Here is a 121,475-nt window from a genome sequence, read left to right as displayed (position 1 = left end):
GGGGGAATCACTATTTGTTGGAGCTGCTAACAACTCAGACATTTGACAAGGGACCCCAACTCCAGACTTAATTTTCTTGATTATTTATTTATTTATTTATTTGGATCCCCAGTAGTATCCAAGAAGTGGTTGCTAGTCATCCTGGGCTCCACACAAAAACAACAAATAAAACAAACAATAATTAAAATTACACTATCAAAAATTCAAAAACTCAGAAAATAAGTATATTGCTTTACATATGACACGATAAGCAATCTATATGAGATTCATCAAATATTGTTTCATGACTTTCTGAAAGACAAACTTCTTCAGAGCGCTCTGATGTTGATGGGAGCATGATCTAAAAACTCCCAGAAAAGTTCTCATCATACACTTTGTTTGTAGACTAGGCTCCACCAGATGACCAGTGCTCACTTGATGTGTATTACACATCAAGAAGATGGGATTTTAATTTGGCCAGTTAGCTAGTTAGCACAGACAGAACAATGATGAGCTAATCTGGCTGCCGTGTTCTCTGCAGTTTGAAGTTTTTTGTTTGTTTGTTTTTTAATTAGATGTTTCTCAGCAGCACTTAACCAAATAACTGGGCAGTTCTCTGGGTTTAACACAAGATGGAACAAATGCAGAACATTTTTTAGAAACTGTAATCCTCTTTCCCGTCATAGCAACAACGATCAAGACAGGATATTATCTTTTCTGACACTCAGTAATTTGGCTGTGGTGACCTACTCAACTGATGTCCCATATAAAGACATCTTCCTACCACCAAATATATTTAGTTTTGGCAATGTTAAGTACTAATTAGTTTATTTTCACATATTTAGTGATGCTTTGCAACTCAACATTATAGATTTTCTCCCAGCTTCATTAAAATTGGTGATGTGCAGAGAAGAGTCTTTAGCATACATAACTACATCAGAGGTTTTAACTACATTTGGTGATTATAGGTAATAATGTATGGTAATAGGTCTACAATCTGAGGCAGTAAAACCTGCTTTACTAAACTGCTTTTTTACAAAGACAAAAACAATGGAAACCACTGGTATAATCATCGATGTGTCATATTTTGTGAGCTCATCATATTTTCCTTAATGTGAAGTGATTATGAAAAGTAACCAGAAACTATAACTGGAGTAAAGAATACAATATTTCCCTCTGAGACGTGGAGAGTATGTGTACTTGAGTAAATGTACACTGCACATCTTAACAATCTCAATCTCAGTGTACCACTAACAAAAATATATATAAGGTTCCTACTAGGGGAACTGTATGTCCACACCCAAACTAAACATATAGAAATACAAAACTAAAATACCATAACAGCAGCAACACAGATCTTACTAATATTTGCTCTGCTGCTCAGCTGTCATAATTCTCCCACAGTCTGACTCAGTGTGTCAGAATCCATCCTTTGAGCCAGACTGAGGCAGATTTAACAAACAAAACCCACTCCAACTCATCTTCTTATTACAGATACAGTAGGTGGTTGGTGTTTTGTCCACTCAGTGTGGTAAGACCTTAACAAGAAAAAAAGAATGTTGTTTTTTTTTTTTTTTTTTTTTTAAATCCAAGTCACTCTATTGTCTTTTAATCCTTTTGCAGGGCTTTCTCTGAAATAAGGTGGTTATTAAAGACCAGTGAGTGACTCAGTGAGTCTTCTCCACACACCATTCATTGTCTGAGCATCAAGGCTCTCTGTGACACCTGATACACTGTCCCAATGCTATCTGAAGATCAATAATCTACCTCTCTGCTTGTGAACTAATATGACTTGGGGATCTACTGAGTGAGGCTGCATGTTGTCCTCGTTTTACCCTCGTTTTAAAAATACCAGGGCAGGAATTATCATCTCTATTGTTCTCTGTGTGTGTAACCACCTTTGAGTTGGTCTTTTCATAGACCTGTCTAAGTAGACCTTGTTGGGTTGCAAATGTTTATGGGGCATTGACTATCATTATTGGCAGCGATATCCCCTAATTTTGCTCATTATTTCCATTGACTTGAAGTGGGGCATGATGCCAAGTTCTGTGATGATTATAGAGTAGAAACAGTGGCAGTTTATAGAGTCCACGATACTGATAGACAGGTTTAATTAGTGGTTTGAACTGGTTTTCCAACAGCATCCAAATTTAAATCCTACAGTCCCAATTCATGGATGCAGTTGATGGGGTGGAGGGGCAGCTGAAACAATACAGACACCTCTGACACCTCTACCTAGCCCCTCTAATCATAATTATTGGAAAAGCTTTCAAAATAAGTTTGCTGAAAGGCCACACAAGTTTAGGTGTATATTGTCTTTTCTAAGCTATTCCAGCTTAGAGGTGGAGGCCACAAATTTCCCCTAACACATACATATGCATGTATCGTATTTACAGTATGCACCTGTATGTGCATGAGTACATTTACATAAAAGGCAGCAATATACTACAGACGAGAGTGCTTAGAACCAGCACCAACAGTTATTTTGCAATTTAATGCATCATACAAACATGGTGTAATTGCAGCTTTAATTAATGAAGGTGAATTTGTCCTGCACTTGTATGATCACACTGCAGTCACTAAAGTTTAGATGCATGCTACTCTGTTCTAATATAAAGGTTAATAATTGGACATTTCTGATCCTAGTAGTACATGGACATTTGATTCTCTCCTTTAAAAAAGTCACAATTTGATTGAAGAGGTTTCCTCTCCTCTTCATCTTAGTTGCAGTTGTAACTGCAGTACAGCCTCCAGCCACAAGTCGCAGCACTGCTGCTGAACAGCAGTCCAGTCAGATGAAGAGAAGAAGATATCTGGCACCATCTTTGATTTTAGAAACCTAATCCTCAACCGTGACCTCAACCTGCTGTCAGTTTAAAGTAAAATGATGTTTATTGCTACTGTACACCTGCTTGACAATAGTTTTACATACAGCAGTACGTATCTTATGAATGTCATAGCGAGAGAGTGAAATGTGCAGGTAGGTTGCAAGATGCATTATCACAGACATGCAAACACTGTAACATGTATCCTCAGAGTATAAGCAGCAAGAAAATCCATCAAAACTCAAAGTATTGCAATCTCTGTTTTTTTTTCATTTGTACAGCAGCAGACAGCATAATGTTTTTATTCTAATATTAATTATGTGAGGGAGCAACTGTAACTTTAACATGTGCTGTCATGTTGTTTTTGGACACACACATCTCATGTCTCTCTACCTGTGAAACTAACTTTGTGTATTACCATTGCTACTCTCTGCTTTTCTCCCTTAGTGTCATATTATTTGCTGGAGCTGACAACTGGACATGACTCAGGGAGGACACAGCCAGACATTTGTCCAGTCTTAGCTGAGACAGGCAGCATAACACAACATTAGGTTTGACTTTACATTTTTTTATGCCGACAATTTATTCTTCTATTTTAACTGTTCAGATCAGCTGCAATTATTATCCAAGCAAACTAAGTGCTTGCTTTGATCAAATTTTACTGTTTAAATGGTGAACAAAAACAGTTTATCATGGTGAGTGGACAATAGACATTAGCTAAGCAAAGTTTGCTAGCTAGTATGGTGTCGGTTTTTACACCAACAATAACCTACTTATAGCATTCAAATTTATTCTCAGGCTTGTTGTGCCACCGTGGTAGGCCAGTTAAAAAAAAAAAAAAAGAATATTGAAAATTGAATACTTGCCCATCCACATAGTTCAATATTTAAGTAACCTCTGTTCCACTAGTTATAGTTCTACTTGCTAAAATAGGCTTCACTGTATGTTTCAATATTTCTCTCAGTTTCTCAGAAAATAATGTTTGGCTCTTGATTTTTTTCTATTATAAGAACTAGTCAGGCATCACTAGCAGTTCACCCACAGAAGTGTAAGGACTCTGCAGCAAATGAGAAAATCTGTGTTTTACTTTTATTAGCTAGCTGGTTCTTCGGACATTAATGTTAGGTTGAACCTGATGCTTGCACATTGGCATATTATGGTTGTAGTCTTACACTGTTTTATTGATTTGGTGGTTATGAATATATTATGTTTGGAAACTCAATGTTTACACTCAGTGTTTCTCACAAGATACACAATTTGTGCATCTTTGAGGCATGTCTAACAAGATGAATGTGAATACGTATATCTGATTTGAATATTTGATTCATGTCTTACAGTTGGAGCAGTACAGGTATGTCACCATCTTTGTTTTGGTTTGGAAATAGACTTTGGAAACATGTTTAATGTTACACAGATATATTTTGATGCAGATGGGCAGAAGAGTCTGAAGATTCTGGAAGGTCTAGAGACCTGGGATTGATTGGGTATGATATTTCACAGTCTAATTTCCCCATCTGAGCGTCGGTGTTAGTTTTACACTTGCCTTTGATGTTTATTTTATTTTTTATTTTTTGCTTATGTTGTCTCAGTGTGTTGTTAAATGTCCACAGGTTTGAATGGTGGAGCTAAAACAAATCACTTTGTTTCCCATGTTAAAAGACCAGGCAAGAAGCATCATGTACAACAGCCCCCACCACTCTGCTGCTGTAGTGAGCTGTACACTGACAGTCAGTGAAGCATTTGAAGCAGATAGAAAGCAGAAGAAACAGCACATGGTTTCAACTTTGCCACTAGTATATGCTACGCAATTTTTCTCCCTCCAAAGTTGAATGATTCACTTTTCAGTTGAGTCAGCATTTTGTGTTTGTCAAAGAATTTGTACTTTATATAAGTGCAAAAGAAAAAAAAAAGGGAAATAAACACATTTGTGATGGAAGCTGAGCCTTCTGCAGCTGCAGTGGCTGATTCAGGCAAAAGCCTCTCAGCACAGAGCGTTCCACGTTCACGCTGCTGGCAACTGGCAGCCGTCGCATGAATAGAGAGCAGCGGAGGGCATTCTTCACATAGCCATTCTGAACACATATTTAACATCTTTGTTCACATTGGTCGTTAATCCCCCTTGAACTGAATATCAATTAACAAGCACCTCTTTATAGTCAGGTTTGAGAATGGCTGATGGTAAAAAAGGGATTTCAAATTGCTGCCCGTTCACTTAACACTTAATTGTGCTTTCTGAGAGTCCTCCCTTGTTGGGCTGTATTTTATGGTCAGATAAAAGTTGTGCAGGGAGAAAAATGCCATCTGGGCTCTGTGCCAGGGGCTGGTGTTTCACAGCAGCAACTGCCTCACACCGGGATATGATGAGAAACTTGGTAGGAGAGGTCTACTGAGGTGAGGAGGGGGGGCCTCTCAAGGTGCCACTTCCATGGAGACGCAGCTGGGTCAAACAAGACTTCCATCAGTGGACAAACAAAAGGTGAAGTGGCTGTCTGACTGCCTCATTAGCGGCAGCCCAGCAGCAGCCACCAAACTGCTGAGATCTGCTTCTTTGGCCCGTCAGTTAGGGCAGTGCTAATCAACATCTTTTGGTAATGAGTGATGTTGAGCATAAATCTTTTCTCATGTGATTGGCTGTGTTGTTGCAGTTGGCTTGGTTGCCTAGGGAATAAGCATCTCATAGTATGCAGCAGGCTGCTGTCTGTGCGCTCTTTCCCTCAAATCTTTTTCATTTTTGAATGAATGCCAAATTCAAAACTGGGCATGGGTTCTGTAACTTGTGTTTGTTTTTTTCAAACACATTTTCCTGCATTGATGATTTTCATACGCCTGTCAGCTCAGCAACGTCAGACATCTGTTTTAAGCGATCCCTCTTTGGCAAGTTTGAAGCAAAAAGGAAAAAGGCAGTGAGGTCAACTCATACTTGACCATCCCTCTCAACTCCTTGTTCTCTGTCTGTTCTCTCTAATCATAGACCCGAGGTCTCCTGGAGCACTGGCTGAAAAAGTATAAAGAGCCACCCGTCTACCTTGCAAACACACGGTGTGGCACTTCATGATCTGCATTCAATCAGCACATGTGGAAAGGACCCAACATGTGTTTGCCCTGATAAGACTGCAACAGGATGAAGCGCTGACATCACAAGATGGTCACAGGGGGATGAGGGATTGTGGTTGGACGTGAACCATGCCCTGTTGTGGCTCTTCACTTGATCAGTAATGAACATATAGTGATGTATCCAATGAATCAGCAATGTAGATGCATCATTTCATTACATCTAAATACACTGACAATATCTAACCCAGCTAGCCCAAGACAGGAGAAGACAGCTTTGGCACTGACAAAGCACTGAACACTTTGTCCACCAGCCTCAAGAGGTCTGTTTAAAAATAGCTCTGTAAATGAGGTGTTTGATGGGAGCAGCAGCGTCACTTATGATATACTGCTAAAACCAACAGAGAGGCATGAAGGCTGGCTAGAGATGAAATATTAGTAAAAGCAGTATGTAAAAACAATAAGCACACTTCATGTTCCCAGTGATTTTGTGGGAAAGGACTTATAAAACAACTTCAAATAGTGGCAGCTTTTGCATATTTTTGTAATGATAGCAATTCTTCACTTTTTCAGTGTGGTTTTGTATTTGCAATAAAATGCATTACTGCCTCTGGTTAATCCTTTGTAATAAGTTCTTAATTACGGTCTTGATGAGGTAACTCTTTCAGAAGCAGCCAATGAGAAATGAAGTCATGAGTGCAGAGTGAAGGAAACGAAGCAGGAGCAATAAGCACTCCCACAGAAATCTCTCCAGACATTCAGCATTCAGTTTCCCATTTAGGCAAAGTCACAATCAGCAGAAAGAGTATCTTGGCTTCCAGTCAATGAAGAAGAGGACTGATGCATTTAATATATGAAAAAACATTCACTGAAACCCAGGGCCATAAATCATTACCTTAAGCCTTTCAGTCCACAGTTTTCTTCTTTAATTTGCCCTCCCTCCCCCACCTCGTGGCCCAGATCACTGAGGAACTCACTAAGAGCATTGTTCTTGCTGCCAGCTCACTTGGCATATCTAGTTTTATTTAGAACCTTCCGGCTGTTTGGCAGGAGGAGGGAATAAGCGGTGTTAAAGGTATTTATGAGGTTGTCCTCAAAGAACCTTTCTTTATATCAACAGTTTGACTAATGCATGTGACAGTAAACTTGATGTTGGCAGCAGCTATGAAGAAGTTGTCTCTATGACTGATGTTGGTGGTGATAGCTGCCAAGCCAACATGTATTAATTACAGTAGTTTTTAAACAGACTGTTTTCCGTGAAAGACAATGTTTAGGAACTACCTAAAAGACCAGGCTTTTTATGATTAGAATTCCCCCAAAAGTTGCACTTAAATCAAGATATATATTCTTAAGATGGTTAAAATATATCAGCAGCTGGTATGTGTTAAACCTGACATTTGAGCAGGACTATAATCTATGTGTCCATTCCCAGTGTCCCCGGTTTGAATACTGTAGGTGGTCTTTGTTGCCTTCTATCGTTCACATGTCCAAGCTGTATTGCTGAATTAATGCACTAATGCAAAAAGCATAGCAACATCTCAATGTTTTATAAATGTTAAAACATAGTAGGCTGCTCTTAAAACTCTGCTGTAGATAATTCCCTCAATGCTTGTGTTAGTAAAAAAAAAACACATAAAATATAATAGCAGTAATTCAAACCACTGTGTAAATATCACATATTTTATTTATATATTTCCAACCAACTAAAACTCACTACAGTCAGTGATGACATGACAAAAGTCTCCAAATTCAAACTGAAACTGAGACTCAGTCACTTTGAAACTTGACAGCTTCAGCATGCCAAGAGCCCAATTTAATGCATGCATACCAAATTTCATGCAAACCAATCAAAAGCTGAGGAGTGTAATCATACCTGTCTGCATGGATGTCTGTATCACCATGAAAACTGCTGCGGCTGTTAAAACCCAATCCTAAACATTCCCATACTGACGTCTGTGTCCTAAGATAATCCCTCACCGTCGGGATGGAGCCACAAAAAAATAAAAGAATAATGAAAAATAGGAGAATTCTCAGTAAAGCCTTAGGATTAAAAAAAGGGGGGGCTTTGAACCGTGAGAGTGCAGATTGGATGACATGCAGGAGGTCAGACCATTTGATGAGAATTACAGTGTTTTGTTTATGTCGGAAAAACGCCAGAATAATAACTACCAGGCTCACTGGACTAATGAGATTTGAACATTTCTCCCTCTAACTCTCCCATAATCCAATGCGTTTACGTGCAGTTACAGCTAGTCTCACCTGGCCAGACGTCTAGTTGTTTAGAGCCTATGATTGGCCCGGATGCTTTTACTTCACGAAAAAAAAAAAAAAAAAAAAAAAAAAAAAAAAATTCTGCTACTTTCCTCCTCATTTTCTTGCGTAGCGAACTACAAAGGCAGGTCTGTCAGTAGTTAACGTATCTTAGGTTTGTTTCATTTACAATGACTTTCACTAGAATTAATAAAAAATACAATTTTCACGAATTAGCCATATTTGGCTTAACATACCTAACGTTAGCTTAGTTGTTTTGATTAGCTAGCTAGTTATTAGGAGTCGTGTTATCCAAGTTATCACTCACTGGTCTTTCACTTGGTAAAAATCACACCATTAACGTTACAGTCTGCACTGTGTATCAGCAAAGTAACTACTTTAAACTTAGGTACAAGTTGAGGTTACAGTCCGTTGTACACAGTATTGCCGACGTGGGGCTGAAACATATTTTGCTCCCAAATAACACAAGTTGCCAGGATGGTTGTTGCTGCTTCAGGCAACAGTTAAAACTCTGGGACTCCTCCTCATTTGGAGCAGACAACAAAAGAAGCCCAAGGTGAGTGCAGTCACCAGCTGCTGTCATTTCCACCTCATTTTCATCAGAGGGCTTAGATTCAGTCGTCTTTCATTTTATTATTTACATCTTTATATTGAGTCTTTAAGTGGATTTCTCCTACCTGAAAGAAGTATTTTTGTTTAAGACTAATCAAGCACAAGGAATGCAGGGGCTTCATCTCTCCCTGTAAATTAAATTTGCCATCTAAATGTTATATTTTGTAATAACCTCCATCTTTCTTGAGACAAGAAGCTTCAAGATACCCTGGAAAATAATCTCTTCATTTGTTTGTTTTTCTTTGAGTTTTTTCTGTCTTTATCCAGTGTTTTATTTTGGAATTATCCAAATACTGGCTGCTTGTTTTAACTGTAGGTTTGTGTAGATTGGTTCTAAGATAAGTTCCCTTGTGATTTTAAGCATTAACATAACATTAAACACACTAAAAATAGTGCATGCCATTAGAGGTTTCTCCAATGAGGTGTGTGTGTATGTGTGTGTGTGTGTGTGTGTGTGTGTGCATGCATGCATGCACGCACGCATGTGTGTTTGTGCTGTGCCTCAGGTGTTCTCTGCCATCTCAATGTCATATTGACTATGCTTCTTGGACCACAGAAATCCAATTGGTAATATTTGAATTATGTAAATTCACACATGTTTTGGCAAAGAGTGACAAGAACAAAACCTCAAGTTGGTAGTCACTGCCATACCAAGTTTACTGGGAGTGTTACAAAATTAGAGTGGTTAAACTAACTTTAGTTTGCTGGGAATTCCTACTGAATGTGCCTGTGGCCATTTTTATTTCTATGAAATATGTTCATAAGTTCTTTATTAAATTGTTGACATTATATACTATGACATATTGTAAGATGTGAACAATGAAACGCTGATGTGTCAGTAAGTAAGGTAATAAGTGAAGCAAAGAGCTGCAAACCACAGACATTATTGTAATTTCTCTTCTTTTTCCTCCTCTTCTCTGTATTCTCTGTTTCTGTAGATAAGGCAACAGATGGAGAGTGTTATCGGTAAGTGCACTGTATTTACGCTGTACATTCATCACACTAAGAAGCATATTTAGAATTTTTGGTGACACTGGGTGTGTTTCCATAGTTTAGACCTAAGCTATGGAACTGTTACAAGTGAGGAAGTGAGGGACAAAGTCTCAGAGGGAATCTAGACTTCATGGTACTCAGCCTTTGTCAGTGTCTGCTCACTCCTCTGACTGTTAATGAGCCTAGCCTTGATGTTCATGTGATGTTAAAACTGGTAATTTTCCTATAAAGAGGAGGAGAGCTGTCGAAGGTTTTCGTATCTGTAATCTGCCATGAAGTCTAGTCACACATTCAGAATCAAATAAAACAGATGCTGCGAGACCTATTCTGTCCATTTTGCCATAAGAAATATGTTTCGCATAAAAAGATGATGAGAACAAAATATAAAGAACTCCCTCCCCCTATCTTTAGATTAAGCATAAGAATAATCTATCCTCGGATGTGTTGAATCTCAGTAAGTTTAAATGTGAAACAGTGAGACATCAAGCATATAAAAGCAGCATAAGTTCTTCTCCTAGTCCCTATTCAGCCACTGTAAGATTTCATACTGTATGTCCCTTTATGCCCCAATCTTTAATTTCTCTCAAAACACAAATTCTTAGAAGCATGTAAATAGGACCTAAGCTGCTAATTGCTGTGTTGAATTTTTACAATTTGGAACCCACTGAACAGACGGAACGGAATAGGTATGTCTGTTTATTACCTGTGGAGGGCAGCAGCAGGCTTGGGATGCATCTAGGCTGCCTGTAGTGTTAAAAGAAGATAAGAACAGGAAGGAGAACAACAACACACCAGCCCTTTTGTACAGACCGAAGCTGAAAACCTCAGTGCACGTCTACTGTACCTCAAGCTCAGCCCTTACCAACCGGGCCTTTTAAAGTCATATTCACCCGTTTTGAAGTTACAGTGCTGAGGTGGATTTATTTTAAGCTGACTCAGAGCAGACTGAGATTCTACAAAAAGCTACGTGTAAATGTCTTGATCTAAATGAAGTTCAAAAGGAGTGGCAGACAGGTAAATGTATTTTGAGGAGCAGTATTCAGCAAGAAACAGTATGACCATTACAAGACAAGACTTATGTGTTATCCAGTAATCTTAAATTGAAGTATGAAGGAACTGTATGATAGTCACATTAATGTATTATGCATAATACTGAACTTCTGATACTTTCTTACATGATGCAATCATTGACATCAACTTGAAATGATGACTCATGTTGTATATTGTAGATACTGTAACAGAGATGTATTTGTATAGAGGCTGATGAGAATGACATGTTACAGTTACAACATTTTAAGGTAGTTGTTTTTATCATTATTTCAGTGTATGGAAACATGAATTTTAAAAGGTCCCCAATTTCTAATCTGTCAACATTAGGCTGGGTTGTGTAGCCTATTAAGCAGTAACTACTGGACAAATAATAGTGATTTTTAAATTAGAAACCATTGTATAAAAATAATGACATTGATGATGTCATTATGTGATGATATTTTGTCGCAGACAAGTTGGTCTGTATTGTCTGTGCTAGTGCACTGTCACACTGTTAGGGCTTACTGGGACACTTTAATGGTCATCATCTCTCTGTAGTGGAAGGTGCAGGTATGATCTGTAGGCCATCGGATACTTTAGTATTCCTAAGGCCAATGCTGATATTGATATTTTGCTTTTTTTTTTAAATAGACCAATAGTGTAACACAAATATATAAGAGGAACAACTATCTTGATATGGATCCTTCAGATTAACAATTGTGACCAAGATGCAAATTCAGTGAGATGTGATTTGAAAAATCTACTTCCTCTCTGGTGGACACACTATGTAACATGACACAATTTCCACATGACCTCAGTTCTAGTTTTGCATTTTTGTACGTTTTCTTATCTGCCAACATATACCCCATATAGTGATATATCTGCAACAAGCTAATTTTAGCCAGTTTGTCACTCCAGCTCTAATATGATTGTGCGATTGTATGTATGACAGGCTGAATTCCCATTTAATTTATTTCCCAACAAACTCTAAGAAAAGGGAGGACACCTGTAGCATACTGCCAGCTTTCCCTGTGTTCAGTGAGAGGAATAGCGAGACATCACAATGGAGTGAGGAGAAAGCTAAAGAACTAGGGAGAAGCTAAATGAAATTTGGCCATCATTAATGTTATTAATCATACCTGTGCTCCCCTTCCACCACATGTCAGTAATGGCTGTGAAAAAAGATCTGTAGCTCACAGGAGGTAAAGTGGAAGTGAGCTGTTTCCTAGCAATGCTGTTACAGTCAAAGAGACCTGATGTTGTATAATAACATGGTAAAAATTATGTCTGAAGGTGATATAGTAGTAACAGAAATGTACTGTTGTGGTCATTGGCCACAATGTGTTTGTTTTTAAATATGACTGATGATTTGCACACATTGTCTGCAAGCTGAGTTGTGAAATGTTTACAGGAACTAAATACTGAATACTGAAGGTGTTGTGAATGTCTTCAGTAATAAATCAGAAAAGGAGTTGGTAGGTTTTAATAACAATACAATTTACAATTTACTACATTTTGTATTAGATTTCCAGTAAGATGCAGTTGTCACAAGCAAAGATTTTTTCCAAAGAAGTTTCTATCTGTAACAAACATGGTGCATTCCAAAGCCTTTTACCAGGAAATAATGGCGAGCTTTGTTCTTGTGTTATATAGGTATAAGAATCTGACCATTCATTCAGTGTCATGGTTCATGGCTGTCAGTTTGGTTTATAGGTGAATAGAATTGGCTGTCAGCAGAACAATACTGGAAAAACACATGCTTTCTGTGAACAAAATAACCTAGAGGAAGCAGCTAAAGTCAGGACAGAAAGAGGCCCAAGATGGAACCCTGAGGAATTCCACCCTTCATCTGTGACAACTGTGGTTTTCTAAATGATTTTTAAAATCAAATCAGGGAGAATAACCAAACTGGACATATGATCCAAAACATCCCAGTTATTCTTTGTTGGTCAAGAATATGCATTTATCTACTGTTAAATATCAGTGATTTTATATGGATGGAAATTAAAATAAAGTAGAATGTATATCTGTGAAAACTAAAATATTTGTAACTTATTAGAAATCTTGCATTGTGTTTATTGTCTGTAATAAACACCATCATACACCTACTTATATTTACAGACACTGACTTTACAGTGGTAATAGGAAGGGACTATCTTGTTAGGTGAGCATATAAATGCTCACTTAGCAAGCAACAAGCAACAATAAACCTAGTGGCATGGCTCAGTGGCAAATTTAGACATTTTAACATTTCAGTGAAATAACTAAACAGATATCAATAATTAGCAACCAGGCAGCCCTCTGCCCTGTGTGGTTAATACCATTTTATGAATACATTTTTAATCTCTGAAATAGTCTTTATTGTCTTGGTATGGGTAAAGAAGCATGAAAATATATTTACAAATTCACTTATGTACAGTATAATTTTACAAACTTTAAAATAAATCTTCATCTGCATTTAAAATACATGTACAAAATGTACAAAATACAAGGCATATCCACAGTTAAGATTTGATATATTTTTTAAATACTGAAAAATACATGTCTAAACAGTTATTTTCCATCTTCCATCACCAAAACATCTTAGTCTCTGTGTTGTATAAGCTTAATCAGAAATGCAAATATATGGAACTTTGGTGTTATGTAACCATTTGAGTGTCCATTTGGCCAAGGTCTATCACCTCATTATATCTCACTTCGTGATATAAGCACAGCTGGGTCCAGGAAATGGATGCATAATGTGTATTATTCTTTTGACAGGATCTTCCTTTCAGAACTGCCTTGCTGGCCAGAGACTGACCTGACTGAGGCAGAAATATGAATTTCCAACTGGTAAGTGATCTGGTCTATTGGTTTATTTTTACAGTCATATCATCAAGTTGTTGAAGTGTATGTGACAGGGTTTGGTTTTTTTTTCTTATTGTCATTTTTTGTTACAAAATGCTTAAATATGAAATTAAGTATTTCATTCATTTAAAAATGCCTAAATGCTGTCAACATGGGGTAGTTATTTTGGAAATATATAAATCAAATGTGCAAAAGAAAATGATGTAATATACTAAGTCAGTTGAATCTGTATTTCAAGTTTCAACTCACCGAAAAACTGTTCAAAGGCCAGAATCTACAGTATAATTGTAGGTAAAGGTCTCACTTTGCTGGGAGGTATATACTGATGGGGAGTCCTGAGTGTTTGTGTGCATGTGTGTGTGTGAGAGAGAGAGAGAGAGAGAAAGAGAGACAGACAGAGAGGGCAGGAGGGACCCATATTAGCTTAGACACTTGAATGCATTTGAAGAATAGGTTTTTTACATGCAGAGCAGTTACAATACTGGGCCCTGACTGGCAGACAGTACCAGCTTCTCTGATTCGAATGACGCACACCTGCCTGATTGGAGGGATTTAAACACTTGTTTCAGAATAGTGTCCATACAAAACCAAGCCCTGTTGCTTTGGTTTAACTGCCACTAATCTGAAATCTGGAAAAAAAAGAGAGAGAAAAAAATTGACAGATGTCTGAAAGCTTGGCAACTTCAGCTCTTGCTGTGTCTGACAGTATTTCTAAAATGCTAAAATGTACCCCATTCAAAGTCTTTTTCATGGCGTCTTGCATGCAGTGTTTGAATGTTTTGTCAGCTATATCATCATTAGGTGATACTGGTGTTGTCCTCTTACTGATCTATTGCATTTAATTTTTTTTCTGATGTTTTTGTTGTGGAGCTCTTTTTTCAAAATATTAATTTGTTGAATAAATTTAGAGAAAATTCACTATAAGCCTCAACAAGGCAGCAGCACAGAGTGTTGTTGGAAAGGAGCATGATTACTCCTATGCTCACATAACATTACAAACTTCCTCTGAGTCACTAGTATTGTGGCACATTTACATAGGACAACTTCCTCAAATGTATTCAATCAAACAACTGATTTGGCAAACCACCACAAATTAATAACATAAAACCACAAACCACAAAAAACAGAAGAGACATTTTAAAAGTGAAGAATAAGAGTCAGTTAACTTAATATTCTTTCCCTAACCAGACCCATTTAATACAATTACTCTTATGGAGTGAAGGCAGCCATTGTGTGCATGTGTCAGCAGTCAGTGTGAGATTGATTGTGACTTACTACAGTGGTGTAAATGTCCGACAGTATTAACTCTGTCAAGTGGCTGTCCGGGTATGGTTATGTGATCTCATGAGGCAAAGCTGCCCCTCACAAAATTTAGTATACACAGACACAACTAAAGCTCCCCGCCCCTCCTGCACACACTCACACACACACACACACACACACACACATATACACACATACACACTGTGTCTGACCTGGGGGTCAAGGTGCTGTGACTCTGAGGGTTGTCTAACTGGGCCTCTTGAAACTCTTGCCTTGCATTCCAGCGCCCAAGGGGAGGGGGTTGTTGCAGCCAGGCTTATTACCAGAAAGAGACAGGGAGAAAGAGTGATAGAGAGTGAGAGAAAAGAAAGAGAGAGAGGGTGGGAGGGAGGGAGAAGTGGGGGTAGAAAGAAGCTGGAAGGTATTATGCTCTATTTCCTTGCCTTCCTAGAAGCTCCCACTTGTTCCCTCCCATTCGGCCGGCAGAGTTCTACGACAAAGTAAAGGAAACGCTGAAAACTTGAACCTGCTTTTCTCCAGCTGCCTCGGCCCTCTAACTAGCTTGCTTGTTTTCTTTCCCCGCCGATTTCCCTGTGCATGTTTCTCTCTCTCTCTCTCTCTCTCTCTCTTCTCTCTCTCGCTCTCTTTCTCCCTCCCTCGCCCTCTCCCTGTTTGACTCTCTCTCTTTCTCTGTGCTGTGTGTAAGAGGATCACTTTGTTTCCGTTGCCTTTTTCCGCGGTGCTGCAGACACACATTGAGGGGAGGATTGGATTTGAGGAGATACTGACGGGGTTGCACAGCTGCAACAGTCCCCTCCATCTCCACACCAGGACTAATGCCCCCCTCTCTTTCTCTCTCTCTCTCACTCTCTCCCTGTGTGTTTGACTCTCCCTCTGTCGCACTCTCTGCTTCTGCCTCTCGGAGGGGTGGGGGTGCCATATGGGAGCTCAGAAAAATGGAAGTGGATCGGAGATAGACAAGAGAGGAATCTTTCATTCTTGGGCTCGGATGTCAGGATCTATGTGGTAAGTGCTTCTTTCTTTCTCTCTAAGCACTTTCTGGAAGTTCTGTGCTCCCAAACAATCTCCATATGCCTGAATTTTCAGCAGTGTGTTCAATTCCTCTTTGCTTTTGATTCATATGTTCCCAACTCCTATTTTACCTATATTGAGTTTTTATTGTCAAACTCGCAGTTCAGTTTTTTTCTTCTTCTCTGCAGTGGGTTCAAGTTCATGTCTCATTGCTACAATTAATTTGCTCGCTGAAGAGATAAGAAGGGCTTTGTGCTTTTGAATTTGTAAGTTTTGAGGGTCAAGGTAGAGCGAGAAGGGAGGTGGAGTGGAGGCCGACTGGGGGAAGGGAATTTGGAGGGGTCAAAGAGAATGGCACTTGGCCCAGACAGCACAATGGCTCTGAAAACTTTTTTAGTATGACATTGCCACTGTGAAACTGGTGCCTGTTTCAAATGCTGGAAACTGCTACATGTTTCAGCTGTCTTGCTATGGAGGCTGTTTATTTAGCTGATAGAACTGATCAGTTGCTCAGTGGTTTCACTTTTTCATGAGCTTGGAATTTTTAAGTGTGGGTGGAATGCAGTTTTGAGAAATTGAGCATTGAAGTTTTTCTTACCATCACCATTACTATCTGACAAAACTGCTTTATTTCTGTCTCAAAACAGACTCACTATATACATTTTAACTGTACCATCTTTTACAGGAATAATACTAAAATAACAAGATGAAAAATGTGGTGATAACTTAGTTTCTATAAAGAAATCTGACTCAACTTAAAGACTCTTAAGTTCACATTGCATCCTGTAGACTTGATCCAGATTTCATCAGCCCAGGATACTTTGCTTCATGAATCCAGTTTCTGTGGACAGTGTTGTTGAAATGATGCCTAGATTATTAGCCGTTGGCTCATCTTCGTAGAATTTTGAAACACTTAATGGTAGATGTTGCTGCTGGTGTAAACTAAAGAATTACTGCAGGCTTACTGAATAACTCCATTATTTGATAAATGTAATATTAGCTCTTGAGCACTGGACTTTTTCATTTGTTTCTATTGGTATAACTGTGGTAGATTGTACAGTACTTTAGGAATGAGGAAATATTGCAAGTAAGATTCCCCATGAATTTTATTTCATCAGATAATTAATAATAATTAATTTTAGATAATATCTTTGTAATTATTATGTCTTTGACTAGTTTGTAAAAGCAGATCATTGTATATTCTAACTGACCATGTCTGTACTGGAGGTAAATCAGGACAAAAGAAAGCAATGTCTTTAAGTACTCAACCATTCTAATTGTGTAATAACCTTAAATATAAAATACCATTTATGTTTTTTTTTATCTAAACACACTTGTTTATATTTTCTGTAAACCACAATTCTCAGAGAGACAAAAGTTCTTTACAAGTTAGTGGTTTTAACTTTGAGAAACTATGACTATTTTTTTTTTTTTTTTCATTTAAAGGTAAAAACAGATTTGCACCTAAAATGAACTTGTGTATCTAAGTCTGTGAAATGAGCTGAGTTAAGTAAGTGAGTGAACTCCTTTTAGGAAGCTATTGAACTTCAGAGCAGTGATTTATGTGTCTCACCTTTATGGTTCATTGGCAGTTTGGGGTTTTGACCTCACTCCCTCATTTCTTTGAGGAAATCAGAACCCGTCTCTCTGACTGACTCACTCTGTGCCTCCCTTGCTCCCTCCATTCATTACACATCTCAGTAACATGGGACTGAAGTGTCTCGACTGGCATTAATGGACTTATTTCTCCTGTGAAAGGTGGTTTTAAAGCAAGATTTTAACGAAAAAAAAAAGTCAAGTTGTGCCTGCATTAATTTATTTTTGGTCCTCTCTGTACAGCATAATGTCTGTTTAACTGATAGCATGTGGGGAAGCTCTGCTAAATTTCAGTCATTACTACTGCTTTTATAAATACACACAAACTGTGTCTGCTGAACCTAGTTCTCTATTTTGGGCATGTGGGTCACAATCTAATGAAGCAGTAGAACTGCACACCTTAATGAGGACTCGTAAAGTTACTGTCAAAAAGTTGCATTTGTGCTAAAGGTGGCTTCTGTCGCAGCTTCTACAATGTAGTATGACTGCAGATAGAAAAATATAAATTGCCTGCTCAGCACTGGGACCTAGAGGATAAATTTGTGGATTACCTCCTTGTGGATCACCAGCTCTCTCACATTGTGTGTCTCATAGTCTCAGCAGTTAAACAAATCTTCGAATTATTTTAGAATTGGACTCAGGATATAATTTGTGTCGTCTGCTGCCCTAAACCTGTGTGTGCTTTGTTCAGCTAAAAGAAGTTGCTAACCGTATTAGAATTTTCTGTTGTGTATGTAGTAGCTGCAGTGATATCTTTTACATTCTTATATATCATACTATGAAGCTCTATTGTTAAGTGATAAAGTAATTTGTGAGTCTGAATGAAAACAAACATGTTTAAATGTGTTCAAAAGATTCTAAATTCGTAGTTGTACAGGTTCCTAAACAAAGGGCCACAGTGTTTTGTAGGTCACTATTAATTCAGCTGGTATGGTACAGTTCATCCTCTCATCAAGGACCCTGGATTATTTGAATCTGGGAGGCATTTCATGTTTTTAGTAATAGTTTCATCATGGTGTATGCCTATAGATGATCTAAGTTATTTATTGTTCTTTATGCCAGGTGAAGACATGTTGTCAGATAACCTGCCTGACCTCCACAGCCAATTTTAGCCTCTCCCTCATGCCTCCTCTGGTTATAAATTAACCCAGTTGTTGTTTCCAAGCAGTGAAAGGAAAAGCTCACTTAGTAGCAGTGATTTATTAGTTGTTAGCCTGCTGCTACCATGTGACTGACAGAGGTGCCAGTCAGGATGGAAACAGAAACTCAGAAAGCAAGCAGGATCGGACTGCCTCAGGAAACAGGGGGTGGTTTCCCTTTCTGTCACTCAACCAGGAGAGGAATTGCGTGAATTACCTTTTAGTATTCCTTGCAAGGAAATCTTTCATAATTCAGAGAGCTACTAATTAATAGTCACAACATAATTCATGTAATATTTACCATGGTTTTAGTAGGAACTTATCTGTACCACTCCCTACTCCATGTGTTCTTTGATAATTAACTATCATGTCCATTAGGCTTGTGAAAACGTACAGTGAGACAGGAAGTGGGAATGTAATAGTAAAATTGTGGTACATTTGTGTTGAATATTTTACACGTCACCTCAATGCAACATGTGTTACATGGAGTGGTATTTGTAATTAGAAATCCATTTGCTGTTGCCCCATAAAGAATGTTTCATTTTTCCACACCTGCTTGCCTGGTGGCTCTTTGTTCAAACACATCTGGTCCACTCTGTGATTTTTGTGGCACATGTGGAAAAGCAGGCTATATGGTGCATTTAAAAGATCAATGAGTAAGCCATCTCTGTAAATTGAGTTGTGCTTACTCCAATTACGACCTTAATGTAAGTAAGATAACTTTGCTAAGATGTTTGTATGACAGTCATGATAATCTGAGTATTACCTTACTCGGGTTATGATCAAATTACCAGAGTGCATGTAAACGCAATGAGTGACAATCCTGTTTACCTTGCCTCTTCTGTATGTATTATGTAGCACACAGAAGTATTTTGAGGAACAGACCTCAGACCTTCAGGTCTCAGGTCCATGTGAGAGGCTGTTTCCTCTGTGAAGAAAATGTGAGGTACTCTTAATGGTACACTTCAGTTACTCACTTACTGTAGGCCAGTGACAAAGACGAGTTACACTCTTGAGACTGGACAAAGGAATGTGCCTCTAGTGGAGTTTTGCTGACTAATGAGGGCATGCTGAATGGCTGTGAATCTGTGCTGTTCCAGGAAGAAATATGATGTGGGTTGTTATCAGAATAACTGCTCCAACAATGCAGCTGCTCTTGCAGCCTAAGAAGTTCATAACCCTGGAGGCCAAGAATACAGCAGGCTGACTGACTACATCTCGTCTCTGCACCCTTGTATCTCTTCAGTGCCCAGACAGATATTAGTGGCACAATCAGGGAGACCTCTTCAGTTTGTTGATCATGCTTGGATGGTGGCTCCTTCATTATCCTGACAGTATCCTGCACTAAGCGGAGTGTGTAGGTAACCTCATCAGGAGGTCCAGCACCAGTTTGGAAGGTTCAGCCCCAAAATGAATGGCCAGCTTTGTCTGTCATGAGGGAGGAGAGGCTGTCATGCTGTGCATGGTAATTTTAGTGTCATAGTTTATTAACATGATGTGCCATTACAGCGGGGGTTTATTTTGGTAAAGCCTGAATAATCTTTCTGGTTTAAATCATTGACAGCAGCTCCATGGAATTTTAGCTAATCAAAGATCATGTCATCATGTTTCTTGAGAGATTTTCACCCTGACAAGCTTTGTCAAGTACATGAATAAGCTATAAATGTTCTCTATGGTTGATTAATTGGAAAACTGGTGATTTTCCTAAAATCCTCCGCAACTATGCAAGAAATAATGAGTTTTAGAATAGGTTTGCCCACCTTGTGGCCAGTCAGAACTTCTAATTCCAATTCTTTCCCATTGACTTGTTAACATTTTTACAAGCTTCTGTAGCCAAGCCCCTCCAGCCTTGTGTGGTTCTGTGGCTCACTCCACCAGAATGGAAGCCTCTTTGTGTACTGAGAGGATTCTCCATAGATGCAACATATGTGCAACCGCTCATAGCCCCTCACCATTTTGAAATGGTCATTGCGGCACCACCGTTGAGCTGCCACAGTTTGAATTCAGATATCAAGAGAGACTTAATTTTTCACTCATCATCCAGTAGGCAGTGATCATCTTAAGACACTACCATAGTGAGACCTGGAGGAACCAACATGGATCTGAAAAGTGAACTTTGAACCAGAAACCAAATGATGATCAAGGGAAAGTGTCCAGGTGGAAGTAATTGAAACAGCTTAGATTTTATTCATATGGTGAAAGAGAGTCATGGCTTTATGGGCCATTAGCTTGACTTATTCTGATGAATTGTATAAAGACCAGATGGATGCAAGGTGTCATTCAACGCTAAGATAATGATGACAGATGATATGCATCATAGTCAGATTCTTGAATTCTTGAATTATTAATGACTTTAGCCAAGTCTCGGACCTTGCTAGTGGAAAATAACACAGATCTTTAGTGCTCATTGTTTGCTGTAATGAATTAATACCCACTGCTGCATTTTCAGTTTAACCTATTATTACCATATGAATATGAAAACTAGAACAACGTGGGTCTTTGAACTCAGAGCAGTATAAAAAAAGATACTGCAAAGACAGCTAAGTTACAGCTTGCATGCATGTACCCGCACAAGTACACACAAACACAGACACACAGCATTGAATTCTAGCACAAATGGCCCCCAATGGGTTGGTTATAAAGGAGGTGATGTCATGTCTGTGATGGAGACTGTGTGTCCCTTTACCAGTGATCCATTTCTCATCCAGCTGTCCTTACTGACACAAAGCAGAGAGAAAGAAAGAACAAAAGAAAGGCAAAAAAGTACTCATTTATTTAATTTTTTTTTATCTCTTTCCCCACCCACCTCCAGCCAATTTTATATGTGCCATTAAAGGTCCCTATCATTAGTTGAAGGTGCTGAGGCCAAATTTTTGTGTGTTTGTTTGTACTTTGATGCATCCAATTTACATATTATTGCATATAAGTTCTTATTTTATTTTGTGTTTCATCACTTTTAGAGCAGTCTGTTTTGGATGGTCGCCAGTTTCTCAGGTCAAGAGATCACAGGCAATTTGTCTGCTTGTCTTTGAGCTGACAGGAGCTCATCCTCCTTGTTTGCAAGCAAAGAGGGCGCAGAATGTCTTTGTGGAATCAGCTGTATGCATGTGTGTGTGTGTGTGTGTGTGTGTGTGTGTGTCGGACCCAGTGTTTGTAGCCATGTGACTCTCTACACCATTTTAAACAGCTCGGCTTCTTTAACCATCTCAGCCCCTCGGTGGTCACACAGATGTGGGGGGTGAGGAAGGGGCATGGGGGAGGGGAGTCTATACAGAGCTCAGAGGAACACTGGGAAATGGCTTCCATACATTTAGTATTTCCTCTTTGAGGGCAGTCCAGTGTGGTGCAGTGGGGCTGTCATGTCAAAGCTGTGCTGCGAGGTGGGGTGGAGGCTCTGGATAATGCAGACACAATGGGCTAAGGCAAACATTAGGAGTGAGACAAAGGACACTCCACTCAGGTCACAGAGGGGGCCAACTCTTCCCATTATCTGAGGGAAGTGTTCTTAACTGAGGGACTTTTTAAACCCATCAGCAAATTAGGGGCTGTGCTGAGTTGCTGGTGTGCATTGGGTCATGATCAAAGCCTTGAGAGTGCGTCTGTTTACAGAGGAAGGCTGTAAAGCATAGGACAGCAGTCACAACACAACACAACATGGGGCTGGGTTAGCACTGAGCATGCTATCATGACCATGTTATCATTCTCACAGCCAGGGTATTTACTCATGGGAAGCAGAGGATAAGTTCTTTCTCATCTACATTAAAAACACCACAAGCACCATATGTCACAGGGTCAGCTGAGGGTTCCTACACCATATGCATCGGCTTCTGTTTTCAAATCAGCCAAAATACAATTATAATATGTTTGTACTCAGAATTACAGTCAGGCTTTGTTTGTTTCCTCCTGTGCAATAATATTTTGCAGTCACTTTAAATAAATAACCAATTTATGTTTTGGATGCTTTGAGGAAAATGATCACTGATATTGTTTTAATTGTATTTTTAACAATTTTAAGACAATATTAGGATTTAACTATCAGGCGTGACTTTTATGAATGTGCTTTCTAAAAACATAGATCCTAAGAGTACTAATAATCAGGGCTGCAACTTCGAATTATTTTCATCATCAATTAATCTGCCAGTTATTTTCTCAATTTAGTGATAAATCATTTGAACTATAAAATAAAACTGACAAATAACCATCATAATCTCCTATTTGATGTAATCAAATCAAATTACTTGTTTTGCTTGATCCAAAATCCAAAGATGTTCAGTACTATAAAACAGAGAAAAGTAGTCTTGTCATCAGAGAAGCATGAAACTGAGAATCCTTTGTATTTTTGCTTTAAAAATGGCTTAAAGGATCAATTGATTATCAAAACATTTGCAGATGAATTAATAAACTAATCTTATTAATTGACTGCTCATTTTAACTCAACAAACCACTTCAGAGCTCAGATGTTGGTTAGCTTTTAGCTTTTTTATTAGCTCAACAGCTTGTCAGGTTGTGCTTTAATTTATTACTTGAAAACAAGGCGTCAATTACATGGTAATTACACCCTCTTAAAGCTACTGTCTAACTGCTACACATTATGAACATTGATGTTGTCTCTTAGTAAACATGCAATTTACTTTAGGGCTGTTAAATCACTAGAAAACAGTATAATCGAAACAATTAACTATTCTGCATCAAAAAATGAAAATCATTTCAGAAACCAATAAACAATAAGTAGAAAATAAATGTAGGTAGGCAAACAAACAGAACTCTATTTTAGGAATCTTCAAAATGGCTCAAGTGAATGTCTATATATTCACATGTGGTTGTCCAACTGTGTGTGCTTTTTTTTGTATGAAACCCTATGCGTGTTTGTGTGACTGAAGGGCCATTATGGGACAGGCTTTTAAGGGAGATCTGGGAAGTGGAAACCTAATACTGCCTGACTGCTGCTCTTGTGTACATGAACCCCACAGCTGCTGGAGAGAGAGAGGAACGGGGGAGAGAAAAAGGGAAGAAGAAGGTAGGGGGGTGGTGCAGAGGAGAGCGTGGTGCGCTCAGTAATTAGTTGTCTGGTTTTGTATTGACCAGTCTGGTGCTTAGACCTTAGGGACTGTTAAATTTGCTATTGAAACTGAAAGGATTATGCACCCAAAAGAAATTAAACGGGAGCAATGAATAGATTGTGGGCCACATGGTGGACCAGTGTTTTTTTTTTCCTCTTTCTTCTTCTTCCACCGGCCTTCAGTCTGCTTCAGTTAGACAAGGTTGTATTTTTCTTGCCAGAAAGTGTTGTTTTTCATGTTATAGGTAAATTGAAAAATGCACCACAGGGTCATGACAGTTTTATGTTGTGATAATGATACCCCATTTTCAGACTGACCCATAAAAAAAAACTATACACTTATTTGCCCTTTGCGAACTGTCAAATGTAGAGTGTTTGTTGGGGTCTGTTTATTAAACAGAGACAAAATCCAAAATCATTTCCGCATGTTAGCTGTTGAAGGGTGTGATGTCGCGAGGGTGTAATGAAATCTGTTTGAAAGTAGACGTGGTGATTGCAAGCGGGAATTGATGTCTCCTGCCTGGGCCGCCCAGAGGGAAGAGAGATTTGTGTCTCTGTTTACTCCTGCTGAGGCTGGCCGTACTTATTACAGTGGGCACAGTCAGGAGGGAACATCCTCCACATGCCTGCAGAGGTTTATTGCCCAGAGAGACTGTATTCCCCTTACACCAACATCCAGCACGGTCGGACTGTTGTCTCTCTGCCTCTGTCACCAGTTTAGTGTCTTTAGGAGGGGTGCAGGGACAGAGAAAATCTGCTTCAGACCAAACTGTAACACAATCCCCTTGTAATGACTTCCAGCGTCTGTTAAGCAGGCCAGCGCTTCGGGGAAAGTTTTAAAAAGGTGGTTGTAATACGAAGGATCTCTTGCTTCAGTGAGTTAACATTAGCCTCCATCTGCATCAAGCATTTGAACCTGCTGAACTGTGAGCCTTGAGTGTATCTAGTGGATGATAGAGGGGTGATGTCATGTTCTCTCTCTCACTGTTTGTGTAGCTGGCAGAGGCCGGCGTGCTGCTGGAGAGGGTCGCACACTATGACTCAGTCAGGACCAGAACAGCCCACTGGGACAATGTCCAAAAACAAGGATAAAATCAAGACTCTGTTTTTTAAACCCTGCTGCCACAAAAACCTAGTCTTTTTTGAGAGTTTCTGGTTTTCTCCTTGATTTTGTTTTGACATGATAATTTGAAATCTTGTACCAACATTTCATCCTTTTAATCTGTTTTAGTTTCTTGTAACTTTTTGATCTGGACAGGAGTGAGCCCACTTTGTAGATAAGACATGCAATCTGGTCGAAATCCCTCTTTGTGATTATCACAACGTAAATACAGAAGGGCCTGTGCACAGGTGGCTGGCGCTGGGCTGATGGTAACCAGACCAGACTGATGTCTGCACAGAAAAAATAAATCACTGCTATAATATCACAGAAAGCATGAGTCTATTTTTTAAACTATGTCAGTGTCACTGAAACATACAACAGATGATTTTTCACAGCAGATATCACAGTACAAAATAATGATCCAAGTCCAAGCTAGCAGCACAGTCAAACTTTGTTAAATATCATCAGATTGTGAGCACTGTAAATCAAAGGAGTTCTCACATTGACTGATCTTGACAAATATCACCTGTGTCTTTCAAGGGGCGACAAGGGGAGACAAAATCCCTGCTCTCTGATTGGCTCTTTCTAAATAAAAACATGCACATACACATCTGGCTGTACCCCAGTGATTGGCTGTGACAGATATTTATGAGTAGTATGATTCACTATGCTGGAGACCCCAGCAGTTGTGTACTGGATCCCAGTGTTGGTCCCCAAAGAAAGACAAAGTCAGGAAAAGGGGAAAAGAAAATGAGGGAAAGCTGGAGTGAGAAACATCGTTCTGCAAGGGACTTTGGACTGACTGAACTGAATTTACATTAATGCAGTTAACTTGCACGTGGGATGATTATAATTAAATTACTGTGCAATGTTGTTGCAAAATAGCAGGCTGTTTGCCTTCCTCTTATTGTAGAGTTAGGGTTAGAGTTTGTTTGTGGTGCTTGTTTATTATTACTGCACTGCAGCCAGCAGTGACATTAGTTAAACTGATCTGGGATATTTGTTTTACAAAGCCTACACAAATGGTAATTTTAGATGCACATTACTGTAATAAATATGGTCTGAAACACATTTCCTTCAGTGGAAACAGCTTTTCGTGGAGAGTGGTTCTCTCTGCAGTTTCTGCAATTTTCTGTTTTATTTACATCATTTTTAACTGGTGCATGATTGCATCCATATTGTATACAAATAAAATCTACATATCCATGGAAATGTTTTCAAAATTTAATACCATTTTAGGTTTGTAGGGTTTTTATTTTTGTTGTTTTTATCAAGACTTTGCTGGTTACAATCATCAGTAATAACCACAAAATGGAATTGATAACCAGAAGGCAAAGAACCAACAACAGAAACACAAAATGATTGTTTGATGTTTAATGCAAAAAAGTCAATGTAATATCTGCTGAATTATCCTCCTTTACGTGTGTTACATTAGTTTGATTCTCCTTACAATGTTTCTCCTCATGTACTTTGTTTATTTCAGGAATATTTCTGTTAGCTTAAGAAGGTGGTAAAACCTATTCTGATAACATCACATCCCTGACTCTGCACCTAATTCAAGTGAAAATATATAATGTAATTAATTTTTATTTCGGACATACACACTATAGAGCAAGAAATCAAAAAAGGTGTCTTGATGTTCATTGCATCTCTGTGTTGCTATGGACGCCCTGCCCTCAGAATGTGGCGGCAGGCTTTGGGCGTCTAGTGCTCACCGGCAGTTATAAACCTAGCTGACTGAGCTTTCCCCCCCATTTAGGGGTCTCTGTCTCCCCTCCCCTCATCCCTCCTGGTAATAGATGGCCTCATCGCCTTGGGTTTGAGCCCACCTTTAACCAGTTAGACAGGACTGGGGTTTGTCTCTGGCCAAACGATGGAGTGGAACAATAGGAGCGTGTGACATTGTCTGTGTGTATTAGGAGGCCCATGTCTGTCTGAAACACATGTATAAGCACGTGATGGTATGGCGTTTATACAGCCGGCTTCAGCCTGGGCCTGCCAAGTAGCAGGGAGAAGATACAGGACGTTTGGGGTATGCAGATCTGTATTAATTGTTCATTTTTACTCTTTTCAATCCACTGCTGTCTCTTCAACATGGCTTCATCCTTCTGGGGGTCGCTTGATGCGTACGTCTGTGCATCACGTTCATTGCCGTTTCCATGCTTCCTGCTGTTTGTCTTTCAGGACGAACCCTTTGTCTGGCTAAACCCTTTATACAGAGTGGCTGGGATGTAGCCTGCATGGAGCTGTTCTTCTCTGTGTGTGTGTGTGTGTGTGTGTGTGTGTGTGTGTGCGCAGTCATGATAAAGCACCTCTACGTATGTGTATGCAATTTTGTTTTGATTCATAAGCTGCTAGGCTGATAGCAACGTTGACCTTGGCCGGGTTTGAATGTGTGTGGAGAGAAGATAGAAAGAGTTTGTGTGTGTACGTCTGTGAGTGTGTGTATGTGAAAGCCCCCCCCCCCCCTTTTTTTTAATTATTTTATTTATCTAAATGTGCTTATGATGCCAATATTTCTGTTATTTGCCATGAGGGTGGATGTAGAGTCCTCCTTGCAAATGTGTGTTTTCTCACCCTGCGGTGGCTCCTTGGGACAAGGATCTTGCTTGTTTTTTTTTCTTTAGCATATTCCACATTCATATGGAAATGGGGGGCAGAGGAGGGACAGAATCTCACATCAACTTGATCTGGTCATGAATAGCTGCCAGTGTTTGGACTGACCCAGAGCTGGCTTAAAGGCACTGCCCGGCCTCTGCCCTCAGACCACGGAGCTGGGAACCACAGACATTTTCAGCTCCAACACACACGTCTGTGTCCTCACATACATATACTTACACTAAAGATGAAGAAAGCAGATGCTCATAATTGCACTCATGCAATTAGATACACTTGAGCACCTGGGAACACTAAGCGCCATCTCATTCTCTGTCACTTTCTCTGTCTTACACATACACAGACAGCCATGCTAAATCCCAGGGAGACGCCAGGGTTGTAGTATGCTCTTCTTTTTTTCTCCAAAATCTTTTCTTTATTTTTGTTAACCCTCACCTCCCTCTTTTGCTCACCCAAACTGGCACCATAACCCGATGATAGTGCTCCTTTAGTAGTAAATAGGAATTTTGACTTTTAGGTTTAAGCTATTGTTTGTTTTTGTTTATTTTTTTTTTTATTGCATTTTAATTGTTGAACTGGCCAAGAAATTATGTAATATCCAAATAATGAAGTGCTTAGAATTTAAAGAGCACTTAGAGTTTTATTTTATGACATTATTTCATTACATTTAACAATTCAGCAACTTGTTTATCTACATTTGAGTCAAAAACAGTGTTATCAAAATGCACAATCATGAAATAATTTATATATTTTATTAGAATAGCTGCAGTTAAAACAGAAATACAAATTTACTGTAAAACAAAAATGTTTGATATTATGAGAAAAACAAAAGATTAAAAAAACATTAAGCTTTTTGTGGTTTTGTATGAGAATACTGTAACAATACTGTCTCACTGAGAGAATGCACAGGCCTTGCTTGGATTAAGATAATTTGCTTTTACTGTGCTGTCTGTGAATTAATATTGTGTTTGAGGAGTCCCATTTCTAATACATTTTTAGTGTGTTTCCTTCTTGAGCGTCTCTTTTACAATGGGCTTCCCAGACCGGACTGCTGCAGTTGGATCTAGCAGCAGGGATCCATCAAACAAGATTTGTCTCGGTGGATATGCTGGTTTTGTCCTTCAGGATTAGAGCCCACCACCCATATTCAGCCCTCGTCTGAGTTACTTTGTCTTTTATACCTCCAGACAGTTACCAAAAGTGTGCCTGTAGAGTTTTAATTAATTTAGTAACAAATCAGCCTTTCTTTGTTTGTTTCCAAGCATTCCATAATTATCTCTGTAATTTACTCTGCTTATTTCAGTGATCCAAACATCTTACAAAATTAAATACAAAATATAATGAAAGATAAAAAATACATTATAAAATAAAAGATGCAAAAAGTTGTTTTGGTATTCAATTTAATTAAATACCAAACTTGTGTTTTTAAATTAGAAAGAATATTTCAAAAAAACAGTTTTTTTGCAGAATTTGCTTTTACATTTATTACAATAACATTTCTTTTCATTTTAATAGTGTTTTACATTTTTATTTTCAGCTGAATATGTTGAATAATATAAAAAAATTGCATTCAACACAATTTGAACATTTATATTTGCTATTTTTCTGTTTCACTGTTAATAGTTAAATATATAATATGCTACAAGCAGAAACATGGTATGTCATCCCTCAATTTATAAACAAGTGTCCAGCCTCAGTCTATAAAAAGAGCAGTGTGTTGCAGGAGGGCCTCAGTGTGTGTGTGCTGTTTTGTTTCTCCATTAGCACCCATTCAAGAGACAATGAGTTAGAGAAGCAGACGATGGGCTTGTTAACACAGGCATTAGTGAGTCAGTGTGTGTCTTTGTGAGGGAGGGGACACTCCTCTAGTGTTATGACGGGAGTCTTTCACCAACGATACACTCCACTCCAACACCACAAGTGTCCAGCCGCTGAATGGGGAGGATTTGTTGCTCTACACCTAATTAAACAGTGCTTTGAGTATCAGTTATGGTGAGGGACCCTTTGTTCAAATTCACCTTCTAAAGCACCTTCGAAAGCTTAAAGTTTGACTTTGGTGACAGTGATGGTGTCCGCCTGAAGCCCAGCCTTGCTGTGACAAATAAGGTGCTGTCTTTCATACACAATGATTGTAGCTCTTCACACCATTTGTGATCTACAGGGATGTTCGATGTTGTATTTCATCTCACAGATGAGAGCAAGTTTTCTTATGGAGAGAATCTTAAGAGGATCACTCATGTCCACAATCATTATCAAAACTGACCTATTTAATTATGCTTTCATATTCCAGAACAACATTTTAATAAGTAGTCATAATTAAAATGTGAGTTGCTTAACACAGAAGCCAACTGTAGTAAAACAGTGTGAGGTAGATAATATAGTGAAGATGTTTGGGATCTGCTTAGCATTGTGGATTTTGAGCAGGGCCGACTCCAGGGGGTTTAGGAGATTATGATGCCCTCTGTGCTTTGTGCAGCAGCCTATGGGCTTGACCTGAGGGAGGGAGACACATGCCTTTGTGGCCCTGTGAAGGGACAACAGATCATGAGTAATGGTGTCGAAGTTAGTTCAGCTCAGAGTTTTTGTGTGTGTGTGTGAGGTTTGTAGCAGTGTTGCACTGGTCTCTCGTGTGGTTATAGCCTAGAGATGATATCTGCCTTTTATTAAAAATGTATTTTAGCTTGTCATCATAGCCAGAGGTTTTTCCTTGACCACAGCTACATTAGGACAATTTTTAAAGACTGCAATGTAATTTTATTTTCTTCCTATGTTCCTTTATTTAGATTAATTATTTATTCTGTAAATTAATTTAAGTCTATTGAAAGGCTTAATATCTTCAAGGATCTTTTTTTTTTCACACCTTGGAATTGGTGAGGCCTGTCACCCTAACAACCTGAAAAGAATTTCATTAGTTTGAATTTCAGGGAAGGCTCAGTGTCTCACAATGGTCTCAAGACAGTTTAAAAAACAAATGGACTAAAAACAGTTTGAGAGGTTTTTGAATTTTTTTATACTAATATTTTAAGACATATAGCATTGTGGATTTTGAGCATATATATGTGTGTGTGTGTGTGTGTGTGTCATTTATTTATTTTTTTAACATAAGGGATCTTGAGTATTGCCAGAAATGTAACTGCTGACTTTAGTATGGTTAGTATGGTAAGATAACTCTTATATTTATATCAGTCAATCTAATTATTAACAGCAGTGCCTTGGTCTTCTCCTATGCTCAGCTAACATTAGAATGAATGGTAGCTGTTCAGATATGTCACATGTAAGCTGTAGTCACACGGTTTGCTGGCTGCTCAATCTGCATTCAGGAAACCGGGACAGGATCAGTTCAGAGACGAGGGGAAAAAAAAATCAGAAATCAGAGAGTGGGAGCTGGAACTTCTCATCCTTTGCAAACTCTCCCTTGTATTTGGTTAGCTTCGCTGCCTTGTAATGATGCATGTGTGCTGCTGACACTGGGTCGTGTCTTTGCGGCAGTGAGAACAGACGTTGTGGAGCTGCACTTGGCATTCGGCTGCCACTGTTTCCAGGCAGGATGATGGTGATGATGGGAGGCTGGTTTACTTGTATGTCCCAGGGAACATCTGCCAAAACTGTTGTTCGAGACTGTGTGTGTCTGTGTGAGTGAGGTGCAGAGACAGTGAGTGGTGCAATGAAATCCAACACTGTTCTTTGTTATCTTTTAGTAGATTTTTGCTCTGCTTGTCATTTAGTTATAACCAAAATGTGGTTGTGCTAATATGAACAATACCAGATCTGTCCTTCTGCTCCACTCCTCGGCAGTACTCAGGGAGAATTTGAGATGATGAAAAAAGACATACGTCATCAAAAGAAATTAAAATGTTATTTCTGTATTTATTTTACCATGTGGTATATCAAACACACATTCAAGACATAAGCACAATTTGGAATAGGTTTACAGAGTTTAGAAATGATTTGAGCTAGAGCTGGAAATATATTTAAAAAGCTTCCAGACTGTATTTTATTTCCTACTGTGCACAAAGCACATTGTTTTCTAATTTTATTTTGTGTATTGCATCTCTGTAAAATATTGGCTTGTGCTAGTGTGTAACATGAGACAGGAAGGTTGAGTGTGTCTTTGTGGCAGATTTGGACAGCCTGTCCCTGTCAGTGTGTTGTATGTTGGTTCAGTTTAGACCCCCACCCTGCCAATCCTCCCACCCCCCAACCACCATCTCCACCATTGTTCCTGTTCAAATCAGCCAGCTCTATTTTCAACATGCTACTTCTGTTATTATTATATCACAGGTCTGTCTTTTTCATAACCAAAAGGATAAATTATGTTCTGCATTATTTTGAGGACTTTATTTCTAGGTATTTCCTTTTAAGTAGAGAGGATTGTATTACGAGTATAGTCACATCCTATTCAATATGTTTTTATTCTTTAAAATGATTACTCTGTTTTATTAATGTTATTATCTTTTCTGTTCCAAAATGGCATGTAAAATGCTGAAAATTGCAATTTCATTTTCTGGTTTTATGACAGGGTATGTATATTACATAATGGCAGTGATACTGAAGTATTCAGGAACCAATGATATTATTTAGAATCAGAATTATTATTTTTGTGAAGATGTTGCTCACATTAAAATCTTACAGAATTTTAATTGAATAAAACCCAAAGTAATTAAATACTAATGTTAGGATTTTTTATTTGTTGTTTGCAACACTGCTTTTCTGTTTATTTAATTACATCATTTTTTTTCACATAAAGCCACGTTTTCTAAAACCAGTGGCAGACCTCCTGCTGTAGCCTTTTGGTTTTGTGCTGTTTGGATGTGGGTTGTGGTGGTGGCAATATGTTCGGAGGCAGGCCTAGTACTCACTGTGGGAGCAGCCGTGATTGTTGTGCGAACACAATACCTTTGCCTTCTTACTTCACTGGTTCCTTTGCTTTCCTTCCTCTGCCTTTGAATTTGCTCATTTTCTGCCCTGTTTTGTTCCCCTTTCTGCCCCTTTGATTGGCCTCTGCATAGCAACTTGTCACATGGAGCATTGAAGCTAGAACTGCTCCTCTTTGCAGACTTTGCTTTCTAAATTTTATTGTAAGTGTATGTTTACAATTTTAACAATTTGTTTTTCACCTCATTTGATTGTGAGCTTTATTGCTAACTCCCATTATGCAGCTTAACCCATTTGAAATACAATTATTTCCCTCTGGCTGTTAGAATGCATTAGATCTATTACGTATTTTATCACAATATTAAAGTTATTATCAAGATAATGTAGAGTCACTGATTTCTGTAAATTTGCAAAATGTAATGTACAAGATAAATTATGAAAAACATAACAGGAATGAATTTTACTATTTCATCTCTGCACCAAATTTAAAAAGATGTTTTAGAGAAACTAGTGGGTGATAAGTCATAAAATCATGTGTCAACTGAACAACAAAATGAGTTTTGCTTTATGAATCACATTGAACACAGTCACCTTATCTGCGGCCTCATCCCCGATTGAACAATATTGATATGTTGACATTGATCGTTTCACCTTTTACTAAAACTGTCATCGAAGCACTTGCCTGCTCTCTCTCTCTCTATCGCCCTGTCAAATGCACCTATACTCCCCCATAACCATTTACTGCAAGAGGTCAATATGTAAACACACACACTTTATGTTAATGTTAAGTGTGTGTATATAATTTTAGCTGCCCTGAAGAAGCGATTGTATCTAAATGATTGTTGTCATTGCTTGACCATGTAAGTGTGTTTTGACTTGAAATGATTATTTAATGTATCATACTGTTTAAACTGAAATTATTCCTTTTGGTTAGATAATCTAATAATTCATGCTTTAATCTTTAATCTCTATCAGAAGATAATGAAATGTCATTTAGGAAAATAAGGAATTAACACAGAACTTCAGAATTTTCTACCACAAACAGCAGCTTTTAGAAAGCTTCACCTTAAGGTTTTTATCTATTATATTATATCCTGCTATGTAGATCTATCTATAGGGTTTCGATTTAATTTAGGAATGTAGCAGATGCATTTAAAATTATATACTGAGTAACTGCTTCACACCTCTGATTGCGCCTAATGAGAGTTGCTAATTTCTCGATTCATTATAATTCTCAAACATGTTGTTGTTGATTTTACCTGATTCCAGTTTTTTGCACACATGTATAAATTTGTTTAATTAATAAATAAAACATCAAAAACATGCTCTAAAGTCTAACTCATTAAATTATTCAGTGATTAGAGAAGATTGATGAAATCTACTAAACCTAATTTCTGCATGAATCACTTCTCAAGATATCAGAGCACATCAAACTTAAACTTAGCAGGAATTATTAAGGAGGGAAAAAAAAATGTTTTAAAGAAAAATTACATTCTTACAAGTAGTGAGAAAACAAATCACAGCTCTGGGCCCATAACACAGACCTGAGAAGAGAGAGGGAAAAAAATGCTTGCTAAGCTATCCGTTTCACACACACAGGGACAGAAGGTTCGATATTCATTCGATCGATGAATGAAAAGGCACAATGGCAAAATCGGACGGGCTCCTTTTCAAATCCACGTCTCCAATGTCCCCCCCGCCACCCCTCCACAGTCTGCAGTCGCTGGGCGGCTGGTGTGGCAGGCAGAGAGAGAAAGAGAGAGAGAGGAGAGCAAGGGTTACATCAAGGCTGCTCCCTGGACCGTGCAAACAAGTCTAGACCAGTGACCTGTTCAATGGCTCCTTTTGAGGAGTGGGGCAAGTTCGGTCAGAGCGAGGAGAAAGGCAGGCATAGCCTCTTTTCACTGCCGAAGCAGCTCACAGCCCGCGATCGACAGGAGGTAAGGAGGGCCGGGAGGGCAGGCATCTGCTTCCATGGTTACGGGCCGGGTATGGGGACCCTACTATTGAGGAAGCTCCGTTCTCATGCTCCCACAGAGGCAATGTCACGCATTTTAAAAATGCGTCAGGCCGGGGCGAGGACCATATCCACCAGCGGCAGCGTCGTTCTTTGAGAAGGGAAATAAAATGATAGCACGTCAGTTTGAGAAGGGAAAAAAGAGTAGGGGGAACGCTTTGGGATGGGGGTGGCAGCATGCGCTTGAGAAAGAAAGAAATGCATCACATGATCTTGGCAAATCCTAATTCAAAGTAAGATGATTTTTTCGATGATGTTCTCAAATTTGCTGGGTCTATATTTTGGGTTGGCTGCTTTTGTGTGAAATTGTATTGTTCTGTGGAAGTCAGTGGTTCAGATGATTTATTCTCGGAGGGAGCAAAGGTCAAGGTTTATGTGGTGAACTCCTTTGTTGAGAGGCAGAGATATCATCTTAATGAGGGTTCTCCCCAACCAGAAACTTTCATGTTTAAAGCATAAAAAGAAGGAAGGAATGGAAACTACGCATTGAACATATTTTTACTTTTTCACAGGAATTCTTTAACATATATTGTTTTTAATAAGAAAACTGTAACCTGCTAAAAATGTCAGTATTTATAGGCAGGTGTATATAGCTCAGTTGTAGCAAACTGTGCGTAATTGCTACAGTAACAGAGAATGTGCGTGAGGGTTTTGGACTGAAAATCTGTCAAATGTGAGGAGTCACATCTGTCTGTTTGTTTGTTGATTTGTTTGTTTGGGCACAAGCTGTGTGTGTGTGTGTTGAGATGAATGGGTGCTTTGGGCTTTTCTTCATGAAGGAGGGGTGTGTTGGAACGTTGAATTTGGTCATGCAGCTGACGCTTTACCCCCTAACACACTCCAAACAGAACGGACAGATGGCCGGCCCTCAGGAAGGGCTCGGGGCGTTGGATTTGCTCTCAGACCGTGGGAAAGTCTTTGGCTGACTTCACCTGCTCAGGGAACCAATGTGACTGGATTAAACACCAATGAAAGAAGTGAGAAATGAAAACTAACGTGGACTATGGCTTTGTGCAAGTGCGAGCAGTTTCTCATATCTTGTTTAAGAGAGGAAAATGGGACAATGAGAGACCCATAAAAATGATTTACTATTTGATTTTTTTCCCCTAAACAGCAAACATGTATAATATTATCTTGTGTGTGTGCTTGTGTGTGTGTGTGTGTGTGTGTGTGTGTGTGCAAAGGAAGACAGGGTGGATGGGTTCATTCTATTTTTTGCATGTGTCTTTGTAAACCTAATTGAAAACAGTTGATCCTCAGTATGTTGGGACATTAGACATGATGTTTGGCCATCTCACTCTCTGCTTTTGATTATCTGTGTCTCAGAGAGACGGCCATGTGCACGCTTTGATTTATTGTTATTAAAAAAGAATGGGGCCGTTTGTCAGGCTTTCATCTGATTGATGCTAAGATGCATGCACACTTCAAATTCATACTCGTAAGAAACCACGGGCCATGCATTTAATAGATCATTAATTATCAGTTTGGATGTGCAATAAAGTTAGATGGATTACTTGCACTAAAACACTGTGTTTTGCTCATTTCATTCAGCATCTGAATATTGGAATTTATGAAGATGCCACTTGAAGGAGAGCTGACAAGTGTGAAACTCCATTGTAAGCCATACAAATAAATGATCAGAAAAAAACAACAAAAAAATCACTGTCATAACTGGGATAATGATCAGTGTAGCATGAAGTCCAGACAGGTAGCTCTTTATTCACCACTCAAGGATTCCCCTCTGTGACCTGAGTGCAGATTTCAGCAACAGAAAAAAAAAACCACAGATGTTCACATTCAAACACCATCATCTGTACTCTCAATATAAGAATCCATACTCTGCTTCAATTCAATATAATTTTGGAGGCTAGAAATTTCTGCAACTGTGTATGTTTTAGATTAGTTACTGGCAATATTACCCAGTTAATTTTCACTCACTTTACAGTGTGTTACACATTTTAGAAATTTAAAAAAAAATTGGACTCTGGTAGAGACTTGGTGAAAAACATGCAAAATAAATTTGGCAAGTATCTTTGTGCACTGGCAAATAATCACATAGTTGTCATGTTTATGATACCAGCCCATGCGTCTCCAAATGTTGATTCATAACCACAAGAATCCCTGATTGCTCCTACTTTGAGTGCCATGCTCTCAATGAAATACTCCATTGCAGTTTGACTACAAAAAGGCATTATCTTTCATACAAGTAGAGTGCATAAGAGTTCAATTTGGGTACGAGTCAAGTGCTCTCCATCCGAGAAGGGTGTGTGTGTGTGTGTGTGTGTGTGTGTGTGTGTGTTGTTGCATGGAGGGCTGTGGAGAACTAATCAAATGTGGTTATGCGCAGAGCAGTGTAGTCAGTGTTTGACAAGAAATGTGAACTTGACTCTGCAGTGCTTAAGAGACCCTTCAGGAATTTTGTGTGGAGCAGTTTAGTCGTAGGTGTATTGTGCTCTTCAGATTTAGCCAAAGCTGCCATATATCTGGGAATGATTTGTGTCACAAGGATGAGGTCATACAGTTGTACATTTGATATTTACACCACATTTGCCACCACAGCACTTACAATGTTTCAAATGTCAAAAAGAATTTAGACAACATTATTATTTCTTTGTCTTTTTTCCTCTTTTTCTTTCTCTCAGCTTCTCAGTTACTCAGACAGGCTGATGCTCCAACGTTTTTTTCCTTCTACTAGTGTGTCTGAGTTCATGTCATCCTTTCACAAAAACACACTTTTTGTATGACTTCACAACTGTGTAACAATGATGTAGATGGAGCTGGTCTCTGACAGTGGACAAGCCCTAATTGGGTTACTAGAGCTCGTTCCCCATTCGCTCATACGCTGTATATAAATACACTCTAAGAGACATTTTGTGCTCTGGCCTCGCTGACCTGTTCACATCATGGTTTATTTTTATAGTGGTAATTTGCTATTGGCCCGATGGTTTGGTTTCAGAGGCCCACATCATTAATCATGGAGGGCATTACTGCAGTATAATTACACTTTCTCTCAGTGAACCCGCAACATTTCCCGCGTGTGCGCTCTCTATCTCTGTCTATAGCACAAAAACACACACAGGGATGGAGTCAGCTACAAAGTATGTTCAACACAACAGCACAGGAGAGAGCAGAAGTGGCTGGTCTGTAATGCTGAAATACTATGTACCAGTGTGTATCCAGAGAGTAATAAGAGCTATATATTATATATCCTCATATAAAATGCAAAAGTCAATATCCTTCTTAACCACATCTGTGAAAAATGGCTAAAAGAGTAGTTTTAACATGACTCTGTTGGTGTTGATTGACCATGGTGGGACTTCCTCTTAAAGAATATCGTTTGAAGGTGCTTGCATGAACTTAAGAGTTGACAATAATTGAAACTGCAAACACCCCAGGAAACAAATGAATGTGTGTGAAGGGGTGACGGGTGGGGGGGGTTTGGAATCATTGGCAGTGCTGTGTAACCTTTTTAAGATGATTATTCCACACAAAATGCACCCCCGGGGTGTGTGACACATTTCTGAATGGGCTCTTCCGCGGGATTTAACGGGTTAACAGCAGACAAAGGGAGCTGGGACCATGTAGCCCAGCAGGGGAGACCCCAGTGGAAACACCAGGCTGCCTTATAATCCCTGCTCTGTCCCATCCTGCTTGCTTTGCCTGCAATCACGGCTGACTGACATGTGCTCAGTAAGGCTACATGGCTTTTGGGTGAGAGGAGCCACATGTTTTCAACTGGAGCGCATCTCTGCAGAATTCCCTCCAAGACCTCACATACACACACACACACACACACACACACACACACACACACACACACACACATACAGACACACATCTCCAGGCCATGTGAGGATATTTCATGCTTTTGTATAAACTGGCTAGAGAAATGATAATCTAAGACAAATGGTTTAATTCCAAATGGGTGGACATGAAATTTGGACAGATGCTGGACTTTACTGTCTTGACCAGCTGCATGTGATTTCATGCTGTGAGCCCTGCTCCATCATATATATTTAGAAGCATCATACAGTAAACTGTAGGTTTATATGTGTCATATGGATCTGGACGTATGCAGGAGATCATGGAGGTCAAGCAGAATAAATCCAGAACATATTACAGTGTTTCACAGTTGTTTGCAGCATGTCTTTTATCTGTGTTACACTTGGGCAGTCACAGTCTGGCTTGCCATTTTGTTTTATGTAATATCGTAGTCATATTCTCTGAACCAACAGTTACCTTGTTTTAAAAAAGATAAACGGAAGCACTTTCTGAGCCCTTTATTTTCTTTCATCAGAGTTGACCCTAAAGCTCTGTTTTTATTTTCATACAGTGATCTAGGTTCAAAGCTGAATCCAGGCTATTAAAATATTTTTTTTGTTATCTGACTTTAGTTATTCACAGGTAGTCCATGCTTGACTATTATTATTTTTTTTAAAATAGGAAACATTTTCACTTTTCTTTATAAGCGTCTGAAACAGTTTAGGTCAGTGACTCAATTTAAATGTAGTGAGTTTGTAATGAAGGCTCAGTACGTAAAATGTAACTTATAACTTGTAACTAAATGATATTTGTGGGTGGCTGGTGCAATATCACCATGGACAGATGTTCTGAAAGCTTAGGTAAAAAATCTGCTTTCATACCCATCACTTTCTCTGCTGGGAATAATAGCCTCCTTCTAGCTGAAGTGCAGTTTTTAGATATAAAGCATTTACAAAATAAATGTGATAAGATTTTTCAACAACACATGATTCTAAATAACCACTTACCAAAAAGCAACATCATAAATATACATGCCATCTTTTTAATTAAAATGAAAGTATAGACTTAAACTTACAGTGCTCCAGGATTATTATTATTATACATTGTCACTTAAGGTTTGTTTTCCACTTACACCAGTCTTTGGTCAAACCATTGCTGAAACCTTTTTTTGTATTCATGCCTCTTCATCATGATCATGTTTTCTTCATGTAAAAAGAATAAAATGCCATTTGGGGCAATATCTCCCATAGTTTAAAAAAAGTGGTCTGTTCTTGTGCACAGCTGCACAATAATCATAACAACTATTCATCTTGTAATGTGGTGGCTTATTTTGGAATTATCCCTGACATCAACATTAATAAATAGGCAATGTCCTTATTACATCTGACAGCTTACCAGGCCTGAGTATCAGTCTGGTATATGAAAAGTTTGATGTTAAAAGTTGTTGTTTGACCTCGCTGATATCTGTACGATGCACTATGGATGTCTTCAGGAATCAAAGCATGTTTCTGAACCCACCCAGATGGTGCTTAGGAAGTCAATTACAAGCTAATGGTCGTTTTCAAAGGCAGTACTGATTCACCTGCTGATTTACCTGCAAGTCACCTGCTTTATTAGCCACAATAAGAGATGTGGAGACTTTCGAGTATCTAGTACCCAACTGTGAGCTGAAGGCATCTGAGCTCAAATAGCCATTTAAAAATCATCAAATATTAATTCATCTCCACTTGCTTATGAGTTTTAGCTTATTGACTGGTACCTCCTAATTGTGTCTGATTGTTTTGCAAGAGCCTAATTAAAGTCCTGAATCGGCAGTCATTTTTCCATAGTCATACACTAATTCATGTAATTTCAAGTGTTCTTCTTCCCATTGTCAGCCGATTGCTTTGATAATGAGAGGTTGTGCAGAGGCATTATCTTTGGAAAAGCATTTGGTAAGGACACGGCAAGAAAAGGTATCATTATGATAACTGCCTTCTCTGCCTCCTAAATGAGAAGTCATCCTTAATGTTGTCAATTACGGTCGGCTTCTCTGGAGATAGCCCGTGGAAAATTATTTGTGCCATATAATGTTTCTTATGCTCCTTAGAAATTTACACACCTGTCGTTAAGATCTTCGATGGCAGACAGAAGCACAAAACTGTCTTTTAGTTTGGCATCATCATTACTCATGTTTGGTAAAACTAGAGCACACTATTGAATGTGTGCTGATTCCTCAAATAACCTTTAGGGATGTACCAGATTAAATTGGCTGCTGGTAAGCTTGTTTAAAGAAAAGTTCTGTGTACTCCTTAATAATTAAAAAAAATAATCTGAATTCCATGCAGAAATTCAGTGCTTTTGTTTTGTTGAGTTGTATTTATGAGCACCTTGAGTTTTAGCTCACTTATACTACTATGTTATTTTATCCCCTCCTGGTTCATTACTGTGTCATATATTTAAAAGGGACTAATATCACTAATGTACTGCTCTGTATCATCTTCCAGATTAAATATTGTTTTGCTTTTTAATGTCAAGAGCATTTGTCAGTTCACAAGCATCTCTTCTAATGGCAGGACACATGAATAACAGCATGTTAAAATCAAAACCATGCGTCTCCCTACTCAACATGACTTCTAATGAGCATATAATAATCAGAGAATTTATCTAAATATCACAGGAATATTTTCAAAGCTGTTCTGTCTGTTTGAATCATATTTTAGTTAGTCAGGTGTTGTAAGGCAAATTGTAATATTAAAGCACCTTAAAACAGCTGTCATAGAACAAAAGCTGAATTCTGGCATCCATATACCAGAATGTTTCATTTTCAGCCATGAATATACAGCATATAAATGGTACTAGATTGCATAAAGTGTATTAAATGTCGACAAAAATTCATCACTGGTTTCTCTAGTATCTTTAGTTAACATTTCTGTACGCAGTTGTGTACTTTAATTACATTTGATTTGCTGACGAAGCTAACCTTATCTTTGTCCAGTGCTAATTCTATCAGTATGTAAATGCTAAACTAAGCCTTTCATTTCTCCATTGTTTTTTTTTTTGTCATATAGCCTGAGCTGCCTGATAGGAGACAGTGGTAATTAAGACACAAGGCCAGGTCAGGAGGTGAGACGAACACACAATATAAAGCACCCTGTGATTCCAGGATGAAGGTGCCACACAGTCCAATCCATTTTAATTGTTGTTTGAATTAATTTGAAAATGCTCAGGTCAATTAAGAAGATGCATTCCTCTGGCTGTGTGTAATGTCATATTCATCGATCCGTAGAGGTTACTTTATGCACTCATGTGTAGGACACATTTATGTTTCTGAAACTCCGCCGTTTGGAATTCATTAGGTATTGATCCCTTTCAGAGACGGTAAAAGCGCGGTCTGATAGCAGCCTTGTCTGAAGCCAGGTAATCAATTCAGTGCCATTCACAAACAGACGCCCTTTTACTTTGTTAGCGTTATGCATTAACATTTGATATCCCAGCAAAAAACGCTTATATCTCTATCGTGATTGAGTGACTTTGAATTGAGGTACAGCATTTTTGTCTGTTTACCCCAAAAGACACTCTCTGTGTTCAGTGATAGAAACTGATGAGATTTTTCCGTGGAAAAAGTATCAACAGTTGAACTAATTTTGTTTAGTTTGTGCAGTTTTTGTCTTGGCATCCCCTCATGTTCAGAGTCAGTATGAGGTTTGGTTGTCTCTGCACAGCCTCTTTCTTTCCCATTTACTCCTACAATCCAATTCTTGCCCTCCATCCATCCCTCCCTATGCCCTGATTGGCTGCTGGTTAGTCAGCTGCAGCCAATAAGCCTTGTTGAAAATCTCAGTGTTTAGTCTGGTGCTAGGCAGCAGGATCAACAGACAGGTGGGTCAGGCAAAGTCATCGCCCTGGTTGGCTGCACGGCAAAGCTCTGATAGCTTTTAAAGCAACATTACACCACAGGTTAGCCATCACAAAACATTATGTCTGTCATCTTCAACAGTTTAGTCAATATTTATGAGCATCAACGACTCTCTTCTAAAGCCAGAATACTAAGCATCGCTGTAATTTTGTCAAATGCTCAACAGAAAGAGCGTGGCTCTGCAGTCGTGATTTATTTCATTTTGGCTTTTGCACCCGGTTAAGCTGTATTTTATTGTACTGTTCACACATAAAAGTGCTGCTCTGTGTGCATCATAGAGCTCAGAAGTAGATATCTGAAATTAGTCTTAATGGTACAAGAAAATGTATCTTGTGCAATGTCTGTAAGTGTCATGACTGTCTTGTTTTTAGTTTTTGCACTTACCTGTTCCTGTCGAGAAGTTGTATTTGTTCTTATACTGCTGTGAATCCTTTTTTGTGGATGAACACTAAGAAAGAGGGGCCAGACCAGGGCACAGTAAGACTAGGCCTCTCTACGGGGGAAGCAGAATAAATCCTGTGTGCAGCCTCGGCTCTCTCTTTCATTGCCAATCATAGTCTGCAGTTTCTTTCCAGTATGCACAATAACTCAGGAAACAGACTTATCCAAAATATTCTGTACAGAATGTCAAATTTCAGCATTTTGGGTTTTTATTGTGCTATTCTATCCTTGGCAAGTCGAGTCACATACTCACACACTACCAAATGGCTGGATGGGTATGTCTCTCATTAGACTGAACTGTATAAAATTCTGTCTGGATTAACCTGTTGACTATTTTTCTGTCACGGCTTGAGGCAACATTAAATTAATGGAGATAAGAGCTTTGAGCCAAAAATAACACCCTGTCTCTGGTGTGTCTGTGGAGAATAAAATAGCACAAATTATCTTCCTTCAGACTTTTGGCTGCCAATACGCAGAGTTTTGGTAAAGATAACAAAAATGTCTAATGTGTTAGACTTTCAAAAATGCCAATTGTCAAATGAACAACTCCTGATTAGTACAGCATTTATTTTCTTTCTATTTATTTATTTATTTTTGAAAGGAGCTGCCTGCAAGTAGCTACTGTGCATAGCTTTTCTTACATTGTTATTGTTTCCACCTCTATCTTTCCCTCCCCCACTGACTATAAATATTTATCGCATCCTATCTATTATCAGGTTGAGAAGTCTGTCTGATTTTTCCACCCCTGTCTGGTTCACAATGGTCTATCCCATCCCCAAGGGAAGTCCTTTGCCCCCCAACACCCCCACCCTCTAATTTGAACTTTGACCCTGGCCTCCTGCCTTTCAGGATATGAAATGACCCTCTCAGTGGGGGAATGTTTTGGAACTGTTTTAGCTGAGTCTGTTTAATGTAGGCTGGAGCAAATGAACAGCTCACAGGGATTCGTGGCCATTTTGTTTAGAGGTTTTACCCATGTAATCACAGCACAATTTGTGTTTGTAAACAATGAGGATGTATATAATTGTACTTTATTGCCTTGTGTGTAGTGGACTATGTGCAGACGGGTTACATGACGTGGCATATAAAGTGAGTGTAGTAGTTAATCATCATCTTCTCTGCCAGCACTAGCACTCATCTCATATTTAATAAACAGATGTGCCAATCATGGAGAATGGCAAAAATGGCTTATCAGAGGAGAGTACAGAGCAGTTTCTCCAAGTACAAATAATTTTATTTTTTGTTAGGTGCTGCTGATTTGGAGTAAATAGAATACAAGTCATAACAGACCAGTTTGATGTGCAGGAAAGCATAGATGTTTGTGTGGCTGTATTGCAGCAATATTGTGTTGAGTGCACATGACTCAAACAATGATTCTCCAGTGTGGTAGCATTGCTCTTTGGTAAGTTAGAGGCTGCAGGTGTGACACATATGTCTCTCCTACTGCCTTCAGATGATTGTAGGGATTTAATTAACTGAAGGTGAAAGTTTTGTTAGAAGCAGTTGTTGATGATAGATAATAAAACAAACCAGCCATTAATTGTCAGCTCAGTGCAGACTGCTTTACTGGAAGTATAATCACATAACACATGTATTTTTGAAGCTGATCTAAATGTGCTTACAGGTTGGAGAGTGTGTTTATTTACATTATTCGGCATCAACTGTGTAAATCCCATGCATTTCTGTCTTGGTTTCATTTGCCTATAGGATTACCAAATGAATTACATCAAATGAGTGAGTTTTTGCACCTTTTTGCAACTTTGCACAAATGTCATTTTGCATTATGGGAAAAAAAGAAAAAAAAAACCTTTAAAAAAGCTATCAAGATGGAGTGTTTTTTGCACCAGTCTTTGCACCAGAGTTCTACATTTTTGTTTTTTTTTTCATCTAATTGTTTATATTTTATTATCTTCTCCAACCAGTATAACTGTCTTTCTCTACTCTTTTAATGAATCATACACAAGAATCTGTTTTTGGCATTTCTAGCAGCACACAGCTAAAGCTACATGGTCTTACCTTACTTTTAGTGACATCCTTACTCACTAAAACATACACAACATAACAAATAGAACTGATCACATATGTATCACATGCATATATATACGTATGTATTCATGTGTATTCTTTAAATATACACATTAAAAAGCTTATATTTCATCACTGAATGTCACTTGCTTTCAAATATGTTCTATGTCAAATGAGGCTGGTTTATCCAAGACTCCTTGTGCATCTCTGGTGCTTGTTGTGTATTCATACACAGTTTGAATTTGGTTATATATGATGGAAGTGCTTCATGTATGTACACATTCATGCTATTAGTATACCACTTTTACTTACCATGGAAAATTATGATGTGATTGTTGGCTATCAAAAAATATTTCTACACATGCTATAAAGACACAAATCTAACAAAACACAGTGAGAACAAAAGCCACAAAAATCAGCTGTAACACAACTATCACCCAGTCCTTGCAATAGCTTCCTGCTCCAGTCACAAACTGAGCATCTTCTTATTTAATCACAAACAGAGTTGAGTAAGTACGGCAGATGCTCAACAGTTTGTTGTTAAATTGAGTGAGAGTGCGGGTGTATGAGAGGCTCTCTGGCGGATACCTTGCTCTTTAGTGAGTCACAGGTTCATGACATATGCTTGTGTTATTGTAACAAACCACCTGATTGTGTTTGGCTACTGTTCTGGCTAAACTGCAGCATGGGAAAACATGTTTGTCTACTGTTGATGCATGAGAAACTCATACTGAATACATACTGAAACTCTGGTTGGAAGTCAGAGCTTGTCTATGTGAAAATAATCTAAAGAAACAGGACTTCAACAGGAGTTTAACTACAGCGTATGAAAAAATAAGGTAATTATTGCATACAGAGTCACATGAAGTTCCTTATTTCCTCACCATTTTTGGACTCTTGAACCAAGCCACATTACTTGACTTATTTGATATATCATGAATGTGGTGTACTGTTTGTGTTCGTCGAATAGGCTTGCATGGCTTAGACAAACTGTGTTACAGAAAAGAAGCATATAGACTTTATTTATAGTATAGTATAGACTTTATTTCAGTTCTATTTGAATCAGGAGGTACAGTACGAGTTTGTCATGCATCCAGTCTTTTGTATTTACTCTGTCAAAAAAATTCTGGCATCTGAGCTGAAATCTTAAGCAACCAGCACGCCCATAGAGTTGACTTTGGAAGGCACTAAGCATTCCTGCTCAACACCACATTAGCCCCTACTTCTCCCCACCTCGGGGTGCTGGGCAGCCTGCCAGTTAGAGGTTGCCATGACTCCTAACACCACCCTTTGCACTGCCTCCCCCCCTAGAAGGTGCCAGATTTTGGGAGGGGGCAGGCCGGGCAAACGTTTTGATTTAGACAAAAGATGTCTTCACAATGTCAGCAGAATACTTACTGGGAATGCTGTGGCTTTCTGGTAGGAAATCATGTGATCTTTCCAGCCAAGATTTTGTAATGGTGCTAGGCAAGAGAGAGAGAGAGAAAGACACACAGAGGGAGAAAAGGGGGAAACTTGGAATAATGATGCCAGCAAATCGTTTTTATCCAGTTTTTTCTTTTCTTGGTCTTGTTTGTTTCGTAGAAAATGGCGGACAGCGCATCGCTGAACTGAACCTGTATTGTCAGTGAGCTCAGTTTAGAAGTGTCCCTCGGTCGTTTCATCATTCCTTTTATTACCAAAAAAAACCAAAAAAAACAATGATTGTAACGCTCGCTGCTCATTGCTCACACCCAGATAGAAAGTATGGATAGAGAAAAATAGAGAAGATGAATCAGACAGGATAGTAGAAATCTGGGTAAGTGGCATTTTCACTCTCTTCTCACTTCAGACTTTCCTTTGTCGCACTGCAGCCGTAGGAATATTCCGTTGTTTGTGGCTCTCTGGCACTGGCACAGTTAATGGTAGCTGACCGTGGCATGCTTGATTACACTGGCATCCCTCTCAGGCTCTGCTCTCTGCTATCTGCAGTCTTGGATAAGTTGAGCTAACCTCTCACCACAGCCACATTACTGTTGGCCAGGAAGAGGACTGTTATGGCAATTCTGTGGGCTAGTTTGGGATAGCAGTCCACAACAGAGTTTTGATTGTTATTATTATGGACTTAATTTCATATTTAGGAACTGCTGAGGCATGTGATGCTCCCAAACTGAGGCACAGCAACTTAAGAATGTACAGTAATTTGTACTTAAATATTTTCCCCATGTGGATGTGTGTGTTATTAGAATAGTTACTGGCATGTTTTGTACTGTAATGCTCCTCCTTTTTTCTTTTCCCCTCATCTTACCACTCATTGGTTGCTTATGCAGTGCTGTGATAGTGTTGATTAAGAACTGTAGTTGTTCATCCAGTTTTAAAAGTAAATCTAAATATGTAGTAACAGGCCTTTAAAAAAACACTGACACACCATTGTGTGGTATTTAAAGATAACTCTTTTTTCCTGTTTTTAGAGAGGCGAACTAAAAATTGACCCCACACTGCCAAACCCCCCCAGAGCAAGACACATCCTTGACGGGTAAGTTATCACAATTCCCTCACTATCTGTGTGATGAACTTTAATTTTCTGGGGGTGAATCTCAACAAAAGCTCTTGCTGCAGTTTCTCTAAATGCCAGCTGTACTGAACTCACAATCCTCTAACTCCAGACTTTTCAATTCATTGTCACTGTCACACTCTACGTGAATGTTAAACAACGGCTACACTGTCAGCTGATGTTAAGGAAGTTTTGAGGCCAAGTCTTGTGTTTTTTGATTGGCATCTCTCTTTGAACGACATCATCTGAGACACATCACACATACTTGTAGAGTTCTTTGTGGCATTATCAGAGACTACAGTGCTTAGATTTTATGCAACATTTTTAGTCCTTTATTCAATTATTTTGGTACTTTGGCCATAACCATTTGGCACAAACCCGTAGATCCGATCTTGTGGCAAATCTGACAGCACAAGCTCGCCTCTGTGGGTCTTTGTCACTGTGGTGTGAACGTCGTCTTTTAACTTTTTTTTGCTTTTGTTTAAAAACTTTGATGATAGGTATAGGTCTTATATATGTATATAATAATAATCCCATGGCAGTATTTGTTAAAAAGAAAAAAAAAATTATGTCTCTAATATCCTGGCAATTCACAACTTCTCTTATTTGTTATCTTAACCCTGAAATATGATGACGGTGTTGAAGCTTTGTGTTCGACAAGGAGGGTGTAATTTGGGCTAGAGGATGACATACTTTGTAAACTAAATAGAGCAGAGGAACCCTAGTTGAAAATGTGTGCATCCGGGTTGAGGTAGTAGGTTGTATGGTTTAGAATTACACCCTGGGAGTTAACTGTACAACCTTCTAGCTTTCCTTGGAGTACACGTATGACATCAGTCTGTACAGAAAATTGCTTTGCTCGTAATGCAGCATACAGTATGGAATTTTTCAGTTGGATTCCATTTTATAGTAGCTCTACACCATCTTAATGGTCTTCATGTTAATGTAATTTTTGCCCACCTGAGGTTCTCATTTCATAGCTGACCTTTAGCTGTGGTTAGCCAGCCTCCTGTGGCTCAGAACCTTCAGTTAGCGTTACTGTGACGTATGCTGTATTTTTAGGCATAATGCATTGTGGTTAGTAGCAGTAACCACGCTGCATCGATTGCATTATGTATCCCTTTAACTGCAAATCACACAGAACAAACAAAGAAGCAGTCTACTGTTTTCCTCTGTCTGTCTCTAAGTCCTGATATATTGAGTCCTGTTAATGACAGATGTTTGGAGTAACTGCAGTTTTATGCTATTAAATAGGCCCAATGACATGTTAAACTGCTGAACCAACACTGTGGCATTTTGATAATTAAAATGTTGTAACTATGCTTTATTTACTGTCTTATTTGGGATTGCCATCGTCTCACTAAGGTGTAATTGTGTGGTGGAACCTATTTCACACAGTGATGGCTTCGCTTTTGAAACTGTTGCTCTATCTTTGCGGCCTGGTATTACACCTCAGCCTGTTAAGTCAGCATGGGGCGTTTTTCAAGTCAGTCGCATGTGAGCTGTGTGCCAAACGTTATGATGCACAGATGGTTCGACATAAACACAAAGTATGAAATATAGTAATCATAATAAATCTGACTTGTTCTGTTTAGCAGATTCTTTCTAGCAACTGTCATGCCCCATGGTTTTACAGTGTTGCCATTTGCACATTACATTTTAATATTTTTCGGCAGCTGACTCTGGTTAGATACATTTCCCAGGGATTTAGAGGTTTGATTATCACACCTACGATTATTTAAAGCTGTTTGCCCCAAGCTGCCTCAGCAGACCTCAGCAATATTCCAGGTTTCCCAGCGTGGGAAAACCTGAATGTTTATACGTTGTTTCGGAACCTTGTGATATATTGTCCGCAGTTCCATACAATGAGCATCTGCGATGAGGTCTAGTTTCAGGTTGAAGCTTGCCTTGGCGACACTGAAGTCTCTGTTTACTGTAGACTTGTCCACTAGGCTGAATGCATCTGACTTCATCTCTGTCTGGCACCAAGCCACGGCTTGTAAAATGACTCCAAAGCACCACACAAGAGAAAAATGCCCTGGCAGATCAGCTCAAGATTTACCACAGTTTCTTACTCTCCAGGATGACTTGATTTGAAATGCAGCTTGAGTAGGGAGCGTTGCTGAAATTTCTGCTGTAGGTCTATATCATTGTGACAGTGTTTTTTCAGTTTGATTGATGACACTGCTTTTGCTGTGTTTAGGGCCAGGGCTGAGTGGACCACCTCTCTCCAACCTTTGTCGTTTATCCAATTAGTTCTTTGGTTTCAAGTTTTTTGTGTTGTTAGATGCTTACAGTTGCCAGATGTGTTGTAATACATAATTATAAGAAGAATTTTGAACTTGAACACCTCAGCTTTGTGTATATGTGAGATTTATAACAGTACATCTATTATTCATTTTACAGAGATCATTAGAATCTTAAACACAGTGACAAATCAGTACAAAGAGACTAGCTTAATAGACAGAGTAGTCTTTGAGTTTGTTAAGTTTACAGAGGTATTCAATTCCCAAAACCATCTTTTAGACAATCCTGGAAAACCCCTTACTTGTTTCCTGTCCGTGCAGATATTGAATAGGATTAATTGGAAACAGCTATTTTTAGCTCATCAGTAATTAAATCCGGAATGATACTAAGACTTCCAGTGAAGGCCAGAGATCCTGCTCAGCTTTGCATCTGCAACAGAGTCACTGTCATCAAACAGGTTTCTGTGGGGTAATATGATCCTGGTAAATCCCTGGAAACCTAAGAACTCCTTTTATCTCCTATTTTGCAACCCCAGTGTCAGGAAGCTGACGCCTTCCTCATTCTACCAAGCATTACAAGGGTTCACACCACTGCTGCTCTGACCACCACAGAAAGTAGTCAGAATAACTGCTGATAAGTGGACAGTGTGCAGTGTGACACACAGGGTGTCATAGTCAGCTTGAAATGGGCAGGATGAAATCTAGCTGCTTTATTTAATCAGAATATATATTTTATTTTACAGTTTAGCTAAAAAGAGGTCTTTCTTTAGCTTTCACAAATTTAACAGAGCATGGAGAGTCAAGATGTGCCTTGCTAGAGTTTATTTTAAGAACTGCGATTTTCTCATCTTTCCTCACCTCTGAACCCCAATCGTTTCTCCAGATGTGTAGCGGAAAGCGTCGCTGCTGAGAATCCTGCTGCCTCAGCACTCCCTTGTCCAGCTGCCCCAGCAGCACAGCTAAAAGTCATTGGTTCCAGCTGGGCCTTCATTTATGGGATGGTTGAACAAATAAATTATGGGATTAGATAGGGGCGGTTCAGGCCACTGTTTTTTTTTGTTTTTTTTCTCTCTCTCTTTTTGGTCCCCACTGCTATAACAGCCTCTTTGAGAAGTCAGTTGGCCAGGAGCCTCAAGGTTCTTTGGCTGACTTTAAGAATGAATCAAATAAGGATCCTCTTTATTGAATTTGCTGTGCCTGCAGTACAAATTATGTGTAGCAGAAAGTCCTGGCAATGCCATGTGGTTTGACAGTGAGTCAGTGACACATTTACACCAGATTCTATCAGTGAGAAACAACAAAAGCAGTCAATCATATACCTAGACTGTATTTCTGGGCAAGCAGTGATAGTATCTGTTGCACAAAGTTATCATATTATATGTCTCATTTCAACACTGTCTTGTTTTAAAAATCTTTTCTTTTTGAAATAAATTTTATTCATCCTTGGCCAGTTCAATATGCAGCCTTGAAATTTATTGAGTGCTACTTTTTACTATCAGAGCCAAAAAAAAGTTAATTGTCTCCTACAGTGTGTACAGCTAAACTGAGGAAACTTGGAAAAGTTAGAAAATGTCCATGCTTCAGAGCTCTTTATATCTCCACCTGGAGATAAATCTCACTGAGTCAGAAAAGCAAATACACACAGCCCCCATTGTCGGTGGAGTGAATCCAGTATATACATTGTGATCACATTACAGATTACACTTTAGCATTCTTGTTTAGAGATCTGGGAAACAGTATATACACAGGAATTGACCTAGCGCACAGGGGCAATATACTTTGATGTTTTCTCTTCCTCAAGTTTTCGAGAGCCGCCCTAATCTATCACAGGGAGTGACACTCAAGCACAAAAAACTGGCAAAATCAGCCAACTGCATCTGTAACCACTCTGAGAGCGGTGATTGGCTTCTTGTTCTTGACGTCACCGACGGGTGGAGACCTTAGTAACAAATTGTCTGAGACCAGAACACTGTCAGTTCTGGCCAGACCGGTACTTTAGCTCCCCAACTCATAAAATCTCACTTCCCTATAAAAGCGAGCAGCCTCGAGCACTATTTCTTCCCTAGGAAACATATTCCCTTAATGTGGTCGGGTTAATGGCAAATGAATAATCATAACACACCAATGGCAGACGGGGGTGTCATTGATCTGTCTGGAGTCAGCCCCTCTCCGCCTGCTGCATCAGCCACTCTCCTCCTATTGATACGCTCTTGCCCCTTGACCCCTGGGACAGATCAATGCCATTGATTGGAGAAGGGCAGGGACAAGGGCAGGATCTGCTGACTGGCCCGACAGCTAGTGTGACAAGACATGATCGTCATTAATGTCCCGCTGGCTGGCTGGCTGGCTGGCTGGCTGGCGAGGCGCTGTGCATCACATATTCCCTGCGTCCTGCCCCCCTCCCACCAGCACCGCCAACCCTCCTTCTCCACTCTCCTCCTTCACCCCTCCCGCTTCTACTGCTCCATGTTCCCATTCTGTGCGGCTTGCACTGACTGAGATAAGTCCATTGTTTGGATACCTGTCTGATGCTTGCCTGGCATCTGTGGCACAGATATGAATCTCCAGGCTGCGTGGAGATATTTTGAGCTTATTGTAGAAAAACCAACGGTGTCATTACAACTGTCTGCTGCATAATGTTTCTTAGCTCTTTCTGCCTGCTACTTAACGATCACAATGGAGCCGGTCCTATTTTTGGGAGCTTTGAAAAGCTTTTTCTCTGCACAATTCAAAGAGAGTGAATTAGAATCTGCTTCAACTCTGTCACAACAACTTGGATCTGTATTCTCTGATCAGTGGCAAATCCCACCCTAATAAGATACCTATGTGCCCTGATTCCCACCACTTCTCTGAAAATGTGTCATTGGTACATAACAGCGACAGGATTGTTTATCTGCCGTTGTATGCGGTTTGCTCTTGTGGACCAATTTCATCACGCCACTGGGTTCTATTTCCAGTCTAGACTAGAAACGAAGCAAGCAACGTCTCTGTGTGTGTGTGTGTGTACAGGGAGGGGTGCTGGGCGGGATGCGGTGACAGCTCCAGACTCTGCAGTGACATGGCTGTAATGGAGCTGATTGATCACCTATATGGCCGCCTGCTGGCCCCGCTGGCTTTAACATACAGAACGTTCCCAACCCCCCGTCTCTGCGTCACAGCCGCCATCACTAAGCCAATCTGAGAAGACCAACCATCCCCCATAGACTTCAACCTGGCCACGGTTTTGACATTGGCTGCAGGATTTACTTCTATACCTCTTGGGCTCTTAGCTCTCGCCCTGCTTCTGTATGTTTCTGTAGGATGGAAAGGTAGTGGCGCATTCACTGTCTCTGATGAAGTGACAGTTTCTATTTCAGCCTTTGCTGTTTTGCAGCAGAGTTAAAAAAAAAACTGCTGTTATCCATTTGAATTAAAGGGCATTATCAATCAATGATAACATTTGCAGATCTCTTTCCCTGCCCCCTCTATGTCACACAGGGTCATAACCCTAATCTATCCAGGGTGTTGAAGGTGATTAAACTCTGAGATTGGAGCAAGCTGTCAAGGGCAGATTTCATTCAGACAGAAGGAGAATGAGAAAATTGTCTGCTTTATATTTTATTCTACCGCCTTGACCCACACTTTCATAGCATTCTTGATTAAATATCCTATACTACAAAAATAACAACAGTTGCATAATTTACATGAAGTATCCATTAGTGAAGCATTTGTTAAACATTAAAAGCTCATAATGGTACTTCTGCTGGGGATGTCCATCTGAAACTCAAGTTTAAACAGTTTGACTTTTAATTGTGTTTACAGAGTTCAAATGCATATTATATTAAAGAGCTATATATCTACATCTAACTATATGACATGTTTTTATCTGTAAAGCCCATTGGTGTGTCTCTATGGTACTACGCTTGCAGAGACAAATGTGGAATATATCAGTTTACATGTAGATAATTGAGTGGAAAATACAGTGTGCATATACATCTACAAATGTGAAACCATACAACCATAATTAAAAAAATTCATTGCTTGACAAGCAGTAACTGTAAGACCAGTTTCCAGTGATGGAGGAATTCGACATTATATTAGCCACTGCTTTCCCTTCTGACGCGGGGAGTCGTGTGCCTTACGCTGCCACTCGCTTCTTTCAAGTCTCAGTCACAATATTGTGACAGTGACTGTTTGTGTTCATGCTTGTGCTGACCACATCGCTGTCTGCGTGACACTTTGTGTGTGTGTGTGTTAGCTGAGCCGAGCCGCTATAGTGTCACTCTGTGTCCTATGTCTTGTCTCTCCATTCAAGCCGTGTTGGCTGTCACTGTCTTTTTTTTTTGGGGGGGGTCTTGTTAGTTTGTTTGCTGTTGCCTGTGCACGAGCTGCTAGTTGTCTGCACGAGGGTCCCTATTTATGTGTCGTCTGTCTCAGATGACAGATGTTTGTTCTCAGTTTTGTATCAGCTGCTTTATCTGTTGATTAGTGTTTTTCTGTTTGTATTTGCATAAAAGAGTGCAAACTGCATTCATGTTACGGTCCATGTTGCAAGACAGTAGGATTGCTACAATGCATCTTCCTCCATGGCCAACCAGTTCGCTGCAGAGTGTGTGTGTGTGTGTGTGTGTGTGTCTGTGCGCTGCTGGAAAAAAGAAGAAATTGATCAGCACAGGGAGGAACGTGTTCACCAGCAAAGGCTGGATGGAGGGTGTGAGAGAGAGAGAGAGAGAGGGGGAGAGAAAGCGCGAGGGCTGTCGCTGCAGACTCCTGCTGCAGTATCTCACTTTGGGCAAGCAGCTGCAGACAGGGAGTAACAGACAAGCGAGACAAGCAGACAGGTACAGACCTGGTGTGATGGGAGGGGACGGTGGTGGGTGGGGGGTTGGGGGTTTGGAGGTAGAGGGCAGTAGATGCTGGAGAGGCAGGGCTTGGTGGTGGTGGTGGTGGTGGTGGTGGTAGGGGGGGGGGGTGGCGTGGCAGGTGGAAGGGTCAAATGGGGGGAGGGGGGGGTTGCATGAGATAGCGAGTTACGGTGGCAGTGACAGCTGGAAGAAGCAAATGTTTTTGTTTTGTTTTTTTTTCTTTTCAGCGACGGCAGCCTATCTTGTTGGACCTGTGACGATAGAGGAAAGAGGGAGAGGTGGAAAAATATAGGTAGAGGGTGTAGATGACAGTGTCACGACACGGCTGATGTCCCAGTGTCTGGAGCGAGGAGGTGAAGGAGTGGGGGGTGGGGGGTGGGTCAAGATGCTGAGATGGAGCTGACAATGCAAGCGCTGGGATGGAGCGATGGTCTGTGCTGAGGGGGGGTGGTGGGTGGGCAGGGTGTTGGAGAGGCGTCCCACCTCACTGACCTGCGTCTGGCTGCTTTCCTCGGACACCCCGGCTTCAAACCCTCTCCCCCTCCCCTCCCCCTTTTCCTCCATCTCTTTCTTTCACCCCCTTTTCTCCCCTTCTTCTGTTGCTGCCTTTTTTTTTCCCTGTGTTCTTCCTCATCCCCAGCTCAGAGGCGGATAACAAAAGGCGTAGTCGGTGGCAGACAGAGGAGTGAGCGTGCAAGGCAACGCGTCGGGTGGCGCGGAGCATTCATTTCCGGAAGCCTCCACTTTGGCTGGCGTTCCCCAGAGAGAAGGAGACAGTCAGAGACATCCATCTGATTTTTTTTTTTTTTTTTTTTTTTTTTTTTTTTTTTTTTAGTCTGAGGGGGAGGAGTTGTGAGATGGGTGCCGGGATGGGAGGACGGGGTGGAGGGGGTGGGGGCAGTCAGTGGTGTGTTTGGGTACATGACAGGCAAAAATGACATGGGAATGTTTTCAATATTACTTGGTTAATCTTATGTGCAGTTCAGCATTTTGTGCCTGAAGCTTTTTTTTTTAGTTAATAGAATAGAATAGAAACTGTTTTATGTCTGACTGAAGCTTGTTGCCTTTGACACTGACAACTTACTGCATGCCAAGCTTGCCGCCATGGCAGCACAGTTCGGCAGGTGGGTGGTAGGGTCTGGCGTCAAGGGTGTTGCAGTCAGTGGTGGGAAGTTGAGGGGGGGTCACAAGTTTTGGAGGCATCTTGCAAACCTCTACCTGTGCCGGAGACAAGCCTGTTCTATTCTGCTCTGCTGCTTTCATAAAAAGCTTCTTTTTATGTGGAATTTTACCCGCACTCTCATCAACGCCGAGCAGCCACAGAGCAGAGGCTCAAAGCTCTGTGGTTTTTTATTAATTTATTAATATCTGACCGAGCACTATCAGTGTTTGCCCCTGTGGTGGAAAGCCAGAGGCTGAGGCTGCTAGGTGGCTCTCTGCCTCCATCAGTCAGTGCAAACGGAGGGATGGTCTAACAGACGGATCCGGGTCCTGCCATCCTGGATGAGAGAAATGTAGACTGATGATCAGCCGACGCTCTTTAGGACAAAGAGGCGAGCCCGGCTGCTTGGCTGGGGGGCTTTTCCTTTTCCAGCACAAAGGCTAGTTAGCACAGAGCAGGCAGTGCAGGCTTGTCTGTTTGTCTGATCCTCAGCTTCTGCTTCTGTCTGGGTGCTGCAATGAAGATAATTTAAGTCTGGCCGTCTGCAACGAATTTACCGCTACGTCCAACTAATTTACCTCTTTGTCTTCCTTTGTTATCGCTGTTCTCTTTTGATGCCGCTGTTGTTGTCTAGTGTCTTGTGGTATTTAATGCGTGTAAGCATTTGTCTGAAAATGTTTCTACTTTTGCATGTCTTTGTGTGCACAGGAATCAAGCTGAGCCTTCTGAACAAAATAAGTTATCTGCAGTGGAGGAAAGGAGGAACATGGGAACCTTTTCTCTGTACGGGGCACAGAGCTGTTTTGTTTTTTGATTGCAGCCCATGCCTCACAAAAGATAGACACTTTGTGGCTGTGGGTGCCTTTGGGCAAAAATTGGGCACTTTTAAGTGGCAGTAGGTTGAGGAGTAGACAGTGTGTGTGTGTGTGTGTGTGTGTGTGTGTGTGTGTGTGTGTGTGAGGGAGAGAGAGAGAGAGAGAAAAGTGTCAGTGCCACTCGGTGCCCTGCAGCTGACTGCGGCTTCTCAGTAGACTCTGTCGTACTTCACCTGCTCCCTGAGACCCTAACTTGTGAGCTCTCTTGATAAAAAATCACGGGTTAGGCTCTTGGGACGCGGGCGGAGGGCACAATCGACTTTCCACCGAATATTCCCAGGGTGCAGTCGGAATGAAGCAGCAACTGATTTACTGTTAAAAATGTATACAGGTACTGGTAGGGACAACGTAGAGAAAGGAAGAGGGATGGGAAAGAAAGTCGTTAAGTACAATAAAAAGCAAATGTTGGTAGGATTTTTTTTTCAGTCAGCTCCTCCATCCCGTCATTTAAAAATTATGGAATTGATGAACCGTATGCAGGAACATGCATGTTCGGAATTATTAGTATTTCTAAAAATGAATCAAAACGCCTTTTGTGATCGCAGTAGTGTCAGTGGCATGAATCCGAAATACCCTTCAACACTGCACTGCGTTGTCATCCAACATTGTAATGTCTCTTTGTGCCAACATCTTTGTTTGAATACCATTCAAGTAACACATGATCTGATTAGAAATGACAGAACACCAGCCACTCCAAACCACCACACCCCAGTCTCATGTTGATTAACCCCTGTCACCACCACAGCACAGTATCGCAGCGACCCAGCCAATATATTTGATCCACCATTACCAGGACAGCCGCTCTGAATTTCATCACTCCAGCTTCATTTAGACACTGCAGCAGCAACGCCACATCTGCCGCTGCTGTTTTCTGATTTTAATACACCTGTTTTATAATTTCATTTTTAGTAGTTCGCTAACTTAATCGCTTATCAACAGCTGACCCACTGACTCTTCATTTTTTTTAAACACATATGTGATTTGTAGTTTCAGTTATAATACTTCATAAATCACTACATTTCTCAGCCAACTATCAGAAAGTGATAAAATATTTTGCAATCATAATATTGATTTTCAAAATCAATATCAGTATATAACATGCTAACAGTTCCTTTAGAAGCAGAGCAGGGATTTTAAAGTTTTTACTTGCTCATATATAAACCTATGCACAACCCAGGTACAAAAGCCAAATACATAGTTTTTAAATTTTATTACCACAATTACGAAACAGCTGTTTGTTTTCTAAATTTTCCATAGTACTTTACTACAGTTAAAATATGCATTTCAATTGTCAGTCAATAACAGGAGACAGAAAGTGATACCTCCTATACATAAAGTTGCTGACTGTGTTCAAATCAGAGAACAGAAGAGAGTGATCGTATAGTATGTTAAAGAAAGATCAATGAACTGTTTAATCAGTTCCACAGGATTTTTTTTTTTTTTTTTTTTTTTTTTTTTTTTTTTTTAGCTTTTCTTAATTTGATCATTTCTGTCAAGATTTGCCATTGTCATGAGATGTCACAGCCAAACTGGTTAATGGTCTAAATCAATATTTAAAGAGGCGGCGTAGGACAACTCAGACAGACATTGTCTGTCTGTCTAAAAAGATGAGATTGAACATTGAATAGAAAACGAAAACATTGGACTGGTCTCTTAAGAACATGACTATAGAAGTGCAATTACAATAAATTAGGCCTGCTTAAAAAATTGTTCGTTTCCTTTATGCTATTGAAAGGTATGAATTCATTCACCATTACAGCTTGACCTGGTTTTTAAACTTTCAGTTTTTCCCAAGGCAGCATGCTTTTCTGAAAACCTAATTTCTGCTAAATTACCCATATTAGGAATGCAGTTCAAAACAATTGATTTTCTCTCTAATACCCTCCTCTCCATCTTTCTCCCAGTCTCCAGTCTCCCTCTCTCCCTAATTATGTTTTTTTTTCCCTTCTCGTCTCCCCATTTGGTTTCATTGTGAACAATGCCGATGCCAACTAATCAGTCTGTGCCTATGCCACAGAGCCCCCAGCAACAGCTGAAGGAGTGCCATGCCCCATGAATACCAAACAGCCAGGCACAGTGCGACAAGTGCTGAACAGTCAGACGCAGCACAGCCAGAGCAGAGCTGGTGCCCACAAAACAGCCAGACAGTTTTATTAGGGTCTGTCTGACACGCAGCAAAGTCTGGCAGCACCCGAGCCCACTGATGAAATCCTCACCGCTCCCCCAACAGTAACAAAGCAGCATGCTCAGAGCAATCCGCCAAGGATCCAATAAATATCACCCCGTAAAAATCAGCTCCCGGCTAGTTTGTAACTCTGCTGAATGGGGAATACAAACTTTGTTCAAAGTCAAAGTAGTTCTCAATGAGCAACTGCTAAATTGATCTCTTTTGTGCCATCTAAACATTACACTGCGTCTGACGGAACAGGGCAAAAGGAGGAAAAATCCTTTGGGGGAAATTCCTCAAAAGCTTTTTCTGTAAAAGCTGTTTTTTATTGTCTCTGAAAAGAGGCAGATTAATTAATTTTTGAATCTCTGACCTTTTGAATATGATGTTTATGAAACATGTTGTTGCCAAGGGTAACTTTTTTGTTTACTTTCCCACTAAATTGATCATTAGTATTTTGAGAGGAAATTCAGAATGTCAGTCAGCTATGAATTACTGAAATGTATGAAATAATAAAGTAAGAGCTTTATATTTTGCTTGATTCTAAAAATGCTCTTTTTTTTCTTTCAATTTTGATATAATAAGATGCAATCATAGTAAATCTGGAAGTGGTTGTCGAGGTCAAGTTACTGAACAGCAGGGTGCAATATTAGCTTTTTTTGTCCTTCAATAAAAACATTTATGTGCTGTGTTTACATAGCACAGGGCCAGTCTCATCATTTTACTAAACTAAGAATTTTATATCCGTGACAATTTAGACAGAGAAAATTACAGAAAATTGAGGAGGTGCTTAAAAACTGAATTTAGGAAAGTGATCAAAAAGCAGAAATTCAGCCTTTGCTTCATTTTGTGTACAGGTAACTGATGCAGTGCCTCAGCAACATGCTGAACATAAATATGGTGTTGTAAATTTTTATCAATACTTATCCTAAAAAAACAGCATTCAGTGTGTGCCACTATACTCAGCTGGTCTTCAAGTTCCTGCAGCAAAGATTGTTTCTGACCTTGAATGGGTGTAGATAAACCAAAGACTCCAGCTGATGGACCTGAGTGTGTGAGAGAGATTACACTCCATTGTTCAGAGGTGGTCATGTAACACACAGCACTGCCACATCACTCCCCGATAAAAGTAATAAGAACAGATTAACATTTATCTGCCACATTTGGATTTGGGCTGGAGCTGACATGGAAATCAGATGGGTTTAGTGAATTGGAGGGCTTGTTTTTTTTTTTTTTTTTAAGTCTTTTTTTTTTCCATTGATTGTCAGGTTTTGTTGTCTGGTGAAGCAGCTCAGTGTTCAGTGGCTCTCTTATCGCAGCGGGGGTGGGGAAAGAACTGCAGGTGTATGTGTGTATGCGTGTTTGTGTGCGGGGGGGGGGGCATCAGGTATGCCTGATAGCAGAGCAGCTTGGAATGGAGGGTTTGGGGTGGGGTGGGGGGGGACGTCTGAGTTTCCAGACACTGCGGCAGGAGGCCAGACAGTCACCTGAACACACACACCACACCACACACATCACCACAACCACCACTACACTAAAGGCTGCACTAAAGCCAAATCAATTTTGCTTTTAATTCAATCAAGGGTATAAATCGCATTGCCACTTGTAATGTAATTATCCCTGTGCATCGAAAGCACAAAAGTTTCTCTATTATTCTCAGGGCGACAGGGATGAGAGATAAACTCCATTAACTTTTTCAGATTACAGTAAGTGCTGTGGGAGGTGGGGGTGTCTGTTGAAAGGACAGTCGAGCTGCGCTGAGACTGGAGGATTTTCACAGTGGGCCTGTGGGCACAGAGCAGGAGTCTGGAAAGTGAGGCTGATGATTGAAAACCAAACAACAAAGCTCAAAGGGAGCAGACTGACGGCCTGGCAGGCCAGAGGTCTCAGCACAGCCAACTGGAATGCTCTCAGACCTGGTTTGTTGTGTGTGTTTGTGCGCATGCATATGTGCTTGTATTGTCTAAAGGTCCACAGTATTTGAGGGTGTATCCCCCTTCGGTCCTCCTGGCCCTGCTCCCTCCCCGGGTCCCGTGTTATCTTTCCTTCTCTTTCTGATCTGTGATTCACTTCGGAGGCGTTGCCAGGGAAACCTGGTATCTGGCTAGCAGCTTGATGGAGTTATTGAACTGTAACTGGCTGGGATAATTATGCTCTGTCTTGCAGGTTGGCTATCCAGTGGCTGGGACTTGAATGTGACCTATAGCTGGCCTAGCATTGTCACCACAAGCAAAAGCTTTTAACCCATTGGCCACCAGACAGTTAAGACTGTTGTAACTTCAGCAGAGATGTCCAATCGGAGTTTACACTCCGAGCCACTCGGCGACTAATGTGTCGGCGACTTTTATACGCCGAGACATTAGTACCACAGTCAGTTGTGTTATAAACACAAGATTCAGATTAGTTGGCTTCTGGTTAAACTGCAGCTCACACATGACGCATGCACCTACACATGTTCAGCTAGCTTAGTCACACTCTGATTTGCTTTGTGTCCCTGCTGACACAGGTCACGACCACAGATTCCTAGTGTGTCCTCAAGTGCATCCACTCAGCTCCTGAGCAGGTGGACACTTAGATAATCACAAGTGATCTGAGTGATTTCACGTTTGATATTCCACCACGAAAGAAACGTTTCAGAAGTTCTGTTACATTTTGTTTCAAATGTTGGTCCCGTCTTTGTAAAGGCAGTGACGATGCTTAACCCTTATCTACTTTGTATTTTCCCTAATATATATGCTAAATTGCTATCATTGTCTTTCTTTGTCTAGGAGCCCTGGCAATTGTCTGACTTTCCCCGCACTCAGAGGTAAGAAAAATCACAACTTGCGAGGTAAGACAAATCACAGCTCATATTTGCAATACAACAACAAAATCCAAAGCCTTATTCTCTGGTCTTTTTCACTATGATCCATTTTGTAACAGACAAGAGAAGGGAATAGTGTTTGGGTGTATGACTACCTTGTTTTGCTTGCGCACTTGCAGTAGACGAGTGAGTCAGTAAAAGTGTCAGACTGCCGTAACAGACGGCCTGCGCAAGATAATTAGCCTGGAGTCATTTGGAAGCGGCTCCGCTCGGCCCAGGTGCCCACTGTGCACAGAAAGAGACCAGATGACCTTTTACTCAGCTCCATCCCTCTGCAGTCACTTAAAACAGTGATGGATGTTTCCCTTAACACCCTGCTCCCTATCAGCCCTCGTTCTCCTTTTCCCTTCACCCTCCCTCTCTCTCATCTCACCTTCTTTCCCCTCCTCTCCTCTTCTCTGCACTGCTCCAGCACCACTCTAGCCTTATTTGTCCCCTCTCACCTCCTTGTTTTTCTACCATCCTTTTACAGCCTCCCATTGTCTGTGTTCTTCCAGAGTGATGAGGAGGAAGAGGAAGAAGAAAGGTGGTGGTGGTGAAGGGGGGATTGAAGTGAAGTGGAGGAGGCGTTTTCCTACCGGTGCAGAGCCGAGCAGAGTCAAGCTATCCCTCAGCCCCCCCATGCCACCCCCGCACCTCCTCATTAGTATGCAGCGGCTGTTGCTCAGGTGACATGGCCGCTGGATTCGGTCCCGACTGCAGGAACATCAGCGGTGTGGCAGAGAGCGGGATAGCAGGTAAGGACAATGAGAACGGGAGGGAGGAAAGGAGGAGAGAGGTAGAGAAGCAGGCACGGGGGGAGGATGGGAGAGGCAAGGAATGGACACCCCCACACATACACACGCTTACACACTTAACACTGCTGAAATGGATACACACATATATTCAGGTTCAAGTCCAGCCTTCCTCCCAAAGCCATACAGTTGAGGACAGTTCAAGTGTGTGTTTTATTTAATTAAAATTAAACTATTACTATGTGCTGAGATATGCTAATTGACTTACTGTAGTAATTAATAACTTGACTCATGCAGTTTTATTTGTGCTAATAAAATGCTCACATTGATTAAATTTTTTCCCTGCATTTTATGTCTTAACAGAAAATGTAATAATTATAAATGATACAGTTTCTACTTTTCATACTGTAAATAGTGATTTCAATAAATGTCTCTGTTGAACGTGTTCTGTGTGTTTGGTTATTTCCAAATCTAATGTTTTATTCCATGTAAGCAAACAATGAAGGAATCCTGCAGTTTCCCCTCAAAACATTTTCATTGTTTTCACTTGTGAGGTTTTCATTCCCCTTGATATGTAGGATATTGGTTTTGTTGCCAAAGGCAACAAAGAGAGAGGTGTATTAGACAAATACTCATACTCTGTAAGTGAGTGTGAGTGTGTATGTGTGTGTAAGAAGAAAAGAGAATACAAGAGGAGGGAAAGAAAGGGAGGAAAGAGAGTCTATGTGTAGGTGTGTTTTTGTTTGCTCTATTTGTGTGTGTGGTGTGTGTGAGAACTAGAGACAGACTGTGTGTGTTTGTGTGTGTATGTTTGTGTGCTTTGGGGGAGCAGTGCGGCCAGGCTGCAGATATCATCCATCTCCCTGTCACCGGCCCAAGGGCTGCTGGGAAAGTGGCAGACAGCTCCCCAGCTCTGACAACAGAGGCTGCATCCTAATTTTCCGACACAGAATGCTTGAAAAACCTGCGCTGCTCCTCCCTCACCACCCAGTACGGAAAACCATTAACCCCGCAATCCGGGAACAAAGCACAGAGCTCAGCCCAGGCCACCGCTGGCTGCGAGTCACATCAGCTCCCATCATCCACCAGCCGTAACTCTGAGCAGCAACACTCTGCATGAGCTCCACTTTATAAAACATTCATATCAGCACACAGACTGCAGTGGAAACACTGGACATATCAACCAAAACCTTAAAATGAAATCATTTCCTAAGGCAGATCTAATTAGGAGGTCACATGAGTATTAGACTGATACTTCATGACATTGCAGTGATTTCATTTGTGAAGCGCCTTTTTTAAAATAAAACTCCTTGCAATAGCTGTAGTAAGTGGATTACATGCAGTCTGGTTAGCCATGACTAATTGTGTTATAAAGCTGTTGTCAGACATTCAGACAGCTTTTGTTATATACGCAGGCACTTTTGATTTCTCATCTCTCTGAGTGTTTTTATTTCTCATCCCCGGTTCCAGGCATCAGATAAAGGTTGGCATGAGGATTAAATTAGAGCTCATTAATGTGTCATGGTAGCTGTTTAAAAAGTTTTCTGCGTCAGAGGTTTACAATTGTACTGTACATTTTGCTGATTAAGTTGTTTGAGTTTAGTTTTACTAAAGTAAGGAAATGGCAGTCCTCGCACAGACATGAAATCAAACAGGCACAAATTTCAAGTCAAATTTTCAAGTCTAATTACAATGATGTATGACAAGTCTCATAGTCTTCATGAGCACTTATTACAATCTAACACAAAGCATAATAGTAGAGAAATAAATATGGATACATATGAATAACTATTTCCCAGTAGAGGTAATATAACTGAATTTATGTGTAATAGCAATATTCTCAGCATCTCAGTATATTTGATGCTAATTTACAAACAACTATATTTATTTACATTTTTGACAGATTACAGAAATTAAGGCTGCAGCTACCAGTTATTTTTACTGTTGATTACTCTGCTGAATATTTTCAAGATATCTGAAAACACTTAAAAAAAAAAAAAAAGTCTGCCACAGTTGCCAAAAGACCAAAGCAGTGTTATCAGATGTTTTGCTCTGTCCAACCAAAAGTCTAAAACCCAAAGCTATTCATTTTATTATATTGTTGAGACATCAAAAGGAAACACATTGGTATATTTGAGGTGATTTTTTTTTTTTTTTTTTTTTTTTTTTTGCCTTGAAAATCTATCTAGTCTTAACTAATTTCAGCTATTTCAGCTTGCTCACTGATCTTAAAGAATTCATCAAGATAACTGCACATCAGTCTTGTTCCCAAATTGGGCAGTACAAACATTTGTTCACTGTAAGGACATAATCATTTGAAATAGTCACCAAAGACTCAGAAAACACGATGAATCAAAAAATGAATTGATTTTCCTCTCAGAAAATATCTATGCAATAGAGCTATTACTGACACAGGAGTTGGTTTATGTTTGCTTTTCCACATTTTACATAAGTGTAGGCTCTTCTTCGTGAAGTGATGACACTGTGTAGGTCATGCTGTTTTAGCACACAGAGGAGCCATGTTTTGAATAAAGACCAGAGATAAGACTGCAGATAAGACCAAAGAAATGATCAGCTTTTAATACATAATGCAGATATGTTATCCTGCCAAAATATAAAAATTAAACTACGTTTAAGGTTGTGATAGCTCGGTGACAAACAATGTAGAGTGTGAGGCTGTTCAACACTTTTCATTCAAGCTGTCATTACTGGAGGAGTTTCAGTTTGTCCCAGATTAGGGCTGATATGGGAACAACTGCCGTCAGGGCTTTAAAACCCATGAATTTATGATCAAAGCTGTGAGGACAAGGCCGGCTTTAGATCTTTGATCATTGTTAACAAATCAGTAGAACACGCTGGTGGGATCAAACACATTCAGTACTGAACAAACCATCCACATGTTGGGTGGGAGGTAATGTATGTTACACAAAGGAATTACACTGTTGTGATGCATGCTTCTGTCGACAGTGAAGCAAAACTAATAATCAGCCTGAACAACATGAACATGTACTGCCTGTTATCATGTACTGAATGTGTGTTAAGGTGAAGTGACAGAAGGCTGTTTCAGTCTGATTTAAGTCAGTACTGCAAGACAACGTTATCACTTATATCAACACAGGATAATGTAAAGAACTGACATTTTATTTACACAAGTACTTGCTTCATTAGTAACAATATATTTTTACCTTTCTATTTAGAATTTTCAAACAGTCAGTTAGTGGTTTATAACTATAAAGTATAATGTATTTGTGACATCGGACAAACTCCACCTGCTGATGAAGGCCACCAGATGCAGCTGAAAGATTTTTTGCCAAAACTGAATGTTTAAGCTCATTGCGACTTTGTGAATTAACACATTAATAATTGGTGATTTATATCACCAATTAATAGGCCTACATTTTTATAACACAGTAGGATTTGTATGAAATCATGCACCAGTAAATGTGATTAAAGCTACTTTATATCGTTATCATTCAAAATGATAAAAGTGTCCTTATATCTTAGTACAAATACATTATAGTATGTCACAGACAGTTAATTAATTATTAATATATTGCCCATAAATGCTAAATAGGGGATGAAGTAAAGTCTTTGTTGAGCAAAATAAATTCAGATATGCTGTTTTTAGGAGGCTTGCTGATAAATGGATTATTGTGAAATCCTCCTCAGCAACGATGCTACATTTATGTTATATGGATTAAATGGCAAATAAGATCTTCCTACAGTTGTTGAAAATACCATTCAGCTAGGGCTTTCTGTAGTGAGAAATTAGTTTCAGCTATAAACTGTGATTCTCTTCCTGAGTCCTGCTGTCACAAGAAAAGTAGAAAATGATACATTTACCTTTAAATAAACCAAAAGAACTGCCTGACCTCAGTCATTTTTTTGCTGACATGTAAAAATACCACATGAGCATACAACTTGGCTGGATTTGTCATTTGTGGTTTACATCTCTATGTTTGGCTTACTGTAAAACATGAACTCCATAACCAAGTGCACATGTGAAAAAGCTTATGTGGAGAAACCGAGATCTACAGACAGCTGCAATCACCGTGTCATTAAGGCTTCAAAGTACATCAAATATGGACACTTCCACTTCTTTGCCATTTACCAAGAAGTAATTTCTTCAATTATTCCCACATGACATGAGCACAGCAGGGTCATTATATTTTGAGCATTATCACACAGAAACACTTGTGGATGAGTTGGAGCCTTCATGCCAACATGTCACGAAAACAAATAATCAAAACTGTTCTGAATATAGTTCAGTTCACAGTGCTCTTGCCTTTTTAAGGAAGCAAAATGAGATGGAATACCTGCTGATTACCCCCGCACATCCACCCACCCCCACTCTGCTTAGGTGGCTCACTGCAGCACTGTACATGAGGGTTTTGGATGGATCCTCCCATCTGTTTTGAAATCCCTGCACTATGATTCAGCCACAGTTTGGAAATGGTACGCCACACTCAAAGAGACCTCTCTGAAGCCTGGGAATCCAACCCTTACTCAGCACAAAGGTGACTTTGATTTGATCTGATGAGTAAAATAAACATCATGCTTGTACATGTTATCAGAATCTGCTGACTGTGTTTCTGTTAAGTGGCCTCCGGGAATCTCACGCTGAGGGGATGGGGGAGGATACACGCTTCTCAAATGTTGCAAATGAGGCTTGAAAACATATAAACTCAGCTGCAACAGAGTATGGCTGAAAGTGTTTGTGTGTGTGTCTGTGTCTGCAATACATGCTAGCAGCATGGCTAAATGCTTGGCATTGTTGATCCATCACTTGGTCCAGACTCAACAACTATGACAATGAATACATTCATTCATTGTCAGAGAATGGATCAGAATGACTTTTCCTCTCGTGCCACCACAAGGTTTGACACATTTGAATTAAATGTCTAAACAGTTACTGAATGGATCATCATGTCATTTCCCTCCAAACTGTTACATCTTTAGTGATCTTTGACTTCTCACTCAGCACCATCATTAGCTCAAAATTTTAATTTGCCCAAGACTTGACCAAACACCTGCAAAGCTAATGATATTCTAATGATAATCTAATCTAATGATATTCCCATCAGCCTCAGCTGTACCTAATTAGCAAATGTTTACATGCTAATATGCTAAAGAAGATGGTCAAACATGGTAAACATTATACCTGCTTCACATCAGCATGTTAGCATTATCATCATAAGCATGTCAGCATGCTTATGTTAGCACAGCACGTTCTGAGACACCCCAGCCCTTAATCCTGATTCTTAATGTACAGGCACTGTCCATTTCAAAGCTGTCAGTTTCATTATTTCAGAATCTTCTGGAAAAAAAAAAAGTTTTTAGTTCTACTGAGTAACTTCATTCTTAGATCCTGAGACAAATGGAGACATGAAATAAAGTACATGTCATTTTTTAGGTCATTTAACTCACACTCTTTTTACTGAGTACCAACATAATGTACTGTTTCCAGATAGTAGGATACCACTCTTCATTCTGGGCAGATTCAATAACTCATCATTGTTGGTACTAAACTTCATTTTGAAGAACATATATCTTTTTGTATTCATGTTTGCATTTTGACTTCGTCCACATGTCAGCATCCATTTTGTCTCAAAGTTTCAAATCAAGCCAGTATAAATTTTCCTGTCACATCTGTTGTTGCAGTGTATTTATTTATTCCCAAAAAATACCTCATAACTTTATTGTAAACCTGCTCACACACACACACACACACACACACACAATCACTACAGTGTAACACAGGGCAGACACAGACATGGAAGAGTTTAATGTACTGTATAAATTATCTATAACACAACTTTGAGTGTATTATATTTTCTTGGTGTTATACATATACAATTGTCCCTTTACCAGTGATAGAAAACTTCAGTGAACACTTTAAATGTGTTGACTACCATCCATGAAAACTTTCTTCTTCCTGGTACAATGAACTGCCTATAGGCCTCTATATGAACACACACACACATACACACACACATATATATGTACAGTTTGTAGTTTATTGATTCATCTTTATTTCACAGTCCTACAGAACAATGATGGCAGCCACGGCTCGCCACGCAGCTAGGCGAGCGTGTACCTCCTCGTGTCCCGCCATGCACACTGAGCAGTGCATTGCAGGAGTAGAAAACCTGAATATACAGATGTCTCCGTCCCTCACAGGCTCACTGGTGCCTGCACACGAGACAGCAAACACACAGCACTGCTGCTGCTGCTGCTGCTCAGGCCTGTCAGACAGACATCCATCAGTGCGGAGATGGAGGATACAGCCGTTTCACTGCGGCTCCATCTCACTGATGTATATGACTGGAGAGGACAGACACAGAAGACAGAGCTGCTGTGTTCTCAGTGCGTTAAGGAGCCAGTGTATCATCTGTGAGAAGCTAGTTCAAGTCTAAGCATATGGAAATATTTCAGACTGGGGAAGTGACTGATAGCTACTCAGAGGTCTATATAATAACTTAACATCTATAGTTTGTAAACCTCTGAAAATACATTTTGAATAAAACAGTTGTTGGACATTCAGTGTCCTGTCCAGAGGTTACTCAGCTATATCTGATGAGAAATTTCACAGTAACAATGAGTCAGTAATATTGTATCTCTCTGGTCCAACATCATCAGGTCTGGTACTTTAGCAGACCACATTGTCTGCTGATTGGATGAAAGGCCTGCAGTGCTGTGTTATAACCAGAGAATGCTCTGGCTCCATCTTGTGGTAGACTTGACATTATCAACAGCTAAATGTCACTTTTACACCTACATCATGACAGTGTAACCGCCATTATATGCCATGATTTCTCTGCCTCTCTCATTTTAGAGTCTTTCATCATCCTGTAGTTATTCCACAGAACGCACAGTTACATTTTTTTGTGAAAAAACTTTTTCCAATATGTGGATATGTGTTTTTTACAAATCACAAAATTGAGCATTCTTCTGGTTTAATGAATACTTTGACAGTTTGACATATACGCTTATTTAGTTTTTTGGAGTGAGTTTGATTCGAAGACCAATACCACTCTCACGTCTGTCTGTAAAATATGACGCTAGTAGTTAGCAGTTAGCTTAGTTTAACACAGAGACTGGAAATGGGTGAAACAGCCAGCTCTGTCTAAAGGCAACAAAATCCATCTACCAGCACCTCTGAAGCTCACCAATTTGTTGGCCAGGTACAATAACTCAAGACAAGTCTTTGCGCTAAGCTTAGCTAATCAGCTGCTGGCTGTACCTTTATACTCAGTGGTATTATCTGACTCCCAGGAAGAAATCAAATAATCATATTTCCCAAAATGTCAAACTGTTCCTTTAACATGACAGAATATACAGATTTACATTTTAATCTTAGGTTTAAAAGAAAATTATATAGCATTTAGGCATCATTCAGTTTATTATTTGTACCTGTGCTTTTCCTTCAGTGGAAAATGCCTTTTATCCAGAGCAGCAGGGAAACTGATTCTTGACAGAGGTCTGACTGTTGAATGTTTTTGAAAGTCTTCCCCTCACACGTGTTTAACCTCTGCTCCAGTAGGAGTTACATGACATCACCACATTCTATCTATCAATAATATAATAATAGACACAATAATGATGATGATTAACTTTATTCACACAGCATCTTCCAAAGCAAAGTTATCCGGTGCTTTACAGGGTTAATCCAGTTTGAAACATTTCAGGCCTATAATCAATTAAAGACACATTAGAACTGAAAAACTAACACTTGACAACAGATGATACAGTTACAGAGTTTTAACAGTCTAACAGATGCTACAAATCCAACAGGAGAGTAATGGGGATGTCAGTCAAGCACAATCTGTATACACCCGCATAGTCCTGAGAACAATGGTGAAGTATCCAAGAGAAAAGTCTCCTGTGACTGATATATCGTTAGAAATGACACTGACACATTTGAGCATTAATACTGATGCATCAATATGTACACTGCATTTTACTGTTGTAGGTCAAAGGCAGTGTTGTAGTGGTTTCCAACCCAGGGACTGCCCCCTCCTCAGAGGTTTACAAAACAAATCTGAGGGGTAATGAGATGATTAATGGGAGAGGAAAGAAGTAAAAACAAAGTTCTGCTACACAAATGTCTGTTAAGTTTTGGACTTTGGACTGAAGCTTTGCTTTTATGTGAAATACTGTATAATTTTACCAGATTCTTTAATGAACCATTCAGAAAAGTTAAAAGAGGAAATCTCTCTTTAGTTGAAGATGACTAGGGAACCCAGTCAAACAGTGCTTTTTAGTAACTGGTCTCAAGACAAAAACAAGACAATGTTTTTACATGGAATCTTCATCTAATTATAGCTGTAAATGAATGTTGTAGAGTAAATACTGAAGTAAAGTACAGCAGTAACTCAGTTCCTCAGAAATGTACTCAAATAGATTACTTACTTGATTACTTACTTTGGTAAATCAAATGTTATCTTCTACCACTGCCTGAGTGGAGGCTTAGCCAGGCACAATATAAGTGAAAACACCTGTGGGGGTTTTAAATGTAATTGTGCTGTGGGCAACACAGACTAAATACTGTTCAATTCCATTGCTTGCAGTGAAGGCAGAAATGATAGATAACTCTGCACAAATAAAACTATAATCTGTGTGGCTACAAACCACCAGGGGTGAGTGTGTTTTTCTGTGATATGTTAGTCTGAATATTGTGAGCCCTGCTCCTCCCTACATAATACCAGTTAACACTGCAGTGCTGACACATTGTCTACATCTTCTCTTATATAAATCAAGCTATGTTACGATACAGCAAACAGTTCCTTTTGTTATTGTGAAGCTCCTGCTGAAATTTTGTGACTGCCATACAGAAAATATGCAACACATCACTGTATTAAATGTGTCAGAGTGGCTAAACAAACATGGTGGGATTGTAACCAGCTGTGGGCTGAAGTGAGCCACCACAAATGAATAAAGATGTAAATGAGGTTAATGTGCGCAACTACTGTGTTTTCATGCTCAGAAGAATGAGCTCCACTGGATGACACGCTGTCACCATGAATTACTGACATTGCTCTCACCCACAGAGATCTACCAGCAGGTGACACTAAAGCACCTTTTTGTATCTTGACAGACTGCAGCGGTTTTTGTCACTGCAGCTGGGTTTTTAGTAAGTTGCTTTGTACAAATACCCCCCGAAGGCCCCAGGCTCAGCCTGATGGTGAGTGTATACTCTCATGAAGATGTATCTCATTAACTTAGTGGTTCTTCACTGATGTATTTCCAAAAGCAGCCAGTGGCAGGACTGGCTGGGAATCAGCACGCAATCAACATAGCCCCATTGTATGAAGTGAGAATGATGTGTGTGCCATCACTTCACTGATTACTGAGTATTCACCCAGAAGAGTAAAGCAAAGAGCTGTTCAAAGCTGGATCAAACAATCAACCCTCCAAAGCAATGACTCTGGCAAAACATGCATCAGCAGTTTGTAGAAAACTGACTAAACTAAACCTTTTTCCTGTAGCACTTTTTTAAAGCCACTAACAGTTGGACTGATTGGCAGTGATTTATTTATTTCACAGTTGCTTAAGGATGAATTCAAATGACTTTGGTGATGGAGTTTTCACATATCTGAACATCGAGTCATCTGATTGTACAGCCACAAAATACAATACAGGGCATGTATCTTTTCACAGATCGTTACTGCACAGCAACTGGAGTATGTGCCAAGTTTGATGGATCTGAGCAATAAATCATTGTCATCATAATTAATGTGAATAATTACTCTTTTACTTTCTTTGGGTAACAAGCCAAATATTACTAACAGCATCTGTGGTGGCTGTGTGAAGCAGCAATTTGTTTAGAGCCTTTCAGTGACTCCTTCAGGAGAGAGGTCACTTCAAACAACCTTTAAAAGTTAGACTGCAGGAATGTGGGGATGAATGATGCTGAAGTTAGTTTTTACATTAATGATAAATTGTGCCTGAGAGTAATTAGAGGTGATGCCTGCCGGCTACAAAGAAATGAAATACTTGCACTATGCTTGTTTTGTTTTTCTGTAATATTCTTTCATTCATGTGACATGTATAGGTACACTTTGTCCATGCAGGACTTCTTAACCTTTCACTCCTGCTGGAATATGTCAAGGACTGAAGGGAATTCAGAAGAAAAAAGAAAAGGCCAGGGCATTTGTGTGTTGTGTGTGTGTGTGTGTGTGTGTGTGTGTGTGTGTGTGTGTGTGTGTGTGTTTTGTTTTTTTTTGGACAGTGAGTGAACTGGGAAATCAAAGTGACCATGACAGTGCTGATATCCAGCTCACAGGTAGAGGAGTCTACAGCTCAGTGCCCGTCCAGACATGTTATCGTAAAGTATTTTATTACCAGTCCAGCAGGGAGATGAAACTTGGAGCTACAACACCTAGGATCCAGTCAACATCTGAAGGCTTTATGATTTTTGTGGCTTATCCCTCCTGTAGCACCTGCTGATTTATCTTCACAGCATAAAAGAAACAATAAAATGAAAGGTTGGATAGCTGGGGCATCGTGGCAACAGACTCTCAACAGCCTCTGGTTCTGTTTTGTCCTAAAGCCTGATTCTGCTGTTGGCTATCAGATATTTCACAACAAGGCCCATATATCTATGAAACAGCCAGTCCTGTTTTATACATGTTGTAAAAGCAATGTTTCATTTTCGTCAAGATATGTGTGAACCTCTTGTGTCCACAGAGCAGGTGCAGATGGGATATCCTGAAGCTCCTGCTGATGAGAAGAGAGGGAGTGAAGTCCTGGTTTGTGAAAACCACAAGAGGCAGCTATAATGTGCTACCTCCACCAGACAGGTACATGTTCAATACTTCACCTCCTTCAGAGTTAGCTCCAGGTTGCTTAGTAAGTAAAGTAAATTTTAGTGTGATTCTTCAGTACTGACTGTAGTGACTTGTATTTAACCTCATCCTTTGTCACTTTGACGGTGGTTCTGGGAGTTGTTGCCCCACCCTGCCATCATCTGAGTTGTTAGGGTCACATGGGTTGGGGTGTGAATGGGCGTTAGATTGCCTGGAAAAGGATCTCAAGACTGCGTTACAGGTGGCTGATAGTTGGTGTCGTAACCCACCACCTCTGGTCAATGATGAAAAAATGTCAACATTTCCTCCTGTAGTCATGTTGACATTATAAGAGATATGTTATTTCTAATAAAAAACATTAGAATATATATTAATACTACTTCTACTGCAACTCAAGACTCAGAGGATTTATACTGTGTTGATTCAGTGCAGCTGTGCAGCCTCTGTGAGAGCAGTCAGCACTGGTCAATTTTGCAATCAACTGAGGAGGCCCAGTCATATTAAAGCCCAGTGTCAACCAGGAGAACTGTATTGATTTTTTTTTTAGCTCTACTTGGTCTTGATGATATGGATTTGACTGGTAAAAATGTGTTTTTGTTCTTGTGTTGATATTAATTCACAGGATTAATAATTACAGTCAGTGCATCGTTTCATTAATTTACCAATCCAGCTGGTCAACACACAGAAACCTGTTCTTTAATCTCCACTTTCTGTGTTAGATCTTTTTTTCTAATTAAACTCTCATGAGGGAACAGAGCCTTTCTCAGTGCAGTCAGTTTGATTGAGAAGTGTCACCCTCATTTCTCACATAATGACTATTCTGACTGTCCTTTGTGTGGGGAGAGTTAAAAAGCTGGCAAAGCTGAGCACATTATGAGAATACATGATGTAATATTTAGAGTTGGATTGCTAAAATCAGAGGCAGTAACACTTTGTTGCTTGGATCAGTGATAGAAGAATGACACCCATGCATTTGAAATGCTTCTCTGAAAGCAGAACAGAACATATTGTCACAGAAATATGAAGCTGTTATAATCAAACTGGCAGTCAGTTACAAAGATCAGTTACAAAGAGCTGAGGAGATATGCAGATTCAGGGGATAATTCTCTGTGGATTCGTCCATTCGAGCAACGTCTTTCACAGACAAGTCATGGGATTCATTGTTAATATTAAAGCATTTATTGTAGCCATTTTAAGAATGTGTTTTATACCACTGTTATAAAGTGTTACCACATAAGCAGTTGTGAAGTGGCTGTTTAGGTTGTGATGAGTTTGGGCTAATATAGCTTTTGATAATGTTTGAAATGATATTCTCTGATTTAGTTGTAGCATGCTGGGAGACAGTTTTTAGGATGGTGGGAAGATTTTTTCAAATGAGAATCATTTGAATATTTTTCTAATTTTGTTTCTCACAAGCTGCTGATAAATTTAACTCTGTACCCAACCAATCAAATCACATTCTAATCTGCAAACAAGCTGCTGTTTAAAATTAATATTTCATTTTTTTTATTTGAAATTATTACACACATCCCTCAGACTTATTTCATTACTGCAGGCATTCTCCAGTATTAACGACAGTATAGAGACGGGCAGTTTTCAGACTTTTACCCTCACTCGTTGTCCATAATTACACACTGTTTCAAAAGCATCCACATGACAAACAATAACGCAATCCTATTATAGGATGGCAGATGATAGATGTGAATGTAAAAAAAAGAAAGAAATAAGAGTTGCTGTCAAAATGAAACTCTTTCATGTGATGAACAGTGGTGCTGACTAACATTAGTCCAGTCTGAAGGACTGATTCCAAATACCATCTAGTTCTCATTAGAGGCATCAGCAGCTGTTATCTGTTTTTTTTCCCAGTATGCACTGAGTCTGATTTTCTACAAGCAAAGGACTCCCAGCACACTGCAGAGGACAGCATGAAATCTACTGATCACTCAGTTTCTTGTTTTGGTGCTGCAGTTAGAGCAGAGACGGCTGAAGTGAATGGATTTTATAAAACTAATGAACACCATCAAAATGAAAGATGACAGTATTGATTTTAGGCATCTGTTCATATATATATTAAAAAAAATCTTAAAAAAAGAGTTCCATCTTACAGTAAAATAAAATGTGAAATAATTTGGGAGATTTTTCATAAATGACAGACTTAAATCCACAGTGATATGCTGGTTATGACAGCCTGCCTGAAATGATTACCAGACAAGTTAATCTCCAGTTTTTCCCCATCAAACAGAAAGTGGAATGTAAAAATGTAGATGCTATAAAATGTTGAAATCCTAAGGGAGTATAGCTCATTATTTGCAGTTTATTTGTTTTCCATCATTGAGCTGACTGGCTGCGAAGCTTCTCTTACAATGTCCTCAGTATTTCATAACATGGTGAGAAGAGCAGAGAGGCTGCAAATGAGGAAAATGTGTCTGTCTGAACTGTGTGGGTGCTTGTTAGCCACTGAGGTCAATATGCTATTTTGGTAACACAATATACCAGGCTTGATCACAGGGTGGCACTGTCATTCAAAGCAGTCTCTAAAATACTTCTAGCTGGAAATAATTTAAGAATTAACTAACAAGGTACAGATGTTGCTGTCCCCTCCTACAGACTGCTTCAGCATTAGCATCAAATTTAAGTTTGTGATCAATAACTGTTCCAAGGTATTTACATTGTTCAACAAATTCAATGTCAGTTCTCTTAATGAGGGTCTGAGGTGCTGGTTGGGATGCCTTCTTTCTAAAATCAATGACCATATCATTGGTCTTTATGGTGTTTAATTGTATGAAGGCGTCATCGCACCACTTGACAAACTCATCCACCACCAGCCCATGCTCAGATTTGTCATTATGAAGCAGGCTGACAATAGCTGTGTTGTCAGTGAATTTCAGGATGTGCCTTGCTTCTACAATCATTGGTGTAAAGAATATACAGCCAGGGGGCAGGACACAGCCCTGTGGAGCCAGTGGAGGAGAGGCAACGTTCTCATTAAGTGGTTTTCTACATGCAGAATTCCACCAAAAGAATGAGAAATGTGTCACAATTAACAAAAGAAGAGACCAGACACCTGGCAGAACCACTGCAGTGCCAAATCATGCATTGGTTGGACTGATGAGTACAGGCAGTGGTGGGAGGAGTATTCATATCCTTTATTCAGGTGAAAGTAGAAATGCTACAATAAAAAAAACAGTCAATCAAAAGAATAAAATCTGCATTTAGAAAGGTAAGAAAACATAGTATTAGCAAAGTATAAATGAAGTACATTATACTTATAGCAATTTAATCTGTGTCATCATATTTCATAAAGTGATCATGTTATAGTATATATAAAATATTCATCTGCAAAGTAACTGTAGTTGTCAGATAAACATGGTGAAATGTAGTGAAATAGAGGACCAAAATAGCATAAAATGTACATACCCAAAAGTATGTGCCTGCAAATTGCACATAAGTGCTGTATATTAAAGTGCTCAGAGGACTTGAAAAAAAAGAAAAGTGAAACATATTATAATCAACCCCTTGCGCTCTGCTCCCCCTTCCTCCTTATGAGATAAGACTAAATCCTTACTGGTATTGACATTGTGTGTCCTTCGAGATTCCTCATGAGCTGTCAGGACTGGCTCATCTCACAGTCTGCGCTGCTCAGGTAACAAGCTCATCTCCTGTCCATGTGACAAGAGGTTCTCCCTCAGCGTGAACATCATCTGCAGTCTGATTATATCCTCTGTCTTCCTCTGGTCTCTTCCTCTGCAGCTTCATCTTTGCAGTGAAATGTATATTCTCTCTCTCTCTTTTGCATGTTTTTAATAATTTTTATATTTGGAAATCAACAGGAGAAGCAGCCAGTAAAGACATCACTTCTGACATCACAAACTGTTGAAGCAGATGGTGTTGGGTGTCTTAATATAACCCAGACTAGCTGTCAATCTATTTAGTGTTTATGAGAGACATCTGACTGTGAGGCCTTATGGCACTGCTTCACTAATTAAGCTTAGTCTCAAACTCATTTGACCCTCAGGGAATAACACAACTGTTAAAAACAATCAACATGATGAGTCTACATGCCTGTCAAGCAGCCGTGAGCGAACTACTTTCACTTTTATTGACTGCTGCCGTTCAGTGCCAGATTTATATCCTGTATTTCATGACAGGACAAACAGTGAGGCATGAGCCTTAGTGCTTGACATCTTTCTTTTTGAAAGACATTTCATTCATTTAAATTGAAAGATAGCTGTACTGGAAAGCTCCAGAGTCAGTTCTCCTCCTCCTCCTCCTCCTCCTCCTCCTCCTCCTAGAGCAACCTTGATTTAAAAAAAATAATCTTATTAAATGAATATGGTAGATAATTAACTTTGTTTTAGCTCTGTTTTTGGTCTCCACCAAATATCTGGTCCTAGCTGCAACATGATTTACTGTATTATGTTTACTAGCTAGCTGTTAACTGTGTCTGCCATCAGGTGCTGGGCAGGTAGTGCACAGTGGGTTTGTCAGAGAGAACAGTTGCCTGCTGCTGCTGCTGGAATGACACAATGACGACAGGAGACTGTAAAACAGTAAAGTTGTGGGCCAGATCCAAAACAATGAGCTGAGAGGAAGTGCAGAGTCAGATGATCTTTGTGTGTGGGGGGTGGGGTGGGGTGGGGTTTCTCTACAAGCCGCAACTTTATCATGACACATAGTCATCATATAATATAAATGTTTTCATAATAGCTGCTTTAACTTCCTAATATTTGGCAGTGCCATATGTATATACTTTAATTAGGAAATCACACTGAGAATAGGATCTCATTTACAAATATATGTCACAGCATTTCTGATTTTATGTTTTTCTGATTATGTTACCTCTCAGGGCATCACTTTTCAGCTGTTAACTTTCAGCCCATTATTTTCTGCAGGATCCATAAGAGGAGGGGAGTGATACCACTAGGAGTCACCAGAGTCAGACTTCCAAATCCTACACACAGGGGCTATAATTAGAGTGTCACATAGTCCATTACACCACATTATAATGAATGGTTGTGGTTAAAAACAACACAGTAAAATGGTTCTAATTTAAAGTCACATACAGTTTAACAGAACAGGCTGTTTTTTTAATTCTGTGTGTTCAGTCTAATATTTGCTGAGATATATTGTACATGTATTTGTATTTGAAGTGTGTTCACAGTTCTTCAGTGTTACTGGTAGCTACATGAAGCTAGTCAAACCTCCTAGTTAAATAATTTAGTTTGAGATCCTGTCAAAGATACAGCATGGGATGGAGATGCTATAATAAAAATGTACAAACTAGTTTTTGTTGTGAGTAGGATGCTGGTTGAACTCCATGGTAGTTTGTGCTCTATGAGCACAATATTAGAAAAGGTTAAGAACTTCAAGGTGATATTGCCCCATGACAACAAGAGGCACAGATCACAGCCATGTCACCCTGTCAGCCAGAGAGTTAGCACCGCCCTCTTGTTCAACCTGATTTGGATACTTGACCCTTGCTTTTGCAAAAACATCTCCATGAGAAAAGGATTCTAGTTTGAAACACTACCCACTGTTTTTTTCATTCTCACTGCATTCATGTGATAGATGCCAGTGGTCCATTTCAGGTGTTTCAGACAGGTGTGCAAAGTCCAGCACAGACCTGCATATATACAAAAGATGCATGTTATTAGAATCTAGCTCACAGCAGCTCAGGAGGGACTTTAACCTTGTGGCTTGTAACTGGAATCAGTGGTTTATTGTGTCTCTGTGACAGTGGTTGGACAGAATGTTATCAAAACCTGTGCAGTCCAAAACAACATTCCTGTACTAAATCCTACCTTTGTAAAACTTTAATGTTCTGTTCAGTTCACTGACTCAAACAGCCTTGATATTTTGTATAATAAAACCTGATACAATAAAACAGCCTGAACCACAATTTAAAAATTCTTGCCTTTGGTTGCAGATAACAGCACTGAATTGCATGCAGTTTGTGTTCTTGACATTGTGTCCCTCTTCATACAGTGGCAGACATCTCTTTGTTGTTGCTAACTAAACAGTACCCTTCAAATGTCAGTACTAAGGTCTGGTCACAGCATTGTGGATTTCATTTTGTCATATTCATATCAATGCTTTTTTTTCTAGTATGTACAGTTGGTGAAAGCAGATTGAGGTGTGCATGCCTCAAAATGTTGACGCTTGTTTCACTGCGGTGTCTGCAGTTCAACCACCAGGTGGCACTATTCTTCCTGTCAATATTGGGTGGCATCTACAATATGTGAACAAGTGAAGCCAGAGTTCTACCCTCAGGATTGAACAGTGAACGTGAATGCTGGCTTTCTTTTAGCTTGTCTCTGGTCACAGACTGAACACTGAATGTGTCAAACTGCTGACAGCTTAATCCACTAATCTGTTGAGATGGTGCTATGTTCCCTCCTTTGATGCATTTAAGTGAGAAACATCTCGAGTAATGTGAATGTGAAAAAAAACAACAAACATACTTCACTCAATTCAAACTGAATGCATTTAATAAAATAAAATGCTCATAAATGAAACAACTGGGTTCCATTTATGGTTGAAAGCAGTTTTGCTGTAATCAACATATGTCTTTGTTCATGTACAGTCAAACAGCTTGTATGGAGAGTCCGTTCATTCACATGAAACAGCATTAAGGCTTTTATCCATCATGATCTTGAGACATAGCAACCGGTGGATGCCCATAGAAACGCTGTATAATCAGGGTAATGATTCTGTGTTTATCATCTGTGTTAGTATGACAGGTCATTTTTATTAACATAGATGTATGCTAGAAACACTATTTATATGAACTAAAGTGAAATTATAAAGAGTCACAGAAAAACTCTCTTTAACCAAAATGAGTCCGTCCTGGATTTACACACTCATATTTGTGCAGTCGGCACTTTGCTGGATAATCCCAACGCTGCAGGCCAACAAATCGTGTCAAATCCTCTCTGAGTATTCGTCCTATTTGCTGCTCTCAGACAGGCAGTCCTCGGCCTCGAGGCTTTCATCACTGTTCACCATTGGATTTCACAATGAATTGTCATGTTTTCTTCAGTGACCTCCACTGTGTTTCCATGACTCCACAGCCAATCACAGTGCGCCTGGCTTATCAAAGAGTCAGGTGGTTCACTTCCATCAGCCAGTGTGTGTCTGTTCCCCACAGAGCACTCGGTGAATAACGTCCCTCTCACAAACCCCTGCTGGACCAGGCATTTGTGACCTTTGAGATCATCATCTGGGAAGGTATTCCTGTGGAAGTCCGCTAAAGTTCCTGCTCTGCAGTGCCTGGTCGACAGTGTGAATGAAGGAGTCAATCATCTCTCTCATGTCAGGGGTGAATGGGTCAAATGAGGGCTGCTGTGCCACCGAGCGTTTGAAATGCCCGTCCTGGTTGCTCTGGGCACAAAGCAGCCTCTCCTCAGTCATAGTGGCATTTAGAAAGCTTGTGATTAGATGGAGCTGAGGGAGAAGAGCTCTCTGCAGCTCCTCATAATGCACCACCAGCAGGCGGCGTCCAAATTTCAGCCAGCTCAGAGCATGGGATGCCCACCAGGGGGCATAGCTGGAGACAAACTCTGGCCATTCTGCAGGTGAAACAGAGGAAAATTTAAACAACAATCTAAAGTTTCAACCAGGGATAATGTGATTTGCAAATATAATTGACTGCTGAGCTGTTAACTGTTGAATAAGGTAAGGTTTTCCCTCTCTTATGGTGAATAGAATAGCATTTTAGAGGATAATATATATAAATAAAATAAAAGAATGTTACATCTGTAGTACTTCACAGCACAGAAAAGTCATACAGATACATACAATACAGGTACAGAAATGATGCCAGAGCTTATGAGATGTCAGTTAACTCAAACTACTACTGCTACAAAATAAAATGAACATAATAATAAAGATAAATGTCCGACCAACGTCTCAGTATTTTAGATAATCTACACAACACACTGTCAACAATTCTTCTTTCTCTGGCTCATGGTCTGCACCCTACATCACCAAGGCACCACAGAAGTTTTAATGAGGACTATTTCTCTGTTGGAAAGTTGTTCCAAAGACAACTGTTTACAGTTATTATATTCAGGTTAACTGGGACACTGTTTCAAGCTCTTGTTTGATTTTTTAAAATATCTTCTTTTTTTTTTTCAGTGTCATGAGCATCACGAATTAATCCTCCTCACTTTCACATTTTTTTTCTTTGAGGCAGAAAGAGTACACAGACAAATAAAACCAAAACTATCAGCCTGGAGTGATACTGGACCACTGGAGGTACAGTATGTGAGATTTCATTTGATTTTTTAAAAAAATTGCTTAAATGCAATATATGTCTTTGTTACAGATGCTGCTTTTTGTTGTGTTTAAATGACTTATATGTCCTGTACATTACTGACCATGGTATAAAAGCTGTAATATTGAAGAGTGCAGTCTTCCCTGTATGTATGAAAGCTTAACTGCTTCATGATGCACTCACAATCACAATCACAGAATGCCCTCAGGTCTACTGTTGCTGTAATATCAAACAGTAACTACAGTATCCGTCAGCAGAGCCATAAAGCAGTCGACCATTATGTCTGTGTGGACTGGACTGTATTACCTTTACTTTTCCACTGTGTATCTGTGGCGTGTCCTAAATGTCCAGCACACTTGCGGTTGAATTCAGCCATGAGGGAGCGGTAAGGGTTGCGAATCAGCAGGATGGCAGAATCGAACATCTCAATCTCTTTCTGACCACTCTCATGGGTCTTTATGCAAATGCTGCGGCCACTCTTCCAGTAGTCCTTCTCTCCTTTGAAACCTGGTACCAATGAATAAATGAATGGATAATGGTCAGCTGCAGGGCAATACTTCACCGAGCACTCACTCAAACGCTCGTTTGAAAGAGCCCTCCCCACCTCTGTTGTATAACGTGCCGTCGAAATAGAAGCTGCCAGTGTAGTAGCCAGTCACGAGCTCGATCAGGTGCCGTACCCAGGTGTTGCCTGCACCAGGAAAACTAGAAAGAGCCACCAGGGAGCTGGATCTCTGAGGCAGAAACATTCTCTCTTTGCACCTGGAGTCTAGAGGGACAGAGCTTTTGTTGTCAGCATCAGTTATAGAACTGCACAAGATTAGAATTTATCAGAAAGTGTGGATTCATAGAATTCAAAACTGATTCATTTTCAGGACAAAATACAGAGCCAAGTCATGTGTGACACAAATTGCTGCAGGGCTGCAAGAGCAAGGTAATGGATCAGAGTTGAGATTTACAGTGTGATCAGTCTGCTTTCAAGTGCAATTTCTCCCTCAATCATGCACTATGTGTTCCTTTCCCCCAAGAAAACAACACAATACTCACAGTCAGTGTCAGAGAATAGAATAGTTTAGACTAGGTTATTTTACAGGCCATTTTACAGGAAGAAAGAAGGGCTGGAACTGAGTGTGATCCGTATAAATAACTGACATAGCAGAATGGAAACGGATTAAAATACAGACATGCTCTCGTAATTATCACATTGTCCAGTCTCCCCCTGTAAAACAAATTAGAATGAGGCTTCACATGATTGGAGTTGACCCTGTCACATGCAGATGACACAGGGTTGCATCTGTAGAACAAATATCTCACCAAGCACAGGTGTGTTATACACCTGGTAGCCGTCATGCTCAGTGGGTGCTGCAAGTGTGGAGTTGCTGGTGTGGTTCGCAGCAGTATTCCCCACACACTGCTGGTTGTCAGACTGCTGGTTGAGACTGAAAAGAGACGACGTCCACGTGCAGAAACAGTTCGGCTTCTTGAACACAGCCAGTGGGAGCTCCTACAAACAAAAAGTACAAATGTTCCCCATGTTTTTCTGTGACTCATCATATTTATTTTTCTCTCCAAACACTTCCATTCTATCCAAGGCCGATGTGTCAGCTCAGTTCAACAGGAGGATCTGCGTAACATCGCACTCCACACTTTTTGTTTTTGTTCATTATTTTTTCTCACTTTTCCAGTAACAAAAGGTCAGAATGCTCAGCGTCAAAGCATAAGGACAGACACTGCAGTGAAAATATTTGAAAAGGTTTGCGTAATCACACACACCGAGACATATATGCACACACAGTCAGAATTAATCACACTGCAGTCACCACCCAGATGATGTGCAATATTTCTACCAGCCATTTCTGTTTCCAGAGGAGACACAGCTGCACCCAGCAAGATCTCAGTGCAGGATCCAGACTACTTCTCATTAGAGACACATTAACCCTTAAATATTCAAAATTCAAGGAGCTCTGTGCTTCCACACGTGATCTCCTGGGAGTGGAGACAGCTCTCTGAGCTGGAGAGTCTCCTCTCCTGGGAGTGGAGAACCGTCAGTGCACTACAGAGAGCTATGTGCAATAAATTGATGATCAGGTCTGTCATTTCAAAGAACTAACACAAACCTTATCAGTGCAGGTCTCGATGCAGGACTGTGTTGTTAGGTTGGGTTGAAAGGAGTAGACAGGGAATGTGCCGACTGTGCTCTTCAGCAACTTGAAGCAGCCACGGTAGTGGACATTTCTGACTGGAAAGAGAAGAATACATGAGGAAATACACAAATAAAGAGCTTACTGAAAAACAAACAGGCCAGATCTTCAAAAAATATGTATTCTGGCATCAAGGTTAAATTTAAATTTCCAACCATTCCAAAGTATTTCTGCCTTAATATATTCCTTTACTTGACTGGATTCTGGTATATAATACATTCACAATTCAGCTGCAAACCTCCAGAGACACCGAACCATCCAATCATGAATATTAATACTGTATAAGATATGAAGTCCTCACATAATATATTTGACCTTGCTAACAATGAGAAAGGGGTGTACATTTTCAAAGAAGAGAAAACAACAAACATGAGTCCTCTCTATCCTCTCTCCCCCTGTCCTCATTCTGTAGGTACCTGACTCTGGAGCTATTATTGTAATGTCATCAACCATTCTGACAGTGCTTGAATATGAATTAATATGAACTGAACTGAACAATAACCATCCTTTAATGATAATGATTATAATCTTTTCACTATGCTAGATAAACAAGAAGACATTGAGTATTCTCTGGCACACATTAAATACACACCATATTTGCTGCCTCAGAGAATATTGAAAGAGAATATCATCAATCATTAGATTTAAGGCTATGCTAAGCATGATTTTATGCAGAAATACACCTGTTTCATCAGCCTAAATCATGAAGTGGATCCACAGCGAAGCAGAGAGTCCCGGCAACAACTCCACTCATCCTCTTTGCCCAAATTATTTTACATTATGAATATTATTCTCAAGAAAAAGTTTCTTGCTACATTATGAACAAATGTCATGAAAAGACCAAAATCAACAACATCTTTGTCCAAGGTCTGAGGCACTCACAAGTTCATTCATTCCTATTGAATGAATGTATTCAAAAATGTATTTTAAATTTGAAGAAAGGCTCTGTAATGTCCCAAACCAGGTGTGCACTGTAGTTTTAGTGAATGTTACTTAAACAGGAGGAATTCATGCTTTTGTTGGGGACTATTTCCATACTCAGATGAATAAACATTTAGTGCTACAGTGCTACAGTAGTTCCCAGAGTGGATACGACAACAGCCTGAGGATGCCTTGAGGACAGGCCGAGGGTGTCGCAAGACAGGTTTTCATATCTTCACTGTGCATTTCTGACATTTCATTTTCACATTAACAAAATGAGGTGACAAAGTTGTCAGTTGTCATAGTTATGCAACACACGTCTCTGCAAGAGTTTCCACAGTCTGATAATATGACTGTCAGCAGTGATGGAGAGATTTGTTATTGTATGTAGGTCGACGTCCAGCCCTCTACACAGACTGAAATGACCAAAAGAAGAAAAACTGGGGAGGTTAGCCGTCCCACAGAACAAGATTGTTGCATAATATTTTTAGGCATATTGCCAAAAGGGAAAATTTTTTTTTTTTTTTACCACACTAAGCGTTTTACATAAAAACAGAGAATTTAAAATAAATCATTAAAATAAGTGTAGCCCCTGTCCTGAAACTGAGGGATTAAGTAATTAAGTGCCTTATGAAGATAGGAGAAAACATAGTAGGATAAGAAATGAAGCTGTTTTTACTACCACTTAATAGAGGGATTTCTGTTATAAAGGATATAAACTGTATTTTAAGTTCATTTTGATGGTAAATATATGAATGTCACGAAAGTACCCTCACAAGATTCATGTGACTTATCAATTATCAAGCGCATGTTTAGCAGCTAGATGAAACTTTGTTAAACTCTATTCCTCACTGACTGTGAGTTTTTGGGGCAAGTGCGGGTGTTAATGTGAGGCCAAGTTTGAGGACAATGAGGTCACCACCGCATTCGCCAGGGTTTCATTGGAAAAGCCACAGAAGATTTCTCCCGATGAACTGTTAGTTTGCCTGGCTGTGTTTGTGGAGCAGAGGATTTCGTGGGCTGAGCTGTGGGTGTCAGTAACTTTCCCTGTTAGTGAGGTAATTATACATTTTGTCCAGCCCCAAGGATATTATTTACATTGTGTTACAGGGGTCTAATTTGTGTTAGTGGGGGAATATGCTGTGTGGGGAATGCTGTGATTTAAAAATGTTTGGTAACTCCTGCTCTGATGATTATTTCTGGCATCAGGACAGTGTATGTGGGACTGTGTCAAAATAAACTATAATGCCCAGGGTCATCGTAATGAAAGACCATGTCACCCAGTGCATCAATGTGACTCATAGATGTGTCTAGTAATTTATTTTTGTATTTGAGGGAACAATGCAGCTCAAATGAGTAAGATAATCAAGGCTTTGGTTACACGAGTGATACTTGTCAGAAAGATTCATTCAGTATTGGTTCTGGTTTTGTCCAGACTAATCCTTTTAGATTGTTACGTGTGAGAAGTGCCCAATTTTTACTGATGCCATTCTATTGATTTTTTTATACTTTGTTTTTGAGAATTAAAGTGTAAAAAGTTGTGTTATTTCTTCACCCATCTGTGAAGTCACTCTTAGTGCAGCCTGTGCAGTGAACAGCAAAAAGTCCTGTTTCTTTCCCAAGGGAAGCTGACTCACATTTTCTGTGACCTGGCAGCTGCTCCTCCACCTTGTAAATGGAGAGTCGGCCCACGCCACCACACGGAGACCCCCTCTCACCCCGACACACCAGACTGCAGTCCTCCTCGGGAGCCCGTGGGCTACTGATACGGTTCCCGCAGTGGCATTCAGCTCCGTACTCCAGGCCTGCAAACTGGTACCCACTACCCACACACACAGATAGACACACTGTTATTGCCCTAGCCAAGGGCAATCCATAACCTCCAGCTATTGCCCTCAGGCGAAGCCATCCCACACAACATTAGTTAACATTTCAAACTTATCATTTAACTCAAGCGTCCCAGGATTAAATCTACAGTATGGTCCATCCCCTGTGATATTTGTCAGTACTCTTCCTCCTGCACTCATCTGACTGTGTAATTCCTTTTTCTAGCTGAACTGCGGTCACCTCTGATCTGTACTTTACATATCAAGGCTGTTGTGACTCATCCCTCTTCCTCTCTCTTTATCCTTCCTCCTTCTGAGAGACAGAGACCTCATCAAAGTTGACCTTTTCATATATGTCCTTTGAAGCTTGCTCATAAATTGCCTTGACTTTTTACTTTTTCTCATCGTGGTAATTGGCCCGCTCAGGTAACGAGCATGACTGCTTTCCATGTGGATGGGTGGGGGAACGGGGGAGTGGGGGGAAGAATATGCTCAGCGGGCTTGAGATGTGAGCACCAACTCTCAGTCTGACTGCATCCATCTGTCCTCTGCTGTTCTGTTTCAGTGGGGCTGCACTGCTTCCTTCCTGCTAAGATATTAAAAGGAATAATTCAAGCAGGTCATTCCTAGAGTTTGCTTTGAAAAATCCACCCGCCTGTCCACATTGTCTTGCAGGTTTGGAGAGCCACTTCAGTGCTGCTTTCTCAGCTCACACTGACCCAATCTGAGATTTTACATCGTGACCACAGGAAAGTACACATCTAACCACTGATTTATTCACCAACTGCTGTAGTCAGCTCATTAAGCTTTCTAACACATACACACCTCCCTCCTTCCTTCTTCTGCAACAGATCAAGCCTTCTGTCCTGGCCTGCTCCTCACTCTCCCCTCTCTCACCCCCCTCATCTTTTACTGTCATCCAGCCACCTGGCTCTCCGCTGGCTCTAAACACAGGAGGCATTCATGGAGGAGACTGAGATCCAAAGCATTTACTCAAACAGCAGGCCTTCTGTGGTCCCTTCACAGGGGCATGCCGCGAACGCATTACCTTTCTGAGCAGGTGTCCTGACACAGAGAACTGGTCATTTTGCGCAGGTCATAAAGCATGGTTCCTCCCAGGGCGCGATCACTGGCATTGTGCAGAAAGCATCCCATGTAGGTTCCTGCATGTGTCAAGAAAAAAAAAAAAGAAAGAAAAAAAACAACACAAACTCAGTCTGAAAATTTAGGCATTTAGCAAGTGCTCTCACAAAGCTGAGGTAGTTGACAGAAAACTGCATTACATGTGCTGAAATGACTGATCAATTAGTCCTGGAATTAATATAATCAGTAACAACTTAGATGATTGGTTGTATGTTAACTTAATTTGCCAAGCAAAATAGTTAAAGTGGCATCTTTCCAGCTTCTGAAACATTTTTTGTTTCATGATTGGAAATTAAATATCTTAGGGTTTTAGACATCATGTTAGGAAATACAAATGGGAGTTTACTCTGACATTTCACTGATTTTATGATTAATCTATTAGATTAATTTCAGATGAATCGATTATAAAAAATGACCAGTGGCTGTAGTCGTAATAACATTAATTACACCAAATATAATGTTGATTCTCAGGTTTTCATCTTTCAACTATCCTGTGCAATTACAAAAAATTTGAATAATAAAAAAATACTTAATTTCTATCGATCTAATTGTAATAATGATTATTCTGAATGCCCTTTATTCTGTGTTACACATCTCAAATAAAAATTCCATGCACATGCTCCTTCAATTAGCCTTAAATGAATGTTGACACACTCCACTTAAACTTGATTTGGACATAACCCAGACTTCCTCTGTCTTTAGTCTGGCACTGGCACTGCCCTCTAACAGTGCCAAAACAGCCTTTGCGTGACCACTTACTCAATGTAATTATACACACCAGCATCTATTGTGAGTCGTAATATCCAACTAATTTATAACATGACTAGGCCTAATTTATCATCTGATATAGATTATTCTTATTCCTGCATTACTGTGAGCCTATTTACTTGCACTAGAAAAAAATGAAAACCTCTGTGGAAAGAAGAATGTAACGCATAATAGTCTACGACAGACTATTATGATGTGCTGACAAGATTAAGGCTCCATAGAAAATGTCACCCAAATTCAGCCTTTGATGTTATCCCTGTCTTTGCCACATTGCTATATCAAACTCAGCTTAGCTGACACATAAAAGTCTTCTTTATAAATACCAGCCTCTTCGTGGAGGGTAGCATATGCATTCCTTTTGTGTGCTGACTTCATTTACATCTTGCCCCTTGGGTCTGAGACTAGTATATTTTTAGGTTATATGCTGGATGTTTTTACTCATTCAGGAACTATATGCTGTGAACAGGTTCAAGTCTTTTGATGCATGGAGTGTATATAGATAATAGTGTTGGTGAATTTTGCAAACAGGAATTTGTATTATAGATGTTTAAAGGTTTCAAGGACACTGAGGATACAGCTTCTGTTTTTTTATATTTACTAAAAGCATAAAAATCGACTGATGCCAACTGGTCAAAGAGGGGATTTAAAAACTGTGGAGATACTGTACATGCTGACTGAAGAGATGCAGCAGCAAGGTTCACAGACAAGATGGAAGCAAGCAATGGACCATGAAATTTCTGGCAGGCCAAGTATCACCATATCGAATTCATGATTCAATCAGTTTGCAATGTCCTCTGAAGCCCGTCCAGCCTGTTGTGCCGGGATGAGGCTGAGTCACCAGCCGCCTGTGCCTCAGGAGACTAACGCTGGAAAACACCAGCAGCTGCTGCCTGAAAGCTCTAAGAGGCCGGGGCTGCCAAAGTCTGTGGCAGCAAGCATCTCAAGAGGCATCACCTAGAGGCCCCCCGACCCCCTCCGCCCAGCAGGGCAGGTCACTGCTTTAATCAAAGTGAAGGAGAAGCCCCAGGCTGCTGCAGCTGAGGGTTAATGGAGGGAAGCAGCTTGAATTCCCAGACATGATAGAAATGACTGCACTTAGGTCTGACACTGTGTCTCTTTCTTAAACACTAAGACAGATGGCTGTGCTGGAGCTGATTCTTCCCCACAGGATTTGATGGAGGAGGCTAATGACAGAATGGCAGAGTATGAGGACATGTGCCACTGCCACGGGTAAGATGTGCACTGTGTGTGTTCATTAGAGTGGGCTGAAGAAGGTTCACAGTCTCTCTGCTGCAGGTCTATAATATCCTCACAGATGTGAGGAGAGTCATCAAAACCACAGTAGAGAGGGTCTCAACATATGGTTGGCTGACCCAAGCTGGGGGTCAGAGAGGATCATCTCAACAGGATGTCTGATACTGAAAACCCTAAATACCCAGTGACTGCGAATAAATCCATCAGAAGATTTACACCTGCACTTCCTGAATACCTTAAACTTCGCATGGGAATCGACACAACTTCATTAAAATCAAATATCAGGACAGATCGACACAGGCAGTGTAGCTCCTACTGTGCAACTCCTGTAATATTTCTTACTTCTGATCCCTCTGCGCATCTCTGGGCGTGTACTACTTCTGATATGTACTTTACATATCAAGGAATTTGTGACTCATCCCTGCAAGGTACAAAGTTTCCAGCAGCAGACACAAAGTATTATGCATCTCACACTTTTATTATAAAATGTTTGAACAGGTAGGCAGGCTCCTGAATCTATGAACATCTGTTACTGGGAATGCATGTGCCGACTTTTGCACCCGGCTGTGAAATGTTATTACTGCCATGTACTGTGTGTGGAATTAGACTGTGAATAAAGGTGGAATAGAAATCAAGTAAAGACAATAAAATCGTGAAAAACAAATATTTAATAGTGAACCATAGACCTGAGAATATTATATTCCGGGTAGACTTGTGATTAGAACTGCAGTTCTTAAATCTTCCACGGTATGTGATGACATTATTTTCCTTCATTCTTTTCTTTCCTTATTATTATTATTATTATTTTTTAGCTTTTTGTAGTCCATGTAGTCCTGACAGTCCTGACACTGGCGTACAACAAATACATAGATACTAACATAAATTATGCATCAGCCAACAAATATTGAGAGATTACATTTTAAAAATTCTAATATCATATTGATATCAGCCCTCAACATTTGGTATCCATCCAAACTAGACTCTGGCTGAGAGATTTGGATGACTATAATGTGTTGATTGATGAGAACTGTTTAAGGACTGCCTTCCTTGGAACATGTCATGATAGTCCTGGTTTAGCACTTTATCATTTACATCATGTACTTGACTCACTCTGAGCAGAAACATTTTACCAGTAACCGTCCTCTCTATTTCCCTGCCTTTATTCTACAAAGCAAGAAAGTCCTTAAAATATTGCAGAAATTATGTGACATTGGTGTAACATTGAAACTGTGGCTGCAGCTACAGATACACTGAATTCATTTAATTAAATAGTTATATTCCATTAGACTTTCAATTAATTAGTCAATAATATGAGAGAAAAATAATTCCTAAAATACATATCACACTTTCTCTGAGTTCAAGGTGACATATTCAGATTGCTTATTCTGTTCAAACAGTTGTCCAAAGCAAAAGGTCATTCAATTTAGAATTACATAAAACACAGATGAGGAAAAAAAGAGAGAAGCTGGACAGGAGATTTATGCATTTTTGCTCAATAAATGACTTAAAGAACAGTTTGATATCACTGTCATATCGCTATAGTTTCATATTTTAAACATGAAGCTTCAGACCACTGACTGTTAGCTTAGCTTATCTTAGCATAAAAACTAGAAACGGGGGAAAAGCGAGCCTGGATTTGTCCAAGGTCAAAATTCACCTACCAGTATATCTAAAGCTGTTATATCTTGTTTATTTAATCAATATAAAAACCAGTGCATAGAAATGACATGTTGGTGGTTTTATGAAAAGTTAGGTGCTGGTTTATTTCTCGTCTGGGAGCAGTGACTTTCTGAGGTCTCCACATTGCTTCAGCTAATGCATTAAACAAACAAGATATAACATTTTAATTGGTGAGCTTTAAATGTGGGTTTTTGAACTACTGGACAGATGTAGGAGACCTTAACATCTAACTCACAGCAAGTGAGTTAGATGTTAAGGTCTCCAAGTGTATATTCTAAAAATGTCTTTTACTTTAAAAATTCACTAATTGATTATCAGAGTAGTGCCAATTCGTTTTCTCTCAACCAGTCAACTAATCAAGTTACTTGAGTACTAACTGAAAGTGATCAATACACATTGTTGTTTATGGGTGTACTGTAGAGTTTTATGAATGATATCACAAATGGCCGGCTTGTGTTTGTTCTCTGAAACCTTCAGCCAGTTGCCCCTTCTGGACATGTGACACAACAGGCCTGGGTAATTTAATTCTGCGTCCTGGGTAATATTTTTTAAAAGGAACCTTTGCCAGATGGCTGTTACTGTAACTGATGTCATTTCTGCCTCCAACATTTTTCATCTGTATTACCCTGCTTAGTGACTGAGTGGTTATGTAGTGTCTGTTTAAAAAAAGGATTAAGAGCTCTTGTAGGATGATTTTCAAGAATGAGCTAGAAGAACAAATGTTCTGCTGTGAGTAATTCCATTGTATTTATCATTTCAACAAAATGGCAAAGGCACTGACAGGCAGTGTTAAAAACAATGGAGCAAATCTCTAGGGATAGCTTAAAAGTGCTCAAGTCATGGTGAGGACTCCTTAACAGAGAGCATAAGTAAGGAATTATATGATTTTTAGTTTCATAATTACTAATTTATTTTCTAGAAACTACTACTACTGATGTCTGCCTGCCTTTTCCCTCTCTGGTTTTGAGAGGATCAGTGAGCACTATCCCTCATCTACAAGATCTGAAGCACCCACACGTAAAATGTCACATAAATGTATAACGAAGCTCCTCTAAATGTTCTAAGGTCATGATTATCTGTTCATGAATGTAGAATGAAACCGTGATGCAAGTGTGCTACGCAAGCCCCATGCAGAGTGTACTACCTCGCCTCCAGGCCCTCTGAGCTAAAAAAGTAAATCACAGAATAGAAAATAAACTTGTATATTTGCTCCTTCATATATTATTCACCAGGAAAACCACAGTCTCAGTCAACACATCTTCACCAAGATATTTCAGTCTCACATATCTCCTTCCACTGCTCTATTTCAGAAAGCACAATAGTGTTGTAGCTGAGAGCTTTTTCACTGAGTTTGCAATGCCATCCGCTTCAACAGAGGCGCACAACCTTGGCTACAGATGTACAAGGGCAGTTAATTATTGGCAAAACCACAGTAGCTTTTGTGAGGAGGCCACACAACCACAAGCCTCTCAGGCAGCATATCTTGTGCAAGTCATACTGGAGGGTCATGTGTTGTGGAAAAGCAGACAATAAGTAGCAGATCAAACTGATTAAATCTGAACTTTACAGACTCAAAAGAACTGACTGGGTTTAGTTTATTTCTGTGTGGTTGGCTTTGAGAAATATTAACTTTGTATTCACATAATACAGGCCTGCTGGTTAAAAATACTGTAGTATTCAGTTAACTATCACTTTCATGGTGTTAACACCTTACTTGCACACTAATTAATGTAATTAGGGCAAGCAGTGCCCTTTGGTCGCATGTTAACATTCACACTGGTTTGTTTGCCTGCTGGCTAGTTGGCTATAAGGAAAGCTGATGCTTATGAAGCTCGAATATTGAAGTGTAGAGGCCTGGACTTAACATAGAACAGTATCAACTCAGTGTGGAGACAAATCTAACTCTTTAGACTGACTATTAAGTTTTATTTTTTGAATGTATTTCGAATGTATTCACAGACACAGCAGTATTTACCTTTGTGTTTGCTGCTCCTGTGGAGAGAGACTCTCTGCTCTGGACTCTCTGGCAGCAGACTGTGAAACCAGCGGCGATGCAAGTGTTGGACCCCAAGGCTCCGGGAAGTGGGCCAGTGTCGCCCTGCCTTGGCTCCCCCTCCGGACACAGACTGAATGGTGGCCCATCTGGAGCGTGCCCTCATGCCCAGGCCTGCAGCCCTGAGGGAGGTAGGAGGTGCTGCAAGGGACAGCATGGGCGGCAGGCTGGCGAGGTTTGGCTGGGCGACTCTGACGCTGGAGCGCTGCAAGAGGAGGATGCTGCCTGCCATCAGATAGGCGATGCCCAGGCAGAGCAGCAGCATCTGAGCCCGCTTCAAGAGGCAGTGCAGCTTGTAGAGAGGTGCCACCATTCCCACACGGTTTACCGTCTCTCACCTCAGTGGAAGGCCATTTCATGGATTAGGAACAAGAGGATGGATCTGTAACCTACTTACAACTTCATAATCTCAGAAAAAGTGGCATTATCTGGCAATGGTGTACACATCATGTCTGGGTCCTTCATTGCCACAGTGTCCAACAGCAGCGCGGGAACAATGAATGTGCTACGGAAGAGAGGGATGCAGTATCCAAGGCTGTGGTCGCTGATTCCAGGATGATCCTTGAGGAAAAGCTGAGGCACAAAATCAGAAAAAGCACAAACAGCTAGGTTTAAAGTTAAACAAGTGTATGTCTTTGCATGTGAGCACATTCAAAGGGAAGGTAACTATATGTCTGGCGGATTAGACGCACAGCTCATAGTGACATATGGGCTTGTGTTTCTGTCTTGCAGCATGTTGCAACGCGTCCCTTGGCGTCTGCTGCTTCGCTGCTTTCATTTGTGCCTCTTGTTTTTTAACTCAAAACCCTGCCTCAAGTTGTGTTCTGCTATTTCTGTCATTCCTGGTTCATCTGCGTGCTGGGATTGTGCTCTCATATCTCATTAATCAGTCTCTTAAAATTAGGATACTGCATTAACCTTTACTAAAAAGGACTTTTGAAAATGGATTCTCTTTCAGTGCAGAGATTTCATTTTTAATTCCTGTACTGTCAGATTATATTTAATTTAACACTGGCAATATCTCCCAGCTTCACAATTTAAGTCTCAGTTATCACAGTAAAATGACATCATGTGATAAAAACTGTCTGGAGAGCGCATTATGGGCGCTTATGAAATGGGGATTATCATAGCAGTATGCAGACCATCTCTGGCCTCATCTGTGGAGAGATGGATAAGTGGTGAATGAAAAACGTGCAAAGATGAGACGCTGAAGATTTCTGGATAATTAGGATGTAAAGCACCCTGGTATCCACAGTGTGTTATGAAGCCTGGTAGTTTGACTGAAGAGAGAGGAAGTGACCTGCTCATGTGAGTGGGTATTTTCCCGTCTCTTTCTGACGCGACGGTCTCTTGCGAGCCCCCTCTTTGACACAGCTGATTATACTGGCAGCTTATAGAAGTTGCTGTGTAACAGCAGCCAGTACGTTTGCACACTCCCCAATAGATGCCTCACAGACTGAGTCCCCCCCCCCCCCCCCCCTTCACATCCGATGATATCCACTAATGCCTCCTTGTCTCGGTGGCCGTCACACACTGTCATGCCCTTCAGCTCCACTTTTCATGTCAGGCCTCTCCTACTGATGCGGACCCCACGCACTGCTACCCCCCCCTCCACACACACACCCCCCTCCCCCAAAAAAGTAGGGGTGCGGTAGTGCTCCCGAGGATTGAAGCAACAGTTTGCACAATGAACAGTCTCTGATCAAGTCCGAGTGCCCAAGTTATGTTTAACTCCAATTTTTTTTTTTTTTTTTAATGCAGAAAAATAACCATCGCGTATTTTATCCTAAAACATCCGAAGCTGTCTGATGTGATATACTGGGGATGTATGGGAGGTTGAAAGATGAATGAATAAACAGCGAGAGTAAACAGGCATCAACCTATTTAAGAAGCCGAGGTCTTCCATCTTAACAGCCCCTCACTGTGCCTCCACCATTTACAGTAGAGGATATTTGAGCATGAGGCTTACCTTCAGCAGCGGAGTGGTATGCACGGCATCCTTGTACCGTGCGATCACTTATCAGTTTATGGCCGTTGTGATCGCTGTTTTCTCCGCTTATTGTCCAGTAAACGTCCCCCCGGCTCTCCAGCATTTCCCAGAGCTGGTGTTATATAAGCTCTCTCTCTCTCTCTCTCTTTCTTTCTCCCCCTCTCTTTCTCTCTCTCAGCCAGTCAGTGCTGCTCTCCGTCGCTCTGAAAGGCTGGCACGGCGATATAAAGCACAGGCAGTGTGTGTGTGTGTGTGTGTTGGTGAGAGAGAGAGAAGAGGAGAGGAGGTGATGGGGAGGAGGAGGAGGAGGGGTCCTCGGTCTAATTTGCATTGGTGATCTAAACGCGTCACCGCTCCTCCACTGTGCTGACGGGAGGACCGTGTCCAGCAGTCCACAGCTTGCACCGTGCAGAAGGGAGTCCTCACAATAAACAGCGGCTTCACCATATATTTCATAACGTATTTAAGGCACCGCGCCTTTATGACCGTGCACTCCACGAGCTTGTCGTCAGGAGACCCGAGCAGCGGAGTGAGTTTAAGGGGAAAACAACAACTGTATCATCTGAGGGTCAGTCATTTGAGGGGACATTTGGCCATTTGACAAAGAAAGCCTGAGTGTAACCAGGACTGATCCCACAAGGTCTTGCTTTTCTGTAAAGTCGAGAACAGGAACCAAGCGAGAGAAAAAGAGAATTTATTTATTTAGCAGCCATATCTCAGAGGTCCCATCAGGACTAGAGATCCAGATCAAGAGCTCAAATCATTTGTCACTTTGAACAGTGTATTGTCCACATTTGTATTTGCTCACTTGGTTTAGCTTTGCGCGTTAGTTTAGATGAAGTACTAAATGAATGGACTTTGCCATGAGTCATAAACGGCGCATCAGTCAGCCGTGGTTAGCTCTGTTGACGTCCCCGCATTTCAGCACCACGAACAGCGCCTCGCCTGCGCGCTCCTGCCATGAACAAGTAAAATTAACGGCGCGTAAGAAAGCGCTTTGTCAAGGCTGATTGACCTTCAGACTAAGGCTTCCAAAAGTGCCGGTGTGTTCAAAAAAGATGCATCTCTAGTCTTTTTGTTCAGTGTAAAGTCTTTAATGTTAATCTGATCTGGAGTCTCAAAATGTTAAAGTTCTATTTCATAAAACATCTGAAGAAATCTGGAGAGATCTTAGAAACAACTGCTCTATTTTTCTAGTAACAATGAATTGGTTTGAAGAAGTTTCGAAATGTTGGGAGGATGAGATGTTGAAGGGGAACGTCAAAATATGCAGTAGGGATATGATCCATTACCATCCTTAACTGTCTCTATAGAAAGAAAATGCCAGATATACACAAGGTGTCAACAAGAATCCACTAAACTGAGCGGAAAATCTAATAAATGTGTTGCTCTTACTATTATATAGCAAAATATGCATATGATCATTCATCAGGTTTGCCTGGTTAAGTCATGTCAGTAAATAAGAAAAGTATAAGAGCATTGGTGTTCTGGTTGAGATCAGGTGACCCAGAGAATTGGAGCAGTGCTTGAGTTCATTTAGCATGTTTTTAACTGTCTGATTAGACAGCTAAGTCTGTTCCTCTCATGATATATTAAACATTATATACATCTCCTTGCTGACTGAAACATTTGGCAACATTTTGGAAAAACTGAATATAAACAGGTGGATAACATGTTCAAGTCTGGTTTTAGATCTAACCTCTTCCTCTATCTTTATGCATTCATCTCAGCCATGTTAGATTATTGGAATGCTCTCTTTGCTGGATTACATTCACAGTGCAGCACCCAGAGTCCTCCTGCATACACCGACACCAACACATTACTCCAGTAATTCAATCACTTCATTGGCTCAAAGTGCAATACAATTCTACTTATAGTCTTTAAAGCACTGAGTGGTTTGGCTCCCCACTGTATCTGTCCTGCTCACTGACTACATTCTTTTACTTTCTTCCAGCTCTGGCAGTCCTTCATGCTCTATGTCATATTATAAAACTGGTCAGAAATTTGATAAAACGTAGGTGCAAAGTGATTGCAAGCAGTAGATGTTCACACGACGAGACAGTTAAAAGATAAAATAATGGAGTTGGAACACTTTCTTCTCTCTGACACACGCACAGTAAAAGTCAGAAAACACTCTAGTATGTTGTTCTAAAGGCCATAGACAGGCTAACTCAGGACTCACAGCCATGTTTTCATGGTAACAGTCAGTGACACCAGCTGACCAGTATTTCCATGGTAACAAATTAGTGACTCCAGCTGACCAGTGTTTCCATGGTAACAACCAGACCAGAGGCACTTGTTGACCAGTATTTCCATGGTAACAGTCAGTGACACCTGCTGACCAGTATTTCCATGGTAACAAACAGTGTTTTTTTTTTGTTTGTTTGTTTGTTTTTTTTAATACATTTATTTATTTATTTATTTTGGGGGGGGGGGGGGGGGGGTCACCTTTATTTATACAGGACAGTGGAGAGAGATAGGAAACAGGGAGAGAGTGTAGGGGGATGTGACCGGCGGGGTCGATCTGGGGACCAGCTGCTCAGGGCACTAAAGCCCATGTGGCACACGCCACAACCATTCAGCTATGGGGACACAACCAATGGCACTTGTTGACCAGTGTTCCCATGGTAACAGTCTGGAACACCTTCTGACCAGTGACACCAAATCACAAAAAAGAGAGAAACATGGCTCGTAATCTGTGGATTGCTAACAATGTTGTGGAGTGAGTAATGAGAGGGGAAAGATTTTAGAGAGAACAGAACCTGTTTGAGATATACATCAGTGAGGACACTGTCAGTCATTTCCTGTTGTCTGACCTGACTGGTGAGTTTGCAGATGTAGATACAGAAATCATGATAGCTCAGCTCTGCTACAGGTCTGCACAGCACTGGGAGTATTGTTAGACTCTCTCCTGAATTTACCTGGTAAAATGTCCTGTAACTGTTAAATTCCTCCAAACAGACAAACATTTTCTGCTGGAGAGAAAAGAGTTGAGTTGTTTTAAGTTATAGCTTGGCCAGACATATTCTTTGGTTTGAAAAGTCTTAATTTTCCCCATAATTCATGGCAAATTAGTAATTTAGATAATGAAGAGCTTAGACAGCTTTGTGTAAGAGATGAATTTAAACAATTATCTGAAATCTGACTGTTATTTCTTTGTGTGTGTGTCTGTGTGTGTGTGTGTGTGTGTGTGTGTGTGTATCATCAGTGTATTTTGGAGAATGGGTGGTTGTCACTGTTGTTTTTGTATTTTATTTACCATGTTTTCACTTCACTCGCTGCTGTATGCACATTAATGTAAAGCACAGTGAGTTTGCCTCAAAATGTACTATACAAATAAATTCCCTTGCCTTATCTGAAACTATTGTGCTGTTTGAGCTTGGTGTGTTGCCTTGTGGGAGTAAGCTGCAGTTAGCTGTTACTTTGTTGTTACCCTCAGTTGACAGGTGCCTTTCTGTAGGCTTGTGTCACATCCAGTTTATAGAGCAACACTGCCTCCTCCACTGAGCTTAACACTCCTGTTATTATTCCAGTCAGCATTAATATCACTTGTTCTCAGCTTTTTCTCTTGTGGTTATACTATAGAGTTGCAGCCTTGTGTAACACACCCTTTTTGCACGAACAGATGCACAAAAACATGGCAGCTTATCATCAGGAGTCCGCTGAGGAAGGACAGAGTAAATCCACGGCTGTCTCCATATTTGCTTTTATCACTTTTCCCCTCACAGTGTCCTGATCTATCTCTGCTCTCACCCTCTGCTTGCTTTTTCAGACGACGGGGGCCATCTGTCCCTAACAATGCAGTCAATTTAAGCTTGTTCAACCCTTCAGGTCAGCTTGCTCTCAGACCATTGTCGAGACAGGATGCTGGAGCTGTCAGTCAGCAGTCCAGACACCAGAGCTCATCTCTCCCATCTCTGCCTTTCTTTGCTGCCTCCCACAAGCTGATCACCTCCGACAAGACAGAAACACTTGCTGCTGTCTGTATGCAGCACAATGCCTCTGTTTCTCCTCGATTTTATTTCTGTTTCATCTCTCCTACAGTATTGTCACTCTTCCTCTTTCTCAATTAGAGCGCAGTGGTAAGCCAGACTCAGAACTAGCTTATGATCACAGTCTCTGCTTCAGTTTTCTACACTTAAGACTCAGACTTGTTTGGAAGCAGGGTATTTAGTTTCAAAACAGGTCAGTTGATGTTTTGTACAATCAATATGAATCTTATATGAAGCAGAATTTTAACAAATGTCAAAGATCTCTTTGTGCATGCCTCAACACAATTATAACAGTAAGAGAAAAGAGAGAGAGAAAAGATTTTGCTTGTTACGTGATTTAGGTAAGATTGAAGCTTTTTTGCTGTTTTATGAGGGGGACCTTTTTTGTAAAAAGACATATTTAGCAAACTGTGGACAAAGTGCTTTGTTTTGTTTGATGATGTAAAAAGTTGTGTTTGTTGCTGACACACTAAATAACATAACTAAGTATAATGTATAGCATATAGCATACAGTATTATCCTGTCATCCCTCTGGTCCATTTAGTCACTACTAAGAAATGTGGTCTGTCTTTACTGATCTCATCATCACTACAGAGACATTGAATTCTTGCATCTTCCATCCTTGTTTAACTGTTAATATTTCACACATTATCCTGAATATTCCTATCTCAACTAACTCCTCTAATCTAGATTTCTTCACACTATCACTGCTTAGCAGAATCTACAGCTTCCATTCATCTCATTTCTAACTTCATAGGTTGCCCCCCTCCTTCAGCAGCTGTCGTCTGAGGAAATCATAGCAGTGAAGGTCAAAAGAAATTTTGACCTTCACTGCTATGATTTCCTCCTTCAGCTTGGCTGTCTGAAAACCCTGCAAAATTAATTGTAAAATCCTCCTTGTTACTGACAGAAAGTGACAGGAAGCTGTTTTGTATGAATTTGTCTTGCGATTAAAATGTTTTGCATCTGTTTCAGTCAAAGATTCTGCAAAAATAATTCACTGAAATTGCATCTTTTGAATGGAAGCTAGTCTTCTCGCTTCTCCCTCTACATCCATACAAATACCACTCTATTTTCACTTCTATCAAAGTGTCACAAATGTCTATTGCACAGCTTCCTCTTCCCAACAAGCCACTCACCACTCACTTCTGATCTCTCCTTATGTCCTCCTCTGACCCCACTGCAGTGACATTCTTTCCTTTGTCTTCTAATTTGAGGTATAGAAACCTTTTTCCACGATCACAGGAAGCAGATCCTCTCTTGACCTCACCCAGACCTTCACACTGTCACTGCTTATCAGCTCAATTTCCATCAACTTGCACTATCAACTCCCCCACAGTATGAGGCAACATAAAATCTGCATAAAAGTTAACTGGAGCTCCTCCTCCTCTTTTCTGGAAAATGATACCTTAATCCATTTTTGGTGGAGAAAAACTGAACTGAATAGATTAATTTTTTCTAAAATGTCAGTTTATACAATACCCCCTTATTGTTTGTTGGTCAAAACTGGCTTTATATAGAGAACGTAGAAAGTTTCTGTCTGACCACTACCTTGCAGATAAAATGCCACAAAAAGACACAGTGCTTGTTAAATTATTTATGGAGTTGTGGTGTAGGTTGGTAGTAACATTAGTAACAGATAAATCAGATGATGTATCGATTGATTGATCCTACTTTGCTGCAATGTTTCATAGCCAGACCTCCACCTCATCAGGTTCATGCAGGTCTGGAGAAAAAGTCATCTGAAAAAATCAATAGACATCTGTCCATTGTGTGAGAGGCCTGGCTTGCAGAGATTACCTCTACAGAAGCTGTTTTTTTGTTTTTTTGTTTTTTGCTTTGAACCTTATGAACCTCAAATTGTATTTGCTATGTTTGCTCACCAAAAAATCTCTTGTGATTCATCTCCTAACTGATATAAAGTTCTGCCCTCACTGGGGCCTTCACTGTCACTTACATCCCCAGGGCTGCAGTCCCACTGCTGCTGCTCGACTCTGCTATCACATCCCACAAGTTACTCCACCATTGTTAATGCTGACAGCACTAAACCCTTCTTTTCCCCTATCAACACACATATTGAGGTTTGCACCTCTTCTTGCTGAGCTGACATCTGCTGTTGGTTTCCTGCCAACCACATCAATCTCAACATCTTTTTTTTCCTCCCGCAAATCCTACCTTTTGTAGAAGCCCTTGGCTTCACTGACAACACCACACTGTCTGCTCATCCACAACCACCACCTCCTCTTCCTCTCCTCTTGTTGTCCAAATTCTAGTCATCGCTTTTTGTCTTTACCACTACAACTCCCTCCTGGCTGTGCTCCCAGCAGACCTTTCTCCAGCCTCTACAACTCATACAGAGGAGGCCTGTCTCATTTTCGTCCACACTAAATTCTCCCATTTCATCCCCTTCTCACCAGCTCTCTGGCTTCTCATTTTGAATTCAAAACCTCAGCTCTCTTCTCCCTGTGTTCCCCCGTGGTGCGATGACCTCCCCGCCCCTGACAGGACTACACAGTCACTCCCTATCTCCAAGCCCTAACTGAAAACTCTACCCAGCTGAAACATTTCATATCCACATTTCCACCCATCTTTCTTGTGTACTTTCATCTCATCTCACTTTTTGCTTCAATAACTATTCATACAAGACTTTTTTATTCCTACATTTCTTTTGTCTTTTGTCAATTCTCTATACATGAACAGTCGGCATGCATGAATATCAATGTGTGAGCTGAACTCCAGCTTTAAATGTATCTAGTTCACACAGCAGGCAGACCTTTCAAACAGCACTTCAATAAATCGTATATGGATTTGTTTCCATGGCTGATTAAGACTTGAATCAAAAGAAGACTGTCACTGTAAACATTAATTAGAATAAAGATCTGAAGGTTTCCTCGCACCAGTGCAAATCCTACAGGATCATGGAACAACATTATGGCCATTTTCACTGTGGGAGAGGTCTATGCTTATTGTAATAATTACCTTGAGAAATGCTAATAAAAACTCAGTTCATATTTATTAAAAGATTTTCTCTAATTGCCCATGTTGTTTCATTTCTTAATCACACTGAACACATGAGAGATTCTTCATGTTAAATTCTACTGATCCCAATTTGCTGTTTTACCTTTTCAAAGGATCCAGAAAGTGGAATTAGCTCAGTTGGAAGAACCTGTGACATGAAACACAGCAGTGGTTACAGTTTCAGCTGGCTGACTTCCTCCTGGATGTTGAATCAATTATTGACCTGCCAATATATTCAGCACACCCTACAAGAGAACTGTTACGCTGAATCAGACCATAGCCAAAAGCAAGATGAGGTATGTGTAAAGAATAATTGCTACATGAAGCATCAATGCCAAAGTCAAAAGGCTGTAAAAATGATATTTTCGAGCCATAAATACAACTTTTTTTCACATAATTTGTCATATCACACAATCCTTAATCTTTAAATAATTTATTTGATGAGGATTTTTATTTGAGGGTGGCTCACAAGCTTAGATGATTGATTTTTAAATGACTGACATAATATATCAAACTAGAAAGGTATTTTTAGACAAATAGTCAGGCATTAGGTGTGCACATTAGGTATGCATCTAGGCCACTGGAGGCTATACAGTGCTGCACCTTGTCAAGCAAAACAGAATACTCCATCAGCTCATACACCAATACATAGAATATAAGTGTCAATCACTACACTAATTTTATGTGATATGAATCTCAATCATTGTTGTCATATTTACAGCACACTCCAGATACTCTATCTACTAAACAGAAACTCCAGTTTGATCTTAATCAGCCTTGGCATCTACTGTCAGTGCCTCTGCTGGTGACATTATATGTAAAGGCATAATCTGAAAAAAATCTTAATGCTAAGCTAAGTAGCTGTTGGCTATAGCTTCATATTGGCCGCACAGACATGTGAGTGGTATAAGTCTAATCAGTCTAACTCTTACTAAGCATATTTCCCAAAATGTTGAAATATTCCTTTAATGCAATGACCATTTTGTATGGTGTTGTTACAACACTGATATCCAGAACCAAGCACTTTTTTGTCATGGCTTCAGTAACATTTCAGATGTGGCACACACACACTGCGTGCAGAAGCCAGTGTGTACCCTGCCTGAATGTTTAGCAAGGCCTAGTCTCTTCGGGGTTGTGTCTGTCCATCCTTCTCCCCTTCGGGGGCCTCATACCGTTCACAGCGGAGAGACAGAGGGGCAGTGAAGCCTGAAACGACAAGAGAGATGAATAGTAGAGGGGCATGCTTTTAAAGCCTGAAGACTAATTGCTGAATAATTATCCCTCAGCAGCACTTCAGCAAGCAAATACACTCTGTGTTAAAGTCAAATACATCTGAGAAAAGACTTCAGTGCATTAGATGGAATCTAAATGAAATGATGGGCAATCATTCAAAAATTCAAAGCAAACTTGTCATTCATTTTTTATTCTATACTTATGTTTATGTTAAGATGGTATGTTGCATCAATAGGTACTTTCACAGTGTACAGAATTTGTTCACCAGAAAAGACAATCCCACAACTCCCAGTAGAGTGCAGAGCAATAAACCTAAGTAATGAAACACTTCGCAGTAACACTGCATTTTATGCTCCCACCTATTTGCCATGCCAACAACTCATTTGAGCCTCTCTGCTACAACTAGCTTTGGCATTCTTGTGTGTGGGCAGAATGTGCCTCTGTAAACCCAAACCAGCTTTGGCAAGTTCTTCGTGCAGATGGCTCCTCCATCTTTCCACTGTTCACTGTGTTATTAAATATTCCAAGAGCTCTCCTTTTCTTTTGACTGAGAATGAGTCATTGATGAAGGAATGCATTTTGATTTCCTCACCGTTTTGTTTAACAACTCAACATGCATGTCTCTCTCTTTGACCTTGCTCTGGAAATTGAAAAGAATAACTATAATCAATTAATCACATCTTTACTATTTTATTGTGCACAGGACAACTTCTGCATATTCTCTGTAAAGCAAGCTGTGTCTATGCATTCATTCTAGCTCTTTATTCAGATTCAGGATAACAATGCATCACTACAGTATACATAGTAAAAACACTTGATTTATCATTTGCTTTAGTATGCTTGCTTTAGTAAGTATTAGGGTTTATCCCCTGAGGATCATGAATGTCTGTGCAGATTTCATGGCAACACCTAACTCCATTTCTGGATCAGAGTGGTAGACTAACCAACCAACCAGCAGACAGACACTGCTATGGCTGGTGCTGTGCAGTGCTGCAAGCATGGGCAAAACTTACTAACAGCTTCACTTGCAAGACTCCACACAAATCAACAGGCTATTTTATTAATATGTTCCTCCATTATAATAGTAATTTGCTGCTGTGTCTTTTTCATCCTACTACATCCATCTTGCCTTCTGAAGGCACTGCGACTCAGGCTTCTGCCTCTTTCTGCCTCCTCTCTGATTTAATCTGCAGGTTTTAGTTTTAATGAGGGAGTCGTTTTTTTTCCTCAGGTGTCCATCTCTTTGACATGGCTCTGCCAAACAATGGTCTGTGCTAACCGAGCACTCTTATTATTTGCTTGCTCAAGGTCACTGAACAATCAAGAGATTGACTATGAGCTCTCTTGCTGTTTCTGCCCCAGAGGGATAAACTGGATTAAGGTATTGGGAGGGCCGCACAGTTAAAGCTTTAGAGATGGCACACAATCAGCATGTCTCCACATGCCTTGCCTCTTTCAATCATCCACAAGCAATCATGGCATGAATGGAAACCCCCATCCTTTTTGCAAATCAGACAGAGAGACGACAGGGGGGATATAGAAAGATATGATCCTTGTAATAGGTCTCTTATGGGCCTCATGTGCATCTGTGTGAGGATTCACATCTGTTCAGCTCAGTTTGCATAATGATACTCAGTAGATCTATACATTAAACCTTAAACACCAGAACAGAGACCCACAAAATGTGAAGCTCAGTTGGTGTAAACATTACAGGTAGCATTCTAAAATACCAACTTCAAAACCTTTTTGTTTTACATCATGCATATATATTGCTGGAATATTTGAACCATTACAGTTTCCACTGGTGAGTGGAAGATTTATTTGTACTGTTCCATCTATTTTTATGACTAGTTTTTTAATGCCTATGTAAGGATTTAATTAGAAGGTACAGTTTAATTTTCCATCCAAGGAGTGGTTATTTCTACACAAGATGAATGAAAAGTAAAAAATTCATTTTCATGATTATATATGCTGTTGGAATGTTTGCATACATTTCTTAGGGCAAATGCACCCACTTTCATGGTTTGGCATAGCTGTAGTTTGACTAAGTGTAATTAGCTTGTAAGTTCCCAAGGGGTAATCCAGTTAGTTTGCCCACCAAGTAAAAAGCAGTCATCAAAAGTGCAGAGGCATGCTCATACAACCTCAGGACGCCCCTGTGGCTCATTCATCTGTCCCTGTTTCCTCTCTGTCACTCACAACTGCCAAATTGCCACTGTTCATGTCAAACACATTTGGATGCACAATATAGACCAGCTTTGCAGTAATGCTGATACAGATACATGGCTGCAATATTGTTCAGAATATGATAGCAACTGCATTAAAGTAGTCTGTGTATCCTGACCAGGATTATAATTTTTTCATACTAGTGCTGATATGAGACCTGAATTTCTGTGCTTATACCAATACATGAAATATGAACATTTGTTTCCATGAAAACCCTCTAAGTATTTAACAAAGGAAGTGGCAAACAAATAAATGTTGCTTAAAAACAAGCCTGAAAAGAATAATGTAAAATTAGAGATATTTTCAGTTAAGTCGGACACTGTCTGATCAAAGAATAAATACACATTAAAGATTTGATCAGATTTTTGATGCCTGCTTTTGGTAGTTTTCAATACTTGGTGTGACAGATAATTTTTGTAGATACCAAAAAAATCTAGAAGTTATTTACCCAGCCTTAATTATGACATTAAATAGTTTCTAAGCATTATACTTAATTGTGTTTAGCTACAAAAGCAGTGTGGCTCTGGGGAAGGTGGTAACAGTGAATCAGACTGTCCACTCTGGACCAGATTGAAATATCTCATCATATTTGATACAAACATTCATCATGTGGATTTTAGTTATTTGTCTCTATGCGATGGACTACTGTGAAATTTGGTACAATCATGTTCCTCTGGATGAATTGTAATAACCTTGGTATTCTTTATAACTTTATAACCTAAGCCTAATTAGAAAACGTTTGCATTATAACACATTAAACTAAGTTGGTGAACATGGCATACATCAGTGAACATTGTGTTAAGAGTACAGTCTCTCTCTTTTTGTGATTGTTGTTGTTGTTGTTTTTGGTTACTTTTGGATAGACATTCAATTACTGTGCTGGCTAATCTCACACACATAAAAATACACTGTATTTGTGAACTTGACAAAGAAGAATAGTGCTAAACCGTTGTAATGGTCTCTAGAGCCATAAACTTACTTAAAAGAATTTAATCAGATCTGGTTTCAGGGGAGTTTCTCGTAATGCTCCGCTGCTTCACAGGCTTGATTATCACCATTTTCAGTATAGGAATATTGATACTGGTCCTCAGAGCTAGTCTTCACCAAACCAAATGCAGGTTTGTAATCTCCTGGGTTAAAAATAAACTGCAAGTGTGTGTGCCTTTTTGAACCATTTTAGTTTTGAGTTTGAACTTTATTCTCTCTGAAGGAGTCACTTCTTGTAGAATTTCTACAGATTATAATGTAAATTATTATGGCATCAAGAGATACAATAGTGACACTTGAAGCCATTTTGCTACACACAGGTGTGGTAACATATAGGACTGGAATAAGACAATATTTACTGCATATTGTAAAAGCTTCTGGAAGGTGCTATTTGTCCTACAGAGTTTTTAAACTCCTCTTCCTGGAGTGATGACAGAGGGACCTATTTGGCTTTCAGAGTCATGCCTTGACCTCTTAGGATGAATGCTGAAGGACATGTTTTGAAGCATGAGGTTACATCTCTCTCTGTAAGGCCTTTGCTCTTTTATCCTTGCCTCACTATCCTCCTCTCTCATGCTCTCCCGAGCTGCAACAATAGCCTCCAGTGTTTACGTGTCATCCTGCATGACTTATACATGAAGAAGCTACTCTTTATTCCTCTTCAGGACTCCCACTGCTTGAGAGCCGCTCACCACCGTCTGCATCACTTCAGCTGCTGTGTCTTCTCTAACCTTTTGTGTGTGTGTGTGTGTGCGTATGTGTATGTGTGTGTGCATGTGTGCATATGTGTGTGTGCACGTGTGAACTTATAAGTTAAGGAAAAATAAATGAACTCACTAACTCACTGTCTAACTGAGATGTGGCATAGCTGTAAAAAGGATTCTATTGATTTAAATTTCTTCTTCATCTTTTAGTCATGTTGTATGCAGCATAGTTCTAGTAATGCTAGTCTGCTGATCCGTCACTTTGGTCCAAAAATATCTCAACAACTGTTAGAGGGATTGCCATGAAATTTTGCATAGACTCTGATGTTCCTCAGAAGATTAATCATACTGACCTTAGTGATTCTCAGATTTTTCCTCTGGCACCACTATGAGGTTGGCATTTGTTTTGAGTGACATATCTTGATGTCTGTTAGATGGATTGCCATGAAATGATGAGGCATTCATGACCCCCTGAGGATGAACTGTAATAACCTTGTTGATGTCTTGACTAGTTCTATTGTTATCTTTGGTTTATGAATAAATACTTGCAAAGCTAACATTCCCCTTAGCTTCAACAGTACTTTGTGTTTAGTATTAATCAGCCAATCCTAGCATGCTAACATGCTAAACTAAGACTGGTGACCATGGTAAATATACTGTAGCATACTGTAGTATTAGATTTAGTTTAGTTCTTATGAACAGGGATGGCATTTTTCACATCAGTGCATGTTAATGATTGCTATAATTACTGTTTCTGTCTTTCTTTCTTTCTGTTTCTATATCACATTAAATGATAAATATCAGTTACACTCAGAAATGGTTTTGGCTTACCCAACTGCTTTACATTATGAAGAATTTTAGACTGCTGATGAAAAGTACATTTTGAAAATCCTTTATGTCAAGGACCAGTGAGTCAGACTAGTCTTTTATCAACAATTAATTACAGCTCAAATCTAATACTGTGCAATTCTTTGCAAACTTGATCAACATTGTAGCTTTAAATTGAGTTGAGAGATTTTGTCTCACTTATCCTCCATCCTAAGATGAAATAGAACAAAACAAAAATCCATCACACTGTATTTGTTGTTTGTAAACATTCATCTGTTTTGTTAGTGAGATATGAAGAGGAAAATGTTAGATTATTCTACATTGAATAAACATATCTTTGGGAGGGTCTTGCTGGTGTAATAGACTGAACTTCTTTCAGCACTGTAAATACTGATTCTATGCTTACAAACCTTTACTCAAACTTTTACTGAAACTGAAATATCTTCCCCAAAACATCTCAAATTACATCAAGTGTGCTGGTTTTCCATCAAACATACAGACTTATTGCTCATACTGAAACCTGTGTTTATCTGGGATTTATCTTATGTAATAGCAGATGTGAGAGGTTGTCTTATGTGTTTCAATACACATCAGTCTCAAATTGTTTTCTCCTGCAGTGATTTGTCTCTCAAAAGCTTTGAAATTATCAAACTGTGACACTATGCATGATTCTTTTTTTCTGTGTTGAAAAACACACACGGTGTCAAGCATAGTAACACTGGAGTTACTTAAAATGTAACCTATTTCTTCAAGTATTTGGGACACATGTAACAACCATTTCTCACAGGGTTGTAATATACAGTCACCTGTTGAGGTTCCATATCTCCTTATGTTTGCTGGCTATTTGTATTCTTCTCCTGTCATTGTCCTACCATACCTGAAAATACCAGACAGAGACACTTTTTGCACATAAACCATTTTCAAGTAGTTTTATGTATATTTTGGATGATATCTGTTTGTTTTGTTTGTAATTCCTCTTGCAGAGAGCTTAATGAGACCTCTGATGGAAAAAGGTTTGTGATGCTCTGCAGGAAGCATCATTATATTATATAATATATATTATCATATATATATGTGTATATATATATACACACACACACACATATATATATATATATGTCCTCCCACAACATGCTATTACCCTGTTGTAAAGGGTTTGTGGCCAAATAAAGACTGTAGTGTTTTTAAGTTTTTAAGTTTTAAAAGCAAAGCCCAATTCAGCAGACAGAAAAGTTTTATTTTGTACAGCTTTGAAACTAAAGAGCAAGTATCCACTCAGATAAATGCAAGAACAGATATTTGTTCCAGTGTCTCATTTCCTGAACATCCGCAGGTTTTTTTTTTTTGTTTGTTTTGATAAACTCACAGCTCTGTCAGTGTTTTGTGCTGAGCCAAGGAGTCCCCTCACTGCTCAGTCTGATGAGAGCTCTGTATTATTGTACCTATGAAAACCACAGACTGAATTTCCCTTCACATGTAGGGAGAAACTGGGCACAAAATGTATTCCAGTTTTATGTTACTTTCATGACTATCTGTCATTAGTTGCTTTCACACCTGTGTGAGGCTCTTGCATGATATTACCATGGCTATTTTTATCGGCAGGTTTCCTATGATGAATACCAGATGCTGTGCTAATGAGTGTGGGAGGGGTTATTGAGGTCTTCTAAACCAGTAGTCTGATTTACGCCTTGAGTCAGAAACACAGAGATGTACAGCAGATTTAGTATATAATTTCTGGAACATTACAGGCCACAAAAAAAAAAAAAAAAAAAAAAATCCTGCCAGAGCACAATGCAAACTGATTGATAGCAACAGATGATTAGATGTTATTCTAGCCTGCCTTCCACACTCTTTCTCTTGTCTTCGCCTTTTGGTTTGAGAATGGCTGCTTTTACATTATTAGTAGAGATGTCCCAAGATAATCTTAAGGATTGGTATCTGGGCAAACCTGGACATATTTTACTATATCATATCAGTTAAAGTAAAGAAGATAAAACTCTGATCCTTCCTTCACTGTACTCCACAGTGCTTATTACAAATCCTTCTTATCTCTTTCTTATTCACAAAGCGTAGCTGTTCTTAAGCAGGACATCTGTTATTAGCATTACCAGTGAGCTGTTAGTCACCTCCTACAGTATTGTGGACAAAAGATTTAATTAGTAGTGCTACACTGATGCTGAGGAAGACTACAGTGAACTTTGATCATGTCATTTAAAAAACAAGTTTAGTCAGGGCACCAAAAGAGAAAAGAAAAACAGAAGTGAGAAAGGAAACAGTCAGCTTGTGTGTGTGTCAGACAAGTGTAATATTGGTATGTAAAATATAGTAGTCGATAAATATAGTTACCTCGCTGATAAATGAAATGGTATTGCTTTTAGTTTCAGAAACAGCCACAGAGAACGGCTCAGCTGAGGACACGTTCTTCCTCTTTTATTCTGACAACATGGGCACCTCAAAATGCTCCATTCAGGTTTTCCTCAGTTTGAAGGCCAAAAAAACACAAAGGTGAGAGGACAGGAAAAACACCAATGTGAAGGAGTGAGCAGGACAAATGTCTATTTTTTCCAGTCTATTTTTATGACCCAGGCTGGATTTTATAGCTGTCACTAAATCAGCCTCTGATCTCGGGCTACAGCAGCTTTTTACTCCAATAGACATTTCATTTAATCAGTCAGGCTCCAATGCGCAGGAGGAGGGATGAGCATAGAGGAAGGTGCTGCTCACTCTTTAAGCACTTTCTCCATCACAGTTTCAGAGTATCAGTGATAAACTAGGTGCAGCTGAACAGCCACAAGTTTTCTGTAGTGTGGGCGTGATTACATCAAAGACGATGCATGATTGAAAAAAAAAAGCCTATATAGAGGCTGAAGAATTCAATTTTAAATTACGATGGGGACATTCTTGTTACTGTGGGCACTGTCATGAAGAAAAGGCCTTGATGTAATTCACAGACAGTTCTTTCATCTATTCATCCAGTGTTTTCTTTATCCTTGGGCTGAATCCGCCTGTGCAAACGCAGTGCATTACTTGTCATTCAAGGGTATAATGATTCACCATCCACTGTTCCTCCTGGCACCATCAAAGGTCATCCCATCACCGGCGTCATACTCACTCATCAGAATACAAAGACTGCAGGAAAAACTTATCTCATCTGCTCTCCTATGTGCCTTTAAAGAGATATTTCACTGCAGTGGAACATTTTATCATTTAATGCATGTGCCCACAGTGTGTGCCTACTCAGGAAGACTCAACTATAAAAACCAGGTGATTTGCCAATCCAAACAGGGCTCAGTGCCTTGCTCAGGGACATTTTGACTAAATATTTTTTTTGGACTTCCTCTGTAGCTGATACATAAACAGCAAGTGAGTGTTAATTCACTAAACAAGTATGTATTTTTATTTTTAATTCCTTGGTCCTTCTTTTCAGGTTGTAATTTTTCCAGTTTGCAGTTATTGATGTTGTGATGTGGAGAGAAAAAAAAAGCAAGATTGTTGGTGGTAATAGCAGATCCCCGGGGCAGGCAATTTGGAGGTTGACTGCTCTTGAACCATGATGGAAGTGTGGGTCCAGCAAAGTGATGTTTTTAGCGAAATGAAATATTACTGGACTAAACCAACAATCACCCATTTCTAGAGCCGTAGGATTATTTTCCCCTCTTTTACTCCGGACTCTAACTTGTTTTTGCAACCATTTTCTTAAAGTCTGATTCAGTCTGCTTGCCTATATCAACACTCATCATTTGTGCCATGTAGCAATGGCAGTGAATGCAACACTGTGCTGCTGAAGCTTCCGTTCCACCTGCCAGCTTCAAAGACAAGTCTCAGAGGGCCGGTTTTGGAGATGGAGCCGTACAGACTGTGTGCATATCTGTTTGGGTGGTTTCAATTCCAAATCACACAATGGGCTTATCTCTCTCAGTCTCATCCTGCCTTCTGTGCTGTCATACAAGACAGCCACACACTGTGTGCACTCTCTTCTCTTTGTTCTTTCACACAGATTCGAGATGAGAAATACAAAGATTTCATCCCTTTAAGGAGCAGTAGTGAGTCCAGCTCTCGCCTCTCAGCCTCCCACAGAACACCTTCTTTGGCTCACATGTTTATTTGTACTCGCCCAATTCCACCTTTTGTAATGTCTTGTTTCATTCCTGCATCAATCACTCAGCTCTGCCTTTCCTTGGGCATCGCCTACAGATTGATTACCTTTCAGGAGTTCAATGTAATGACAGGAGGCCAGGCTAATTTCTGAAGTGATAAATGGTGAGCGAAGTGACTACAATCCACTGGGAGGCAAATGGTCCTGGACCTGCTCCGTGAAGTGGCCCCAGTTTTTCTTTAATGACTTTCTGTGACAATGTTGAACAAAAGGAAAGACAAAGGCTGTCATTAAGCATACAACCCAGAAACAAAGAGATGAAATCAGCCTGAATGAGATTACTGCTTTTCTTTTAAAAGTTTGCTTTTGATAGAGAGCCTTTGAGGCCCAATTTGTAATGGCAGAGTGGTGAATGCTAATGAAACAGTGAATTATCAAGTAATACTTGAGGGTGTAAAAGGGGTCGTACTCATTCAAAATGTTCATAATTGCCAAATCATACCAGGCCTAGAGTTAGAATTATGATGCGAAAGACCATCTGTGAAACTCCACATTTCAATCTTTTAAGCTGGTGAAGTTATTTTATATACCTGCTGTTTGCCTAACATCTGAGGTAAAACAGACAATCATTTTTATTTTGACATCTTAAGATGTCTGTGAAGCATTTTTATCACTCTTCTATCGTTGTTTGAAGTAATCGCAAATGGCAAATAAAATTTCAGATTGTGTTTTTTGAAGGCACTCTACTGTTATTTAGTTTATATCATTGTATTTTCACAACATCGGCAGAGAGAACACAAAAGGCTCCATGTCAGTGTTTAATGATAGACCTTAACTTATGGCTTAGTTGCACTGCCATTGTCCTTTGCAGACATCAGCACACTTACAGGGCTTTCAGGGACATAAAGACAAAAACACAGATGAAAAATGAAATAGCTGCCCCTGAACACATCAATAACTGTAATCTGTTGGTGTCTGCCAACACAAACATTTCAGCCAAGGTCAGATTATCCATACAACCTCAGGCTGCATGTAGTGCCAGCTTGTTTTTTTTTTTTTTTAATTGATGCTTATTTAAGGCTTAAGATGTTTCAGTTTTCTGACTATTTGCCCATTGTATTATTTATCACGTACTAGGAACAGTTTATTTGTTCAATTTTTTTTTATTAACCTTTTCTCAAATGGAAATTTCACAGCTTGTATTTGGTATAATCAAGACCTCTTTTGCAAATAGTAAAACATTTCAATTATTCATTTACACTTTGGTTTGTTGTCATATATTATGTGAATTACCAGTGTTTACAGAAATGTAATTAGATGGTGATATAGCAAACTGCCTCAAGTCATGTTGTTTCTTGTCATATACAATTGGAAAAATCACTCAACACCAGCAAAAATGTGTTTAATATGTTGATTTCACAGTTTTACAATGAAAATACATTAAATTTTTGTTTTTATTATTTCTTTTCACATTGTCCTGATCAAACTCATCATAACTGCTATGTTTTCTTCTTTGAAATCTCTACTGATGAAGTTCGGAGCTGCAGCAATTACTGGAGCTGACTGATCAGTAAGTCAGCTGGCAATTTTTTTTTTTTTTTTATCTATTTTGATGATTAGAGGATATGAGGATTTTGTTTATTTGTTTAGTATCACTGTAAAATGAATATCTGTAGGTACTGGTCAGACAAAACAAGACATTTGATGACACCACCTCAGATCTGGGATAATGTGATGGATATTTTTCAACAATTTGTGGAAGTTTATTGGCACAATGATTAATTAATCAATAATGGAAAATAATCATTAGTTGCAGCCCTAGTGGAGTTGTTGGTCTTTTTGTTATTCATGCATGGCTGGCATAGCAGTTCTTTTATTTATTCCAAATAAATCATGACCATAAAACTGACTCCTGTGCATCCAGTTTTTTACTCACCAAATACAATTAAAACACTTGCAAATGTCAAAGCTTTCATGAGCTAGTTATAGCTTGAATTATATCTTGCTGACAGGGAGCACAGACATTTATAGTTATATGACATTTATATGAAACTGTAATGTATGCAGATATGTTAAACAGAGAGATGAGCTAATGTCTCATATTTAGAAAAAGAACAGTACAGCTTTTTAAAACATTTATTGTGAAATCTGTGGCTTAAAAAAATAAGCAATTTCACTGTTGTCATGGAGGAGGTCCATCAATGATGCTCTGTGCCAATGAAAGCATAAGTGCGCTGGTCATTATGTGCATTAGTAGCAAATTAAATAGATTAGCACAAGTTCCATTCCCTGGATATGCCATTCTGTCTATCTGTCTCTGCTCCACGATAAGAATCACTAGATAGGCTAACAAAAGGGAGCCCAATTTTCGAGCGAGCATTCAATTTTGAAACCTATCCTCTAATGAGAGGTTGTTGTTGGGCTGAACTAAATGTCAACTAATGGATAGACTCAGACAGCAATCTCCATTGGCCCACAGTCATCTTGGTCTCTTAGCCTGCTCATCAGGGTAAGTATACATGCAGGCGGGGCAGAGGCAGAGCTCGCTCTCCAGGCCCTTCAGCACACAAACTCAATTCTGTTTTAATGTTGTCTTCCCTGTCGTAAATAACTTCAATGGGTCCCAGGCGGTATTTAATAAAACACATCTGATTATGTGGGGAGGAGAGTTTATTAAAACTGTATTTCTTCCATACGCTTTGTGATTTTGCTGTGCGCCTTGATTCAGGGCATGTGACAGGTGCCATTATTCCTTATCCTGCTCTCTGCCACCCAGCCACTTCCCTCTTCTTTAAATAGTACCTCATATCAGAGGAAAGCATTTCAGGATGTTTTCTCCCCATGGTATCTTGTTAGAACAGAGGACAAGTAAGGGGACAAACTCTACATAATTAGTGTAACCTATGTGTACTGTGTCTAAAACACTCACTGTGTTCTGAGGAGCTGCAGCCTCCAATAAATCTCACAGTAAATCCATCTGACAAGCATATGCTGATAAAAGATGGAAAAAAAAACCACATCTGTGTAAAATCAATAAATTGCCTGATGAAAGTCGATCAAAGGCTGTTTTTCTGTTGGTGCTGATAATTCTAGATATCTGCCACTGAAAATAGTTCTTACTGTATGTATCATGCAAAACACAAAAGGATATCCATAATGTTTTTGTTGTTTTGACAATTACAAATCTGAAATTCTGTGTTACAATCTAGCTTTTAACTTGACATTATTGGAAAAAGAGAGCAACCTCCCTCAGTGGTCCACTTTCCTCATTAGTGAGGATACAAAAACAGAAACTAAACAGAAAACCTCCCTCCCTCATAATTCTCCTCTAATAATTACCACAGAAATGCTCTTTCTTCGGGCATTGTGTAATAGAAATAATGCAAATAAAACACCAGATATACTGTATTCAGACTAAAGTATCCTCCTATAAAACACATTAACAGACAGTACTGGCCAGCTAGATCCCTATTATCTTCACAACCATGGAAAGTATACTTTTCCCATAAAAATGCTCCTACATGCAGTTTTGTTCATACTATCTCAATTAAAAAAGAAAATAATGTAAATTAAAAACATACACTGCAGCAAAAACATAATTTTTTGTGATGACACAAATCAGAACCCTGCCCCTCTGCTGTGTGCTGAAAGCTGACTCAGCATAATCGGCAAACACTGCATAACTGTGAATCAGTTAGTGAACCAAACTGCATCAGTGCTTTGGACACTGATGCAGTTTGGTTCTCCCCATCAATCTCACAAGGATCTAAATGTACTGTATGTCACGTTCAGTCAGTTTTCCAGAGTAAAATCCTGAGATGTTTCCAAATTCCTCTCCATTATGAGAAATGATGACATGTATACAGTGTTAGTGAGGGATCGATCATCAAATTATCATTAAAACCTGTCAAATTGCACTGATGTTCTCTAGATTTGTGTCCATTTATCTGCACTGACTGGTTCACATGAAGTTATAAATGCTCCAAGGTGTCAAGTCTGTGACTTTTCTCCTCCCATTATATAACATTAGCTTGTTAAGCCTCACTCAAGCCTCCGCACTTGTTCTAATTATGTACCTAGACCTCTTGTGATAACACCCTGTCACATTGCTCACTGACTGCAATCAGTGGTGTGTTCAGAAAAGGTTTAGTCAAGGCCAGATCGAATCCTGATGCGCTGCTGTGAAAATGTTACAGCACATCTGAATTTCAGGTTCGGCAACTTTTAAGTAATAATGTTAGGGGATTATTCATTATATTAAAAGACATAATTAACAAGCCGATGAAAGACTTATGTTAAAAAGTAAATTAAGGGTATAGTTGTCCTTCTAATCTGATAACAAAGTACCTTTTATTCACAACACATCTTTAATCAATCTTTAATTAATCCTTAATTTGAAAAGGTATTTTATTTCAGATGATAAGATTCTAGTTGGCCAGGTAAGGATCTTTGCTTTATCATTACACATTAAATTATGGATCTAAAGTGTTGAGTTAATTGGAAAGAACTAGAAGGCTAAAACCTCACTATAGCAGCTCCTGGGGCTGCAGTGTTCATTATACTCCACAGTGTAAAAGCAACAAGCAACAGCCTTACAGGAGATGCCTTTTGGATGTTTTTTCTCTGTTTCATGTAAAGCATTTTGTAATATTTGTAAAAAATAAAAATTGTAGTAAATAGTAAGTCCGTCCAAGATTTTGGAAGGACAGAAAACAGAAATCAGGCTTCCAAATGTAGCACAAAGTTTGAGAGAATCTGCAAAGGAAAATGTAAAGAGATACACATTTTCACCCACCACTGGTATGCAAGTACTGGAAGTTGGAACATGAAGTACTGTTGGTAGTATTTATTTTCCACTGGAGTGTCATGGTATGGTTGGGTGCACTGATGCACTTGCTGTGGAATTATCCACTGGTAAATAGACTTTGTGCTGATGTATTTGAAAATCTTTCGGGTATTTTTGCATTTTGCATATATATGCATATCAAACCATATCTTCAATAATTTGTTTACTTGGAACATAAATGAACACTATATATTCTAAAATTGAACACCTGATCATCACAGGGGCTTACCTCTCAGCCAAGCAGACAATAAACAGAAAACAAAAGGGCTGTAGTCATCCGTGACTAATGGATTCAATTGATTTTGTGATTTTCTAAGGTGCTATAATAATAGAAAAGAATCAGTCACTGTATTAGTCAAATTAAGTTTGTAATAATACATAATAATATGGATTTTGGTGAATTCTCCTAATAATATTCTGTCTATGATTGGTATTTTTTCTTTTTTAACGTTGTCCTTTGGCTCCTTAAACTATTCATATATATCATCTTTTTTGCAGAAAATGACTGTCCTTGGGTAATTATATGGCAATATTGTAGATAAGCATTTGGTATTTTGTTAGGGCACAGAAAGACAGTGTTGTTCTCAACAGTGGATTCATTGAAAACTAACCTGTTTTCCACAGCCAGCACCTCAGAGGCTCTGTCCAGGTTTGAATACATATCAGACTTTTTAAAAGGGCACTTTAGTTGTGCAGGCCTGTGGGGGTTGGTGGTTATTTTAGCATGGGGGCCACCATCCCTTCTGGCCCTCCCCTTGAGGGCCCCATTGACTGCAATGACTTTTGTGTCTGCTGTTCCTGGCTGTTACCATGTGCCACATTAGCCTGCAGTTTTTCTGTCTGCATATTAAGCAGCAGTAATGGAGCTTGGAGGACCTCCTCGTAACGACAGGCCTTTGGGTGTTCCATTCATCTTTGAAGGAGCACCAGTCCCCTTCCCTGCTGTTATTCTGCAGCAGCTCCTCTAAGATCAACTGCTCAGCTGTCACAGGGCTCCACTGCTGTACAGCTGAATGTGGGGGTTGATGGAGGCCAACTTCACCCTCTGGCAGCTGTTCAGACTTATAGGCTTTTTTGCTTGAAGGCTGCCTAAAATGACAACAAATCCTTTTTCACCCCTGTGGGTGCTGTCTGTGCCACTTTGGATAACATCCTTGAAACAGGACGGCTCCTTGGGGTCTGACTTTAAGGATGGCCACTTAGTCTGCAGCCAGTACATTTGGAGGACTTTAGGGAACTGCAGTTAGAATTGCAGCTCTCAAACTTTTGAAGCTGTTACTCCTTTTGAAATAAAATTTTAACTTGTTTCTTAGCTAGAAGTCACACTCAATTTGAAAGCCATGACTAATTATTTATTAATTAATATTGTTAATTGTAGTCTTAGGGGAGGAAAGAAAAAAGACTTAATTGCCAAATCAAAATGCATTATTTCTGGTTCACCTCAAGCACTACATTATTATTTATTTATTTATTTATTTATTTGTCAAATATGCAAGCAGTTTCATGTTCTGCTCAAATCTGGCACTTGTGGAGCTGTTTATTTTAAACACTCCATCAAAGAGAGAGATCCCTACTGCAGTAGAAGCAAAATAATCTGAACCAACCACCAACCAAATGACCCTAAAGTCTCATGTTTTGTGAATAAACAGATGGATAATGACTTTTAATAGTCAACCATTCCTGAAGCTTGGAATGCTTGGCTATAAAATGAACTTAGGGCCAACAAGAGTCTGCACTAATGCTCATATCATTTCCCTTGTGAGTTTTTCTTGAGGGCCAGAGTAGTGTTTCATAAAACAAGATTACCAGTAAGCTAAGCATATTTCAGTAAATCTAAAGGCCTATTGTCTATTATTATCTGTTTTTTATAAACAAGGTTAAATAAAGTCCAACCTAAGACTTTTATCTTCATTGTGAACTGTGGAGTTCCACTTGGGAACAACAGACATATTATCACCTCACCTATGATTTGAGATGTCATATGTTAGTATATTACTATTTATTTTGAGTTGTGTTTCTGCTCACCTGATTCACAGCTGCTTAAAATGATGCTGTGAGGCTACTAAAACAGTTGAGTTGCAGCCAGAAAACCAAAACATCCAACAAAACTCCTTGGAGCAGAATGAAACTATAGAGTAATTAATTCAGTTAATGCAGGATCAGTCAAAATTATTTAAGACAGGTTTTTCACAATAAGTTGTAACTTCCTTTATGAAATACCATTCTGGTTGGCTTGGGTTTTGAGAATGTAAACTTTTGGACTAATGAAGCCAAAGTGCACATGTAATCATACCTGTTGGTCCAAATTTGGCTGATGCTGGGTAAGAGGCTATATCCATATCGCTGTTTGACTGCTGTGGTAGATGTCTTCATGCCCACCTGTTGAAATCTGACCTGCACTGATTGTTGTTTCAAGGTCTAATTGATGTTTGCACGATTAACTTGTCTAAATATATTCACACACATAGAGATTATTAATTTAAGAATGTCACTGCCTCTGCTTTGTATTACTCTCTGGTTTGATCCCCTTGCTCATCAAACAAATCACTCATTACAGTGCAGCGGCATGTGTATGTGTTGATATCTGACATTTCATTTATTGGACTAACTAGAAGATTAATCTTCTCAAAGCTGCACTGGGAACCTTTGTTCACCTGCTGCCAGAAAATGAGAGAGCAGACAACAGAGAGTGTTTGAATGATCTGACTTCTTGATCCACAATTCATGTGATGCAGTGCTAATAGTGCACACTGCATGTGACAGACATTAGACCTAAGTAGTATACCAAACGAGCCACGGAGGCAAACAATCTAGCACTGATGAGACTGTTTGTCTCTCAGTACTGTTCAGAATACAATCTGTGTTTTTCTCTTATATTTTCTTACTTACTTAGTTCTTTGCAAAAGCTGGTGTGTACATTTGTTACAGTTTAGTTAAGGACCACAGAGCAGACACAGACAAGGACACCAGCTGAGAAATGTATGAGTGGTTTTAATGATAAATAAGATCTTTGGTGGGGGAATGGCTGAGATGTGATGATGAGGAGCTGGACGTCCAGAGAGCAGGTGGTGACCTGGTGAGTGAAGAAGCCGGGGAATAGTGAGTAGCCGATAAGAGATTGGCAGGCAGTGGCAGGGGGGAGCAGCGGAGACCAGAGGCTTGGAGCAGGTGAGTGGTATGGCGGGGTAATGGCGGCCAGGAAGGTGAACACAGCAGAAGCAGGCAGAAGCAGCTGCTGTGGTACAAGGAGAAGCTTGATTAGTAATGGGAAGCAGGTGAGACAGGCCGGGAGCTGCACCACACCTCTTCAAGAAGCACACACCCACACACATAGACAGACACGAGGGAGGAGACACTAGGGAAGAACAGACAGGGAAACAAAACATAGGAAACACTGGGAAATCTTAAGGTCACAGATAACTCAGATTTGTATGTGTTATGCCATAGTTGCTGATGTAGCCTCGAGCTGCTAGGCTTGGATGTGTTAAGCAGGTGGCCTTCCCCACTGGGAGTCTTTCTGTGCAGAAAGAGGTGTAGGTGAGACAATATTTAAACCAATAAGATGAAGCTGTAGTGTAATCTGCTTTTAAATTTAACACTTCTCACACCACAAACATGTATAATCCCTGGAATGTTCCAGGGCCTTTTCCAGGTCTGGCCCCCTGAATCATCTAGGAGTCTATCTTAATATTGATCAGTGTGTTAATATATTCATCTGGTAATTAGATTTTTCAGTACATACAGCTGTCTGTCTGTTGATCTTTTTCACATGTTCCTGCCTTGCAGTGTTTCAGTTTGCTCTCGTTTTAGACATTTATCAAAGTGTGTCACTTTGCTGACATGAGTTAATGTGCTATTTTAAGCTAGATGAAGCTTGCAGTGGCTGATAACACAGTAAATTGCCCTTGTCTTAATGAGCCAGTTATGCACTATATTGTCAAGAACAATCTATTATCTAGAGAGGTTTCGGCATCCTCATTAGTGAGTTGTGCTTTGTGTAGCATTATTCAGAACATACAAACAGGAATTGGTTTGCCAGAGTTGATGCAGGCACTTTTTCACTTAATTTTTATACTTTACTGTCTTTTATAACCACAAGCTTAATTAATATCTGATCAGTAAAACCATCCACATAGACGAGCTAAAATATTAGAAGTCACTTTATGTACTTGCTGTACACTGCCTAACTGCAGGTTTAAACTTTTTAAATTAGTTGTTACATTTAAAAACTGTATAACTGGGGCCTACCACAGGTCATGAAAGTCCTCCATGGAGACTAAGACTAAATGAACATTTTCCACAATTACAAACTGACCTCTGCCCTGTTGTGAATATCAGCTTTTATTTAGTTCACTTCAGTCAGCATGTAAGGGCTATATGAGGGTAATTGCCCTTTGGGTGAGTGCTCTCCAATTCTGTGTTAATGCTCCAGCATTATAATTACCCCCCTGCTTAATTGTCAGCCAAGGCTCTTATGTTGAGCTGTTAGTGTTCAGAGAATGATGAATGTCATGAGTGTTACTACATTACTGGTAATAGTACATTTTCTAAATAAATAAAAAAAAAAAATATATATATATATATATATATATAGAGAGAGAGAGAGAGAGAGATTTTTTTCTTTATGTGTTTATATCAAGAAATCCTGAGGCTATCCATTTACTCAGCAATTCATCTGAGTTGTCTTTCAGACCATTGACCAGCAAGCTTACTCTCTCTCAAGAAAACAATGTGACATTTCAATAGAACCAAGCAAGCGAAGCACATTAG

The 121,475-nt window shown here is 39.7% G+C and overlaps 2 protein-coding genes across 7 annotated transcripts; one reads left to right on the top strand and one right to left on the bottom strand.

Annotated features, from left to right (window-relative positions):
- The first annotated feature begins 10,506 nt into the window (after window positions 1-10,506).
- Window positions 10,507-62,297, top strand: LOC108893837 (uncharacterized). 6 transcript variants are annotated; one of them, XR_007815270.1, is made up of 5 exons: window positions 10,507-10,745; window positions 13,521-13,592; window positions 15,796-15,896; window positions 46,883-46,947; window positions 61,028-62,297. XR_007815270.1 is itself a non-coding variant. In XM_051078552.1 (5 exons), exons 2-5 carry the CDS (start codon window positions 13,578-13,580, stop codon window positions 61,792-61,794), a joined length of 354 nt encoding a protein of 117 aa, XP_050934509.1. In that variant the 5' UTR covers window positions 10,508-10,745; window positions 13,521-13,577; the 3' UTR covers window positions 61,795-62,297. The 6 variants fall into 6 exon arrangements, 2 of the variants coding, with proteins under 2 accessions (XP_050934509.1, XP_050934510.1); XM_051078552.1 differs by lacking the exon at window positions 46,883-46,947 and having other exon boundaries at window positions 10,508-10,745; window positions 61,028-61,065; window positions 61,595-62,297; XM_051078553.1 differs by lacking the exon at window positions 15,796-15,896 and having other exon boundaries at window positions 10,510-10,745; window positions 61,028-61,065; window positions 61,595-62,297.
- A 16,833-nt stretch (window positions 62,298-79,130) lies between these two features.
- wscd1b (WSC domain containing 1b) lies at window positions 79,131-95,156 on the bottom strand. The gene is made up of 9 exons (XM_018692592.2): window positions 94,755-95,156; window positions 92,708-93,358; window positions 86,936-87,050; window positions 85,699-85,883; window positions 83,057-83,178; window positions 82,254-82,443; window positions 81,544-81,708; window positions 81,246-81,446; window positions 79,131-80,232 (listed from the first exon to the last, which is right to left on the bottom strand). Exons 2-9 carry the CDS (start codon window positions 93,096-93,098, stop codon window positions 79,880-79,882), a joined length of 1,722 nt encoding a protein of 573 aa, XP_018548108.1. The 5' UTR covers window positions 93,099-93,358; window positions 94,755-95,156; the 3' UTR covers window positions 79,131-79,879.
- Between the last annotated feature and the right edge of the window lie 26,319 nt (window positions 95,157-121,475).

Source organism: Lates calcarifer, linkage group LG20, assembly GCF_001640805.2.
Source record: "Lates calcarifer isolate ASB-BC8 linkage group LG20, TLL_Latcal_v3, whole genome shotgun sequence".
In the NCBI taxonomy this organism is placed as follows: Eukaryota; Metazoa; Chordata; class Actinopteri; family Centropomidae; genus Lates; species Lates calcarifer.
Note: the sequence above shows the minus strand (reverse complement) of the source record. Positions and strands in the feature narration are given on the sequence as shown.

Bases quoted from the DNA above. Each gene is read 5' to 3' on its own strand.
- wscd1b (XM_018692592.2), bottom strand. From the start codon at position 93,098: ATGGTGGCACCTCTCTACAAGCTGCACTGCCTCTTGAAGCGGGCTCAG. The intron at 85,884-86,935 runs GTAATGCGTTCG...GTGTGTGGGTAG, and splicing joins CAGGACACCTGCTCAGAAAG to TGGGTACCAGTTTGCAGGCC. The intron at 81,447-81,543 runs GTGGGGAGGGCT...CATTGGTACCAG, and splicing joins CGGCACGTTATACAACAGAG to GTTTCAAAGGAGAGAAGGAC.
- LOC108893837 (XM_051078552.1), top strand. The intron at 15,897-61,027 runs GTAAGTGCTTCT...TTCTTTGTCTAG, and splicing joins CGGATGTCAGGATCTATGTG to GAGCCCTGGCAATTGTCTGA. The intron at 61,066-61,594 runs GTAAGAAAAATC...ATCCTTTTACAG, and splicing joins GACTTTCCCCGCACTCAGAG to CCTCCCATTGTCTGTGTTCT.